Below are 144,179 nucleotides of genomic sequence, written 5' to 3' on the forward strand. Positions count from 1 at the left end.
AAGGGTCCCACCATTGCCGATTGTCAGAGCCCACTTGACTAGAGCTCAGGCATCCTCAGTGGCCTTCCTTGCGCACATCCTTATCCAGGACATCTGTAAAGCTATGACGTGGTCCTCTGTTCACACGTTCATGGCACATTATTCCATCACTCATCAGGCCAGAGACGACGCTGGGTTCGGCAGAGCTCTGTTGCAATCTACACATCCGTGAACTCCTACTCACCTCCTTGGGTACTGCTTTGGAGTCACCTAATATGGAATGGACATGAACAAGCACTCGAAGACGAAAAGACTGTTAGTCACCTTTTCCGTAGCTGGTGTTCTTCGAGATGTGTTGCTCATGTCCATTCCACAACCTGACCTCCTTCCCTACTGTTGGAGTTTCTGGCAAGAAGGAACTGGGGGAGGAGGGAGCCAGCAGTGCCCCTCCAGAGCGCGCCAGAGCCAGTCCCCTATGGATACTGCTGAGGAAAAAACTTCCAGCACTGGTGTATATGGCGAGCACACAGAACTAATATGGAATGGACTTGAGTAACACATCTCGAAGAACACCAGTTACGAAAAAGGTAACTCTCTTTTCGAGCCAATGACTACCTGTCCGCTCTCTCTTTCATCTCTCCCTGAAAATTTCATTTTTAATAGCTATCATATCAGCAAGAATAATGGGGGTACTTAGGGCACTCATGACAGACCCTCCATATACTGTCATGCTATGCCCCTATCCTTGCTTCCACTCCAAAGTCTCATTGGAATTTCATATCAATCAGAAGATTTGTCTTCCAGTATTTTATCCAAAGCTTCATTCCCTGAGGGAGCAAGGTACTCTCCACACACTAGGTGACAGGAGGGCTCTTCTTGCCTTCTACCGCAACAGGACTAAGATTTTTAGGGCTTCTTCCAGAATCTTTGTATCCTTTGCTGAAAGGATGAAGGGACAGCCATTTTCTACTCACAGACTGTCGAACCGGGTTCCGGGTTGTATCTTGGCCTACCCTGAAGCTGCTAGGGTATGCCCACCTCATAGAGTGACAACTCACTTCACTCAGTCCACCTCTACAGCCCTTCTGAAGGATATTCCCATAGCAGAAATATGCAGGACTGTTATTTGATCCTCCATTCACATGTTTGCCAAATATTATGCCATCTTACCTGCTTCTGGGGCTGAGATTACCTTTGGTTATGTAGTCCTCTGAACTGTCTTGGATGTACTGCCTGAGAACTCATTCCATGTTAAATTACTGCTTGGGAGTCTTTATATGTCCCTTTTTGTGCTCCACTGTAACTTGGAGAGTTACCTGTACAGTAACTTGAATGCTTTGAAATGTTTTGCCCCTGTCCTGCTCTCCTTCCCATCTGCTGTGGAGTCTTTGGCTTCATGGCTGAGAAGCAGCTAGAGTGACAGTAGGTCCGTGTCTCATTATATGCCCTCTTATGGGAGTGCAAGGCATTACTCTGCACAGATCCAGACCTGCAGACACTGTTATTTATAATCTCCAGTCAAGAGTGCACAGGTGTGCACACATCCTATGGCGGAGCACCCAGAGAGACAAAATATGTCAAAGAACTCAAGTTACTGTACAGGTATGTAACCTTTCCTTGTCCACCAACAGTCAGTCACTTATGACCTCAGGATTCAAAACAGCACCACTCCAGAAACCTGTCAAGGGATGGGTCACCCTCTCTGGTGCCTATCAAGTTGAGACCCAAAAGTTAGTACGCATCTGATTCATATCAGGATTAACAGTTGAAGGGATAATAACCTAAAAAAGCCCCCACTGGCACCCAGTTTGAAGCATCAGTGGCCCTCACCAAAGCTGTGGACTGTGTTTCTCCTGCATCATCCCTTTGGTACAGATGTTGTGGTACCTGGTGTTTTAGTACCCCGTGCTTCGGTATCAGTCACCTCAGAATCATGTTCCTCCGTTCCCAGCACATTGGTACCTAGTGTTTCAGTATGCAGGGCATATACGGTATCAACTAATTTTAACTGTGGGCACAGTACCGAGTCACCTCTCCTCAAAAGGCTGAAAATGATGATAGCTAAACTTGTGATTACAGAGTAGTTGGAATGGCAGACAAAAGTGGTATTGCTGGTACCAATTTAGATGCATTCACAGATTATAAGGCCATAGGGGGCCATTGTGATAATCTAATATGACTTCCTGCATGACACTGGAAAGGCAGGAGGAAGAAAGTTATGAGGCACAACATCTGCAAGGGGAAGAACTGGTCCCCACTGCAATATCCTCATCCTCCCCCATCAGGCAGTAAATCCCTTGATGCCTTCCTTAATTGACAACCTCGAGGTATTTCCTGGTCCCCATGATATTCAAGGTCCTGAAGAAATTTAGGCAAAATGCTGGATTGAAGATCTTGATAGCTATGGCAGTTGTGGTATTCAGAGCTGTTGAACCTCTCAGTGAGGCCCCATTCACTTTTCCCACTCTGACCATCAGTCTTCAAAACAGTGAGATCCTACACCCAGTCCCAGCATTGTTACATCTGACAGTAGTTGGTGACTGGCTGTTATACATTGAAAGAAGTTGCTCATTTGATGTTCAGAACATTTTTCTCCAAAGCAGGAAAACCTCAACTAGACTGTCTTATAAAACTAAGTGGCAAAGGTTTTCTATTTGGGACTCTCAGTGCTAGCTGTCTCCCTTGAGAACACTCATTTCAGGAATATTGGACTATTTGTTAATGCTGGGAACAATCTGGACTTTGTTAGATACATAAGAGTCCATCTAGCAGCAATATCTGCAAATAATCTTCCAATCCAGGCCCACAATATATCTTTTTCACCCTACAGTGGCTAGATTCCATAAGGGCCTTATTCATGTTTTCCCCCACAGTTCAGGAGTCTCCTCCTTGGGACTTCAGTATAGTATTAATAGGGCTGATGCTCCCTCTCCCCTTTGAACCCTTAGCAATCTGTTCTCTTTACCAACTAAAAAGCACTTTTCATTGACAGTAGCCATTACATCTGCTCAAAGGAGGGGGGAGATTCAAGCCCTCATAGTGGGTCCCCCTTATATAGCATTTCATAAGGTCAGGGTTACTCTCAGGCCTCATCCCAAGTTCTTGCCAAAAGCTGTTTCAGAGTTCCAGGTGAATCAGTTTACTCATCTCTTAGTTTTCTTGTCCAAGCCTCATTCAACCCTGGGAAAAGAATCTCCATACACTTGATGTAGTAAGGGCATTGTCATATTACCATATCAGGACAAAATTATTCAGGAACATACCTAGACTGTTTGTGGCCTTTGCTGATAGGGTTAAGGATGGACAATATCCTCATTAAAATCTCCAACTGTATAAGAACAAGTTACAAGACAGCCAAGTTAGATCCATATTAACCACATTAGTACTCATTCCACTAGAGCTCAGGCCATCTCTGCTGCTTGTTTGATGAATGCAGCTGTTTCTGAAATTTGAAGGGCAGCTACCTGAACGTCAGACTACACATTCACAAGATATTTTTCTTTGTCAGAAAATTCCAGATTGGATGCTCAGATGGTAGGGTTATCTTGTTTAAGTAGGACACCTAGTACCCATCTCCAAGCACACAGACAAGAGTGGAATCCATGTGGACAATCAAAGAAAAAAGGATTACTTACCTTTACAGTAACTCTGGTTCTTCCAGATGTGTTGTCCACATAGAGTCCATGACCTGCCATATCTTTCTGTTAACTGCCCTACTCTTTTGGGATTTTGAATTGGTGAAGGAACAGAGGGATGGTTGGACCTGCTTTGCCCTTTATGCCTTTGGATGTGTACGTGTGTACTAGGGTGCAGGGTGGTGTGAGACTTCTAGAGTGCAGGTGTGATCTCTGGTGGTGTGGCAAGGCTACCGCTAAAACAGGCTCCCTGCCTGCACTGACCCCACGCCTCTTCTGGAAACAGCCAGCGCAGCCCTGGGAACCTGGGGGTGGGGGGTAGGGGTCTCCGCATGATGCTCCTGCCTGCAAGCACTGCCCCTGCAGCTCCCATTGGCCGGGAACAGGGAACTGTGGGCAATGGGTGCTGCGGGGGCGGTGCCTGCAGACAGGGGTCGGAGCCACGTTGTTCCCTTCCGGGAGCGGTGTGGGATCGGGGCCACCTGAGGTAATTGCCGCCCCCTTCAATGGGCAGGTTCTGAGTGGCTCTGCAGCATTAAGACCAGGAGTAGCATGAGTACATCAGGCCCAGCTCTGCTGGACCAGCATTTCTCTTCCACCGCCCATTCTGCAGCCTCCCAGAGCCAGCCCCCCATGCCCACTCCTGCACCCCAAGCCCTGAGCCCCCTCCCAGAGCCAGCACTCCATACCTCCTTCTGCACCCCATAACCACTCCTGCACCCCAACCCAAAGCCCCCTCCTTCACCCAAACCGCCTCCTGCACCCCAAAACTCTGCCCCAGCCTGGAGCCCCCTCCTACACCCAATCTCCCTCTGAGCTTGCACCCCTCACCCTCTCTTGCACCCCAAACCCTGTCCCAGGCTCAGCCCAGAGCCCCCTCCCACACTGCGAACCCCTCGGCCCCAGACCAGAGCCCACACCCCTTCCCGAAGCACAACCCCCTGCCCCAGACTGGTGAAAGTGAGTGAGGGTGGGCGAGAGAGAGAGACAGATAGACGGGGGCATGGAGTGAGCAGGACGAAGGGGAAGAGGGCGGGTAGAACTTGGGTTGCCCTTAAATTCAAAAAGTGATCTTGGGCATAAAAAGGTTGGAGACCACTGAGTTAGACATTAACAAAATAATACAATAACCCCCCTGAGTCATTATTCATTACAGCAACCTTTGCTGTTAGACAATTTTTTTATGTGAGAAAGTAAACTGTGTGGTTTTAAATATATATTCAGGTATTCTGTACATTTTGCAGTTCTGTAAAATACAGCAAAACTTTGTTTTGTTTTCAGGAAACACTCTGTATTTCTGGAAAGGGTTATAGTGTGCTGAGCTCAAAGTCTTCAGAATTAAAAAAGGATCCAAAACATTACTGAGGTGGTTCTATCTTGCACATTGCAGAACAGTTCAATGATTACACGCTTATAGTGTAAATAAAGTCAATTGTCACTGTACTCTGGTTTGGAAGCCTTATTACTTTACATACAAATGTATAGATCAATCTGGCTCTCAGTGCTCTTATGACAGTTGTGGAAGAAACTACTTGCACAGAAATGTTAATTATAACAGACAGAACCTGAACACAAAAGCTGAGTCAAGCCATCCTTTTATTTTTAATGATTTAACAGAATTGATTTGATTATACTAGTTCTTAACCAGACTTGCATTTTTGTGTCATGTATGGCACCTCCTGCCCTAGGATAAGACACTGATTGAGAATACATATTTTAGAGTTGGTTCCAAAGTAAGTCTATGGTCCTTAAATGCTTTCTTGCCAAATACTTCTGATTTAAAAAAAACAGCTATTGTACATGAAGACTATATCACAGCAAATTGGGAAGTGCTGCAACATATGCTGTATTTTATGCAGGTGGCTAAGAGAATGTGGTGGGTTTTTCCCCTTCCTTACCATCTTTCCAAGCTAATAAATAAATAAAAAGCTTGGGCCAAATTAATAGGCATCCAGGCACTCAATATATAAAACGGTTACTCATTTTCTCATAACTGTTGTTCTTCGAGATGTATTGTTCATGTCCATTCCAACCAGGTGTGTGCACGCTGCGTGCATGCCAGCCAGAAGATTTTTCCCTGAGCAGCATCTGTAGCGTCAGCCTGGGCGCCCCCTGGAGTGGTGCCTTCATGGCACCCAATATAGGGCCCTGCTGACCCTCCACCCCTTCCATTCCTTCTTGCCAGCTACTCTGACAGAGGGGTAGAAGAGTGGGTATTGGAATGGACATGAGCAACACATCTCAAAGAACAACAGTTACGAGAAAGGTTTCAGAGTAGCAGCCTTGTTAGTCTGTATCCATAAAAAGAACAGGAGTACTTGTGGCACCTTAGAGACTAACAAATTTATTAGAGCATAAGCTTTCGTGGACTACAGCCCACTTCTTCGGATGCATACCCATAGTCCACGAAAGCTTATGCTCTAATAAATTTGTTAGTCTCTAAGGTGCCACAAGTACTCCTGTTCTAGTTACGAGAAAGTGAGTAACTGTTTTTTCTTCTTCGAGTGATTGTTCATGTCCATTCCAACCAGGTGACTCACAAGCCAAAGCTCAGGAGGTGGGGTCGGAGTCATGCACAGATTGGAGCACAGCATGTCCAAAGGCTGCATCGTCTCTGGCCTGTTGTGTAATTGCATAGTGCGTTGTGAACGTATGTATTGAGGACCACATAGTTGCCCTGCAGATTTCCTGGGTGGGGACTTGCACTAGGAACGCCGCCGAGGAGGCTTGGCCCTGGTAATCAGCGGGGCGGGCACCCTCGCCAGGCCATAACACTCAGGAATGCAGGATGTGATCCACGACGAGATGCGTTGAGAAGAGACAAGGAGGCCCTTCATTCTGTCCACCACAGCCACAAAGAGTTGGACGGACTTTGGGAACGACTTAGTCCTCTCTATGTAGAAGGCTAGGGCCCTACGTACATCCAATGAGTGCAGCCTGCGCTCCCTATCAGAGGAGTGTGGCTTGGGATAAAACACTGGGAGGAAGATGTCCTGGCCCATATGAAACTGGGAGACAACATTAGGGGGAAAGGTTGGGTGAGGTCTGAGTTGGACCTTGTCCTTATGAAAAACTGTGTAAGGGGGCTTGGACGTGAGGGCCCTGAGCTCCGATACCCGTCTAGCCGAGGAAATTGCCACGAGGAACGCGACCTTGTACGAGAGATAGAGCAGGGAGCACGTCACCAGTGGTTCAAATGGAGGGCCCATAAGTCTGTAGAGAACTAGATTAAGGTCCCAGGCTGGGACAGGCTGACGCGTCTGTGGGAAGAGCCTGTCCAGGCCGTTAAGGAAACGACTGACTAGAGGGTTTGCGAAGACTGAGAAGCCATCTGTGCCCGGATGAAAGACAGAGATGGTGGCTAAGTGGACCCTTATTGATGGCAGGGACAGGTCTTGTTGTTTTAGGTGAAGGACATAGTCCAGTATGAACGGTATGGGGGCGAGCAACGGCAACTGACTGCATTGCTCTGCCCAGATGTAGAACCTTTTCCACTTGGCAAGGTAGGTTGCCCTGGTGGAGGGCTTTCTACTACCAAGGAGGACTTGTCTGACTTGATCTGAGCAGGAAAGCTCCACAGTGTTTAGCCATGGAGCATCCGGGCAGTGAGGTGGAGCGACTCTAGATTCGGGTGCTGGAGTCAGCCATGGTCCTGCGTGATCAGATCCGGGACCAATGGTAAAGTGAGTAGTGCCACTACAGACATTCCCAGGAGCAACGTGAACCAGTGCTGGCATAGCCACGCCGGCGCTCTCAGTATGACTCGGGCCCGGTCCCTGCGGATATTGAGGAGCACCTTGGGGAGCAGCGGAATTGGTGGAAAAGCATAGAGCAGGCGGCCCCCACCACGGGAGGAGTAAGGCATTGGCAATGGACCCTGGACTGTGACTCATGAGGGAGTAGAATAGCTGACATTTCCTGTTGCCATGAGTGACAAACAGGTCTATCTGGGGAGAGCCCCAGAGACGGAAGATTGAGCTCACCACGTCCAGCCGGAGGGACCACTCGTGGCCGTGGAAGGTCCGGCTGAGACTGTCGGCCAGCTCGTTCTGCACTCCTGGGAGGTATGACACCTGCAGGTGGATCGAGTGCTCTATGTAGAAGTCCCAGAGTGCAAGGGCTTCCTGGCAAAGGGGAGAGGAGAGTGCACCCCCGTTTGTTGATATAGAACATCGCCAAGGTGTTGTTCGTGAGGACTGCCTGCTATGTGGGTTTTGAAAGCGTGGCATACCAGGCACACCGCTCTCAGTTCTCTGACATTGATGTGCTGAGCGAGGTCCACCTGAGACCAGAGGCCTTGAGTCCTGAGGTCCCCTAGTGAACGAAACCTAGCTTCTGGGAGGTACGCCCTGGCTTGAGTTGAGTCTAGGACTGCACTTATGAACTCTATCCTCTGCATCGGGGACAGAGTAGATTTGGCCTTATTTAGGAGGAAAACTAATTCGAGGAAGGTCCTTCTCATGAAGTTGACCTGACCCTCTACTTGGGCTCTGGAGCGACCCTTGATCAGCCAGTCATTGACAGGAAAAACCTGTATCTGGCGCTTGTGCAGGAATGCCGTGACGACTGCTATACATTTTGTGAATGCTCGGGGAGCTGTTGACAGTCCGAACAGGAGGATGGCAAACTGACAGTGGCCACTGCTCACCACGAATCTGAGGTAGCATCTGTGATGTGGGACTATTGCAATGTGAAAATATGCGTCCTTCTAGTTGAGAGCAGTGTACCAGTCTCCTGGATCCAGTAAGGGGATAAAGGAGGTTAGTGAGACCATGCATAACTTGAGTTTCTTTACAAACTTGTTGAGCTGCCACAGGTCCAAGATGGGTCTGAGGCCCCCTTTGGCCTTCGGTATTAGGAAATACCGGGAGTAAACCCCCTTGCCCCTTAGTCCCTGAGGAACCTCCTCCACTGCCCCCACCAAGAGGAGGGACTGCACTTCTTGAATTAGAAGTTGCTCGTGAGAGGGGTCCCTGAAGAGGGACGGGGTGGGGGGGCACAGAACTGGATAGAATATCCCCTCTCTACCATGCGGAGCAACCAGCGGTCTGAAGTAATTCAGGACCAGGCATGATAGAAAGGGGATAGATGGGATGAGAAGGTAAGAGGGGAAGGATCCAGAGTCTGTACTGGTAAGCCCTCCTTGACCGTACCTTCAAAAGGGTGGTCTAGGCCCGGGCAGAGGCTTGGGCTGGCCACAGTTTTCCCAGAGGAGGGATGTTGCCTCCTCCTACCACTCCTATTTCACCTACGCGGAGCGTCCTGGTAGTTCTGCGGCTGGTAAGGCCGAGGGGCAGGCTGAGGCCTAAAATGTCTGCGCTGGGTAGCTGGCGTGTGGAACCCCAGTGAGCGCAGAGTAGCCCTAGAGTCCTTCAAACTGTGAAGTCTCCCATCTGTTTTTTCAGAGAAAAGGGAGGATCCCTGGAAGGGGAGGTCCTGTATGGTCTGCTGAACCTTGTGGGACAGTCCAGAGACCTGTAGCCAGGAGCTTCACCTCATCACTACCCCTGTGGCCAGTGTATGCGAGGCTGCATCCGCCACGTCCAGAGCCGCTTGCGGAGAACTCCACCCGAGAGTCCTGAGGCAGGAGCTCTATAAACTTAGCCATTGCTGAGCAGGTGTTATGTCGGTAGCGGCTTACAATGGCCTGCTGCTTGGCTATGCGGAGCTGCAGGCCCCTGGTCAAATAGACTTTTCAGCCAAATAGGTCCAGCTTCTTAGTGTCCTGTTTTTAGGGGTGGAGCCTTGGAACCCCTGGCGCTCTCTCTGATTGGCCGCATCGACCACCAAAGTGTCTGGGGTAAGGGGGGTATAAAGGTGTTCATACCTCTTAGACGGTATGAAGTAGTGTCGCTCGGTTTTCTTGGCCGGGGTCTGCCACAGATATTTGGAGTCCTCGGCAGTGCTGTTGCCTGGAGAAATGGTGCCGGAGCTGACTGGGCCAGCGGTGCTACTTTCTTGGACGATGGTGCCGCTGGTGGCAGTGCCGGCGCTGTCTGTGGCACAAAAGATGCCAAAGACACCGATGCAGTCCTGGATCGCAGACCATGGACTTGAACGTGGCTCTGATGGTAAGCCCAGGGTGTCCAGAAGGGCCATTGAGCAGACGGCTGACACTGTTGCTGCCACAGTGATGGGTATGGCTGGTAACTCCATCAAGACCTGGACCTCCTGCTCCGCGATCTGCTGGAGTGATAAGAGTCCGCCTCCAACTCCGAAGTCTCAGCGTAGGAGGACCACGGAGGAGCAGGACCCTGGGTCGCCGGAGAGTGGTGCCACGAAGCTGGGGAATGGTGCGGCCCTTCTGTCTGAGCAGGCGGTACCAGGGGCGCTGGTGATGGAGAATGGCGGGCCAGGGTCCTGGAGTGGAACGGGGGGCGCACGGTCACCGGTGACTTGTCCCTCCTCTGTGGGGAGGATGGCACCAGGAGGTGCATCAGGTCTGTAGCCGCCTCGAACGCCTCCGGTATCGACGGTAGTGGTATGTCCCCTTGGTCATCCAGGGACCGAGGAGGGTTCTCAACTGGACCCCGGCCAGGGCAGGCGTCGGCGAGATCCTGGGCGGAAGCAAGGAGGGGATGGTCTGTCCCGACACACTCATGGACTTTAGGTTTCGAGAGGGGTGATAGACCCCTTACCAGCCTCTTCTTCTTTACCGGCACCGGGGATGGAGAGCGGTGCCGTGCTGAGGCCGACTTCTTATGGCTTGAGCCGTTGCGGTGCCGGGGAGCCTTAGAGTCCTTAGTCGGGGCCATTTTGCGCGCCGTTGGTGCTGGAGCGCTGCACACTGATGAGGACATGCTCGGTGCTTGTTCGGTGGGTCCCAGGTTGGAGTGTGGCCTCAATGCCACCTCTATCAACAGAAGTTTTAGTCTTTGTTCCCGGTCTTTGAGGGTTCTGGGATGGAAATCCTTGCAGATATGGCACTTCTCCTTCTGGTGACTCTCACCAAGGCAACGCAAGCAGGAAGAGTGAGGATCACTCTTGGGCATAAACTTGCCACAGACCTCGCAGAGCTTAAACCCTGGAGACCCGGGCATACCCCAGGAGGGGAAACGTTGGGAGTTTGCAGAAATTGGTGCTAAATATATCGTTATAGACTGATGGAAGGTGTCACTAGACCAAAATAGCAGAAATAGGATTTTTCAAGGGAGGCAGGTGATGTTTGGATACCCAAATAGAAAAACCTCTTCCACTTTGCTTTGTAAGTCAATCTAATTGTGTATGGTCAAGAGTAGTGAGGGTACAGGGGCAAGGCCGTGTGCATAGATGTTTTATCTGGCTCTGTATATTTTGTGTGTGTATGTTGGCTAAAGCAAAGAGTGATTGTTTTAGAATTTATTTTGCAAAGCCTTTGGGGCCACCTTTTCTGGGGTGCTAGTGTGCTCTTCTACCTGTGAGGGTGAAGGAGCCAGTACCAATATCACAATATTTTCATGCAGTACTGTGGTGATAATGGTACTGGGAAGTTGGTGCCAGGACAGATGTGGTCTGCAGATTTAGCTGATAGCACAGGCACTTGTTTCACAGTCAGTATTAAGGCATCAGAAGGACCCATCTTAGGCCATTGGCTACTTCTTTGACTGTGGCACCTGAGATTAGTCTAACACATGATATTTTTTTTTGTCTTGCTTTCATAAACACCAGAGGGGGTGACTTAAGTCTTGGTTCTGGAGGAGAAGTTGCTCTGCCACTCTCAGAAGCATTTCTTTGACAAATGAGCTTGAGAGCTCAAAGTTGAGCTGTAACTCATAGGAGCACTCAGGAATGAAGCCTGTTAGAGCCTTTTCCCTCTGGATTTGAGGAGGTTCTGATAGAACACTCCAGGAATATTAAGTTTAAGGCAAGCTTCTCTCACCTTCTCAGTTCTTTTAGAAAAAGAAAGACAAATTGAATACCTACTGGAGGTAATGGATTAAAAAAAAAAAAGATACCGAGTGAGAGTTGTTCATTGGACTAGCCACATCATAAGAAGGGGCAAATTTGAACCCCAGGAACTTAGCTTTAGCCATGGAGGTTACTGTGGAGCCGGTGGGTCCTGTTACCATGGAAGCCCTTAATATTAACAATCTTTTCTTTTTTAAGGCATCAGACACAAAAATAATCGGAGAAACTAACAACTATACTATCTAGATCGGGATTCTCAACCTTTTTCTTTCTGAGCCCCGCCCAACATGCTAAAAAAACTCCATGGCCCATCTGTGCCACCACAACTGCTTTTCTGCATATAATAGCTGGGGCCAGTATTAGGAGATAGCAAGCAGGGCAATTGTCTGGGGCTCCACGCCACAGCCAGACCTGTGAAGGCGGCATATGCACACCAGAAATGGGATCCATGTGGACAATTACTCACGAGCAAGTTGCATGCTACTTTATATTGTGCATAAACCAAATTAATAACTGTTTCAGATGCCAAATATTACTGCTGAATAAATGCATAGAAGGTGTGACAATGCGGTTCTGGCGGAACCCAACTGAGAGTGCCAACTCAGGACAAATTGCTAAAATAGGGCAGTTACAGCCCAAGACTGGGGTTTTTCCACCTCTAAGGCAAACCAAACCAGCCAGACTAAGACTTCGGTCTCATCCCACTGGCTAACCGCAAGTCTCACAAGCAATCTCCTTAGACACTCCAGTTTCCCAGTATTACCACCAGTGCCGCACGTTATGGGGACAAATGGTTATAAAAACCAATACCCCAGTAAAAGAAAAAGGTTCTCCTGATCCCAAAGGACCAAGCCCCAGACCCAGGTCAATATACAAGTCAGACCTTACCCACAAATCACGCTACTGCCAATCCTTTAGAATCTAAAATCTAAAGGTTTATTCATAAAAGGAAAAAGATAGAAATGAGAGTTAGAATTGGTTAAATGGAATCAGTTACATACAGTAATGGCAAAGTTCTTGGTTCAGGCTTGCAGCAGCGATGGAATAAACTGCAGGTTCAAATCAAGTCTCTGGAATACATCCCCAGCTGGGATGGGTCATTCAGTCCTTTGTTCAGAGCTTCAGTTTGTAGCAAAGTTCCTCCAGAGGTAAGAAGCAGGATTGAAGACAAGATGGAGATCAGGCATCAGCCTTATATAGTCTTTTCCAGGTGTAAGAACACCTCTTTGTTCTTACTGTGGAAAATTACAGCAAAATGGAGTCTGGAGTCACATGGGCCAGTCCCTGCATACTTTGCTGAGGTACAAGGCGTATCTGCCTTCTCTCAATGGGTCCATTGTATAGCTGATGGTCCTTAATGGGCCATCAAGCAGGCTAGGCAGAGCTAATCTCAGCTTGTCTGGGATGTCACCCAGAAGCATAGCATAAGTTTGCCATACAGACAGTATAGAGCCAATATTCATAACTTCGACTACAAAACTGATACACACATATAGACAGCATAATCATAACCAGTAAACCATAACCTTGTCCTAGACACCCCATTTGACCCCCTTTATACAAGATTTGGGTGCCACTACAGGACCTTGGTTGCAACAATGATCTATATGGTCCCAGTTTATGTCAATAACGTCACAGAAGGGATTTCACGAATCTCACTTTCAGGGATCATGAGAAGTTTGCAGTACTAGCAGTTAGAAAAATCTCGGTGTGTATACAGCACAAATTGGATATGCAAAGCCTTACAGTATAATATTGAATACATTTTTTTCAACAAAATCACATTTAAATCCACAATACTCTTCACATTGCATTATTCTGTTTTTTTTGTCACCACTATAATTCATGTATTTCCCTATAATCAAGAGTACCCGTTCACAAACAGAAAAGAATGGTATAATTACTAGAATAGACTTTTCAGGACTAATTTAAGATTGAAGTAAATGAAACAAAAGGTGGTCACGTTACACAAGTTATTACCATAGAATACGGCATAAACACTGCTGTGTTAGTCTCTATGCATCATTTTCAAATGGAACCTGATGGTAGAACCTTCCAAGCAGTACCTATTAGTGTGCACATGCACTCTCTCCTACCCCTCTCCTCAGCATATCTGAACATTCTGTGGACAAAGTTATATAAGGTGGCACTGTACCCTCTATGGCCTCAGTTCCTTCCAACCTCTGCATCAGATGGAAGTGAGCCATTCGGATCAAGGGTGTTTTTTTCCCATTTATAAGTGCCTTTGATGATTTATAGTTGTCTTTCTTTTTAGTATAAGATAGTTTAGTATAGTTTGTAAAGTCAGTTCCACATAATGGCAGAACCAGAATAGAGGAAGAAACCAGGTTTTAAGAGATGTGCTTCATGCCCAGTTATCTCCCTGGCAGTGACGACCACATTAGGTGCCTTATGTGCCTCGGGGAAGACCACTCACCTTCTGGGTGTTCTATTTGCCAGACTTTCATTTCTCAGAGTGCACAAGTTGAGGCAGAACAGGCTGCAGGTGCTTCGGCTTAAGGGGGCTTTTGCTTCTAAACCATCCTGTTCCCGAAAATCATTGGATCCAAAGCTAAGAAGCCTGTTTTGGCTCTGGTGGCTTACTCCAGTAAGGCTGAGCTGTCTAAAGGTTTCAGGAAGCTGGGATCATCATTGGTGAGTTCCTGATTTGTCACCTGATCAACATGTGGCATAGCTTCTGCTTCTTCCACTTCTGAGGATGCTTTGCAGTTCCATGATTTGGTGGGCTGCATGGTATCCCCACTGAACTTAACTTCAGTAGCTATGGAGGAAACCTCCCACCTACTATTTGACATCCTTGGAGCTACCGCCACAAATATGATGTAGTTTCTGGATGGTCTTTTGCAGCCTGCTACGACTGTTTGGTCAACTCCTGCTTCCTGCCATCTTATTTCCAAAATGAAGAAACTGTATCAGATACCCCATGAAGGATTTTCTTACTTTCATACCCATCCTGTGCCTAATTCCCTGGCTGTGGCTGCAGCCAGTACCAGGCTTAGCCCTGGACTACACTACAGAGTGAAGTCGACACAAGGCAGTTTATGTCGACCTAACTCTGTAAGCATCTACATTAAAATGTCACTCCCACCAATATAACTCGCCTGCTACTCTGACTTAACTCCACCTCTGTGAGAGGTGTAGCACTTAGGTTGATGTAGTTAGGTCGATACAGTGTCAGCGTAGACACTGCGTTACTTATGTCCACTTTAGTGGCCTCCAGGAGGTGTCTCACAATGTGCTACTCGCAACACCGTTTTGAACTCTGCTACTCGGCAGCCAGGTATATGCCCCTCCCCTTTTAAAGCCCCGCAAATTTTTGAAATTCCATTTTCTGTTTGTTCAGTGTGGAGAGCTCACCTAGCAATTACCCAGATGACCATGCCGGCTCCATGCTGCAGAAGCACTCCTGCCTGGAGTACACAGGAGGTGTTGGATCTCCTGGGTCTCTGGGGAGAAGAGGCTGTGCAGGCACAGCTCCGGTCCAGCTGTAGAAATGTCGATATCTAGGAGCAGAATGCTCAGGGCATGGGGGAGCAGGGCTACAAAAGGGACCCACAGTAGTGCCATGTGAAAGCCAAGGAGCTGTGGGCAGACTTACAGAAGGCAAGCGAGGCTAACAGTCGCTCTGGTGCGGAGCTGCAGACATGCTGCTTTTACAAAGAGCTGCATGCCTTCCTCAGTGGAGACCCCACCACCCTCGCTATGAGCCCCCTGGATACGTTGGGTGAGCTGGAGTCACAGGCCCTTGGAATGAACAGTGAGGAGGAGGTGTTGGACGAGGAAGAGGCACAGTGAGCACAGTGAGCCAGGACCTGTTTTTGATTCCAGAGCAGTTGAGCCAGTCCCTATACTACATCACAGGCAAGCCTGATGAAAGAGAAGGAACCTCTGGTAAGTATGCAGTTTGCTTTGATATTGCAGGGACACGCGTTCATTTACTTTTTTTTAATCATGCTAGAAGAGGTAGTGAAATAACCAATAGAGGTAGAGTCACTATCTGCTTCTCATTCCCGTGTACAGGTAGGCAGAGGGGGCCCTGCAGAACAGTTTGTTTATGTGCACAGGATGTCCCATGAATCCTCTATAGAGATCTGAAGTAAACTTTCCTCAAGGTAGTTTGCAATCCTCTGCAGAAGGTTTCTTCCACCACTGTAGGACACTTTTCCATGCCATTCAGCAATTACTTCAGCAGGCACCATTGCAGCTTACAAACTAGGAGCATATGGACCCGGTCTGCAGTCGGATGCATGCAGGATCTGTTCAATTTCAGCCTCTTTTACTCTCAAGAGTGAGGTATCAACTAAAATCACCACTGCCTGTGGAAAATGGTGCCAGTATTCAGTTCAACAGCCCTATCCACATATACTCATGCCTGCGAGTTTCACCTCTTTTGCCCGGCTGTACTCATCATAGCTGGGACTGCCGCCATGCTCTATGAATCGCAAGGAGAAGTGAGAATGTAGTGCTTGTAACTTGTGTGGATCAAGGGGAGTGAGTTCAGTACACCACGTTTCCATGCAGCTGGAAACGTGGCCTTGAGGATCTCTCCATCCACACCAGTGGAGTGGCTCAGTAAGATGAGGAAGAAAAAGGACACAAGAGGGCATGTTCTTAGAGATCCTGCAAAACTCTGATGCTTCGGATACCAAGCACAGGGCTTGGAGGATCACCCTCACAGATAGAATGGACAGGGATAGAACAGATAGGAGAAAAGTACAGGAAAAGGGGAGAGATGTACAGCAGGAGATGCTAGCATTTCTCAAGCAGCAAACAGACATGCTGGAGACTCTTGTTGACTTCAGGTTCAACAGTCCCGTTCTCACCATCCTCTGCAGCCCATAGAGGCTTGCATTCTGGGATCTCCCTGCACACAGCCCCATCCCAACATTCTGTGTGGCATCCAGGGCCACTGCATTATCCCTACCACTCCACACCGTGGGAAGAGTACAATCATAGTCGCACATACACAGACCTGTGAGAGAGATGGTTGGTGAACGTGTTTTTGAAATGAAAATGAATTTTCTTTCTTCTTCAAAGGTTCTTTCCCCTGCATTTCTAAAGTTTCATTCAGTTTCAGATTTGTCTGTTTGCATGGGTTTGGAATAAAAGTCTATTTATGGAAACTTAATTCATCTTTATTAGTTCACAACATATGCTGGCTGGGGCTGACATTATACACACATAATAGCAATTGGTGCATTTGCAATGTTATATTACTAATATACAGCACTCATTACAAGGTTCATACCAGGATACAAAAAATCAATGTCAGGCAGAGCACACTACAGTAACACATGTTACTGTGACTGACTATTAAACTGGTCTTTCAAAGCCTCCATGAGCCATATAGCTTCCTGTTTAGCTCTTCTTATAGCCTTGGTATCTGGCTGCTCAAAATCAGCAGACAGTTATTCCACCTCCGCCCTCCATCCTGGCAGAAACTTTCCCCCCTTTCCTTCACAGATATAGTGAAGCACACAGCAGGCAGCTATATCCATTGGGATATTTTTTTCACTGAGATCTAATCTTGTGAGTAGAAAGTGCTACGGCCTTTCAGATGGCTAAATGCACATTCAACTGTCATTCTGCACCTGCTGAGCCTGTAGTTGAAGCGCTTCTTGCTGCTGTCAAGGTGCACACTTGCATAACAGCAACGCCTAGGGTGGATTTCCCAACTCCAAATTGATTCCCAACAGATTAGTAGCAATCTGGCATTGCAAGCTTCCACACAGCGATTGCCACTTGCTTCTCCACTGTTAATGCAGCTCTCATTTTGGTGTCGGTACACCAGAGGATGGGGGCGCGCTCCACACACATTTCCAGGAACGTGGCCTTGCACATCTGAAAGTTCTGCAGTCATTGCTTGTCATCCCATACCGGCATAAGGATGCAATCCCACCAGTCAGTGTTTGTTTCTCTGGCCCAGAACCAGTGCTGCACTGTCTGCAGCTGCTCCATGAATGCCAACAACCTTGAAAGCATCAAAGAGTCCTATGGCACCTTATAGACTAACAGACGTATTCACCCACGAAAACTCATGCTCCAATACGTCTGTTAGTTTATAAGGTGCCACAGGACTCTTTGCTGCCTTTACAGATCCAGACTAACACAGCTACCCCTCTAATACTTAACAATCTTGAATTGTTTCTTTCTGTGTCCCACAGCAAGCTAGCCTTCAAGGAATCGTCATGTTCCCCATGGCTCATCTGGCAGCTCTGCAAATGCTTCAGGATCAGACACATTGTGCTCGCAATGCTTATCACAGTAGTGTAGGGTTACCATACATCCGGATTTTCCCGGACATGTCCAGCTTTTTGGGCTCCAAATCCCCATCCGGGGGGAAATCCCAAAAAGCCGGACATGTCCGGGAAAATCGGGACCGGAGGGGCTGGGCCGGGGGCCGGCGGTGCTGAGCACCGGGGGCCAGCGGTGCTGAGCGGGGTCTGGGGGTCAGCGGGGCCGAGCGCCGGCAGTGCCGAGCGCCGGGGGCCGGCGGTGCCTGGGGCCGGCGGTGCCGAGCGCCGGGGGCCGGTGAGGTCTGGGGCCGGCGGGACCGAGCGCCGGGGGCCGGTGAGGTCTGGGGCCGGCGGGGCCGAGCGCTGGGGGCTGGCGGGGCCTGGGGCCAGCGGTGCCGAGCGCCGGGGGCTGGGGGCCGGCGGGGCCTGGGGCCGGGGGCTGGTGGGGTCTGGGGCCGGCGGGGCCGAGCGCCGGGGGCCGGTGGGGTCTGGGGCCGGCGGGGCCGAGCGCCGGGGGCCGGCAGGGCCAAGTGCTGGCAGTGCCAAGCGCCGGGGGCCGGCGGTGCCTGGGGCCAGGGGCGCCGAGCGCCGGCGGTGCCGAGCGCCGGGAGCTGGGGCTGCTCGGCCGGGGGGCTGGGCCGGGGGCCGGGGGGTGCTGAGCAGGCCGGGGCTGCTCGGCCGGGGGCCCGGGGGCCGGGGGGTGCTGAGCGGGCCGGGGGCCCGGGGACCAGCAGTGCTGGGTGGGCCAGGGGTGCCCGGGGCCGGCACCCCAGGGCCCGAGCCGACCCAAGCTGGAGAGGCCGGGGGGGGCCAGACTGGGCCGCGCCTCCTCCCCCCACACCTCCCTTACCTGCTTCAGGCTTCCCGCGAATCAAATGTTCGCGGGAAGCAGGGGAGGGGCGGAGTTGGGGCGGGGACTTTGGGGAAGGGGCGGAGTTGGGGCGGGGGCATGGGCGGGGCTGGGGGCGGGGCCGGGGGCCATGGACTGTCCTCCTTTTGGAGGCTGAAAATATGGTAACCCTACAGTAGTGCAGAGCTTTGCAGTATCCATATTTCTCACAGAGCTAGCAGACATGCGGGTTCACAGGGCTTTTGAAAAGAGGTGCAAAACATTCTGGGATGCAGATAAAATTATGGGATGGAGAAAACTGCATCATGGGATGGTGAAACTATGTTCACAGTCATCCCTGCATGACTCATTTGCCCCAATGATTCAATAAATGAAGGCTGATTACATTGGATTTATGTGTCCTTGAAATTAAAGAGAAGGGCTATGCATTTCAGTTAAAAAAAATCAACCTTCTTTCCATTCCCCCTATGCTTCCCTTTTTAGGGTTATTCTACTTTCAGAAGTACACAAATTGCTCCAGATAAGAGCTGTCAAGGAGATACCCAAACATCTGTGTGGTCAGGGTTTTTATTCAAAGTACTTCCTAGGACAGAAAAAAGATGGGGTTTTCATCCTATTTTAGATTTAAGAAAATTGAACAGATATGAAATCAGAATGTCTAGATGTATGTGAACCCTAGTCTCAATTCCCTCACTTACAACTATGGATTGGTTCTCAACTCTCGATTTAAAGGGTGCATATTTTCATATGTCTATCCAACACAATAGTCAAAAATATCTTCATTTTGTAATAGCCCAACAGCATTTTCAGTAGAAAGTCCTCCAGCTTAGCCTGACCACAGCATCAAGAGTTTTTATAAAATGCCTTTCTGTGGTAGTGGCACATCTGAGAAAACAGGGTACTTTTGTTTAGCAATCATTCAAATATGGGTAAAGGCTGCCATTCACAAAGATGAGGAGGTTACTTACCTGTAACTGGAGGTTCTTTAAAATGTGTGGTCCCTATCTGTATTCCGCTGAGGGTTATATGCCATCCATCTGGAGCCGGAGATTTTGAAAGTAGTAGTGTCCATTGGTCCATGCACGTGCCCTTGTTCCACCTCATGGTTTCGTCTGAGGTGATAAAAGGAAGGGTGGATCGACCACACCCTTAGTTCCTTATCCATGGTAAACCAAGAAATCTGCAGCAGAGGGAAGAAGGGTGGGATTGGAATTGCTCTAAGAATCTGCAGTTACAGGTAAGTAACTTCCTCTTCTACAGTAGGTGCCAGGAGTGATGGCCCCTACTGTATTTCACTGAGGGTGATTAACATGCAGTACCAATTTAAGAGTGCGAGTAAGATGATGGAACTGTGGAATAGAGAACAGCCATGCTGAACAAGGCATCCATCGTAGTCTTGCACCAAGGTGTAATGGGAAGAAAAAGTATGTACTGAACTCCACATGGCTGCCGTATATATCGGTAAGCAATACGTCATGAAGTGCAATCGCGGTCAATGCTTGCAGTCTGATGGAGCAGGCACATACCCCAAGGCAGGGATACAGTCCTGATAATTGACGGTGTAATGCACCCCGAAACCCACTTAGAAATCCGCTTGGCCCTTAATCTTTTCTGCTATAGTGATAAACAGTCTAGGGGACTTCCTGAATGATCTCATCCTCTGCAGATAGAAGGCTGGGGCCCTGTGGACATCGAGGGAGTGAAGGCACTGTTCCTCTGCTGACGCAGGTGGCTTCAGAAAGAAAGCAGGTAAGTGTATGGGTTGGTTGAGATGAAAGTGAGATACAACCTTCGACAGACACTTGGGATGCAAGCTCAGGGAAACTTTGTCATTATGGAACATGATAAGGGGGGGTGTCTGCCATCCTGGCCCCCAATTCACCTACCCTTCTTGCAGAAGTAATAGCTACCACGAGGCTGACCTTCATGGAGAGGAGAGACAGAGAGCAAGACGCAAGAAGTTCACACGGCAATTTCATCAATGCTGCGAGGACAAGGTAGAAGTCCTATTGGGGAGCGATGGGTTGAATGGAAGGATAAGTTCATATGAGGCCCTTGTAGTCAAGGGGTGCATAAAGAAAGAGTCTCCCTCCACTAATAGCCACTACGTGCACCTTGATGGGGTTGAGAGTGAGTCCTGACTCCTTCAGGGACAGGAGATAGTCCAAGAGAAGAGGAATGCCCACATCCTCAGGGCAAGACCCCTCTGCTAGGTCCAAGAGCTGAAATGTTTCCACTTGGCCTGATAAGACCACCTAATAGACTGTTTCCTGCTACTCAAGATGACATTCTGTACTGCAAACAAACATTCCCATTCTAGCAAAGTTGCCCATCTAAAACCCAAGCTTCAGGTTAAGCATCTGTGGGTCGGGATGCCCTATCCTGCCATTGTGTTGTGTGAGCAGTTCCAGAGAAGCTGGCAGCAGAAGCAGGGGATGCGCTGACATGCAGAGAAGGAGGGGAAACCAGAATTGGTGAGGCCAAAATGGGGTGATCAGGATGATCTTAGCACTCACCAGTCTGATCTTGTGTAGGACATGCAGTAGGGGAGGAAAGGCATAATTGATTTGTTCCAACCAGCAGATGACTAGGGCATCACCTTGGGAAAGGGCACCAAGCAGAACTGGATGCATTTGTTGTTGGTGGAGGAGGTGAAGAGATCTCTGGTTGGAGTCTCCCAGCAGTCGAAAATGTTGGCAATCACAGCATCGTGTAGCTCCCATTCCTGGTCATTCACAAATTTCCTGCTGAGAGGGTCTGCAATTAGGTTCTGAGTCTCCGGAAGATAGGCTGCTGACAACAGGATCTTGTGGGTGATGTACCAGTCCCAGAGACAAACCACTTCCACACAAAGTGACTTCATGGCTCCTTGTTTGTTTATGTAGTAAACAGTGGTGGAGTTGTCTGACATCATGAGAACATGATGGGAGAAATGTGCAACATGCTTTCCTTACTGCCTGAAGTTCTAGGATGTTGATCCTGGATTCCCGAGCAGTCCAAGTTCCTTCCGTCATGTGCTCACCCATGTGGGCACCCCATCTGTTGAGTGACACATCTGTGATTATCCTCGTGCTTGGGAAAGACAGAAGGAAGGGTATACCGGTGCAAACCTGAACTGGGTCCGTCCATCATCAAAGGGAGAAATGAACCCTGTATTGGAAGTGTCAAGAGTCTACCATAAATCTCCTATAGGTAGGATGGATATCTATGTGGAAGTAAGTGTCTTGTATATAGAGAGCTGTAAACTACGTGCCCCTTTCTAGTGAGGCTGCGAGGGTGACCATACAAAACTTTGGTTTGTGTATGAAGCAGTTGAGATGACAGAGATCTTAGATTGGTCTCCATCCTCCCTTCTTCTTGGATACCAGGAAATAGCTGGAATAGAACCCTGTGCCTTGAAAGGCCATAGGGCCAGGCTCTACCTCTCCCCTTTGCAGTAGGGAGTCCACCTCTAGGGCAAGTATACTGTTGTGAGAGTGGTCCAAGAGGAGGGATCGGGATGAGGGATGTGGATGAGGTAGTGTCGTGAACTCGATCATATAGCCATGTCAAATGACATCCAAGACATACTTATCCATTGTTATCATACTCCAAGCTGGTAAAAACAGAGGTACATGTTGCAAAAAGGAAAGGGGGTGGGTCATACATATGGTAGGATGTGTGGTGGAAAATTAATCACGCGTTGTGTTTGGATCAGAACAGCCTGAGGCCTACTTTATTACAAGCATGCAGGGAGACACAGCCAGCCTAGCTGGACTGTCTAACAAAGGAACACAGAAGCTTATATAGCTTAAAACCACATTTAGTCAAATACACTTTTCATTTGTAATATCCTTTTAAACAGAAAAACATCTCCTTATTAGGAATACAAAGGCAACAAGCTTTCCTGTTTATTATCAGGTTGTATTTTTGCGGTTAAGGCTTCTAGCGATTACAGTTACATTTTCCAAGACTGGCATTTTTCATTCTCTCTCTCCTCCTGCCCCTTGTAAACAGTTATTTTAATCAAAGATGCAACATGGTTAACGGCTCAGATGCACTCAGAAATATTGCTTATGTGAATACTGTGTGGTGTCGAAAACTGCGTGGATGGACCAGGAGGATGGTACCAGTAGGTCTTCTGATGCTCACAAGGAGGCTCGTAGGGCACTGATGAAAGAATTGAGGAGTTCTGAACCATTGTGCAGGAGGCAGGCGGTAAAACTTGAGCATGCGTGCTGGTGTATAGATACTCAGCAACTGCAGCGTGGCTCTGGAGTCTCTGAAGGACTGCAGGGAATCATCAGTCTTCTGGTTGAAAAGGTGAGATTCATCGAAAGGGAGGTCCTCAATAGTATATTGTACCTCCCTGGGGAAATCAGATGAATGCAACCAGGATTCCCTCCTCCTTACAATTCCTGTGGTCATAGTACACAAAGATGTGTCCGCCGAATCCACCAGAGACTGCAGTGTCATTCTGATGACCAGTTTGCCTTTCTCTAAGAGAGTCTGTAAGAAAGTACGATCCTGCTGGGGAAGCTTGTCCACAAAGTCCACTAACTGACCATAATTTAGAAAGTCATATTTAGCTAATAATACCAGGTACTTGGAGATCTGAAACTGAAGGCTGGTTGAAGAAAAGACCTTGCGACCTAGGACATCCAGTCTCTTTTCCTCCTTGTATGCTGGAGCAGAATGCGGATGTTGCTGTTGGGCCCATTCTGTTGCTGCTTGTATAACCAGGGAATTGGGCAGGAGGTGAGAAAACAGAACTCAGTCCCCTTTGCTTGTACATAGTAGCTCTTTTCTGCACCCTTTGGGGTCAGTGCGCAAGTAGTTGGAGTATTCCAGTCAGTTTGGGCTGGTTAGAGAATGGTATCGTTGATTGGTAGTGCCACTCTGGGAAGTACCGATGCATGCAATATCAAGTAACCGATTTTGGCTCTCTCGCTTTTCCTCCAGTGGAATATGAGGGACTTTCTTCATAACTATTTCCTGGAACTGACGGTAGTCTTCCGGCGTGGGAGGAACAAGTAGATAATGCTGCTGCAGCTGGAGAAGATGAAGCAAACCGCTCTGGTTCCAGTGCTACCATTGGAGTTGGGCTAAGCAGTGCATCCTCCAACCCCAGTTCTGAATGCCTACTTGATGAAGGCTGGAGATGCAAGATGGGGGATTCTTCTTGGGCTGATCGGGAAGGTTCCAAAGGCAGACATTGGGGCCAAGACCCCCAGTATGGCCTACTAGGAGGATCTGGCGGTTGGTGCAGGGGGCCCCACAGAGAGGGGTACCCATGACTCCTGAGCTGAGGCAAGGGAGGGTATTGCCACTGAGCCGGTGGAACCTTTGGATAGTCATGCTGATGGTACAAGAAGAGAGGAGGACCTTGCCTTTTATCCAAGTCCTCTGATGCTGAGAAGTCAGAGCCTTGTTCAAATGGTGGTGCCACTGGAACCCTGGGAGTCAGAGGAGGGGGTCAGGAACATGACCCGAAGGAGGTAAGTCCAAAGCAGGGGAGTGTATTCTCTTAGGTGGCTAATGCACCCGAAGACATGGAGACCTCACCTCTTCCAATGCAAAGAGTTCATGAAGTCTGGGTGCTGACTTGAGCCTCCTCGGTGTCAGCAGCATGTACTCTGCAGTCGGAAACAAAACTGGAACTGGAGCTGGAACAGAGGACTGTCCCAGAACCAAAAGTTCCCTTGACTTCAGCAGTACTGATCTGGAAGGGGTACATGGCTTGATGACCAGGACCAGTAGGTCCAGTGTTCTGTGTGACTTCTTGTCGTGTTTGTGAGCCTTAGAACACACCATGTCTCTGTGGCTGGAACTTGTGAAGCATGCAGTGTCCTTCTTGAGCCTTGAGGAAGACTTACTGCCATGTTTATGCATATGCTTCCTGGCCTCATGACTAGGCCCTGTCATGGGATACATAGCCCCAGTGGAACCAGACTTGAATGCCTCAATAGGAGATGCATGCTTCGATTCTTCAGGCTGATGTACGGGATGGGTGGGTGTTCCCTGACCTGGATCCAACTGCACCTTATAGTGACCTCCATGAGGTGCTTCTTGAGGTGGAAGACCTGGCCTTCCTGGGTATGGCTTGGGAAGGAGAGGCAGATACTGCACCTGGATGCAATGTGGACTTCCCCCAGGCAGAAAAGGCAGTGTTGGTGCTCATCACTGACAGAGAATGTGCAAGAGCAGGAGGTGCAGATCTTGAACCTTGGTTTCTTTGGCATAAGCCAGTACCCAGGTGAGGGCACTGAGGGGTGAATGGGTGGCTGGAAAAACAGTGTCCAAAGTTCTTAAATCCTAAATGCTACTGCTACACTAAAAACTACTACCTAAACAACAAAAATATTACCTATATACAAGAATAAAACAGTCTTTTATCTGTTTTAGAAAGTGTATCACAAGAGATGAGAGAACAGCAGAGGCTCTGACTTGGACCATGCAGCAGTGAGAAGGAACTGAGAACATGGTCGGTCTACCTTGCCCTTTATTGCCTTGGCAAAACTAGGAGGTAAAGCAAGGGTATGTGTGTGGATCAACAGACACTACTGCTTTCAAAATCTCTGGCTCCAGACACATGGAGTGCATTGTGCGTTTAACTCTCAGTGGAATACAATAGGGACTATTATGCAAAGAAGAACTGTTATGTCCCATCAGTTTTACAACCTCTCTCCTTTCAGATTTGGGTCTGCTTCTGAATGCCGAAAAAACAAACAAACAAACAAACAAACAAAAAAAAAACCACACCATTAGATCTCTGCCCAACCTAGAGAATTCTTCTTATAGGTTCTATATTGGACTCAATATCCATGAACGCCTTTTTCTCAGAGGACAGATTTCTGAAAATAGAGCAGTCTGTTTTCCAAAGGCGAACCTGACAAACCCAGAAAGAGGGCCTCTTCCCGGATCTCATGAGTTTGATGGCAGCTACAACTTATGTAACTCTGTTTACTCCTCTCAGAATGAGGCTGATACAGATGTCTCAAGTCACAGTCTTCAAATGTTTGTTGTTGTGACAAGGTGTGCTTGCCCACACTGGTACGGCAAGAGTTAACTCTACTCTCTCGGCTGAGGAGGCCATACCCCCTCGGCCTGGTGGACATGCTCCATCTGGAGACCAGTATAAAAGGGAGCAGCCCATCTCATTTGGGGCTGACCGCTGAGGAAGGAGGATGCCTGCTGCAGGCTCCAGTCTGGGTACTGTTGAGTCACTAGATGGTGGAGGCCAGAGACACTGTGACACAGGTGAATGCCCAAGCTCCTGTGGATGCCCAAGGGCCAACAGAGCTGTTGACAGCCGCACAGGCTGAGGAGCCTATGGACTATGGAGACACCAGGACTGCCACACCAGGGACAGGGTAGGAAGTAGTTCAGGGGGACTTAGTCATTGTGCTGGGTGACGTCATCGTGTTTCGGATGGATGCCCCGCTGACCCAACGGTGAGTGCTCCTGCCACTGCTAGGGCCCTGAGCTGGGATCCAGTGGAGCAGGGAGGGCCTGGGTCCTCCTACCCAGCTGCCATCCACCCCTAGCTGGCGGCCTACTACCCCGATTCACTACTAGGCCACACAGTCTTGTTGAACAAGGCAGCCAAACTAACTCTGACCATTGGACATGCAGCCCTGAGAAAGGGCAGCCATATTGACTTTTACCCCTATGCCACACTATCCTGAGGCAAGGGGGACTCGTATAGACTCAGCCATGGGGAAATAACTACCCTGACCCTACCCCAAGAGGGATGGGGCATGCTTGCCCCGTGACAGTTATGCCTCAGAATGTCCTCAATTTGTTGAGATGATAGACAGACCAAATGTTCTTGGAGACATCCTGTTCAATTCCCCTTTCACCACCAGTCACAACACCTTCAGATGCATCCAACAAGGATGGGGTGTGCATTTAGGCCATTTCATAATCAAAAGCCAAAGGGCTTTTCAGGAAACGAGCTTGCATATACATGTGTTGGTGTCAAGAGCCATTCATTTGGCCCTCAGATCTTTCCTTCCTTATGTAGAGGGGGGAATTATTCAGGTAGCCGCAGACAACACAACCACTACATATTATGTGAACAAACAGGGGGGTGTTCATTCTTTCCACTTATGTGCTGAAGTGGTCAGATTATGGATCTGGTGCATTCTTCACAAGGTCTATCTGGTGGGCTTGCATTTTACAGAGCAGAGTAATGTGCTAGCAGATCATCTCAGCAGGGACAATTTTCAGAGGCATGAGTGGCCTTAAAAGGTCAAGTAATAAGACATCTTCAGTTGTGGTTGGCCTGCTGTTAAACTATTTACAACAAGATTCAACAAAAAGTATAGTCTCTTCTGTCCATGATCAGGAAGGGCAGTCAGTCCATCTCAGACACCATTCTTGTGCATTGGAAAAGGAGCTTTCCCTCCATTTCCATTAATTCTGAAAGTGGTGAAGAAGATTAATCAGGACAGGGCAAGAACGATACTGACTGTCCCAGCTTGGCCAAGACAGCAGTGGTATCTTGACCTGCTTCAGCTGTCACACACAGTTTGCATGCATTTCTGTCTCCAAATCTCTTGCCACAATAGCAAGGCAGGTCCCTCAGTCTCTTCATTTGACTGCCTAATCTATTGGACTTGGACTAATCTTGAACAGTCCTTCGTAGTGCAGAATAGACTGCTCAGTTTTAGAAAGCTGTCTACTAGAAAGTGTTGCTTCGATGAGGGGAAACATTCTCCAGTTTCAGCTTCTACACCCTGTATTTTGGAGTATTTAATTTACTTAAAATCTCAAGAGTTCCTCTTAAAGTTCACTTGGTAGCTATCTCAGCTTACCGTTTTTTGGTCAGCGATAGACTGCTGTTTGTGGATGATACAGTTAAAAGATTATGAAGGGGGTACCTAATATGTATCCTCCTTTGAGGGATCCAGTTCCCTCTTGGGATCTTTTGCTGGTCTTATCTATATTTATGAAACCACTATTTGAAACCTTGGTGGAATGTTCCTTATTTTATTTATCTATTAAAACAGTATTCATTATTGCTATATTATCATCCAGAAGGGTGAATTGCATGCTGTAATGGGTGATGAGCCATTTACAGGTTTTCATAAGGTAGTTCTTAGACTTGATCCCCCAGGTTTTTACCAAAAATAGCATCTGAGTTTCTTACAATCATGTAGATTGTTTCTTATGCTAAGAGTAATATGGGGTTAGTTAGAGCCCTGCAGACCATGTTTACGGATTGCGGATGGATGCAGATCCAAATTTTATATCTAGAACCCTGCAAATATGTGGATATCCGTGGACCATGATTGTGGATTGCAGAGATACATATTTTGTATCCGCATAGGGCTCTAGTCATAGTGTGTCTGCTCAGACTATTCTAGATGGGTTAAACAATATATCACTGGATGTTACAAGTTAGCAGATATTTCTGTGCCTATTATCCTATGACCTCATTCTACTAGAGCTGTAGCAGCACTTAATATGTTCCTATTTTAGAAATTTACAAGACTGCTCTTTGGAAGTCACTACATCCGTTCACTAAACATTGTGGTCTAGATTTGGCTTCAAAAGCAGATGCCAAATTAGGCAGAGCAATACTTGAATTATTTTTCAATTAAAGCTCTGTTCCCACCTCCTGAGTTTTCTGTACTGCTTGTCAAAATACCCATAAGTGGGACTATTCAGACACTCTCAAAGAAGTAGTGAAGGTTATTTGCTTTATCTGTAACTGGAGTTCTTCAAAATGACTCTGCATAGTCATGCTTCCCATCCACATTCGCCTCTTGTTCAGAGTCCCATTATAGCTTCTCTGGCACAGCAGTGGAAAGAATTGAGGCAGCAGAGGGCACAGTACACCCTTACATAGCCTCTCCCTCAAAAAGTTCAGAAACACTGAGGAGAGGGGGCACATGTGCACTCTAATGGTAACAACTTGGAGAAGGTTATAGTGTTAGGTAGCACCAGGTGGTGCAACACCCATAAGTGGGAGTATGCAGAGTCACCTCAAAGAACTCTGGTTACACTTAACCAACCTTCATTTTGTGCAGTGTAAGAATTCTTTTATTTTTACTTTTGAATAGTTTTGAGTTTACTTTTGTATAATTAACTCACTTTCCTGATACTCAGTCCAAAATGTATATTTGGTATAAATATAACTTCTCTTCCTCCTCCCTCAACTCTAAAATTGACTATTGTAGTCAGCTAGATTTAAGAATTAAAAAAAAAAAAAAATCTTTGAGGAACCCTAACTTTGATACAATTTTGTACATTATAAAGATTGTACATATTGCTTGAACAGTATTAACATCCCCAGTGTAGAAAGACAAGATGCGGTTTAGGTGTTTTTAGGTACTTTTAATTAATAAATAACTTCAGTAATAGCACTGTAAAAAGTGAACAACTGTTAAAATAAAAAGGCACTTAAAACAACAAACCAATTTGGAACAGATGCAATCTTAATGTTCAAAGGCAAATATACATGGCACATGTCAAAAATGAAACCTGACAGTGACAGTCATGTCACAGTACAAACTATGCAATCTCAGCTACAGGGTAAAGGCAAATGTACAGCCAAGACTGCAAAAGAAAATAAAGTTGTGCTGATACAAAAATATTACAAAAATTGCAACCAAATACATTAAAAGATTAGAAAGGTGACAGGCATCAGACTTTAAAGCAAGGAAACATTACCAAAAAGGACACTATATGAATTAAGGCCCTCATGTATTTAGAGGATGTCCTGGTGAGTGCTTCATGGTACTGCAGGCTGGCCAGGGCTTGAATTTACAAAGAAAAAATATGCAAGATACTAAGCAGCAACTTCTTGAAAAACGGCACAAATTTTAAAGCTTTTCCTTCCTAAAATGTTCTTCCTAACCCCTTCAATTTGTCCATAACCTGGCACTTGACAATTTAATAATAGGTATGCAGACACTTTTCACAGCCTTTTGCACCATTTGTTTCCAGCCTATTCATCTCACTGTTTCTAATCAGATATATCTAACAGATACCCAGTCATTGATCAACTTAAAAAAAAAAAAATCTCTGAGAGTTTGCAAGGAAATATTTAGTTAACATTTTAACTATGTCTGCAAACTCAAGCCCTGATAACCCTATAAAGCTAAAACTTAATTTTTAATACTCAGTTGCTAGGCAGAGCCCTCATACTGATTGATTTCACCATTTCCCTCCCAGTCACATAACAGCAGTATCGTACGCTTCCCACAGAAGACCTACATTTGAACAACACAGTAAGGAAAAGGTCAAAAAGGCACCATGTGACCTTAGCTGATTAGGCTATGCAGTCTCAAGTTTTCTCTCAGTCCCCTGGCACTGATTATTTTATTTGAAGAAAAAAAAAATACATATTGTACATTTTAAAAACCTGCATAGGAAACAAACCTATATGTAATGAGTTAGTAAAATCACTGCAGAACTGCCCTAAATCTATCTTACTGTGACTACAAAAATTGCTACGTTGCATACAGTGTTGTGAAGTAATACAAGTAGTGTTCATTTCCCCTCATATTTAGGATTGACCACAGTTGTCACTGCACTCTTGTAAATAGGATTTTCACCCTAAAAAAAGAAAAATGTTCACATTAGTATTAAAAGTACACACAACGAGCACTACATTTATGACAACTGTACAAACAAAAACATATTTTATGACATTACGTATTGATCTGTAGTGTTTCCAGATGCTGTAAGTAAATACTAGCTTAAATCATCTAAACAGAGCAAGATTTTCTCTATCAACTTTAGTAAAAGGCATGCTTAGTTAATAAACGCTAAGGTGTTAGGACAGATCTCTACTTTAGGATCACTCAATGACTACCATTCCAGGAGTGGTCAACCTGTGGCTCCGGAGCTGCATGTGGCTCTTCAGAGGTTAATAAGCGGTGCCTTGCACAGGCACTGACTCTGGGGCTGGAGCTACAGACGCTAACTTTCCAGTGTGCTGGGGGGGGTTCTCACTGCTCAATCCCTGGCTCTGCCGCAGGCCCTGCCCCCACTCCACCCCTTTCCCAAGGCCCCTGCCCCTTCCATGCCCTCACTCTTCCCCCCCCGCCCCCACTGAGCCTCCTGCACACATGAAACAGCTGATTGCGGTGGGTGGGAGATGTGGGGAGAGAGGGGGAGGCACTGATTGGCAGGGCTGCCGGCGGGTGGGAGGTGCTGGGAGCTGGAAGGAGGGGCCCTGATGGGGAGGGCTGCTGACATATTACTGTGGCTCTTTGGCAATGCACATAGATAAATTCTGGCTCCTTCTCAGGCATGCCATCCCGACCTCTTCTGTTCTTTCCCTCTGAAGCACCTGGCATTGGCTACTGTCGGAAGACAGGATACTGGGCTAGCTTGCTATTGGTCTGACCCAATATGGCTGTTCTTATGTTTGGATATGCCACATGGTTCCCTTATAGTTTATGAACCACACATGCTCATCTGAGGGCTGAATGGTCAGGTGAAGGCTCTACATCTTTGATCTCATGACATACTGGTGAAGGAGTTGGGGGGAGCATTTCACTCAACATTTTTTGAACTGGAATGCTTGAAGTTAGGCTCTTAAATAAAAGTTGCCTGAATTTCAGTTACTGAGCATTTGTAGTTCTGATTGACTTTGTTCCCAGATGACAAAGTTCGGAGAACAGAAGGGTGTGCTGTCTGCCGGGAGCTAAGATATGGGATGTGGATGTGAGGCTGAAGAGGATACTAATGGGAGTAGGAAAGAATCCACTGATTATCCTTGATGTCTGAACAAATGACACAGCTAGATTCTTGCTGGAACATATCTCAACCAGTTCCAGTGCAGCGAAGCGGTAAAAGATGAGCTAGCTCATGTAGAGAGCCCACCTGACTCAGCGCCTTCATTGATCTTGATCTTTTGTATTGATCTTCATTGATCTTGTCTTTTGTATTGATACCTCACTGTGTGAGTGAAAGGAAGAGAGAAAGGGGGCCCAATGACACCATAGCCTCCCCCCCCACACACACACACACTCCACCCAGATTTATAGACTCTTTAGGATCTGGGTTGCAAATGTTTGATCCTGGAGGAAAAGGAATACCACTGGAAACTTAACCTCTCTTTCTACTGCAGAATTTCAGAATGTTCCCTCACTTCCTGTCCATCCAGACTGAAATCAGGAAATGAACCAGCCCAGTCCCAGTAAGGGGGTACAGCCTGGGTGTCATCAAGTGCCAAGCCCTAACCTAGTTCCCCCACCTTTAAAGAGAACCAAATCTAAACCGCAAGGAACCTCACCACACTTACAGGTACCACTGCACTTATGTGTCCTAGGAGGATTGAAGTTGATTCCCCTGTAGTTAGCCATGGTCGACTCTCATGCCATTGATAGTTTTATAGATGCAATGGCTGCCCAGAACCTACAAATTCCTCTTTGGCCTAAATCTTAACTATACCTGGTAGAAAATGAATGGGTCACTCCTATCATCTGATCCAGTAACCCAGGAAATTGTTCTCTTAGGATATGTCTACACTGCAATTAAAAACCTGCAGCTAGCCTGTGCCAGCTAACTCAGGTTCACAGGGCTCGGGCTAAGGGGCTGCTTAATTTCAGTGTAGACATTTGGGCTCAGGCTGAAGCCTGGGCTCTGGGACCCTCCCAACTTGCAGGGTTCTTAGGCTGAGCCAGCTAGCCTGGGCCAGCCACAGGTTTTTAACTGCAGTGTAGACATTCCCTTAGAGGCCACAGTGGGAGAGCACCGCATGTTACCATACTTCAATGTGATCAGCTCTCAGCACTAATACTTGGTGTTTGGAGTAGCATGATCCGCGTATCTCCTGAAGAGGGAAGAGCATTGACTTTTCTTCCGATTATTGCCAAAAAGCAGGCCTGCGACCCCCCATGTTAGCCAATGCCTATTCCCCAGGAACAGATATTATTACCCAAAGAAAAACAGTGGGGGCCAGTGAGAAAGAAACTACCTTGAACCCAGAATCCCATCTCCCCAAGAAATACCAGGAATACACTAACATTTCTGAGAAAAAAACCCACATCTCTCCTGTCCCCACAGCAGGACTATAACTGTCCCATAGATTGCAGCTTAAGGTGAAGGCCTTTTATGGACAAATATACACCATATCCAAAACAGACTGTGGAAGCACTATGCATCTATATCCAAGAAAATCTCAAGAAGGGCTTTAACTGTTAATCTTCCTCCCCAGCAGGGGCTCTAGTCCTTTTTGTATGAAAGGACTAGGTGCTCTGCATTTGCAGGGACTATCGAGCCCTAAATCTGCAAATGATATCCTCTGCCTCTTTATCCTGGAATTGCTAGATTGTGTGTGAACAACCACAATCCTCATGAAGTTAGACCACCAGGGAGCTTACAAAATAGTGCATAAGAGTCAGGGATGAGTGGAAAACAATCTTTCATACACTATACAGATACTTTGAATATTTAGTAATGCCATTTGGCCTAACCAATGCCCCTGGAACTTTCCAACACATCATGAATTATGTGTTCAGGGACACAGGGGAGCAGAATGTCATCATTTATCTCAGTGATATCCTACTGTTCTCAGAGAACCAAGAACAACACTGTTGCCACATCTGATCTGTTCTAGAAAGGCTGTGGAAGCATGGTTTGTATGCCAATCTGGAAAAATGCCTCTTTGACCAGTCTTACATCAAATTTTTGGGCTACATCATCTTCCCAGAGGGCGTTTAGATTCAAAAAAGCAGCCATCTGTGACTGGTCAGCTACCCAGAATCCCCTTAAATTACAACATATACTGGGCTGTGTCAATTTTTATCAGCAATTTATTGCTGACTTCTCAGGAAAAATAGCTCCCCTAACTTCACTCCTACATAAGACTGCACAATGACAGAATATTAGATAAGTAGCTGCTTGCAATTAAAACCAGGTCCAAGGAGAGATGCCACTACCTTGAGAGGGCTTGGTCACTTGTACAGGTCTTCAAAGACAATAAGAACCTTGAGTATCTCTGAAAGGCCCAAATTTCAAACAAAAAGCTGCTAAGGTGGGTCCTGTTTTTCTCTGAGTTCAAGTTAACCATCACCTATCTGCCTGGGACCCAAAATGGGAAGGCCAACGCCTTATTGCAAAAAGGAGAGTACTACCAGGAAGGCAAGGAGCCAACTGCTGAGCCAGCATACTGCCTCAAAGCTAGTAATTTTCTCAACATGGCAGTTCACAAAGATCTGATCTCCCTTGTTTGATCCATCTCTAAGGAGGACCCCTTGCTTGGGGACCACATCTCAAGTGTTTGGGGACTGGATGCACTACTCTGAACATGATGGAGTAACATGTTTCAACAGGTGCATGTATGTATCTCTGAGTGCCTCCTCCTGCTTTGAAATGCTACATCTTTATCACGATACCCCACTGGCAGCACACTTTGGTTATTAAGCTCTCCTTTGCAACCTCCCACTTTTTCTACTGGCCCTGTATGAGGGCCAAAATTCAAGCCTGTATGGATTCATGTTAACTCTATGTCCATACCAAAGCACCTCGAACCAAGCTCACTGGTACTTTGGTCCCCCCAAAAATACCTGCAAAGCCTTAGATATCCATTTCACTAAACTTCAATGTGGAATTCCCTACATGGCCCACTTCATCCCCTGCAGCTGCTTACTCTCCACTGAGGTTACTGGCCAACTCACGATAAGACACATTATTTGTCTTCAAGGGCTTCCAGACCACATTGTCTCATGGAGAGAGGAAGCTCCTTGCTCGGGAGATAAATTTTCTAATCGTGCCTGCCTCCTTTGCTGGCCATGCAACTTGAGTTGGGCTGCTGAGATGCTGTCTGCATCTTGCCCAGTAGAGTTAGCGTCTCCAATCCTAGCTGGCTCCTTTCCTGCCTGTGGAAGGGGGATCCTAGGTGACCCCATCTGGTCTGGGCTGAGGGAGGAACTGCTTACTGCCAACAGAGTTGACTGAGCTCCTCAACAAGACACCTAATAGGCAGCAAAAGCAGAGAACATAGACCTTTTCTTTTGCTTCTGGCCTTTTGTGGCCAAGTTCTCTTCTTAAAACCCACAGAAGCACCAGCTGCTGCAAACACCTCAGACGTTGAAGTGGAGCTGAGGGGCAATCTCTGCAAAAGGCAAATGCAGCCCTATGACATGGCTGGGAATTAGCCAGCTAAACTGTTAGTTGGAAATTTGAAATAAAAAGCTCTACAGCAGAGAGGTCTGGCTAAAATACTGTGGAAGTGATAAAAATGGAAGAAACTTCAGGGGTCGGGGCATTCCATTGCTGCCAGTCCCTAAAAGGGTTCTTCCCCTGAGCTGAAAAACCCTTTGTAATGGATCTGTGGACGTTAGTACAATAAAGAACAAGTCATTTTATTGATTTCTAGAAGTCTGGGTTCATATTTAACTAAACAAAGGAAGGCTATAGTACAGTGTGTGTATACTACATGTAGTGGGGGATAAAACATACACACTTCAATAACAGTGATGCACTTGCACACAACAAAGCAAGTCTTGATGCTGTCTCCATTCATATCAGACTCTGGCAAACAATTTTGATATGCAAATAATCCTTAGTAAGGAAGGAGAATCTCAAGCTGCTTAGGCAATATAAACATTTTAACTGTGCCCTTATGTAGCTTTTTAAATCTTCTAAACACTTTACAAATAAGTTACCCTCAACACTCCCCAGGGAGGTAAGCAAGCATTATCTCCACTTTACAAATAAGAAAACTGAGGCAAACAGGTTGAATGACTTGCAGCAGGCCACAATAGGCATCAGTGTAAGAGCTGGGATTAGAACTCAGGAGTTCCCAGGGTCTAATCCATATTCGGTCAACATATATCCTCTGGAAATAGATGATCAGCTGATATATATTAAATACAATGCTGTAAAAAGAGAGATCAGAGGCTTTGAAGTTTATATATCCCTTCATTTAGCAGATGACCAATCATGGGGGAAAAAGTCAGAGAATATCTGTGCTTTTCTTACATTTGTATGAATTTAGTGTTTACGTGCAGTGCCAGCGAGAGACTGATGGCCTCTATTAAGTACATAATAGGCAACAATAATGCAAACTTCCTCATGCTACCCGACCTGTGTCTCTCAGATCTGAGCTGAAGTAACCACTCCTAGGAATGTGCAAATAATTCAGTCTCTTGTGACCCACTCGATCAGTAGCCTCTCTGTTAAGACTAACAATGTAGTAGTGGACAACTGTTCACTAGACCAAACTCATTTTGCATTGGCTACTATTGGATGGTACCAACTTTTGGTTATTACCAATCTGTGCTGAATTTTGACTGATAACTAAGATGTGAATGATTATTTTCCATTATTAACCTCTTAGCTATGGAGTTCCACAGAATATCTTACCTTCTGAGATAAGTGTATTGCAGTTTTTATTTAAGGAAAATATATATTTCATTTATAAAACAGTGTAAATCAAAATGAGCACACATTTAACATGCAAATTTAGCAGATAAACCATTTCTATCACATGCCCACCTAAACGTCATGCACAGTTTAATTGAAATGATTCTAGAAACACTAGCTGTTCACACTGTATTCATAAAGTAGAACTAATTACACTTCACTTGAGACCAAGAATCTTAGGGCTCATCTACATGGTGCATTAGTGTGCACCAGGTGGAGTGTAAATTCTAAAGCTCACCAGAGTGTCATGCACTAACTTGCCCACATGGACCCTATTGGAGGGCACCAAAAGTTCCCTACTGATCATGTAGTCCCATTTTAAACGGGACTGCACTGGCAGACCCCTGTGATGTCACAGAGCCCCAATGGCTTCAAAAAGGGCTGCATGCAGGTATAAGGGACGGACCATGTTTTTCAGTGCAAGATTGGAGCTTTGATCTAGTTTCCTGGTTAATAGACTCTACACCTGTTGAAACAGTATCTGGGCCAGAGGTCCTCAAACTGGGGGTCGTGACCCCTCTGGGGGTTACAAGGTTATTGCAAGGGGGGTCCTGAGCGGTCAGACTCCACCCCCAAACCCTGCTTCACCTCCAGCATTTATAATAATGTTAAATATAAAAACAGTGTTTTCAATTTATAAGGGGGGGGGAGTCATACTCAGAGGCTTGCTGTGTAAAAGGGGTCACCAGTACAAAAGTTTGAGAATCACTGATCTAGGCATACCTATCACATCAATAATGCTCACTTTTATACAAGGATTAGAAGAAGTCAATAGCTTTTGCTTTCCATTTAGAAATACTCTATTATAAAAAAATACAACTAATTCAGATTCGTATCTGCCTCATTAATTTAACTTCGTTAAATTATAGAATCTTTACTATAGTAAGACTAAAAAGTTAAGAAACTTTACAAATTTAACACTGTTTTAGTCTAGATCCCACATGTATTCTGACTGGCTTGCTAAGATAGAACTTTTTAGCATTAACTTGCCCCCATATATATGTCAAATTATGCTAAAAATATTCTCATTAAAACTCTAACACATTGGGAGGGATTCATAGAAAGATCTAGGTACCTAAATCCCAGACTTAGGTGCCCAAATCCCAGTTTTGGCTCCACTGCAATACACAAAACTCCTGTCAAATCTATAGGTGCCTAAACTCACTCAGCACCTAAGTTTTTCAGGTTAAAGTTTCCCTGGGTGCTTAGGTTTCTGAATCTGATTATGTGCACTGTTACCTCCCTACAAGCATCTGGACACTTATCTCCCACCTAAGCCCTGGAGTGATTCACAAACCAGGGGAAGACAGGCATTTGGCCACTTAAATTGCATGTGGAGCCCAACTGGTAGCCATGCTAAGAAGGCATTTAAAATCCTCCCTGCAGCCTAGACTTAAGCACTCATCTCTGAGAGGGGGCGGGACTTAGTGCCCCTTCTCTAGTTGGCATCTCCCATTGCTTAGCTTAATATGCTTAATATCCCTGCCTAATATGCTTTTTGTGGATCGCATTCTTAGATGACTCTCTCCCCGCATTCACATTGTACAGGGAGCCTGCTGTGTGAATCTCAGTGTTGTTCCTGAGATTTTCTAGGCGCCATGATGCCCAGCATTGCAATCCCTAAGTCTCTTTGTGGATTCCCACCCATTTTGTTTAAAAATCTTAAAAGGAAATGGCAACTGCCATAGCTGTATAAGAGAGACGAGGTGACTGAGGTAATATCTTTTACTGCACCAACTTCTGTTGGTGAAAGAGATAAGCTTTTTCTTTCACAGGTGACCTGAAGAGGAGCTTTGTGAAGCTTGAAAGCTTGCCTTTCTCACCTGCAGAAGTTGGTCCAATAAAAGGAATTACCTCACCCACTTTGTCTCTGAAATGCCCTGGGACCAACACTGTTACAACACTGCAGATAATTGCAGAAGTAATTTTTCCATTCATACCTTCCAAACAGTACTGTTTTAAGCACTTCACTGGTTTGTAGTTCATGCAAGAAACTATTAACTACCACTTAGATATCAAGGTGATATAGAAAACCTAGGATAAAGGATAAAGCTCACAAGATATATATAATTAAGGTTCCTGCAACAATATTCTCTCTGCTACATTACACAGTGTGTAGCATTTTAGATTACTGATTGTTAAATACCTTGCTATATACAATATGTTTCATTGGCCTTCTTACTACTTTTTTCTCCATTGACGTATTGTTTCAATTTAAACAAATCACAGAACATCTAATCACAAAAACTATATGCATGATATGTGCAATTAGTCTGAGTTATGACCCAAGTTACTGTGGGAAACTTATCTCTAGAATCTTTTGACATTTGCTCAAGAACTGGTTCTCACTATCTACTCCATTTCACAAATATCATCAGGTCTTTTTGAATAACAACATTATGTGGATCCCCTGCCAAGCTTCAATGTTGGAAATTGCATCCCTCCCAAAAAAGGCATATCCCTTTTTCAGAGAATACAGAAAGGAGGAGACACACCAAGCATGGCTGGAAGGCTAGAGGTCAGGAGTTAGCTCCTTGGATAAGGTAGGGTGCTTTTCACTGACACAGATCTAAACTGAGCATCACAGTGAAGAGCGTGTGGTAAGGCCCTGTAGAAGGAAACCCTAAGAGTAGAGTGAAGTGGCTTCTTCCTGTGGTGACACAGCAACCAGCTTCCCTGCCATGGTAACAGTATATGACTCTCCTCCAAAGTGTTTGAGAGGAACCACTATGATCCGCATGAGTTAAAAGTTATTGATGGAAGCCTACTGCTACTGTAAACTCGAGTGAAGCATCTATTTCTGGGGAGGTTCTCTACACTCCATCTCCTTCCTGAAAACCCACCCAGTCTATCCATGGCACCCTCGTCCCCTGCTCTGAACAGATTCACAGCAATAGAGCTGAGGCCATTCTGCAAAGCCAGGGAAGACCTAGACATTCCTGATATTTCTAAAGTTAAGAAAAAGACAAAAAGTTAACTTTAAAAAACCAAGCCTCCTTGTACCAATAAAGCAGCAAAAAGGCAGAAGCCAATCTAAAAAAAAACCTATAGGTCTCTTAGGTAACAGCAGGAAGGTTATGTCAAAGTTTTCTGAATTGCTTGGGAGATAAACATTTTCGGCTCATTTTGTATACCCTAGAGATGTCTGTCTAACTAATCAAGTTGCTCACAATAGACATGATTGCAGATAAGCTAAATGTAATAAATTGATTTAACAATTTTCAACAGCTTACTCAAGATTTAAGACACACTAATGGTTTAAAAATTGCAATAAAGTCTCTGTTCTTTAGAAGTTAAAACCATTTTTTTTTTTTTTTTTTTTTAAGAATATCATCATTTGTTTAGCCCCAGCACTGTACAAGCCAAAATGAGCTGGTAGAAATACAAGGCCTCTGCCTCAAAGAATTTAAAATATACACAGATAACTCATCAACAAAGAAAGGGGGTGGAAAAATGACCCAAGCTATAAAACTGAATGATGACATTTAGTACCATCTGAGATCTGCGCCAACCAAGACTTTTATTTTACTTTTAAAAAAAAAAAAAAAAAAAAAGAGTGAAGATACTTTCATCTTGGTTCTTACCACCTGCTTGAGGAGAAAACGAAAGAGTAGTAGTCTTTTGAAAGAAATCAGAAAAAGGCATGGCAGGGCCAAGAGGGATCCAACCATACAGAGATGCATGGAACAGAGTGGAAAGAGAACACCAAGGGGGTAGTTAGATGTTTGGCTTGTGCACAATGAAGGGGGAAAGGAATGATAAAGAAGTAGGCAAGAGCTGGATTGTATAGAGTCTTAGAAGGAAGGACAAGGAAACGTCATTCAAGAAATCTCAGGAGAGCTGTGAAGGGACTGGAAATGGAGCTGGATATGGTTCAGAGTGAGGGACAAGGTAAATGATTTTTACAGCTAGGTTTTGGATAGATTGAAAAAGTGTGTGTTTCATGAGGCGAGAGTAGGAAAACAGACAGGATTACAATAGTTGAGAAGAAATAATCAGGGCTTGGGAAAGGTTTTTTATGGTTGGAATGGAAGGATTTTGGAGATGTAAAGGAAAAACTGGGAGAGAATGAGGAGTTGATGATAATACCAGGGTATAACCACATAAAAAATGAGAAGAGACCAGGTAGGAGAAAATCAAGTTATGGGTCCAGAGCCTTTCCCGATAAAACCCCCCCACCACTTTGAAATAAAAGGTGCAGCACTAGGTTCTATTGTGATGGACAAATTCTTCCTTTTCCATTTTCATTATTAGCCCCCTCTTCTGTCTCCCCCCCTGCAAGATTTTCCATCTTTCTCTCCCTTTCCCTCTCCCCCACCTCTCTCCTGTCATCTGTTTCCCTACCCATCCTCTCTATTCTCATCCCCATCTCTGGAGACCCTGGGGAAGGAGGAGAGCAATCTCACTTAAGAAACCTTCCTTCTAATCTCCCTTAGACAATCCATCTTCTCTGGCTTCCTGACCTGTACATCAGCGTTTGGCTGTCACTGTCCCGGCTTCTTGTGCTTTAGGGTTGAAGAAATAAGATCTTTGGGCTAATGCCATTCACCTCCTTCTGCCTTTCTCCTCAGTATCTGACATGGGAGCTAAGAATCTCAGAATCCAGTTTCCTTGTGATGGGCTTAATGCTGAGCCAAATGGAAGGATGCAGCTCCTGCTTCACTGCCTCATGGCTGGTGGCTGTTATAAGAGCGGAGCAGGGGCAGTCAGCAGCACAGAGCTGCAGCCAACAGTTTAAAGCAGAAGGCTGGAGTGTTCAGCCATAGTTTCAGGAGGGAAAGGGAGGCAGAAGGAGACTAACAGTTGGCTATGGAAGAAAATGGCCTTCCCTCATTCCCATAGATCAGGGGTCGGCAACCTTTGGCACACGGCCCATCAGGGTAATCTGCTGATGGGCCGCGAGACATTTTGTTTATGTTGACTGTCCGCAGGCACAGCTCCCTGCAGCTCCCAGTGGCCGCGGTGGTCAGCATGTCCCTGTGGCCCGCTGCTTCCCACAGCTCCCATTGGCTGGGAATGGCAAACTGCAGCCACTGGGAGCTGTGGAGGGCTGTACCTGCGAACAACATAAACAAAATGTCTCGCGGCCCACCATCGGATTACCCTGATGGGCCACCAGCCGAAGGTTGCCAACACCTGCCAGAGATGACACCCGAGAGACAAAGGATTATGATATTGCCAGTTGTGATGGGAAAATTAGGAAGGGGTTGCATATCTAATCATGAAATTATTAATGAACATATTTCACACTTAAAGAGTATGTTTAGATAGGGTTTTTTGTTTTTTTACCTTGAGCTAACTGACTGCCCATTAACTGAGGTAATTAATACATTTGTAAATGCTAGTCTGGATGCTCCCCAAAAGTTTGTTCCAGTAAAGCCACAAACATTTGTATCCCAGATAAACTGTAAAGGCTAGTCTGGACAGTCCCTAAAAAACTACCTTGAGTTAACTGACAGTCAAAAACCCCCTGCTGTAGAAAAGCCCAAAGAGATTCTCATTCGTCCACCACCAATTTAAATATTTTCCTTTATATAAAATACTATTCTTCAACTTCACATATAAACTCAGTTCTCAAGCAAGTACTGGGATATTAATAAATAAGCAATGTTGCTGTTAATACAGATTAAAGATTTTCAAGCTCCACTCTGTACAATTTCAGAACTGAAGCAACAGCAGATCAACAGAATAAGGCTCAAACTGTGATTAATTGGCAATGACACTGAGTCTGAAAAGAGTTAAAAGTGACATGCAAAGAAAAAGAAGAAATTGAAAAGAAAATACAAACTGAGACTTAGAGACCAGCTTTACGTCCATAGTTTGGATTCTTGAAATTATTAATAGGACTCTTGTATATTGGATTTTCTTGCTGAAGTGAAAGAAATGGTCAATGTCGAATAATTCAACAGAAAAAAAGAAAACAACATTCTCAAGTATCATAAAATAAGGGAAAGATCATGCTGTATCTAAAGGAAAATTGTGTTAGTAATTTTCTTTTTAAATTATTTAGCAGTGGAACTCTAATACAAATCTGAAAAACCCTTGGCAGATCAATAAACAAGGCTAAAGCCCTTCTAAGGAAATAACTGAAGCATAACTCTACTTATAAGGATGCGTGGGTGTTTAGTCTCACAAGATTTCAGTACATCAGCACTGAGGTTTGATGTTCAACCATTACTGACCCTCCCCACAAACCCTAATGAATATATATATTTAAGGTCTCCTTGCAAAAACAAAAAAGAAAAACCCAGTTACTTACCTTTCAGTAACTTGTTCTTTGAGATGTGTTGTACATGTCATTCCACTGTAGGTGTGTGCATGCCCTGAGCACAGTCAGTGGAAATTTTCCCCTCAGTTCCCGTTGGGGCGGCTTGGACACCCTCTGATGCCATGCACTCATAGTGCTGGTATAAAGGGTCCAGCCGACCCCACACCCTCTCAGTTCCTTCTTGCTGGTCAACTCTGATGTAGAGGGGTAGGAAGGCAAGTCATTGAATGGACACGTGCAACACATCTTGAAGAACAGTAGTCCAGGAAAGGTAAGAAACCGTTTTTTCTTCTTCAAGTGCTTGCACATGTCCATTCCACTATAGGTGACTCCCAAGCAGTTGCATAGGAGGTGAGATTAGAGTTCATGGACATGCTGACTGCAAAACAGCTCAACCGAATCTGGAATCATACCTAGACTGTTGAGTAATGGCATAATGAGCAGAGAACGTATGTACTGACGACCAAGTCACTGCTCTGCAAATGTCCTGAATAGGAATCTGTAATAGGAATGCCACTGAAGACGTGTATGCGCTCATGGAGTGGACAGTCAGGATAACTGGTGGCAGAACACTCGCCTGCTCGTAACACATGAGAATGCACGATGTGATCCAAGAAGAAATTCTCTGCATAGAGATGGGAAGACCTTTTATCCTGTCAGCTATTGCTATGAACAGTTGGGGTGGATTTACAAAATGGTTTGGTCCTTTCTACATAGAATGCTAGGGCACGTCTTACGTCCGATGAATGAAGCCGCTGTTATTCGCTATTTGCATGTGGTTTTGGGTAGAAAACTGGTAAGAAGATTGCCTGATTGCTATGAAATTGGGAAACCACCTTCAGGAGGAAGCTAGAGTGAGGACATAACTGCACCTTATCCTCAAACAAGACTGTACGGAGGAATGACATGTACAACAAATCTCAAAGAACAAGTTTTCTACTGAGAAAGCTTGCCGTAGCAAGGAGAACAGTTCCAGCAATCGTCACAGTCAGTAAGAAGAAACTGAGGGTGCGCCGGGTCGACTGGGCCCTTTATACTGTGCTATGAGCACACAGCACCAGAGGATGCTCAGCTGCCCCGATGGGTACCACTGAGAGAAAAATTTCTGGTGACTGTGCTCAGGGTGTGCACACACCTACAGTGGAATGAACATGTGTAAGCACTCAAACAAAGAGGATGATTTTTGCTCTTCTACAGTATGTAAATGCAACTCCCATCAACTTTTAATGGAAGTGGTCTGATTATTTGAGGTAACAATTTGGTCCACAGACAGGGTGTGGTACTCTGATGTCACAGTAACAAAGTTGGGCTAGTCTAGCACTATCACTTCAGTCTGTTTCCTTTTCTACAAGCTTGGCCCAAATTATTTAAGTAATTAGAACTCAAAACCTAAATCTTTGAGTACATGCTGGCTTATCTAGTCAGGTTATACATCCTAGGCGAAAGATGTTCTTTTACAATTCATCACTATTGACAGTATGTACAGAACATGTTCACGACCAACTCTAAACAAAGGTTTTTTGTATTCCAGTTTTTATCCTATAGAGGAGCACTTTGAAATATTTGGGGCACACAAACAAAAACTTTTGTACTTTCCGTAACAACAGTAGCTTTATTGAATTTAAGTTCCATGACTCACCGTGTCCCACTTCGCATTCATCTTCTCCTTTTCAAATTTAGCAAATTCTCTTCTGTCATGAATGATCATAAGTAGTTTCCAAATCAGTAATAAAGCAAGACCAATCAGAACAATTCCAGCAACCACACCAGCTACAATGGGAATGATGTCCGGGCCAGTGGGGCATTCTGAGGAATAGAATAATTACAGTACAGTGTAAAAGCAGCACAATTGCTGAAGAATTTAAATTATATTGTGCAACATTCAGAGCATCCAACTTCTCAAGAGCAATGCTAACAATAATTTCTCACATTTAAAATGCATCTGTGAATAATAATCTAAATTAGAGCTATTGAGATATACAAAGATTCTTATTCTAGTTTTGAGACACACAGATAGTGAGAAAGCAAGTTTTGATGCCATGGAGAAATGACTTCTGTTGACCAAATCAGCTTTTAAGACCACACAGAGCTAAAAACACTTGAAGCCTTAAGATTAGACCTCTAGACTACTTATGAACAAGACGCGGGGAAACTGAATTTATGAGTGTAAATATGGATTAACCAGATAGTCCCAAAATACTCCTCGCTTTATAGAAAAAGTGTGACCTTGTTTCTACCTCAAGTTGCAGTATTTATACAAAGTCAAATTGTAATAGCATGATCCCCTGAAGCAGAGGATTTAGAATGTTAACAGATTTTTACAAGACTTCTTCAACATGCGAATCCAGTGCTTTGTTGAACTAGGAGATACAAAAATGATTGACATTTTCATTCATAAGGATGAGTAATTGCAGAACAAAAATGATACTTGTAAAATTAACTAAAACCATTCAAAGGAAGTTATTTGTATGGAGAAGGTAAGGCAAGGGTAACTAGCACTCTTGTAAAAAAAAGTTACCTGTTTTGCTAAATACAGAATTCTGAATAGTCACCTAAACTAAGGGATTGATCCTGCTCCCCTTCTAGTCAATGGAAAAACTCCCATTAACTCTACTTGTGCAAGATCAAGCCCCAAGTGAACTGCTGGAATCTGTCAAGGTGCATAGTTAGTGTACTGAATCACCCCAAGGGACACGGATTTTGAGTCCTGCTCCTATTGGTTGGGCTGAGATTCCTACAGAATGCTAACATTATTAACCAATTTTTAAAAAAAATTTAAGGAAATAAAATGAGAAAGTCCATTAATGAACTTTATAACATTTTGAAAGTCAGCTGAGACAAATGAACATTTTACTGAGACTTAAACCCTTTGGGACGAGGCTTACCTTCATTACACATGGGCACAGCACCTAGCACAGAGTGACGGACTGCCTCTCCTCCTCTTCCCTTTCCCTATTCTCTCCTTTTGCTCCCCATCTAGGTGAGCCTTAAGTGGCCAGGTCAGATATTTTGTAGTAACAGCTATAGGCTAAGTGACTGTTGGCTTTTAAATTCAGTCATTTGAGTTAGCAAATGTCTTTAACGTATACAAAATTATGCTCCTCACTATGGAAAATTTCAACCGTAAAAGGAGAAATTTTGGGAACATTAACTCACTATTTTTTTGGTAATGCAAGTTTCCATACAATGTTCATGATTGTAGAGAAGTTATTCCATGAATCTTTAAAATGCTGTACTGAGCAAAACACATACAGCTCTCTGGGTCGACATCATACTAAACTAGTGCAACTAGGGGAAAATCTGGCCTTCATTGAGTAGATAGATTGATGCAGATATTTGCAATGATTTCCCATTAAACAGAAATAACATTTAAAATTAAATTAAAAAAACAGATAAACAAATCTCACACTACAGGGCATACATTTCACCAACTGAGGAAAGGATGTCATTCAAAGCTGCAGCATTGTACAAATATGTGCATTATGGGCATTAACACATTTATGTCTGAAACAGGAGGTGTTGGACACTGAATTAAGCAAACTATTGATCTTGTCCGATTTATCAATTCCTATAATCCTGCAGAATGAGACATAGCTTTCTACCTATCGTGTACAATTAATAAAAGGTATATTTTATATTAAGTCACTAACTCAGTCAGGAGACCACTAGTATGGTTGGAAGCAAAGGTCCTTTTCAGAAGAGATGTTAGCTTGATTAGACAGTAAGCCATCTGCCCACTAATCTAAACTAGCCAATTTCCCGGAAAACAACAAACCATTGATCAAACCACAGTTGAATCAATTTTTCCTCTGCCAACAGATATTTGATGAAACCACCTCCAGGAAGTCTGAGTATTATGGATTAATTCAATAAAAGGCCTGTCAGAACCATCCTTGAAGGTAAGTGGTCTAAGTAAAGTAAGGACTGATAAGAGAAATAATCAAGCATAAACAAAGGAGGTTTTTGCTATTCTGTACAAAGCTCAACATATAATGTGACATTTTACTTAATTATGTGTTTTTTGTTTTAAACTGTAACACGTTTCTAACCTGAGCCAAACCAGAAAGATTTGTATCAATGTATTTAGGACTTGATTAAAAGACATTATAGAAACATGATTTAAAGTATGTCAACAGGAAGCAAAAAAACTTTAAATATAACATATACAGCAAGTCATGTGAGCAAATCTGTTTCAGTCAGTGTAGGAGTCTGTAAACAGTGTCAATATCTGAGACACAAACACCAGTCTCAAGCAGCCTTAGTTTCAGAACAGGGAGCGGGGATACTACTTCTGGATACAGTCTGAAGGTTCAGAAAGGTCAGTCAATGTAACTGTGTTGAGTATAGAAGCAACAACAGAGAGTTGGTCACAAAGGTGAAGGAAACATGCAAGAAGGGGTTTGTACCTGGTGTCTCCACCACATGGACAATGGCTTCATTGTTTGCATTGACGGAGTATGTGAAGTAGAACCAGCAGTCATCAACATCCTTCTCTTTACAGTGAGACAGTGGATCAGGCTGGCCAGGCTGTGGTAACTTATCTCGACTTTCCACTAGTGTCATGTTGAAATGCATACAGTCCTGAGAACATGTGTCCTTCTTTTCTCCCTTTTTGAAAGCTCTGCATTGAACACAGTCCCTGTTGAAATACAAATTAGTAACACCACTTTTAAACACGTTCATGAAAGGGAGATTTCTAGTATATTAATTTCCATCTCACTGAAAAATCTATTGGCAAAGAAGGCAGAAATACCACCTGGGATGTGAGACTGTCATCCATCATCTCCCCCTCCCTCTACCCCCCAATCCCATGTGTTTTTTTTTTTTCTTCCTCATCTCTTTTCTTCTCTTTCCTATCACTCTCCTTTTTACTTTGGTCTAATAAGAGTCTGGCTTAGCTGACCAAGACTGTATATTTTGCAACATTACTGTAAACTTGTGACCATAAAGAGGAAACTAAAAGCAATGCCCTAAACAGTCTGATGCTGGTACAAGTTTGACAGGTCTTAGAGTCCTGGTAAAACTGTGTGCACTGCCTGTGTTTCTCCAGCAGTGAGATTACAAGTGAGACAAAAGCTGCATTTTCTATCTTTGCTATTCTTTTCTCTTTTATTTTATTTTGTGTGTCTTGTTTTTGTCTTCTAGGAAAAAGGATCTGATTTAAAGAAAACAGGAACGACAGCTGCAGCCCATCTTAACTAACTACTTCTCTTTTCTTCAAAAAAGGACAGTTATTACTCTCAGTTCAGGACTCAGGGAGGTCCCGGATGACTGGAAAAAGGCTAATGTAGTGCCCATCTTTAAAAAAGGGAAGAAGGAGGATCCAGGGAACTACAGACCAGTCAGCCTCACCTCAACCCCTGGAAAAATCATGGAGCAGGTCCTCAAGGAATCAATTCTGAAGCACTTAGAGGAGAGGAAAGTGATCAGGAACAGTCAGCATGAATTCACCAAGGGCAAGTCATGCCTGACTAACCTAATTGCCTTCTATGAGGAGATAACTGACTCTATGGATGAGGGGAAAACAGTGGATGTGTTATTCCTTGACTTTAGCAAAGCTTTTGATTCGGTGTCCCACAGTATGGGCTGGATGAATGGACTATAAGGTGGATAGAAAGCTGGCTAGATCATCAGGCTCAACGGGTAGTGATCAACGGCTCCATGTCTAGTTGGCAGCCGGTTTCAAGTGGAGTGCCCCAGGGATCGGTCCTGGGGCCAGTTTTGTTCAATATCTTCATTAATGATCTGGAGGATGGCGTGGACTGCACTCTCAGCAAGTCTGCAGATGACACTAAACTGGGAAGAGTGGTAGATACACTGGAGGGTAGGGATAGGATACAGAGGGACCTAGACAAATTAGAGGATTGGGCCAAAAGAAACCTGATGAGGTTCAACAAGGACAAGTGCAGAGTCCTGTACTTAGGACGGAAGAATCCCATGCACTGTTACAGACTAGGGACCAAATGGTTAGGAAGCAGTTCTGCAGAAAAGGACCTAGGGGTTACAGTGGACGAGACGCTGGATATGAGTCAACAGTGTGCCCTTGTTGCCAAGAAGGCTAACGGCATTTTCGGCTGTTAAGTAGGGGCATTGCCAGCAGATTGAGAGACGTGATCATTCCCCTCTATTCGACATTGGTGAGGCCTCACCTGGAGTACTGTGTCCAGTTTTGGGCCCCACACTACAAGAAGGATGTGGAAATATTGGAAAGAGTCCAGCAGAGGGCAACAAAAATGATTAGGGGGCTGGAGCACATGACTTATGAGAAGAGGCTGAGGGAACTGGGATTGTTTAGTCTGCAGAAGGGAAGAATGAGGAGGGATTTGATAGCTGCTTTCAACTACCTGAAAGGGGGTTCCAAAGAGGATGGATCTAGACTGTTCCCAGAGGTACCTGATGACAGAACAAGGAGTAATGGTCTCAAGTTGCAGTTGGGGAGGTTTAGGATGGATATTAGGAAAAACTTTTTCACTAGGAGGGTGGTGAAGCACTGGAATGGGTTACCTAGGGAGGTGGTGGAATCTCCTTCCTTAGAGGTTTTTAAGGTCAGGCTTGACAAAGCCCTGGCTGGGATGATTTAGTTGGGAATTGGTCCTGCTTTGAGCAGGGGGTTGGACTAGAGAACCTCCTGAGGTTCCTTCCAACCTGATATTCTATGATTCTATGATTCTCTCTTTAATACCGTCTAAAAGACTGTCAAACAAGGTTTTTTTTATTCTAAAACCTGTCTCCATCTAAAGGGAAAGGGATCAAAGGATGTTGTTAAAACAAAATCCTTATTTAATAGTTTACAATGCTTCAACTGTTTTTCTTTCTCTTCTGCATCTTTAATAAAAGTTTTTAAAGGGTTTGCCATGGTACTAAGCAGGGTGAGGTCTTTCAATACCAAACCGAACCTTGCTTAAAACTGTTTAATGTTGGACAGTAAGTGGGTTATGGCCCATATATTCTATCTAAATGAATATAAGAGGTGTAAGAAACTGTAATGCCCTTTTATCTTGGCTTTGTCTTGCTTGATCTTGTTTATCATCTTTAATACCAAAGGCATTGGAGAGAATGCATAAAGAAGGCCCCTCGTCCACAGAACAAGGAAAGCATCTCCCAGAGTGAGAGACCCCAACCCTCCTTTCAGACAAAATTTTTTGCACTTTCTGTTGGTGGTGGCGGCAGCAAAGAGGTCCACTTCTGGAAATCGCCAGGTCAGAAAAATGTGATTCAGAGTTCACGAGTCCAACTCCCCATTCATAATCTTGAAAGAAGTGCTAACTGAGATCATTGGTGTTCTATAGGCCTGGAAGGTAATTGGATGTGATTGGCTATACACTAGTTCCATAGCTTTACTGCTTCAGCACAAAGGAGAGTGGATCTTACCCACCCACCCTTCTGGTTGATGTAGAACATGTAGATTATATTGTGTTATGAATTTTATGGATTTAGCCTTGACTAATGGAAGGAAGTGAATACAAGCATTTCTGGCTGCCCTCAACTCTAGGAGATTAATGTGAGGACATGCTTCTTGGGCAGACCCTACCAGAAACCAAAGGAATCTCTTGTGAGAAGGATGAATTGTGACATGAAAGTACATGTTCTGAAGGTCGAGATCCAATCTGCCAATGCCAACAATGGAATTATAGCAGTGAGTCTCACTATTTTGAATTTTTGTTTTTTCACCAAATTGTTTAAGAGTCTTAAATCTAGAATCGATCTCTATCCTTGTCTGCCTTTGGGATCAAAAAATACTTGGAGTAAAACTCCTTCCCTCTGTGCTGAGCTAGAACTGGTTCTATGGCTCCTATGCATAGAAGGAAGTAAATTTCCTGTCTCAGCAAGTGCTCATGAGAAGGGTCGCTGAAAAGGGACATAGAAGGGGGATGGATGGAGTAACATGGTTTAATAACCTCTCACCCACTTGTCAGATCTAATCTACTCCCACACAAGTTGAAAATGGGAGCAACAGTCTGCAAAGGCGGTGGGAGGGTGGGTTGAATGGTGTAGTTGCAGCTTGGTGACATGGGGTGGTTCCAGACTCTCAACCAATCCATCAAAACTGTCATTTTTATGACAAAGATGGTTGAGTGACAGACAGATCTTTCTCTGAAACCTTGGCTTCTTTCTGGACAGCTTTGTGTGACTTTGAAATCCTGAAAATTAAACGGGACAGGATCTTTGTGCTGTTTGAAATCAGCTAAATGTTTGTTTACATGTAGACGTATGTAGTGGTCGTCCCTCCCCCTTTGGATCGGAGGGAGGCCACACTACCTCACCACGCCATTGGGACCGCCGCTGAGTTTCAGGGGAATTAGCGTTAGGGTCCCAACCGGTCTAACGGGGCTGAGCAGCCAATTGTTTATAGCCCCTGGGCCCTTTAAGCAGAGGCCAGGCAAACACCTTAGTCTGTGGTCTCTGGGCCCTTTTGGCAGGGGCCAAAGCAGACACAACAGTCAATTAAGCTCTGAGCCCTTTAAGCCGGGGCAGAGCAAAACCCCAGGAGTCAATTAGCTCTGGGCCCTTGGTGCAGGGACAGAGAAGAAACCCAGGGGACAGTGTCCTAGCTCCAACAGACGGTCGACAAATGCAGGCCTCTTGACCTGGCGAGGGGAGGTTGCCACCCATGGGTGGGGTGGCTGGTGGGGCCCAGGCTCACCCTACTCCACCGGGCCCCGATCCAAGGCCCTAACAGTGGTGGAGTGGTCCGCCACTGGGTCAGCAGGGAATCCAGCTACAACACGCTGACCATGCTTCTGGCAGCGCTATAGCCAGACTGAAGTTGGCTGTTCCCGGGCCACTTCCCCCCCACCCCTCTTTCTATGTTGGTCCGGGTGAGCTTGCGGATGATGATGGGGCACTATGCTCACTCAGAGGCCGATATCAATTGGGGGTCTCTGGGCTTGGATGCGATGCTGGATGGAGAGAATGCTCCATCATTAAGAGCTTAAGTTTCACCTCCCAATTCTTCATTGCTCTGCTTTGAGGGACATCCAACTCCCCCTAACAGCAGATATACTGGAAGTGTCCGTCACTAGCTGGGATGGCTTCCCAATATGATGCAAGACAACACTTGAAGCCAAGAGATCCTGGCATATCCCAAGACAACAGGGATCCCAAAAGAAAAAAAACCCTCTTAAGAAGAAAGGATTATAAAGCAAACCTCTACAAAATAAGAGAGATAAAATAAATTACAGAAAATAATTAGTCTAAAGAATAAACTCTGAACATTTATAAACGGGCACACTAAAGGCTCCATCTCAGGCTGAGGTGGTTGAGAAGGAACTGAGCACAGCCCACCCATGCAGCCTGATATAGCTTCGGTGCAGGGCACGAGGAGGCATAAAGCACATGCGCTGGCTGAATGGGCACTTTACTGAAAATCTCCGATCGAAGGCGCATGCACTCCAGGTTGCACATTATGCAAAGAAGAATCTCTGGCATCTTATCTATGAAATGAGGGTCCCTTGCCCCTAGGGTAGGAATATTCATAGATTCTCAGCCCAGAAGGGACGATCTAGTCTGAGCTCCTGTATAGCACAGGCCATAGAACTTCCTCATAGAAGTCCTTAGTCAAAAATAGCGGTTGTGAAATACACAGAAATATTAACTGCAGTCACTCGATGAGGAGATTTGAACTCAATCTTCTGGATGCAATCCAGGGTACCTTTGGCTTTACATAGAAACCAGGTTGCAAGGTTAACTATGATGCAGCCGTCACTGTCCCATAAATAGAGTCATTCAAAAAAAAAGCCAGTCTGAACTGATTTTTATTTATCACAAAGCACATTGTGATATAAAGGGAAGAAAGTTAAGGACTAAACTATCTTAGCTAAGGTAACTAGTTGAAGTTGTGTATTTTTTGTGTGTATTTGTGACTCAAATTTATTTAATCTTCTCCTACTGCCCCTGGGGATTATATCCCTGTATTTCAGATAGGAATACGAGAATGAAGCAGCAATGAATATCAAGGGCCTCATTTTCGAAGTTGAGAATATGTAAATACCAAAAATGTACATATACACGGCATCTCTGAAAGCCTCGCCTTTGTTGTACTGACACTTACTTGTGCCCTGCACAGACACCAAGGCAGGTCTGACACATTTCACACGTGGGGCCTTGGAATTTGGCATCTGTGCAGTTACAGGTTCCACACTCACAGGTTCCTCTTCCATTGCAGATTTGCCCATTGGAAGCCATACATGAAGATGTATCCAAAGAGCAGTCACAAGCACTGCCAGTGAAATTGGGATAACACTCACATACTCTACATTTGCAGTTACCATTTCCTGCATGTTAAAAAGATATTTTAGTAAACTTAAGTAAATATGCATTTTGTGGCACTGAAAAATATTTTGAATAATAGCAAAAAGAACGAGGAATGCTTATGGCACCTTAGAGACTAAAATTTATTTGAGCATAAGCTTTCCAGAGATAAAGCACACTTCATCAGATGCACGAGAAGCTTATGCTCAAATAAATTTGCTAGTCCCAAAGGTGCCACAAGCACTCCTCGTTCTTTTTGCTGATACAGACTAACACGGCTACCACTCTGAAACCTGTCACTTTGAATAATGTTTGCCATCAGGGAATATTAGAAATATAAACTGACTGATGCAAAGATAAAAAGATGACAAGTAGAACTAATGTTGCCTCCTTCTAGAGTTTTTTAGTTAACGACATTTCTCTTCCCTCCTCACAAAACCACAACCAAAGAACCAGAATGGCTGATGAAAGGTCACTCATGGAGACCATTATAAAATTAAGCCCCCTCCCCACAATAGGTAATCAGCATATTGGCAGAATCAGTGCAACCTCTCTCTAATAATAATTTAACATTTATATCAAGCTAGTAGCCTAGATGCCTCAATCAGGTAGGGGCCCTACTCTGCTAGGCACTATACAAACATATGGTAAACAACATAATTTGCACCTCAACCTTGTCTTAAAAGAGCTCAAGTCTCAGGACAAAAGGTCAGTTACTATTCAGGGTTGATTAAGTCCTTGGCCTCTTCTCAGACTGCTCAGAAGGATACCAAATAGTCACCAGTAGTTTATACAATATGAACAATATCCACTAGTATCTGGGCTAAGATTACCAGCTCATTTTGTACTGGTAGAGGTTACAGTAAGACAGTGTAGTAGTACAGTATCAAGACACTTGACTCAGCATTTACTATACCCATCTTGTCAGAGCCAACCAAAGTTTCTTAGATGGGGCATGTAGTAAAAACAAGTGCAAAACTCTCCCTCAAATATTGCACTTGAAATTTTCAAATCATAAACTTGATTTATGATTTCAGCTCTTTTAATAATTTATAATTTACTTTATCATTTTATATTAATACATATTGTAGGTATTTGCCTGAGATGTACAATAAATTCTGGTCTCCTTTTAAAAGACAAAATTTTAAATTTTTGAAGTTCTCATAGCATTTCACAGCTCTTGTCAAATTCACTTTACATCATAGACTGGAGCTGTGATGGCAGGGAAGATATTTAATCTGAAGTATTAGCATTTCTACTAGCACATACCATACCCTTGGCTATAGACTGATGGCCATTATATTATTAGGTAACTATTTTCAGACACTATCTGCTCAGGCCAGATTCAAATGGCTCTATATTTCATTTATTACATCCTCTAAGTCACCTAGACGCTGTTCAAATTTGTCAGCTTCACCCTGTAACGTATTTGCAAAGTTTTGTACAACTATGAATTATATTTCTCACCTCCACAAATTAAGCCATTAGATCTATCACAGTTGAAGTTATCACATTCACAATATTTGCCAGAGTAGACTTCATTGGTGTTGCCCCTTTTCCTGCATACACATTGTCCGCAAACACACTCCCCATTGTTACTGCATATTTCTGTACTGTTCTCTCTTCTACAGTAAGCATCCATATCTTCACTATTTACTTCATCTGTGCTGCATTCACACTTCTTTCCAATACGTCCTTCGTTACACCTAGAAGAAAAATATATGCCTAAGATTTAAACTGAGTAAAACTCATGTGAACTGAAAATGTTTACACACAATAATATATACAAGAAATAGATTCAACAGGATAGAAGGCAGTGGTCACAGTCACTGTTTCTGCAGGGAATGGTTTGAGGTTCAAACTAGATACCAGCTGAGACTTAAGTGTAACCATCCTTGGGACCTAACTGTGCCATTAAGCAGTTTCTGAGCTGCTTACTTGTTCCAGGTGAAAAGCTGAGGACTGCAACCTATGACAACATGGCTATGTAGCCATTATTTCTGTAAAATGAGATAAATTTTACTTATTATTTTTAATAGTGCCAGTCAGGACCGGCTCTGGCTTTTTTGCCTCCCCAGGGGAGGCAAAAAAGCCTCCCGCTGCCGCCCCCTCTCCTCCCCCCAGCGCGGCAGGGGAGGGCGCCGAGTCCGGCTGTGGGCCGCTCTCCCCAACTGGCCGGAGCCCCGGGGGGAGGGCGGCGAGCCGGCCGGGGCTGCGCTCTCCCCAGCGGCAAGACCGGCCGGGGCTCCGCTCTCCCCGGAGCCGGAGCACCGCACCGCCCCCCTCCAGGTGCCGCCCCAAGCACAAGCTTGGTGGGCTGGTGCCTGGAGCCGGCCCTGGTGCCAGTGGCTATTTACTATGGCTATTACCCTCTACCCCACTTAATCTCCACCAAGGAAACATTCTCGCTTAGACACTGTGCATTCGAGGGCTGGATTCTCAGAGGTACTGAACACCCGCAGCTCCCAAGGATTTCAATTGCAGTGATGGGTTTTCAGCACTTCAGAAAATCAGGAACAAGTGTTTATGAATAAAAGGTGGGTTCTTATGGTTATCACAAACAAACCTGAGAGCCACTTAAACCAGAGATGAAGCTTTAATCAGGAAATCATTCAAGTGTAGAAAAGAGCAAGGAACTATTCTTAATACTGAATCCATTATCTTTTTTGTCTTTGTATGTGAAGTCATAGAGATGTCAGTGACAGTGATGTATAAAAGTAATCTCTCTCTCTCCCCCGGCTGGCAAACATAGGAACTTTGCTTTGTTTATCCAAAGGGAACGTGGAGAAAAACTCTCTTGAAAGTGAAGCAGGTAGTACTTCAGGCAGGTAATATTTGATGACTCCCCCTTTCCAAATGCTTACCAGTTAGAGAAACATGCCCAAATCTGCAAGCATTCAGTGCACACACCACTTCCACTGACTTCAATGGGAATTCCATATAAAATATCCTGGCAAAATCAGGTCCTACATTAAATATGCTCCTGAAAACTTTCCATTAAATCAATACCTAATGTTGTTTGTCTTTAATAAATAACTGCATATGAGGGAGCTGGGAAAGGGGTTGAAAACTTCGTAATTTAAAAATAATGGTTAGACACACAAGATGGCTAAACTGTCATTGCTGCGATGGACACAGCGGTGTTGATTTAGTGGGTTTGGTGAAGATAAGCTAAGTCGATGGCAGAGCGCTCTCCTATCGACGTCTGTACTCCACCTGCCCGAGAGGAGGAAGATAAGTCGGTGCGAGAGAGTCTCCTGTCAACATACAGCAGTGTCTACACCACACTAAGTTGACCCAAGTTACATCGACTTCCATTACGCAATTTACATAACTGAAGTAGGGTAACTTAGGTCAACTTACAGCGTTAATGTAGGCCAGCCCTCAAATATGTACTCTAGGGTATGTCTGCACTTAAAATGCTACAGTGGCACTACTGGTGTCTACACAGGGGCTTAGGTCAGTTTAACAATGCCACTCGGGAATGTGGATTTTTCACATCCCTAACTGATGCAGTTAAACTGACCTAATTTTCTGGTATAGACCAGGCCCCAGTGTTACGCTAAATACAAGGTGGAGCAGTTTATTTAGCAGAAGTGGTTAATCCAGCTTTCCCCCACCCCACGATAGGATAGGTGTTAATGGTCCATGTCACCTGGAATGGTCCCTTGAAATATGAATTAACTGCTTATGCTAAACAATCTGTTGCACCTTGTATTTAGCTGTGACACTCTGGGTATTGTCAATACAGCAAAGAAAATCTGTGGCTTGCCTGTGCCATCCAACTCAGATTCATGGGGCTCAGACAACAAGGCTATTTCATTGCTGTGTGTACTTCTGGGCTCAGGCTGGAGCCTGGGCTCTGGGACCCTGCGGGGTGCGAGCCTAGAGCCCGGGCTCCAGCCCAAACCCAGAAGTCCACACAAGAATGAAACAGCCCTGCAGCCTGAGACCCATGAGCCTGAGTTGGCTGGCACAGGCCAGACGTTGGTTTTCTTTGCTGTGTAGACATATCCTCTGAGTAATTTCCCAGAGCCGAAGGAGCACTCTGTGTAAGCTTGAACGCTTGACTCTCTCTCACTAACAGAAGATGGTCCAATAAAAGATATTACCTCACCCTCCTTGTGTGTCTAATATTCTGGGACCAACCTGACTAGAACAATATTGCATACAAATAATGTTTGGAATGTATTGACCAGACACCAGTGTTGTTCACTACTCTCTGAGAGCTTGGATCCTGCTTCCCTAAAGGTAAAGTTCTTAGGAGTTGAGCCACATTGTCAGATTGTCTTCCAGGTTTTCTAGAAGGAATAATCTTTATTTTAGATATAAGTTTCTTTGAAAATGAAGAGCCCAAACTGGGATTATTGGGTTGACGACTAAGTGGTCCAGTTCTAGGGCCAAATGCTGCTCTTTTAAAATCCAGTGCAACTCCAGTAAAGCCAACAGAATTAAGTCTAAGGCTACATCTACACTACGGGGGGGGGTCGATTTAAGATACGCAAATTCAGCTACGCGAATAGCGTAGCTGAATTCGACGTATCGCAGCCGACTTACCCCGCTGTAGGGACGGCGGCAAAATCGACCTCTGCGGCTTCCCGTTGACGGCGCTTACTCCCACCTCCGCTGGTGGAGTAAGAGCGTCGATTCAGGGATCGATTGTCGCGTCCCAACAGGACGCGATAAATCGATCCCCGAGAGGTCGATTTCTACCCGCCGATTCAGGCGGGTAGTGTAGACCCAGCCTGACTTTCACTGGTGTAATAAAGCAGAATTTGGTTTATAGTTTAATTTCCATAGCTTGTACCAAACACTAATAAATATAATTAATGAAAGGGAATTCCAAATATACATGTAACCACATAGTTCTATATAGCCTAAGGGATTTTAAAACATGTAAAATTTGAAAATATCTACATAATTAGAGCCCCAATCATTAAGGATAAATCAAATAAAGAAAATAGATGAGGAAAATCACAGCATCTTAAAAGCCTTGTCTGTTAATACTGATTGGCCTTGAATTTTCATTCATCACTGGCCTTGAGCAGCTGGTGCCAGCTTGCCAGGCACTCCTTCCAAGAAGCTACAAAATGCATTGTAAAACTCCTTGGAAGAAAATCCAGACTTCATGTCACAAAGGTAAAAATATTAAATGGGTCTTAACATTTAAATAAGGAAACAGGAAAAATACTAAGGCCTCCATATTCTTTGAAGGACCAACTCATGAAGGGCCAGATTCTGATACTTTGACTCATGCTCGGAAGTGCCTTATTACATGAATAATCCCCCTTATTTCAGTAGGACTATTTGTGGAGACAAGTTAGCATTCAACATGGGTAAGGCCCTAAGATGACCAAGCACTGTAAATGTTTCTCCAAGCCAACCTGCCCAAAATAAAAAAAAAGTCTGATTAAAGAAACTATGTGCTCATATTTCCCGTTTGCCAAAAAGAATAAAAGGTCCATTTATTTACCTGCAAGCACCACACTCAAATGTTCCATTTCCCTGATGGCAGTCTGGACTATTAGGAATTCCCTCATTTTGACACTGACATTCACAGATGAACTGAAGATTAATTTCCACTTCTTCAGTGAAACCCAGTGGCTTAATTTTAATGGTTTCATTTTGTCCTGTCTTTGGACACTCGTTAGCGGTTACACTAATCTCAAATTTAACCTGTAAGCAAAATAAATGGATTCTTACATCAGTACTAAAAGGTGCTCTGCCTAAATTATTAAAAAGTAAAATATTTCAGAGAACTGCAGTCTTGTTCAATTCTTTAGCTATTAAAAATGTATGTTGTCAGCTATGTATTGTATATTTCAACCGAACAGAAAAATTACCTCATCTCCAATTGAAATGTTGGCACACTTTCTGCCATTTTCTCCTGTGCCATTCACTCCATTCTTGCAGTAAGATTTATAATTGATTGTTACTCCTTTTGGTAACTTGCTGTTTTCCAAGATAACCTCTGAAGACAAGGACTAAAACAAAAATTAGTTATTAGTTAAGTAATAACTACCATGTAGCTTTAAAAGAGTTGACAAATAAAGGTGGAGCCTATTAAATGGGCATTTCCTGAAGAGAGACTTTCACAAAAATACATTCTCTACACACCAGCCTCAAGTACAGTAAAGGAGAACAAAATCTGGAAAGGAATAAAATTGCACATACAATATCCTTATTAGAAGACACTTTTCAGAATGTTCTGTGGAGGGTCGTTAGGTTTTATCAGTCCTTTCTCAACCCAGGGTGTTTTCTTAACAGTTCCCAAAGATTCACAGCTTCTGTTATAACCCACTTTCACTATTCTTTGAAGTACTACCATCATCAGTCCAGGACCAGATGTAGCTTCCCTCAAGAATATAACAACATGGTTCAAAGATTATTAAACATAAAGGTTGCTGCGGTGAAGAAAAGCACAGCTTTCTTCCTCTCCTTACAATAAGAAAAGATCATGAAGGGGAAAATAAGCATGTCCTCTTGATCACATCAGATGCAAGAAAATACAATTAATGTTAGATGGGTTTGAAAAGAGAAGATACGTATCAAATAAGAAAAAAAGACTTATCAATAAGATTATGCAGAGAGAATGCTAATCTTTACACACAGCTGTGCACTTTTCATCGGAATTTGACAAGATTATGCATTTATCAACATTCCATCTTCTACTCCATTCACAAGGTTTTTAAAAAAGAGCATACCTCAGAGGGCTTCTCTAGAAACTGATGCCAATATAGTTTGAGAGGAACAAGAATAAAAGTTACGTGAATTAAAAACAAACTTACATTGTAGGCGTCAATAATCAGTTGAATCACATTGCTGGAATTTGCAGACAGAGTTCCAACTGCTGACTTTGGGATCAGATTTTTCAGTTCCTTTTAATATTAAAAGTAGAAAGTGTAAATTACTTTTACACAAATATAAAACTTTAAAAGCTTCTTTATTATGTACACTGAGATACAGTAGAACATCGGAGTTACGAACACCAGAATTACGAACTGACCAGTCAGCCACACACCTCATTTGGAACCGGAAGTATGCAATCAGGCAGCAGCAGAGATCAAAAAAAAAAAAAAAAAGAAAAGAAAAGAAAATACAGTACTGTATGAAACGTAAACTATTAAAAAAAATAAAGGACAGGCAGCATTTTTCTTCCTCATAGCAAAGTTTCAAATCTGTATTAAGTCATTGTTCAGTTGTAAACTTTTGAAAGAACCACCATAAAGTTTGTTCAGAGTGATGAACATTTCAGAGTTTGAACAACTTCCATTCTCAGGATGTTCGTAACTCTGAGGTTCTACTGTATACAGCCAGGAACAACTCCCAAGACCAAGACAAAAATCTTGCCAATAGTTTCAGTAACTTGTGAAGGAATAAAAACAGTGACTAGAATATTGGAAAGAAAATTCTGCAATCTTTTAAAATTCTTCTCATATCTTTTGATCGAATAAAAAAGGAAGGTATTCTCCTTAAAAAATATTTTTAAAAATACTCTCATTTAAGTTAAGCAAAAAATTCAGACAGTATTTAATTAAGAAGATACTTCTGTAACTATAAAAGGTTTTCGAGCCATAAGCCATATTTGCTTCTGCTGCATTAAAACAGATAGGGAGAGGGAGATCAACCATCATCAAATGAAGGTGAAAACAAGTTAGTTCTTTTGGTAAAATCATAAAATACCAAAAATGGTAAAACCACCTTTTCAAGCGCTCTAAATCAGGTATTGACAGGACTAGTTTTAAACATGTTTAAGAGTTATGTGTTTTTCCAAAACTCCTTTCCCTTAAGGTCAGCTCTGCCCCTCCCACAATTCTCCTTTGACTCTGCTTCCCCATGCCCCTCAGGTATTTTGAAGCAAAAAGTAGGTTCTGCACTGTTATTTCTAATCTAAAAATAAGAAAGATTAAATAACTTTCTGCTTGAAAAATAAAAGCAGACTGGTAGGTTTGATATTGGGATAGGCAACTGCTCAAGAAGAGAGTGCTTATTAATTAGCAGGCATGGCAAAAATCACTTTCATGATCACCCGTTTTCACACAATTTTAATTTCAAATCAAATTAGTTTTGATGATAGCATACTGGATCATTAGAATCAGCCTCTCAACTGTCTGGAAAAATATACAGAAGCTTATCTCACGTGATTTAAAAAAAAAAAATTTTTACCTTGTAAACTGCCTGAAACTCCTCAGTAACGGCAAAAATTGTCTGAATGTTGTTCTCACTAAGCTTCTGTACCAGGTGAGCGATGGATGGATAATCCTGTAAAATTAGACATGAAACTTAATTCAAAATTTAGCAGATGCAGAACAATCTTATTTTTTTAATCTTACATAATATTAAATTGCTTTTTGAATTTAAAAAGCACAGGCTTCCAACCAGACAACAATAGTTTAGTTAAAGGGCAAGCTTTTTTAAAAACACAAACAAAAAACTCCCCCAAAAACAAAATATCCACAAAACCCTTTAAGGCAGATCTGTGTCTACCAGCAGTTGAGTATTGTATAAACACATTTTAGACAAGACTATAATAAATATAAAATAAATCAGATCTTCACATTCCTAATCACTTCCTATAAAGTCTGATTTAATCTCGAACATTAGTGTCCTCAAACATATCTCCTATCATGTTTCATTACACTTTTGACTCAATCAAAACCATTAGCCTTGTGTGGGATTTTATCCATTTAAAGGCGAAACAAACTGTGAAGCAAATGTATGGTCTATGGGAAGAATCCTGTACCATCTCCACTTGTATGTCCAAAGAGGAGGTCACTCTTGTATGCTTTGTAGTCATCCTGCAGATGGGAGGACACTCTAGACCTCAAACTCAGATGACCTCGAGGGCCGCATGAGGACTAGTGCATTGGCCCGAGGGCCGCATCACTGACACCCCCCACTTGCTGCCCCTGGCCCCGCCCCCACTCCACCCCCTCCATGAGGCCCCGCCCCTGCCTCTCCTCACCTCGTCTCACCCCTTCCCTACCCCCATTCCAACCCCTTCCCTGAAGTCCTCACCCCAACTCTGCCACCTCCCTGCCCCCAGGGGGTGCAGCAGGGGTGTGAGGTGTGGCGGAGGCTCAGGGCAGGGAGTTGAGGTGCAGGAGGTGTGCAGGGTACGGCAAGGAATTGGGGTATGGGGTGCAGGAGGTGTGCACGGTGCGGCAGGGGGCTCAGGGCAGAGAGTTGGGGTGCAGAAGGGATGAGGGGTGCAGCAGGGGGTTGGGGTGCAGTGTGTGGCAAGGGGCTCCAGGCAGGGGGTTGGGGTGCAGGAGAGGTGAGGGGTGCAGGGTGTGGCAGGGGGCTCAGGGCAGGGAGTTCGGGTGCAGGAGGGGTGTGGGATGCGGCAGGAGACTCTGGGTAGGGGGTTGGGGTGCAGAAGGGGTGCGGGGTACGGGCTCCAGCCCGGCGCCGCTTACCTAGAGCGGATCCGGGGTGGCAGCGCCACGCACCGTGGCCAGGGCAGGCTCCCTGCCTGCCTGCCTTGTCCCCAGCCCCGCTCCGCTCTGCTCCGCTCCAGAAAGCGGCCGGAGTCCCTGCGGGGCAGGAGGGGAAACGGCACCATGTGCTGCTCTTGCTGCTCCTGCAGGTATCTCCCCACAGCTCCCATTGGCCGCAGTTCCCAGTTCCCGGCCAATGGGAGCTGCAAGAGCACGGAGCCCTCTACTCGCCTCCCACTCCCCTGCCTGGGGCTGCGGGGACATACAGTAATTCAGCCGCTTCAGGGAGCAGTGCGTGGCTCGCAGAAGCATGGGGTAGGTGGGGGGTGGGGGTGGGCTGTGGGGAGCTTGGTGAGCCGCACGAATGAAAGCCACGTGCTTGAGACCCCTGCCCTAGACATCACTGCATCATCCAGTAATGAGGAGGCTGCATGCAAAGGTGGCTGAAAAGGAGTCTCTTCAACCTCTTTTGCAGGAGGCTCTAGGAGGCTCATTTGATCTCACTTGGCACTGACATCAGTACTGGGAACAACGTCCTGAATACGGCCACTGGTAGGGCATGGGGCCCCCAACCCCTACTAGAGCATGGAACCAAGTCTCTGGACCAATGTGGATCCTCTGTAGCATACCAGGAGCGCAACTCTCTTGATGAAAGAAGAACAGGAGTACTTGTGGCATCTTAGAGACTAACAAATTTATTAGAGCATAAGCTTTCGTGGACTACAGCCCACTTCTTCGGATGCATATAGAATGGAACATATAATGAGGAGATATATATACACACATACAGAGAGCATAAACAGGTGGGAGTTGTCTTACCAACTCTGAGAGGCCAATTAATTAAGAGAAAAAAAAAAAAAACTTTTGAAGTGATAATCAAGCTAGCCGAGTACAGACAGTGTGATAAGAAGTGTGAGAGTACTTACAAGGGGAGATAGAGTCAACGTTTGTAATGGCTCAGCCATTCCCAGTCCTTATTCAAACCGGAGTTGATTGTGTCTAGTTTGCATATCAATTCTAGCTCTGCAGTCTCTCTTTGGAGTCTGTTTTTGAAGTTTTTCTGTTGTAATATAGCCACCCGCAGGTCTGTCACTGAATGACCAGACAGGTTAAAGTGTTCTCCCACTGGTTTTTGAGTATTTTGATTCCTGATGTCAGATTTGTGTCCATTAATTCTTTTGCGTAGAGACTGTCCGGTTTGGCCAATGTACATGGCAGAGGGGCATTGCTGGCACATGATGGCATATATCACATTGGTAGATGTGCAGGTGAACGAGCCCCTGATGGTATGGCTGATGTGATTAGGTCCTATGATGATGTCACTTGAATAGATATGTGGACAGAGTTGGCATCGGGGTTTGTTACAAGGATAGGTTCCTGGGTTAGTGGTTTTGTTCAGTGATGTGTGGTTGCTGGTGAGTATTTGCTTTAGGTTGGGGGGTTGTCTGTAAGCGAGGACAGGTCTGTCTCCCAAGATCTGTGAGAGTAAAGGATCATCTTTCAGGATACCTGGTGGCTGAACTTTGTGATTTTGTCCTCACCCACAACTATTTCACATTTGGGGACAATATATACCTTCAAGTCAGCGGCACTGCTATGGGTACCCGCATGGCCCCACAATATGCCAACATTTTTATGGCTGACTTAGAACAACGCTTCCTTAGCTCTCGTCCCCTAACGCCCCTACACTACTTGCGCTACATTGATGACATCTTCATCATCTGGACCCATGGAAAAGAAGCCCTTGAGGAATTTCACCATGATTTCAATAATTTCCATCCCACCATCAACCTCAGCCTAGATCAATCCACACAAGCGGTCCATTTCCTGGACACTACTGTGCTAATAAGCGATGGTCACATCAATACCACCCTATACCGGAAACCTACTGACCGCTACACTTACCTACATGCCTCCAGCTTCCATCCAGGACACACCACACGATCCATTGTCTACAGCCAAGCTCTAAGATATAACCGCATTTGCTCCAATCCCTCGGATAGAGACAAGCACCTACAAGATCTCTATCAAGCATTCTTAAAACTACAATACCCACCTGCTGAAGTGAAAAAACAGATTGACAGAGCCAGACGAGTACCCAGAAGTCACCTCCTACAAGACAGGCCCAACAAAGAAAATAACAGAACACCACTAGCTGTCACCTTCAGCCCCCAACTAAAACCTCTCCAGCGCATCATCAGAGATCTACAACCTATCCTGAAAGATGATCCTTTACTCTCACAGATCTTGGGAGACAGACCTGTCCTCGCTTACAGACAACCCCCCAACCTAAAGCAAATACTCACCAGCAACCACACATCACTGAACAAAACCAGTGACCCAGGAACCTATCCTTGTAACAAACCCCGATGCCAACTCTGTCCACATATCTATTCAAGTGACATCATCATAGGACCTAATCACATCAGCCATACCATCAGGGGCTCGTTCACCTGCACATCTACCAATGTGATATATGCCATCATGTGCCAGCAATGCCCCTCTGCCATGTACATTGGCCAAACCGGACAGTCTCTACGCAAAAGAATTAATGGACACAAATCTGACATCAGGAATCAAAATACTCAAAAACCAGTGGGAGAACACTTTAACCTGTCTGGTCATTCAGTGACAGACCTGCGGGTGGCTATATTACAACAGAAAAACTTCAAAAACAGACTCCAAAGAGAGACTGCAGAGCTAGAATTGATATGCAAACTAGACACAATCAACTCCGGTTTGAATAAGGACTGGGAATGGCTGAGCCATTACAAACGTTGACTCTATCTCCCCTTGTAAGTACTCTCACACTTCTTATCACACTGTCTGTACTCGGCTAGCTTGATTATCACTTCAAAAGTTTTTTTTTTTTCTCTTAATTAATTGGCCTCTCAGAGTTGGTAAGACAACTCCCACCTGTTTATGCTCTCTGTATGTGTGTATATATATCTCCTCAATATATGTTCCATTCTATATGCATCCGAAGAAGTGGGCTGTAGTCCACGAAAGCTTATGCTCTAATAAATTTGTTAGTCTCTAAGGTGCCACAAGTACTCCTGTTCTTCTTTTTGCGGATACAGACTAACACGGCTGTTACTCTGAAACTTGTCTCTTGATGAAGGTGAACAATGCCTTCGATCCCAAGATTCTAAGGAAGAGACCGAGTCTCCTGACCAGGGAGGTGCCGTACCACACAGTGACAAGGTCTGGCAATGCGTCTCCAAAGACTTAAGCAACAGGGAAAGCATGCTGGGCTTGCCTTTTGATGGTGTCTGGCGAGGAGGTGCCAGACAGTCTGAAGTAGGTACTGGATCTGAATAACAGGGGTAGGTAAGTGCAACAAAGACTACGTATCAGCTGATAATGGATCAGCAACTCCTGCACCACCACAGAATCCGGTACCGAAAGGCACTAGAGATCTCATACCACATCACACGCTTCTGGTGTGATTGGGACCGAGAGGGCTGACCTGATGCTGCTGTTGTTGCATGGAAGGGGTTGGTACAGTGCTCCAGCAGCGGTCAGTCTTAATGCCACAGGCCCCAGTGCTGAATCCACGAACCTTCATGAGGTACTACTGGCACTGGGGAGTGCCTCCTTTCCGAGGACGCTCTACCCTGTTTCCCAGCATGCTTACTGGATGTCAGTGATGGGGATCTTGATCTTTTGGAGGAAGAGTCCTTTTAAGTACCCCACCAGTGTTTCTTTTTTGGTCCTGGGGGAGGAGAGTGCTGCCGAGATATCACAATATCTGGAGGAGCACTCTTGACAGAAGTAGATGTGCGTGCTGTCCACTCGGAACGTACAGCCACCTTAAGAAGTGACAAAGCTTCACCTCTGTATCTTTTTTGGTTCGGGGCTTAAATTCCTTATACATCTGGCACCTGTCCTGGATGTGACCCTCACCAAGGCACTTCACACATCAGAAATGAGGGTCACTTACTGACATGGATTTCCTGCAGCTGGTGCAAGGTGTACAGCCCAGAGAACGAGGCATTCCCCAGTACCAGGTGTCAGTATTCAGAAAAAGCGGGAACTGACAGATCCACTAAACTCTTAAAAAATTAAACATACACTAAACTAACTATAACTTTATAAAAAAAAGTGTACCAACTAGATACTCTAGAAATAATTTTCCTGAAAGGGAAAACATTGCCAAAGCAAGCTAACACACTCCAACTACGAATTATGGGCAGCAACAAGGAACTGGGGAGGAGTAAGGGTTGGCTCCATCCTTTATAACATTGCAGAGCAGCACATGGCAGCCAAGGACGCATGCACCACCTGGAGAGGTAAGGCTAAGGGAAAGATCTCTGATGCTCGTGCACAAGTGGTGTGCACATGTGCAATCATGCAAAGAAGAATGGTAAATAGTGATGAGGAAGGGGCAGTCATTGGTCTATTCAAACAAAATACATTTTAATATAGCAAAATGAAAAGTTACACATCTAAGAACAAGGAATGCAGGCCAGGCCTGCAGATTGGGGGGACTGTATCTTGGAAAGCAGCAACTCTAAAAGGATTTAGGGTTTATAGTCAACAAGTAACTGAACATGAGCTCCTAGTATGATGCTTTGGATGCTTGTGTAAACAAGGAAGTAATGAGTAGGGAGACAATTTTACCTCTGTATATAGCATTTGAGAGACAGATACCAGAATACTGTATTCAGTTCTGATGGCCACATTTTAAAAGGTTTTTGAAAAATTGGAGACGATACAGAAAAGAACCACAAAAAAGATTTGATGGCTGAAGAAAACGCTTTTGCAGTGAGACTTAAAGAGATCAATCTGTTTAGCTTATTAAAAAGGCAATTGAGAGGTGACTTGATTACAGTGTAGTAGTACTTTCACAGGGAGAATACACCAGCTACTAAAGGGCTCTTAAATCTAGCAAAATCAGGAACCAATGGCCAGACAAATTCAAATTACAAATCAGACAATTTTTTTTAAACCAGTGACTGTGATTAACCCTTGAAACAAACTACCTAAGGACACAGTGGATTCTCTCTCTATCTTTTCAAGTTACACCTGGATGCCTTTCTGGAAGCTATGCTTTAGCCAAACACAAGTTATTAGCCTCAATACGGAGGAACAGGGTAAAATTTAATGGCCTGTGATACACAGGCAGCCAGACTAGATGATCTAATGATCCCTTTCTGACCTTAAACTTTATTAATTTACTTTGGTTTAGGCATGAATACTTACATAGTAATGACTCATTGTGTACATGTTATTTTCCAGATGACACCTCCCATCATTTGGTAAAACAATTCCACCAAGTTTACCATCTCCAGCAAAGTGGAATCCAGCATCCGTAGAAAATACCAACAATCGTGTCACATTTCTCCATCCAATTTGTGTCTTAGGGGAAAAAAAGTTTTTTGATTTTTATTTCATTTTTTAAAAAACTAATCCCCCCCACTAATTTGTTTAAAGCAATGCAACATACACTTACACTTAAATACAAGAAGGCAGACATGACAAATATTTAAAAAGAAAAAACCCTAAAATAAGCCTTAAAAAGTTATAGTTAGTTTATGCACATATTTTGCTCAAGTCTGTCCTGTAATATTATCAACAACAGTAGCACTTGTATAGCACCTTTCATCACAGGAGAACAAAAATCTTTGACCTAGACTCTTGTCTGTTCTGCTCTCTAAGCACTACCTGAGTGGCACAAAGGATGAAGAAACTGCCCATATCATCCCAACTGTGAAGTTTCCATAAAACATAATGCTGACATAACCAATTCCCATACCACTACCCTGTAGCCCAACGATAGAGAGCATGTTTGGGGTAAAAGTGCACAGTGTGCTCTGGCAAGCTCTTACTGTCAGATGGTTCCAAGGGGACCATTATCAGCTAGTGGATATTAAAGAAACCCCTAGGATGCCCTAAACTGCACAGGTTCCACAGCCAGCACAGAACGGGCCAGAGAATCAGGGGAGCTATAACTAGATCCCTGACATCCGCTCTTCTCTCTACTCCATCCATTGCAAATTGGGCAGAGCAGAAGTTCTGAGCCTATAAATATGGGGCTCAATCCTGTAAATTTTCCCAGCCATCTACAGAAGTTATTACAGGATTGGGGTTCTAATTCATTTAAGAAGGAGGGGGGAAAAAAGCAAAATACCCATATTAGAATCTCAGAAAATTCATAGTTAAAGCTGCAATTCTAAAATAATGCTTTGGCTTCTCCTTTAAATAACAACAGCAACCTTAACTCTGACTTACTAGTTTAACATTACAATGATATTGTAAAAAAGCAATAGCTCGTGCTTCTGGAATTTTGCATTGTGCAGGTGTGTATCAGTATCAATAACTGTAGGTGAAATTGTTTGGGAAATAACAGAATGAGAAGGAGGCACATTACAGTCTCTCAGGTTTATTTTATAGTATTATGTTTAACTTAGAACTTCAAGTGTAGACCCGATGGTTGTACATATCAATAAGTGCTGGAGTTTCACTATTGAAATGGCCTGTAGTGAATGTTTTTTTGTTGGTGGTTTTAGAAGTGTTTTAAATTAGAAGTATTGTGTGACATAGAGTATCTACATTTCTACGTCCAGAATGCTAGCGGCATGACGTATTACATTAGCTTCTAAGTAAAGGTTTCTAGAATATTTTTATTACTAACAAGTCTTTCCTATTTTTTTGAGAATGTGTTGAGTAGGAAGGAAGAGAAGGTTATTATACACTTAAGATGTCACTTTCCTTTTGTTATCTCTATTGGGGCATTAAGGCTGTAATTACTTGAATAAGGATGACAGAGAAAAAAAAGGCAGAGGGGGTTGAAAAAGTGTAGAAAGTTGTGCCCTAGCCAAACTCGAACCAGAACAAACTACTGAGGAACCAAGGAAGTTTTGTAAGCAACTGTTTTCCAAGCTCTCATGTGAACGTTTTGAACTATGAATCCACTAGTCCATAGAAGTCCTCCAAAAAGTAGCAAAAATTAAAAAGGGGAGAGTTAAGTTCCATCTACTCAGTATAAGTAGCTTGTAAAAAAGTGCAATACACAGAATTGTTTTGCATATATTTTAAAAGAAAATTATGGAGGATACATTACATGCAAAAGTCATTTGAGAACACTTGTTTTATCTTGTTAAAAACATCCATGTGCCGCAAAGATGTCATGATTTTGACTCATCTTTTACAGAAACTTCTGGGAAGATAATGTTCATGAACTGCCCTCCCCTCCAAAGATGGCTCATATTCCTAATTTCAAATTTCCCAATAGGGGCCCTCAGTGAGTGGAATGTACATACTGTAAAATGTCAGTGCATGCTTCCAATTCTGTTTGCTCTGTGTCCACCTGCTGCCCTAAGGATAAATCTCTCAGTCTTGATTGGTAAAGTGAAATGTAGATTTGTTTTTAAACTTCAGGTCAACAACAGTGATACACTCAGATTGCAATAAAATAGTTTGATCTAATATAGAAGTAAATAAAATTGATATACACTTACTCCACAAACTGCAACTTGCATTATTGCATCAAATCCACCTTCAGGAGAATCCAAATTGCCAGAAATGTGTTGTTTACCTACAAGTTCATTGAACAGCTTTCCCTCACTGGTAAGATTGAGCACGTTTTTGTAACTAAAGGGACTCGTACAGTTTTGGTCCCCTGTACAAGGGTTCCTGAGTTTGGCTGGTGTGGTACTTATATAAGGCATCACAGTTTTCTCCACAAAGGAGCCAAATCCTAAGACAGAACAACAAAATCCCTCAGTCAGAGTGTAATTCTAGTATATATAATCATGATGGAATAGTGCACGGTTCAAAAAATTTCAATTTCCCCCCTCAGTATTCCAAGTATTCTTTTGGAACAGTTTCTAAACTGTCCTTTACTAGAAGAATAGCAATAATATGAATATTGCTCATTTTTCTTTTACTATTTTTTCAGACAATCCAAACAACACATCAGTAAATTCAACTTTATTATTTTTAAATCTACAAATGGGATTTTTCCCTTTTCCCACGCCCATAAATAATGAAATCTTTCTTACCAATTCGAAAATCTGAAGTTATTTTCTCCATTTCTGTCTTTAGAGCAGTACCAAGACTCTTCACATTCTCTAAATCATCCTTCATGGAGTAAGAAAGATCCATAAGGTAATAAAGATCAATGGGGTAGTCTTCAGCTCTCTTAAATTTTAAGGAAAATGTCTGTGGTTCACCTAAATCAACAAAAATAAACCCCATTCATTACAAAATGCAGAGTAACCGAACTGACATGAAATATACATTCTTAATTGAAGGTCTTTCACCAATGTCCTAAAAAAAGGTTCACTCCAACCATGACTAAGGTAACTTCTATAACTGGAAGTGTTTATTTGCAAATTAATATGTCCAGGATTTTCAAAAGTGACTAACAATTTTGCATGTCCCATATGAAACACCTTAAAGAAGCCTGATTTTCAGAAAGGTCTGAAGGCCAACTCTCTGAAATCAGGTCCCTATAGGTTGTCTTATGTTGAATACATGAAAATCTGTGACACCAAAAATCAGTAGTCACTTTTGAAATCTTGACCTACATATTAATTTCAACAAATAATGTTCCTGCAAGATAAGTAGCATAGCTTTTTTTTCCTGTCTTTTATACCACTAAAACACACAAACACAAAAGACTATGCATATGTAAAATTAAGGAGGTAAAAAAAAAAAACCTTAAAGTAAATTAAGAGTTGGTTTATTTTTCATCCCATCTCACCCTGTTGTGATTACTTATTACAGTCTTAAAACATGGGGTGAGTTTATATAACATGTAATAATAAAAAAATCCAACAAAGATAGATCCCTTTTACATGACAAAACTCAAGGATGAAAGACTTATTCCAAAATTCCTTTTTGCAGAAACATTGACTAATATAGTCGACTGAGTGTCTCACAGTGAAACTAATCCTTAGAATTCCAATGCCAACTCTGGCCAAGGAAACACTGGTTTCCAAGATTATTACAGATTGCAGCTTGTCCCCCTTAGATCTGGATAGGCTTCATTAGGGCTCTGTATACTCAGACCCTACCAATGTGAAGGTTTCTGCCTGGAAGTGCAGAAACGGACACTTGGAACTTAGGGCTATGCTCGGGACCTTACTGATATTCTAAAGTCGTGAAAAGATTCTACCCCTAAAATGCTACAGAAGGATTTGGAAAACCTTTTACTACTGGTGTTAAGAGTGAAATCTAGTTCCTCTTCATGAACCATACAAGTCGGTTCTAGTTTCTTCTTGACTATTTTAAATTACCCACAGGCCAAGGCCATGCCTTTGAGGCTCTGAAACTCAGGAAGACAGACACACTGACCGTTTCCCTTCATACTTCCTGAAAGTTATTGCCAATGTGAAGCTTCAAGTCAAAGTGCCACCTGCAATGGTAAGTCACTTTAGTTTCACAAACTCCCATGAAGCCACCATTCAAACCCTCACAAAGTTTCTCTCCTCCATCTGACTCTTAAAGTCTCATTTTGGCAGCCATTACTTTGTCTTGCAGAGTTTCTTAGGATTCTAGTTGAGAAAGTTGCAAACTAACTTTAGTTCTACCCAGATAAAGTAGTTCTTGGATGAGCTGATTCCTAAATCAATTCTCCATTTTATCCAAAAGATGGCAAGACTTTTCATTGAGCCTACCAGATTCCTAGATCTCTGGAGTACTATTATAATTTTCTCTTGAAAGAACTCTGTTTTCCTGTCCAAAAGGAGCCAAGTCTCTATTTCAGGGATGAAAATGGCTACACAACTACCTTGTGGTTTGTGCTCATTCATCTAGGTCTGTATCCACTTCTTTGGCCTCCTAGAACAAGGTATCTTATATGGAAATCTGCAAATCTGGCTGCTGGGCTTCTGCTCTCATGGTTACCAAACCTCAAAAACTAGTTTTCAAATAGTTCAGCCTTTGGGCACAGAGTGCTTTGGTAGACAGCAGTACTCTCATAACTTTTCATTCTGTGTGTTTTTCATCTTCCCTCCCTTTTATTATTAATCTACAACTCTATTTGTTGAATACATGAAACAGATGGACACACTCCAGGATGACAGGTCAAAAGCACTACAAAATGGGACAATTTTGTCTTAACCTGTAAACTAATCTTTTCGTAGGAACAGCTTTACTAATGCAAGCCCCCGACATGTTCTTTATCATCTTTTGTTTTTATCTTAATATTCTGTGTAAATTATGCCCATCTAGCTAAGCTTTACTCTCATTCACAGGTTATCTGAGTGCCTGGAGTTACAGGGATGGAACTGCTCTTCTTCAAATCTCTGTGCTTCCTAGCCACAATCATCATTATTGCAGAAAGACATATGTAGCATTCAAAATATCAAATTCATAAATAATACTGAAAGCCTAAAAAATATATGAAGACCAGAATTAATAATCCCCATACCTGTTCGCAGCTTCAGTACTAATTGCTGTGGCTGGATCTGGGTAATGTCCTCTGGTTTGAGCTTTTCTGTAGTATCTTTGCTACGATTTGTTACCTCTTTATTTTTGAGGACTCCTTTGGTACCTCTAGGATTTTCTATTTCATCTGGAGAGCAGCCCTTACTCTTTAGTGCTGCCAAGTCATCACATCGGGCAGAAGTTGGCTCTCCTTCTTGTAAAAATTTCTAGACGATATGGGGAAGAACATCATCAAACTCACAGCAATTTACAATCTGTAACACATGGCTTGAGCACATAACACTACTTTTGGTATTTACCCCATTATTTTTATGCACCAAGAACCTCTTGAGACACTAGGATGACCAGACAGCAAGTGTGAAAAATCAGGACAGTGGGTGGGGGGTAATAGGAGCCTATATAAGAAAAAGACCCAAAAATTGGGACTGTCCCTATAAAATCGGAATATCTGGTCACCCTAAGACACACTGGCAATTTTTTAAAAGTGTATTTTAAATTGTAAAATATAAAACTCTGAAATATATTGTTTTACTAAATTTAGTAATGACTATAGTGAAAAATTTATCCAGTACAGCAGCTTATGGTTAACTTTACTAAAGTAAATCTGTGCATGTGACTGAGGCAAGGTTAAAAAAAAAAAAAAAAAGTGTTCAAAGTCATTCTTCCAACAGAAACATGAAGTCACTATTCAATTAACTATTCTGTCTGAGATGCTCGAAAACCACCAACAACAAATGAGAAAATCTGCCTTTCCTCAACTAGCTTACAAGAAACTGAACATATTTAATTGATATGTGCAGCAACAGAACTTTAGTTTTGCTTTTTTTGGAAATCTTGTAATTAAATAGTACATCACAGTATTTGGGTAGACTATAACAGAATTTGATGACCCGAAGAAGAGCTCTATGTAACTCAAAACTTTGTCTCTCTCACCAACAGAAGTTGGTCCAATAAAAGATATTACCTCACCCACCTTCTCTCTTTAGTGATGTATACAACTCCTGACACATTTGGGAAAAGTTCAATGAGGAGGAGGAAGAGTAAGAAATGTACTTCTGAACTAAAGAGTCTTGGACAACTTTGTCTTGAACAAAAGCTACCATCCCACAATCCACAAAAGCATTTTGACCTGTAAATACAGTATGAATACATGCACTCATATGGCTTCCAGTATGAGGCATTTTTAATCACTGGAAGAAAGGGGAAGTTTTTTCAATACACAAGCAAAAATTGAAGATATTTATGCATGGCTCCTAAAATGTGTCAGACATATTTATTTATGTGAAACTGGCCAGGAGCTACATGCAACCAAAACGACAAAGTTGAAGTTTACTAAATATATTCCAATATTTACAGAGGGTATGTGTGTGGAGCAGTAAATAGGTAAGGCTTCCAGTCTTATTAAGTATAAGTCTTATTACTAAAAATCAGGAAACTTACATTATAACTTGCATTTGGCAGCAATCACTCTAGTTAAAATTGTAAAACACTCTCCATTAAAATTCCTGTTCTCAGTTTTGTATAGTTTTCTGAAACATTTAAATTTCAGGTTAAGATTTTCCATACCTGATCCCTGTTCAGGTTTTTTTTTTTTTAGTTGGAACAAACAGTTCAACATATGTGGCTAAGACTGTAGAATAAATTGTATGATATTATATTGTATTATTCGATACATAAGATCAGACCCTGTACGTTCAATCTTAAATTTTGCACTTCCTGACTTGAGTACTTAATTACATAACCTTGCATTCTCTCTTCTTTTTTTTTTTTTTGGTATGAAATATAAACCAAAAACACCAATCCACCCTAAGAATCAAATACTGAAACTTTAACATTTCAGGTTTAAAACCTATCTAAACCTCTTAAACCTCCCCCTCTCAGCTTCCCTCTTCCACTTTGTCTGTATTTAAAATTACCAATCCCCTAATGTCACTGGGAGAATATAATTAAACATATCCAGACAGACTCCAGGCTGGAATGATTTTAAATAACTATGAGACAGATCTCCTAAAGTCTGTGTGCCCTTAACATCTGGCAATGAAAGAGAGATCAAAATCTCTGGCACTTTCTGATGGGCAGACCTAGCCAATCCAGATTTCATCCAGTTATTTAGCATAAGATACTTAAATTGTTCTTTAGCTTTGATTTAGACATTGTAGACCCTGAAGTAAATGGCTACTATTGAAAATCCTAAAATAGGGTAAGAATAGATAGTTTTTAGGGTACTAAAACACCTAAGACAAAACATCAGAGAAAGCATTTCACAAATATACTCACTTGCGCTTTGCACCAGCCACAGTTTGGTCCTGCTTGTATACATTCCCCACATGATTTTGCATTAGCTTTTATACAATCACTTCCACCTATCAGGGAACAAAAATAAATTATTTCATTTTAAAATATGCTGGTAATCACACACTTAATTTTAAATAAATTCCTCGCTACTAGCCATGTAACTCAAGATTAATCCAGTTCAAACAGGCCATCAAGAAAAAGCAAAATATGAGCTATTTTATTATTATTACTGCTTCTCTAACATGTTACCATGACGTACATGAAGGCAAAAGTGTGCTATTTATATTAAATGAAACCGTGGTAAAAATATACAGTTCAACTTTACTTTAAATCAATCTATTGCTGAATTCAAGATTGTTACAACATTTAGATGTACCTGGTTGGGCAAATCCATGCCAAATCGAGCAACATAGTAGTACAACCCAGATGAGCGAGTTGAAATTTGTCTGGAAAATAAAATGTAAGTAGTTGAGCTACTAATATACCAAAATAGTAGGACAGCATGGTAATATGGACATACAAATGTGATTCAGACATTATTGTGATGACATGCCTCAATTAATCTTAGGTTAGGTGAGTGTGTTATGACCTGGTTAAACAATATATGATTGTACTTCTAGTATATGCAGATTGGATGTTATACTAGGAAGGTACCACTGTGGAGAGTTTACTTTCAAATTATTTTTTTTAAACTCATCTTGACTTAATACAGTGAAGTTAGAACCCTGTAAGGAATATGAAGGCTTTCATAAACATTCAGTTTGCAGCAAGCTAGGGTGTGAATCTGCCCCTCCCTAGCCTGCTGAGCACGAACTGTTCATGGGGACCCTGCTGATACACACTAACAATTCCTCTGTGTGTTCTGTTCTACCCTGCTTTGAAACAGCAGAAGAGCAAAGAATACTAACCCCTAGTGCAAGTCTTCAGGGTCTGTATGGACAGTTAGTGAACAGCAGGCTAGTGAGGGATAGACTCACACTCTAGCTTGCCGGAAACTAAATGTTCACGTAGACAAGCCGTAAGTAGCACAATTTTTTCCCTCCAATATGTATTACTTTGCATTTATCAACACTGAACTTCATCTGCTATTGTGATGCCCATTCATTTTGTTTGGTTAGCTCCCTCTGATGTTCTTCACATTCTTCTCTGAACTGACTAACCTAATCAACACTGTCATCTGCAAAATTTTGCTACCTCACTGCTCACCCCTCCATTCGATTGTTAATACATATATTAAACACTGCACTTAGTACAGAACCCGGAGATATCCTGCTGTTACCTTTTGCCACGATGAAAACTACTAATTTATTCCTTACTCTTTGTTTCCTGTCCCTTAGTCAGGTTTTGATCCATGACAATACTTTGCCTCTCATGCCAGGACAGCTTCATTAATTCAGTAGCTTCTAGTTAGCGATCTTATCCAAGGCTTTTCAAAAGCATAAATAAATTATGCCAGTTGGTTCTCCTTTATATTTTATATTATTGACACTTTCAGTGTATTCTAACAGATTTGAGAGTCATGATTTTTCTTTGCAGAAACCGCATTCTTTAGAACCTATCATATCATGATCTTTCTGGTGTTTTATTTTTCTGTTTTTAATTGTTTCAACAAATTTACCAAGTATAGATGTAAGGCTTACTAGTCTATAATTCTCTGCATAAAAGTAGATGATTTTTTAAAAAATTAAAATTGGATTTTTTTTTAATTTAAATCAAATAGAGGGGTTTAAAATTTATTTTGACATTATATCAACCTATGTTAATACCTAAACTTACTATAATTTATTAACATCATTTAATTATAAAAAATAAAATTAGGCAGTACATGTTTGCTGCTAAGTTTTAATGAAAATCAAACCACTGAGCTGGTAGAAGTCACTGGCTAAACACCTGGAACCAGAGTTTGTTGAAATGATAAACCAGCTTTTAACAGCAGCATCCTCTTCTGCAGGTGCAGAGAATATTTTCTTCATTTCAGTTTATTCAACTAATTCAGTTCAATTACTTGCTCCTTCAAAATTAAAAAAACAATTGGAAATTAAAAAAGCAGGAAGACTTGTTTTCCCTCTTCCAATTTATGAATAAAAACTAGGTGTGTCTAGTTCTAAACTAGCGACTAGTTCTATAAACTTGAAAGACATGGTGACCAAACAAACAAACAGCTCAATTCACTAATTACAGATCATATTTAATTTGTTAAATAAATCGGTTAATTTTAAATGCAAAACATGTTTTGATTAACTCACTTTTTTCTAATGTATCCAGCTCATTTAAGGTAGCTTTATTTAATCAATACAAAATTAAAAATGCTGTTTGTGCATTTTAATTGATTTTTAATTTCCATCCAAATAGAGCTTGACACAAATCAGAAGTAATAAAAAAAAAAAATCAATCTAGTAATAATTAAATCTAGTAATACCATAATTAAAGAGAATGTAAAAATTAAGAATCTGAATAAATGCAAATTATGTTTCATAATTGCTTAAATAAATATGTATAGTTATTGTGTATCCTCCTGGTTACCAAAAAGAAGCATTAAATTTAGTGTAAAGGCTATATTTAGCTGTAAAACAACATGATGTAATGGTTAAAAACCAACGAGAATCAATCTTTCTTTAGGTAAAGAATTAAAAAGTACAAATCCAAAACAAGATTAAAATCAAGGTTCCCTGCTTGCCAATTTAAGTCATGATTAAAATCAGTGGATTTAAATCAATCCACCATGCTTCAACCACTTCATACTTAAGCTCCATCAAATCTATTGGACGCATACCATTTGGGCCTGGTACCTCATTTTTATTATGAAAAAAGAGCAGTTATCTCCCTATGGTGATGACTGATGCAGAGAAATCATATAGTTTTTTATAAACCTCCTTAATTGGTCCCTTTATCCCTGGTGATCGAGCAGACTCACCAATTTAAACTAAACATTAGAAAAATGCCCTGATTTTGTGATATGTTGGACTGAATAATAGCCTCTCAAGGAAATTTGTGGAAGCATCATTTTTCAGTTATTTAAAATCAGACTGGACAAAGGCCCTGTATAATATACTAAAGAGAACAGGCCGGCATTTTGATATGACCTAACAAGTTTTCCCTCCTTATTCACCTACCAGTCAATTGTTATTTTAGGAAGATATCACAGTGATGAAAACACTCTTTTCCTGTCATTTCATTTAGTCCAAATGGCCATAAATTAGTTAAATAAATGCAGCATTTTCAAAATAAATTACTCCTGTTCTCAGAATGAAGGTTGGAGAAGGTCATAATATAGATAATCCCAGGTTAGAGTGCAGATTCTAGTGTGTACAATAATGCTCCACAGTCTGTTGGAATATAAATAGGTATGAAATGTTTTTATTTCCATGGTTTCATACCATAGGTAGTTATTTGAAGCCCTCCCAGACATCTTGAAAAGTACCATAATTAGATGTAATGGAATTTAGGCAGGAAGAAATCAAATTTAGTAAGCTATTTTACTGTGCAAATGTAAAAACTCAGAAAAACTATTAAAAATAAGACTCAGTGATCAGTTAGAAATAAAAACACAAACATAATTTTCACATAACTATTTACAAAAGAAATATCTCATTCTGAGTGACTTTAAAATGACTTTAAAATGGATCTGAAAATGTCAGCAATCAGGCAAGACAAAAAAGGATTAAGTCTTTTCTTTGCACTACAAATCTTAATAAAGATATCCCTAAAAATATGACAGGTTTCAGAGTAGCAGCCGTGTTAGTCTGTATCCACAAAAAGAACAGGAGTACTTGTGGCACCTTAGAGACTAACAAATTTATTAGAGCATAAGCTTTCGTGGACTACAGCCCACTTCTTCGGATGCATATAGAATGGAAAATATAGTGAGGAGATATATATACACACATACAGAGAGCATAAACAGGTGGGAGTTGTCTTACCAACTCTGAGAGGCTAATTAATTAAGAGAAAAAAAACTTTTGAAGTGATAATCAAGATAGCCCAGTACAGACAGTTTGATAAGAAGTGTGAGCATACTTACAAGGGGAGATAGATTCAATGTTTGTAATGGCTCAGCCATTCCCAGTCCTTATTCAAACCGGAGTTGATTGTGTCTAGTTTGCATATCAATTCCAGCTCAGCAGTTAGTGGTTTTGTTCAGTGATGTGTGGTTGCTGGTGAGTATTTGCTTTAGGTGGTCACATAAATACCACCCTCTGCCGGAAACCTACTGACCGCTACACTTACCTACATGCCTCCAGCTTCCATCCAGGACACACCACACGATCCATTGTCTACAGCCAAGCTCTAAGATATAACCGCATTTGCTCCAATCCCTCGGATAGAGACAAGCACCTACAAGATCTCTATCAAGCATTCTTAAAACTACAATACCCACCTGCTGAAGTGAAAAAACAGATTGACAGAGCCAGACGAGTACCCAGAAGTCACCTCCTACAAGACAGGCCCAACAAAGAAAATAACAGAACACCACTAGCTGTCACCTTCAGCCCCCAACTAAAACCTCTCCAGCGCATCATCAGAGATCTACAACCTATCCTGAAAGATGATCCTTTACTCTCACAGATCTTGGGAGACAGACCTGTCCTCGCTTACAGACAACCCCCCAACCTAAAGCAAATACTCACCAGCAACCACACATCACTGAACAAAACCACTAACCCAGGAACCTATCCTTGTAACAAACCCCGATGCCAACTCTGTCCACATATCTATTCAAGTGACATCATCATAGGACCTAATCACATCAGCCATACTATCAGGGGCTCGTTCACCTGCACATCTACCAATGTGATATATGCCATCATGTGCCAGCAATGCCCCTCTGCCATGTACATTGGCCAAACTGGACAGTCTCTACGCAAAAGAATTAATGGACACAAATCTGACATCAGGAATCAAAATACTCAAAAACCAGTGGGAGAACACTTTAACCTGTCTGGTCATTCAGTGACAGACCTGCGGGTGGCTATATTACAACAGAAAAACTTCAAAAACAGACTCCAACGAGAGACTGCTGAGCTGGAATTGATATGCAAACTAGACACAATCAACTCCGGTTTGAATAAGGACTGAGAATGGCTGAGCCATTACAAACATTGAATCTATCTCCCCTTGTAAGTATGCTCACACTTCTTATCAAACTGTCTGTACTGGGCTATCTTGATTATCACTTCAAAAGTTTTTTTTTCTCTTAATTAATTGGCCTCTCAGAGTTGGTAAGACAACTCCCACCTGTTTATGCTCTCTGTATGTGTGTATATATATCTCCTCAATATATGTTCCATTCTATATGCATCCGAAGAAGTGGGCTGTAGTCCACGAAAGCTTATGCTCTAATAAATTTGTTAGTCTCTAAGGTGCCACAAGTACTCCTGTTCTTCTTTTTTCTAAAAATATGAGTAAGCTACATATTATGCATATTTTATAAGAAAAGAACAGGATTTGAATCCTTATAAACCACTGTATCCAGAAAATTATTCGACTTCTAGTTTCCCTAATTATTATGGAAACAAACACCTGGTAGTAATTTCATAGTGTTCTAAAATGGTGCATATGGTCCTGTTTTCTCTACAAGCATATAGCCAATCAGGGTGAAATTTCAGTTCTTAGGCACTTTAAATTTTCTATGCAATTCTTATCTGGTTTCTCTTCATAACATTTTTAACAGAAATTACACTATTTGAAAATGGGCTCTGGCTGCTCATTTTCTTTGGCAGTCTTACATTTCTTTGCTGACAGATTTCTTTTAAAAAATGTCTATTTTTCAAAAATATTGGAAGAGAAGAGAATTATTAGTAGATCTGGGGCAGTGGGGATAGGCTTTTTGTTTTCTATAAAGGATTTAGGAGCATTTTTAGTTGCTACTGAAAGTTTACATACCCTGTACCCAAGCCTGATTGATAGGGAATAGGTGCACCGAAGATGGACTGAAAATCTTCTCCATCAGGATCTACACTTTTTTATCCAATTTTATACTACAATGGAAAAGGTTTCACATGCTGCCACAGGAGCTGCATTTCTGTCCGCAACAGAATTGCCTTCCCCATCAAACTGCTAACCCTAATTTAAACATTAAAACAAAACAAACAACTAGGAAATTAAGACACACCAAAAAAAAAAAAAAAAGTGCAGCAGTTAGGGTTCTCACACACACACACAATACCTGACACAAAAAGAAATGGAAAGCTAAGCTACCTAACAGTGCATAATCCTCTAATTCCCACACACCTTACCAATATCCGACTACTGTACACCAGAGACCATGCACTGCATCCTGAATTCTGCCCCACTAGGGGTGTGAGCCTTCCCTCATCCTCTAACTTCCCATGTGCACGTACGCACCCTTTGCCAAATTACCCTCTCAAAAACCAACTATCACACTTAACATCAGGTTTCAGAGTAGCAGCCGTGTTAGTCTGTATCCGCAAAAAGAACAGGAGTATTTGTGGCACCTTAGAGACTAACAAATTTATTAGAGCATAAGCTTTCGTGGGCTACTTCTTTGGATACATAGAATGGAACATATATTGAGGAGATATATATACACATACAGAGAGCATGAACAGGTGGGAGTTGTCTTACCAACTCTGAGAGGCCAACTAAGTAAGAGAAAAAAAACTTTTGAAGTGATAATCAAGATAGCCCAGTACAGATTTGATAAGAAGCAAGTGTGAGAAAACTTACATGGGGAGATAGATTCAATGTTTGTAGTGGCTCAGCCATTCCCAGTCTCTAGTCAAGCATAAGCTGATTGTATCTAGTTTGCGTATCAATTCAAGCTCCGCAGTTTCTCATTGGAGTCTGTTTTTGAAGCTTTTCTGTTGCAAAATTGCCACCCGCAGGTCTGTCACTTAACATCCACAACTATTAATGTTTGGGGGAAATAATTGGATAAAGGGGTCTGTGCGGAGTGTGATAGAAGGGAAGAGTTAAGGTTGCAGTATGTAGTCTCTGGTGTACCGTACCTGTGGTAATGGTAATAAGTGTGCCTGTGGGTAGAGAAAGGTATGTATTCTTAGGTAACCTTTGCATTTCCATGCTTTTGTGGGTTTGTACCAGATATATTGTGCATGTAGAAATCCTATTTCACAATTAAGTTTTTTGAGTATTAATTTACAAAAAGCTTCAGTTTAAATATAATATATGCTGCTTCTTTTCATTGTATTAAATTCAATACGTAGAATTAAATTGCTGGCACCACACAGCCTTTACCGTTAGTGGAAATGAGAAATTATAAGCAGATCACCTTTTTAGGGCAGCCTAACTGTGGATGAACAGCAAATCCATGCAGACTATATAAATAAGTCTACAAAGATGTGACACACTGTTGAAGCTATGACTAAGACAGCTTGGAACAGAAACATTCCTGAGGAAGTGCAGCCCTATGATGAATGTAGTTCTGGGCACAGATTCCTCATAAAGTTAACAACTAAAATGTCTTTTTCCATATATGGGAAGGCCAATGCCTCTCCTGAAACAAGTGGCCTACCCATCCTATACATACCAGTTCACTTCCTTTAACTGTATTGCTTGATAGTTTTTCCATCTGGGCTGTTAAATAAAACATTTCAACAAAGATTTGTATCTCTGATGATTATGGATCCAGACACTCCTAGCAAAGTCACAAGCACCCTCAAGCTCCAAGCGCCTCACAGCACTAAACCACACGATATTGTACCAGAATAGAATTGATTGCTACAGCAAATGCATGAGGACATTGTTTAGGTATTTTAAATAAACCACTTTTTTTTTTTTTTTTTTAAATCTGCTTTTTCTTAAAATGCTACTATGATTTTTTTTTATGATTTAACCATTTTAAGTTTAAAAAGACCAAACCTGCAAAAGGTTGAATCCTCACTGCTATTTACAGAAATTTTTCCAGCTATCAAATCATCCAGTTTCTTATAAAAACAGCTTAAACTATGTCCTCATGAGAACTTGATTTAAAATTAGGATTGCCAACTTTCTACTCCCACAAAACCCAACACCCTAGCCCTGCCTCTTCCCTGAAGCCCCGCCCTTCATTCACTACATTCCCCATCTCTAGTTGGCTTTCTCTTCCCCACCCTGACTCACTTTCACTGGGCTGGGGTAGGGGGTTGGGGTGCTGGAGAGGGCTCTGGCTCTAACTGGGGGTGCGGGCTCCAGGGTGGGACCAGAAATTAGGGGTTCAGGGAGTGGGAGGGGGCTCCAGGCTGGGGCCGGGGTTTGGGGTGCAGGAGGGGGTAAGGGCTCTGGCTGGGGGTGCAGGCTCTGGGGTGGGGCCGGGGATGAGGGGATTCAGGGTGCAGGAGGGGGCTCCAGGCTAGGGGGTTGGGCTGAGGGATTCAGAGTGCGGGAGGGGACTGTGAGTTGAAGCAGCGAGTTGGAGTGCAGGAAGGGGTGAGGGCTCCGGCTTGGGGTGCAGGCTCTCGAGTGGGGCCATATGGTATGGGAGGGGCCTTTGGGCTGGGACAAGGGGTTGGCGTGTGTGGGGGGGGGCGAGGGTTCTGGCTGGGGGTGCAGGCTCTGGGGTGGGGTCGGGGATGAGGGGTTTGGGGTGCAGGAGGTGGCTCTAGGTTTGGGGGAGGCTCAGGGCTGGGGAAGGGGGTTGGGGCTTGGGCTTACCTCAGGCAGCGGCACAGCAGGGCTAAGGCAGGCTAGCCCCCACCTGTCCTGGCTTCACGCTGCACCCCAGAAGCAGCCGGTAGGTCTGGCTGCTAGGCAGGGGGGCCAGGAGGCTCTGTGCTCCTATCTCGCCCGCAAGCATCATCCCTGCAGCTCCCATTGGCTGCAGTTCCCAGCCAATGGAAGTCCAGACCCAGTGCTCGGGATGGGGGCAGTGCGTGGAGCCCCTTGGTGCCCCCACCTAGGAGCAGGACCTGTCAGCAGCTTCTGGGGTGCAGTGCGCAGCCAGGACAAGTAGGGACTAGCCTGCTTTAGCCCCACAGCACCACCAACCAGGCTATTAATGGCCTGGTCGGCGGTGCTGACTGGAGCCGTCAGGGTCCTTTTTCAACCGGGCATTCTGGTCAAAAACTGGATGCCTGGCAACCCTACTTAAAATATTTCTGCACATTAACTACTGTCTAATGGTATTTTAGCAGAGTGTGTCTATGTACCTATTTTACAGAGGAAGGTTTGTATATAGCCTTGGGTCTTTGGATATGTGGCTTTCTGAGTTTCCTTGCTATTTGTATATATCTGTATTATGTTTACGTGGAAGGTTTTTTAAAATAAAATATAACAGAGAAAAAGTTTTGAGGCTACTACTTGTAATCACTCATAAGGAGTGTTCCAGTTGTCAGTGAACAAAAAGGATAAAGGCTCCTTTGTAATGTAAATATTTTTAAACTGAGAATGAAACATATGCATATTGTTTAATGTGCCAGTTCCTGTGACATTTAGGTGCCAAGGTTCTCCCTCAGGAAACCCCAGGCATCTTGAAACTTTTTTTCCCTTTACTACATAAACAGTTAGCTATCATCTATTAAATTAGTGGTAGCATAAATGTGCTTGATATAGAGGATAAGAGTAATGGAAATATGAACCTTTCCAAGCCACCTCATCCCTTCTCATATGTTCAGCTTGTTGGAAGTATTGTAGTCTAAACACATATAAAGTTTGTTTTACACAATGTATATGTGATACAGTATACAACCTGCCTGGGGTGTGGATCAGGAAGCTTCAGGATTCTGGGAGGCAAAGGTTAATGGGCAGACACCAGAAGCAGGTGGAGCCCATTAACTTCCCAGGGCAGAGACCAGAAGCAGGTGGAGCCCATTAAGTTAGTTGCGGACACCACTAGAAAAGCTGAACAACTACAGGGAGTGAAGTTGGCTATCCACCTTCAAAGAGGATCCAGCTAAAATGAGTGAATTTGTTTTGAAGCCTGGTTTAAAGGTAATTTGGTATTTCTGTTTATCTTTCTGAAACAAAGAGAAAACTAGAGATTTTTGTTTACTAAACACTGAGACAGGGAAATTTGGAACTGGGTGCAGGACAATCCCTAGAAGAGAATTTTTGTTTTATTGATTTATATTCCTGAGGGTTTATTTAGTTATTTATTTTGAGGTGGTGGGAGAGGTGTTCAAGACCTTTTGCCCATCCTAAGTACAACACTGTTGCAATTTACTCTACCCTCAATACTGAGTATCCTTAAGTTACGTGAGTTCTGTAAGCAACAACTTTTTATGTTCTATAGCAGCACTAGACCACCAACTAATAGATTTCTGGTATTCTACAAACTGTCCCCCCTCCCTTTCTTACACCTTCCACCCAAATGGGTTCTGAAGATCCTACTAGGGAAGCACTATGTCCATAACTCTGAATCTTAATCAGAAGCACTGATCATTAGATGTGATAATCTGTGCTTCTGAACAGTCAGTGAGATTGTCAGTTCTATCATGTATTGCTATAAAATATAAGTAATGTGGGGAGTAAAGTTTTTAAAAGTGCTTGAGTGATTTAGTCTCACTGAAAATCAATGGAACTAAAGAACCTAATGGGACTAAGGGGCTTTCTAAATCTTGATTCCCAGGTGTCACAATTCCCAAATGTCATAATTGAAGATTCATATATAAACAAATATCAGTCTATAACATCACCAGACTCAGACCAGGGCTCAATAAAACTGAATTGCAACTACTCATAAATAAAGTCTCTAGAGTATTGCTTTTTATATGTAGGATATAGTTCAGAGATGAGCAAACTGCAGGCCACATTGGCCCATGGGACCATCCTGCCCGGTCCTTGAGCTCCTGGCTGGGGAGGCTAGCCCCCTGCCCCTCCCTTTCTGTCCTCCCTCCCCCACAGCCGCACAGGCAGCACTCTGGGCAGCAGGGCTGCGCGCACCTGCAGGGCAGCGCGGCAGCATGTCTGGCTCCGGCCAGGCAGCGAGGCTGCCAGACATGCTGCTCTGAGCGGCACGGTCAGGGGCCCGGGGGGTTGGATAAGGGGCGAGGGGTCCCGGGGGCAGTCAGGGGACAGGAAGCTGGGGGCGGTTGGATGGGGCAGAGGTTTTGGGATGGGGAAGGGGGGAGGGAGGGTAGAATAAATGTGGGAGTCCCAGGGGGCCTGTCAGGGGTATGGATAGGGGTCAGGAGATGGATAGGCACGGGGTCCCTGGGGACCTGTCAGGGGGCAGGGGTGTGGATAGGGGTCGGGGCAGTCATGGGACTGGGAGCAGAGGAGTTGGATAGGGGGTGGGGTCCTGGGGGGCGGTTAAGGGACAAGGAGCAGGGAGTGTTGGATGGGTCAGGGGTTTTGAGGGAGGCAGTCAGGTGGCGGGCAGTGGGAGGGGGGCGTATAGGAGGTGGGGACCAGGCTGTTTGGGGAGGCACAGCCTTCCCTACCCAGCCCTCCATACAGTTTTGCAACCCCAATGTGGCCCTTGGGCCAAAAAGTTTGCCCACCCCTGATATAGTTGGTTCAGAATAGAACAGCTCATGTTACAGGCTACAATGTCTTGATTATCAGACTCCTGTTAAAGTCTCTGTAGGCTTGCGGTCATTGATTTCAAAGTAGTTCTATCCATATTCAAGATTCTTGAATGGATATGGTATAGTCAGTCTTTCCAGCTGAATATTGTGGTCAGAATTAATTTGTTTTGCTTTAGTTGTAAGCTTAGCTTCACGGCACTTTGTTTCTATGTATTTCCAAATATCCCTCACCCACACCCACCTACTCTTCCCCCCACCTCCCCAAACTATGAAATTCACAGACTAATGTAGGGGTCAGCAACCTTTCAGAAGTGGTGTGCCGAGTCTTCATTTATTCACTGTAATTTAATGTATTACTGGCCCGCGAAACATTTTAACAAGGTTTCTTTCTCTAAGTCTATAATATATAACTAAACTATTGTTGTATGTAAAGTAAGTAAGGTTTTTAAAATGTTTAAGAAGCTTCATTTAAAATGCAGAGCCCCCCAGACGGGTGGCCAGGACCTGGGCAGTGAGAGTGCCACTGAAAATCAGCTCGCGTGCTGCCTTTAGCACATCTGCGATAGGTTGCCTACCCCTGGACTAATGGAATTGAAGATGCTAAACTTCACCTAATTCAGAGTCCAAAGAAATTCACATAATTCAAAAGCTATAACTACTAGTCAGCTTTGAAGGACATACATATCCATGATTGTCATGATTGCAGCTGGAAGTGTCCTAAATAGATCCCTTATGTTGACAGAAATCATGTGTGCTATGAGATACTTCATATTAGAAGAAATTAACTTAACATAGGTACATGACAGGCAGAAAGAAGGAGTGCAAGAGAAGCAGAAAGAAGTAGGGAGGACAGAGTGACAGGAAAGGAGGGCATAGAAAATGTTGAGAACAAAATTAGCATAGTATGAAAGATGAGAAACCCAAACAGGGTGGGAGAAGGGCAGAAATAGAATGAGCAAGGGAAAAGACTTCAAATGGGCCACACACAAGCTTGGGAACAACAGTCCTTTGAAGGAACCAGGCTGCAAGGGACAATGTGGGGACACTGCAACTGGCAGAGGCCTGTTTCTTTGTTATGAGCCCAGTGAACAATGGCTGCATCCCAGTATATGCCCCATCATTCAGTGCACTGGAATGGCCTCCTAGAAGGAGCAATGCGGTTTACACTGTTCCTATTTCAAGACCTTAAACCTTTTTTCTGCCTTTAATGGTTGCACAGTGCCCAGCACAACGGGAGATGGTTCATTACTTGGGCTCTTAAGGGCTACTAGAATACTAGTAATTTAATTTAATATACTTATGCAGATTCTATTATGTTAAGTGGTTTTTGAAGTTTTAACCAGGTTTATACAGTTTAGTTTTGTCCTAATGTGGACAGGGCCTTATTTATACTATACTTTCTTCATACTGCTTTGTTTAAATGTGCGTTCAAGCCAAGATTCCATGGTTTAAGACAGAGGTGGGAAAACTACAGCCTGCGGGCCACATCCGGCCTGCGGGACCGTCCTTCCCGGGCCCCGAGCCCCAGGCCAGGGAGGCTAGCCCCTGGCCCCTCCCATTCTGTCCCCTCTCCCCCGCAGCCTCAGCTCACCCCGCCACCAGCACAATGCTCTGGGCGGCAGGGCTGTGAGCTCTTGGGGCAGTGCAGCTGCAGTGCCCGGCCTGACCCAGTGCTTTCTGCTGCATGGTAGTGGTGGTGGCGTGGCTGTAGCGCCACCAGTCACCGGTGTTCCAGGCAGCGTGGTAAGGGGGCAGGGCTGTGGATAGGGGTCGGGGTGGAACAAGGGGGTGGATGGGGTGGCAGGGGGCAGTCAGGGGACAGGGAGAAGGGGTGGTTGGATGGGGCAGGGATCCGGGGGGAGGGGGGGGGCGGCAGGGAGAGCGGCCATCAGGAATGAGAGGAGGGGTTAGATGGGGCAGCGGGGGTCCGGGGACAGGGGTGTGTGGAAGGGGCAGGGGTTCCAGAGGGGCCGTCAGGGAACAGGGGGAGTTGGATGGGGCAGGAGTCGAGACAGGAGGTGGGGGCAGAGCCAGGACCCCTCCCCTAACCGGCCCTCCATACAATTTACGAAACTCGATGTAGCCTTCAGGCCAAAAAGTTTGCCCGCCTCTGGTTTAAGAAGTTATTCTGGCAAACATATCAATGTTAGAAAGGGAAGTACTGCTTATAGACATGGGGGATTTTTACAGCTTATAAGTTATGCATAAACACCACACAAAGGAAATGAATTAGAACTGAATTGAGACTTAATTCCTGGTGCGATTGTTAATACTTTATTTCTAGGGCTGTCAAGCAATTAAAAAAAATGAATCGCAATTAATCACGCTGTTAAACAACAGAATACCATTTATATAAATATTTTTGGACGTTAACCTCATTTTCAAATATATTGATTTCAATTACAACACAGAATACAAGTGTACAGTGCTCACTTTATATTTATTATAAATATTTGCACTGGAAAAATAAAAGAAATAGTATTTTTCAATTCACCTAACGCAAGTACTGTAGTGCAATCTCTTTATCGTGAAAGTTGAACTTACAAATGTAGAGTCATGTACAAAAAAAGAACTGCATTCAAAAATAAAACAATGTAAAACTTTAGCACCTACAAGTCCACTCAGTCTTATTTCTTGTTCAGCCAATTGCTCAAACAAGTTTGTTTACATTTGCAGGAGATAATGCTGTCTGCTTCTTGTTTACAATGTCACCTGAAAGTGAGAACAGACGTTCGCATTGCAATGTATTTATGCACCAGATATGCTAAACGTTCATATGCCCCTTCATGCTTTGGCCACCATTCCAGAGGACATGCTTCCATGCTGATGATGCTCATTAAAAAAATGTGTTAATTAAATTTTTGATTGAACTCCTTGGGGGAGAATTGTATGTCCCCTGCTCTGTATTTTACCCGCATTCTGCCGTATATTTCATGTTATAGCAGACTCGGCTGATGACCCAGCACATGTTCGTTTTAAGAACACTTACTGCAGATTTGACAAAGCGCAAAGAAGGTACCAATGTGAGATTTCTAAAGATACCTACAGCACTTGACTGAAGATTTAAGAATCTGAAGCGCCTTTCAAAATCTGAGAGGGACAGGATTTGGAGCATGCTTTCAGAAGTCTTAAAAGAGCAACACTCCAATGTGGAAACTACAGAACTTGAACCACCAAAAAATAAAATCAACCTTCTGCTGGTGACATCTGACTCAGATGATGAAAATGAACGTGCATTGGTCTGCACTGCTTTGGATTGTTGTTGAGCAGAACACATCATCAGCATGGACGCACGTCCTCCGGAATGGTGGTTGAAACATGAAGGGACATATGAATCTTTAGTGCATCTGGCACGTAAATATCTTGCGACGCCGGCTACAACAGGGCCATGCAAACAAACGCAGAGGTCACCAGTTATATCTAATTAAAATGCTAGTGATACAAATTCATGTATTATTTTACTTGTGGTTTATGCCTAATCTCAACTGCAGCATCTGCATCCTTTGCTGCAAAAACTGCTTTGGAACTTCACAAATGCAAGTCCTTGCTATCCTAGAACTCAGATGACTTATCCAACCACTATATTAGAGAGAAAACAAGAGAAAGAAGTTCACTTCCATTATCTTCCATCTTGTGTTATTCTGCAATCTCCTTGGGGCTGGGATTATTACAAGAATAATGTCAGTCCTTATGTGATGCATGGCTAGAAAGGGTTAAACATCCTGCAAAATAAATAACCCACAGAAGACATGTGGGGAGATAATGTTTGTGTTTTTGTGTATTTATATATGTATGAGTAGGGTCTACAATGTAATCAACAGTCCCTGTTTATGCTGTATTCTGATATCATTTAAATGAATTGTAAACACGGGATATCTTGGTATTCATCTCTTTGAAATGTATTGTGAATGGTGGAGGAAAAAGCAAATGGACTTATGTTAATTCGTATAGCTAAGTACAGGTGATGGACCTTCTTCAAAGTCATCTGAATTACCTTTTGTTCCTTGAGGAAATCCCAACTTGTCAAAGAGGACATGAAATTATATAAAAGAGCCTTGGGGACTGATTCGGTCATCTCAGATCTGCTTAGGCTTCATCAGGGGAAGTTTGAGTCGCAAGACTGAGGTCCCAGTTATGCTGGTACACCCTGAATATGAGATTTGGACATTGGACTATGACCTATGAACTATTTCTGAAAGAACTCTTTGCAACTACAAAGCTCACCATCTCTGCTGTGAATCTGAACCTCAATGAATTGAACCCATATCTATATGTATATTGATCTTTTAAGCATACTCTTTTTTTTAATAAATTTTAGTTAATAAGAATTGGCCTAGCGTGTATTTGGGTAAGATCTGGAATATTCAATAACCTGGGAGGTAATGTGTCTGATCCTTTGGGATTGGTGGAACCTTTTCTTTTATACGATGAAATAAGATTTTCAGAAATCATCATATTTGACGTGGGTACCTAAATAGAAGCTGGAGGCTGGATCATTTTAAGGGAACTGTGTTGTTTGGACTTCTAAGTAACCAGTAAGATAATAAAGAAGCTGTTTTATGCTGTCTTAGATATACTAAGTATTGGAATATCCACCAGCTTTTTAGGATTTGGCCCCCCATTCTTTGCAGTTCACCCTAATTGAGTGACCATAGCTGGACCCCCTATTACACCGGTCACAGTGGCGTAGTCGTGGTTGGATACACATTACCACAGGTTAGTTGGGTTTTTGGATCAGAACCACATGCTTGTCAAAATTTAATTTTGATATTGCAGAGTTTAAGGGTTAAAAACAGTTACAGTGAGTGACCCATGATCAAGATCCTGACAGAAAAAACCCTCGAAGAATTGTGCTCACAGAAGGGGTGGTCTTTTAAGAAAAAGGCCCAAGAGTAGGAACTGAAAAACATCTGTTCATTGCCAGTGATAAGGAAGCAAACCTAGTGAAAATGCTTGCAGTGAGAAACCAGCAGCTAGAACTTGAATAAGAGCAAAAAATAGTTGATAAGGAAGGAGAAGTTGCTGAAAGAGAGTGCCTGTGTTTTGAACATGAACAAAGAATGGCATATATTCAATTGCAGGAACTAGAAGCTAAGGCAAAAGTGGACAACTCAAGAGAATAAAGGAACAGGAACTGTATCTTCCTGAAAAGCCAGCTCCTCTCAACAACAGAGATGGGGATAGAAATCTATCCAGTTTGTAACGATGTTGGTATGTTGTTTGACTAAGCGGTTGTCTGTGTGTAACCAAATTCACCCCAACACTGCCACCTTTTATGTAAATACTTTTACTGTGAGCTTGAGTGAAGGTAACCCCATAACTTATGCAGAGAATGTAAAAGTCAATGGTAAAAGCTGTTTAGAGCAAATTACAGCTTCTAACATCACTCTTGTTAAAGCAGATCATGTCAAAGAGGAAGATTATTTACTAAATAAGAGTGTGAATATTATAATCCTCTGAGTTTATTGTAAGTGTGCTTTTAGCCAGAATCCATCTTGAATGGAATGGTGTTAAACATGAAGTTATAGCTTGTGTAAGGAAGTTACTGCCTAAGGATCTTTTGATTGGGGATGATGTTAAAGCTTCGTTCAATCAGGCTGATATAAATCAGTCACAGGAAAGAAATAATCCTGAACCTGTGTCTATTACGGGCAAGAATTTGCCTATGGAGGTCTTTCTATTTAAGTGGCCCAGAATGGTAAATTAAAGTCTTACTTGCAATTTGACACTAAAACTTTCTGGAGACTCTTGTGTTAGGTGTTTAACACTTTAAGTCCAGGCTGTAGAGGCCTTGTTAGCATGCAAGACACACAGTCCATCTTAACATTTCCACTTCAGCTGGATAGAAGATAAAAATCCCACATAGCAATTTATGCTTTTCTAGTAGCATACATGAATGTCCTTTGTGCCAATATAAAATCTTATTATGTTTTCCAGCCTCCACTCCTCCCATTAGGAGGCTATTTTAGTTTTGTGTACCTTACAGGCTGAATTTATCCACACACAATATTTAGTTCAGCATATAAATATAGTTCTTACACAGCTGACCATAACTGGTGCTCCTGATTCAGTTCTGCCTTTGAAATATACCTTGTTCTTCATAAAGGCAAGCTATCTATACTACCTTCATTGTAAAGAAATAGCAGGGAAAAAATATGTATTTTTATTTTTAAAAACTGTAGAATCTTAAGCAAGGTTAATGCTATTTGCTTCTTACAAAAAGGTCTAGAAACATTTCACTGCATATTACCACAGTGACATTTTGAAGGAAGCTATCAGTTGGCAGACCACAGAGTAACCCAACATTTAAATAGAAATCTTGTTTTACATAGCAGCGTTCACCTTTCAGTGACTGGCGCAAAGACATGATCAAGTAACCTCTGCTTTTTTCTAGATATAATGTACCAGATTTTAACTGACTTACATTTAACCATAATTTTAGGTATAACTAGGGTGACCAGACGTCCTGATTTTATCGGGACAGTCCCAATTTTAGGGGACTTGTCCCACGTCCCGACCTTACATTGGTCGGGATGCACTTTGTCCCAATATCGGGGGGACCGCAGCAAGCCAGCGCCACTCACCTCTTCCTCCTGGGCCCTGGGGCAGCGCAGGAGCCTGGAGAGTTCAGCCCTGCCCCAGGCACACAGAGGCGGCGAGGAGGTCTCCACTCCGCTGCATGCTGCAGCGGGGCGGGGACGGGCTCGTAGATGCTGGCAGCGGGCGCCGGGCAGAGAGCCCCACCGCTCCCCTCAACCCGACCCGCGCGAGCGACGCAACGCGACCCTAGGAGCCAGAGGGAGGGACCTGCCTGCTGGATGCTTCCTGGGAGCCGCTCCAGCAGGTAAGCACTGCTGGGACTCACCTGGCCCCTGGTAGGTTCCTCTGTGGGGGCTCCTGGCCAAGCAGGTGTGAAACCTTACCTGGTGGCCAAAGGGGGGGGGGGGGGAACTCCCAGGGAGGGTTCGGGGCTGTGGAGAAGGGAGCGGGGCGGGGAGACCAGCACAAGCCACTTGCCTTTCTCCCTGTCTGCACTGCAACAGATTTGGGTTTATCTTTATATTAAGGGGCAAATTCACATGCAAAATTCTCATTGAATTCAATAGATGTTCCATGCATATGACGACGCCTGGAGATGGCCCATAATTTAAACACTGACAGAGGCAGACATGGGGCTTTATTACACTGTTGAAGAAGAAAGTTTATCTAATATTTGTGCATATCTCAGACACTTGAATGTGTGCCCATGTCTGTTGCAATCGATGACAATCTAGATAGGTTGTAATCTCTGCTCCTTTGTTTTCTTTCAGTTTATTTCAACTATAACACTTTGTGTTCACACATAGAAAAAATATTGTAAATTTGATTTACAGCCTTATTAATACTCCCCGTTGGACTTTGGTAAACTGTCATGGGTATTTTTATGACCTTCAATACTGTGGTATCTGTGCACCTCACAATCACAGAATCATAGAACTGGAAGGGACCTCGAGAGGTCATCTAGTTCAGTCGCCTGAACTCATGGCAGGACCAAGTATTATCTAGACCATCCCTGACAGCTGTTTGTCCAACCCGCTCTTAAAAATCCCCAATGATGGAGATTCTACAACAGCCTTAGGCAATTTGTTCCAGTGCTTAACCGCTCTTGACAGTTAGGAAGTTTTTCCTAATGTCCAACCTAAACCGCCGTGGCTGCAATTTAAGCCCATTGCTTCTTGTCCTCTCCTCAGAGGTTAAGAAGAACAATTCTTCTCCCTCCTCCTTGTAACAAGGTTTTACGTACTTGAAAACTTATGTCCCCTCTCAGTCTTCTCTTTGCCAGACTAAACAAACCCATTTTTTTCAGTCTTCCCTCATAGGTCATGTTTTCTAGACCTTTAATCATTTTTTTTGCTCTTCTCTGGACTTTCTCCACAATCTTTAACATATTTATCCTCACAACTCCCCTCTGAGGCAGGGAAGTGCTAATATCCCCATTTTACAGATAGGCTCTCTGTGCATCAGTTCCCTAAGGCCCAGATCCTCAAAGGTATTTAGGCACTTAACTACCATTGATCTTAATGTGAGTTAGGTGCTTATTTACCTTTGAGGATCTGAGTCATAAGTGGCTTACGCAAGGTCTGTGATTGAGCAGGGAAGCTGGGTCTCCCAAGTCCTATGCTAGCACCTTAACCACTGCACCCTCGTCTCTCATTTGTTTCATCCTAATCTGTGACTCTCCATACTTTCATTGTCTGTCATTAATGTAATATTCTTCTAAACAAGATTGTTGACCACTGAAGCGTAGTGCACTGAAGTAACTGCCACCTTTTTTTTTTTTTTTTTAAACACCACACTCTTCGCTAATGATTTCTACAGGCGCCATGTCACTCTTCTCATCGAATGAAATGTTGCTCAGATTGATGAAAGGGCAACAAATACGTAATCTATTAATTTACAATACTTGAATATGAATGACTAGATTGTGCCTTTATACCTCAGTCCTGAGTAGATACATACAGCAGAAACACCCTATGGGAGCTCAGCCAAGGATTTCACCATGGGGAGACACAATCCATCTGTGAACTTCCAGCTGAGCCTGCTACCCCTAGTCCTGTGCTTATCCTGCTCTAGTCCTCCTTCTCTTCCTTTGAGGAGATTTATCTTCCTGGGGTGTGCAGAGGGATTAGTCTCTGTGGTCCCTCAAATGCAGTGACTATGGCTGGCCATTGGCAGGGCTTCATTGGGGAAAGGTTTTGTGCCTCCACCAGCATCCCCCCACAAGGGCAATCTGCTCTTAAGCAAAGCTGTTAATTGGACAAACTTGTGTTCAGTTACTGGTAATAGTTGAAGCCTGATCCTGCAAATGCACATGTGAGTAACTTTACTCCTGTGAGTAGTCCCACTGAAAGTCAGTGGACCCACTCACAGTACTAAGCACTCTGCCCCTAGGCTTTAGTCACTATAATGTCCTAAGTGGGCCACAAGCCTGGGCCTTCCAGAAAGTCACTCTAGGCCAGGGGTCGGCAACCTTTCAGAAGCGGTGTGCCGAGTCTTCATTTATTCACTTTAAATTAAGGTTTTGTGTGCCGGTAATACATGTTAACGTTTTTTAGAAGGTCTCTCTCTCTCTCTAAGTCTATATTATATAATTAAACTATTGTTGTATGTAAAGTAAACATGGTTTTCAAAATGTTTAAGAAGCTTCCTTTAAAATTAAATTAAAATGCTGATCTTACGCCGCCAGCCTGCTCAGCCCGCTTCCAGTCTGGGGTTCTGTTCACCTAGGCTGGGTGTTGGGGGGAGGTCAGGGCCGAGGGCTGGAGGGTGTGTGGAAGTGCAGGGCACAAGGCTGGGTGTTGGGGGGAGGTCATGGCAGAGGGCTGGAGGGGGTGTTGGGGGGTGCAGGGCAGAAGGCTGGGGTGCTCGGCTCATGGAGGTGCTCCCAGCCCCCTGCCCTGAGCAGCTCATGGCAGGGGGCTGGTACGGATATGCTCTGTTCCACCCCCTTCCCCAAGGCCCATCCCTACCTCTCTCTGCCTCCTCTACGGAGCAGCGAGCACACTGCTGCTCTGCTCTGCTCCGCTCCCCCTCGCAAGGGCCGTCGCCGGCAGGGAGAGGGGGGGGGAGAGGAGGAGGAGGAGGGGCCGGAATGCACCAAGTTGTGGGAAGAAATGGGGGAGGGGGAGAGCTTGGCTGCCGCAGGACCAAGCTTCTGCCTCCTGCCCCTGCAGGGGAGAGCGGTGAGCCGGGACCCCCCCACCCTCCCGCTCTCCCCTGCAGGGGCAGGAGGCAGAAGCTTGGTCCTGCAGCAGCCAAGCTTCCCTCCTCCCCCTTCTTCCCCCAGCGTGGCGCTTTCCGGCCTCTCCGCCCCCCTCCTCCTCCTAGCACCGGGCAGGCAGCGTGCCACTCAAAATCGGCTCATGTGCCGTCTTTGGCACGCGTGCCGTAGGTTGCTGACCCCTGCTCTAGGTTTTAGTGGCGAAAGGACTAGCTATTCTGTCTGTTTTTAGAACTAGAGGTCACCAAATTAAATTAATAGGCAGCAAGTTTAAAACAAACAAAAGGAAGTATTTCTTTACACAATCAATCTGTGGAACTCTTTGCCATAGGATGTTGTGAAGACTAAAGAAAGGAAAGAATGAGACCAGCAGAATAAGGACAGTGCACTTCAAAAAAAAAAAAAAAAAAGCAGACTTCAACAAACTCAGAATTTGTAGGGAAGAAAATGGGGTGGGAGGAAATCTTAAGAGAAGGAGTAGTTCAGGAGAGCTGAGGGTTTCTCAAGGAGACAGTATTAAAGGCACAATGGCAAACTATCCTGATGCACACAACGCACAGTCAACCTGTGGCCAGAGGATGTTGTGAAGGCCAAGACTAACAGGGTTCAAAAAAGAACTAGATAAATTCATGGAGGATAGGTCCATCAATGGCTATTAGCCAGGATGGGCAGGGATGGTGTCTCTAGACTCTGTTTGCCAGAAGCTGGGAATGGGCAACAGGGGAGGATCACTTGATGATTACCTGTTCTGTTCATTCCCTCTGAAGCACCTGGCATTGGCCACTGTCGGAAGACAGGATACTGGGCTAGATGGACATTTGGTCTGACCCAGTATGGTCATTCTTATGTTCTTTTCTCTGGCATAGCCCTGGTCTACATTTAAAATTTAGTTCGACTTAGATCTCTTAGAGGTGTGAATTTTTCACACCACATAGCGCTGTAATTAAGCCAACCTAGACCCTGGTGTAGACACGGCTAGGTCAACAGAAGAATTCTTCCAGTAGCCTAGCTGCCACCACACTGGGAGGTGGTTTACTAGAGTGATGGAAAGCCCCCTTCCATTGATGTAGAAAGTGTCTACACTATGGTGCTGCAGCAGGACTCACCAATTGAAGACCTCTGTGATGTAGTTTGCTTCAGCTGTCAGTGGCTGAAGCTGGGGCTGAAGGCAGGACTGGGGCCTCCCCTCTGTGACTGTGGCTGGAGCCAAAGCTAGAACCGGGACCCTTCACTCCCCTGCCCTGCAACTGGATCTGACTGTGCAACCAGAATCCTGCGCCCATCCTGCAGCTTCAGGCAGGGGCTGGGGCTGGAGCCGGAGCCCTGTGCCCCCGGCCCTGTGACTTCTACTGGGGGCTGGAGCTGGGGCCATGAGTCCTTGCCCTGTGGTGCAGGCTGCAGCAGGGCCGTAAACCCCTCTTGCAGCTTCCTAGGGCCCCCTCTCATGGCTCTGTGCACCTGTGTCGTCGTCGTCTCTCTCCCCGCCCCCCCAATGTGTCCTGATATTTCACTCTTGCGATCTAGTCACCCTAGGTACAACCCAAATCCCCAGATTAAATCAATGTGGTTCTGCAGCAGTTAACAAAAACTCCTCTTTAATTCTAGTGCAGGGGTCAGCAACCTTTCAGAAGTGGTGTGCCAAGTCTTCATTTATTCACTCTAATTTAAGGTTTCGTGTGCCAGTAATACATTTTAATGTTTTAAGAAGGTCTCTTTCTATAAGTCTATAATATATAACTAAACTATTGTTGTATGTAAAGTAAATAAGGTTTTTAAAATGTTTAAGAAGCTTCATTTAAAATTAAATTAAAATGCAGAGCCCCCTGGACCGGTGGCCAGGACCCGGGCAGTGTGAGTGCCACTGAAAATCGGCACGCATGCCATAGGTTGCCTACCTCTGTTCTAGTGGATGTTCACTGCTGTTTCTTCTGCAACAAGACAACCTTGAAACAATGAAACATCCCATTTTAGTGGGATTGCCTAGAGCAGGGGTTTTCACAACAATTTTTGATGGCCTCAGAGTGCGGCCACCAACTCTTGCTGGTGGCCGCTTCAACAATTTTTCCTAAAATACATAATTAACTTTAGGAAAAACAAATACATATGCACATATACATGTCCGATCCTAGTAATTTATTTATGAGGGGGTGTTTTTGAAGACTCAACAACAACAACATACAGTTGTCTATTCTTTACTGGACTAAACAGAATAGAAACACAAATAAGGTGCTTTGCATGTTGTTGTCTTTGGGTACGTCTATACTTACCTCCGGGTCCGGCGGTAAGCAATCGATCTTCTGGGATCGATTTATCGCGTCTTGTCTAGACGCAATAAATCGATCCCCGAAGTGCTTGCCGTCGACGCCGGTACTCCTGCTCCGCTAGAGGAGTACGCGGAGTCGACAGGGGAGCCTGCCTGCCGCGTGTGGACCCGCGGTAAGTTCAAACTAAGATAGTTCGACTGAAGTTGCGTATCTTAGTTCGAAGTAGGGGGTTAGTGTGGACCAGCCCTTTGTTGTTGTTTCTTTTGCTTTTGGGTTTTTTTTTTTAAAGACTTGCTAGCTAGTAAGTCTGCTTCTGTGAAAAGTGATATGTGTATGTTTATCACTTTTCACAGCAAAGACTTGTTAGCTAGCTGGGAGGCAGTGAAAAGTGATTAACAAATATGCAAGTTATCACTTTTCACAGCAGACTTACTCAGCCCTGGCAAACGGGGGACAAATTAAGCCTTGGATGGGGAGGTGGGTAGGGGGGCAGTGGGGGCCAGGAGTGACGGGGTGAATGGGTGAGGGGCCAGGAGCAGCAGCGGGGGCCAGGCACAATAAGGGGGGGGGTGAGCCTGAAGTCCAGTGACCAGGGGACGAAGCTGCCACTATGCAGCCAAAGCCAGATCCCAAAGCCCCATGGTCAGAGCCCGCTGCCATGTGGCCAGAGCCTGTCGCCTGCCACAGCAGGGCTGAAGCCGGAAGCCACAGCCCCACCACTCCCAGGAAGGTGGAGAACTGTCCTCCAACGTTTGTGGCTCAAGAGGGGGGCAGGGCCCAACATCAACTTGCTGCCCCCTCCAGCCCACAATTACTGCCCAGGAGGCTTTGGCAGCAAGAAAAGCCCCTACTGGCCACATGCGGCCACAGTGCATGCATTTGAGAAACACTGGCCTAGAGAGACGTAAAGGCCACAAACTTACTTTAAAATATATCTTCACAATCTTAATTTGCAAGTTTAAGCACATCTACTTCACAGAATTTGCAGAATGAAACAGCAACAAGGGTGATTCTATGGATAAGTGTTTTTTAGTTGTTTCCCAGCAATGGTACAGCCGAGGTGAAGTTGATTTTCATTATATATGGCAGTGAATTGCCTGAAGCCTGTCTACAGCAAAGCTAGCACCAGTGCTTTAGGCATGTTTGCACAGCATCTAGGCACGGACCCTGACTAGGGATCCAGGCACTATGTAATAAACAAATCCCCTTCTCAATGTCCTTCAATAGAATTTAACCACTGTCATTAATAAACTACACTTGGTTGTTTGCCAGACTGGGTTTAACGCAGGTTGGATAAAGGTTCAACATGCCATCTAGCTCAGGGTAGAGACTGAACAGAATACAAGGCTGAAATTATTTATTCCCAGTTCCTTTTCAAGCTCCAAATTAATTGTTCAAAGGCTAAAGTTAGATATTTATTTCCCAGATTTCAACTGCAAACTTAATCATTCATTATTCTAAAATGATTTAGAATTGCATTTGCAGGAAACACAGACTATGTACACACACCATTGGGTAAATACTCAGCAATTTGAGCATTAAGTAACAAAAAGCTCTCAGATCACCCCATCCCCAATGTATACATAGAACCTTAAAATTCTGGCTAGCAAATGACATTCTGCTTCCTGATCTCAGTTACATTGGTTGTAGGGCCCCATGAGCTAATGTCTGATATGCACACATTGTAGCACCAGTTACCTATTCACAGTGAATATTAGTTCCATGGTGGAGATAGCTGTCTGGTTGTGTCAGAACACTTGCACTCTAGATTCCTACAAATATGTAATCCCACAATTCTAGTATGAATATTTGCAAAAGCACAACCTGATCTGACAGAAAACCAACTTTAACCTTTGAATAAGTTATTTATTTGCACTATGGCAACACCCAAAGGCCCAGATCAAGATTGGGGCCCCAATATGCTAGGTGCTTTACAAAACTTAAAATGACAGTCACTCTCCAAGAGGTGGTCTTACCTAATCTGAAACAAGACGCAACAAGTAACCTTTACCTCGCCCCCCCCCCTCACTTGCGCCCACTCCCACTCGGGGCCAGGCTGCGGCTCCGGGAGGGTATACAGACGGGGGGGGGTAAGAGGACTGGCAGCTGGGGCGCACGGCTGACAACCAGGGCACTGGGCCAGCAGCCAGAGCCAGGAATGGAGCTGGGTAGCATTCCCTTTCCACCTCCCATGGGGGCTGGCCCAGGCTGTGTCCCCCGGAACATTCCTCTGTGCCCCCCCAGGGGCGCACTCCACAGTTTGGGGACCTCATAGCGCATAATTTTTAGTTTGCAAAAGAGACCTTGAGCATTTTTTAAAACTCAGGTTGGCTCCATCTACGCTAGCCAGACAGTTAGAACTGGATTTAGCCACAACTAAATTTTAACCATGCATAAGATGGAGGTTCCTCAGTTGAAACCCCCTGTGTAAACAGGACATTAAATGACCAAGTGGGCACAATAGTCTTTCCAATTAAAAACTGCTTTGAGACAGACAGATGTAACAAGAAGAACAGGAGTACTTGTGGCACCTTAGAGACTAACAAATTTATTAGAGCATAAGCTTTCGTGGACGACAGCCCACTTCTTCGGATCCGAAGAAGTGGGCTGTCGTCCACGAAAGCTTATGCTCTAATAAATTTGTTAGTCTCTAAGGTGCCACAAGTACTCCTGTTCTTCTTGTTGCGGATACAGACTAACACGGCTGCTACTCTGAAACAGATGTAACAGACATCCCCTGAGAAGCAAATTCCAAAATACATGCATACTCAAACAATTAGGGCCTTCCTTACATTGGAAATGCTAGGGACAGTAAGTGCTAATGTAAGCCATTTTACCTCTTCACCAGCTTCAAGCAGCTTCAGTCATAAACATGCCAGTGGTTGACCTACACAAATAATCACTAATGCTAGAGCAAGGATGGAAATATTCCGCAAAAACTGCTAGAATCAATACAGCCCAAGACACTAAGTGAGCCAAGATGGCTTGTTTTTGGTTTGTTTTCTGAAAGGCTATGCAAGCAATTGCACCCAAACATGCAAATTCACAGCCTGCCCACCACATCCTTAGATAAGAGAAAAAACTCTCTGCATTGGCATTGCTATGTTTATGAAGCATACTTCATACAATTTAAACAATTTGCATCAAATAACCTGCCTAGCGTGTTCTTCAGAAAAAGAGAATGTCATTTCCGTTTTTTGGGGTTGTTTTTTTTCTTTTAACTCTGATCAGTGATATCTACACCCAAGAAAAAGTAACACTGACATCCTTGCTTGTTTTCCACACAGTAGTAGACTTGCCTTTGTGCAATTCAATTACAGTAACTCTTCACTTAAAGTCGTCCCGGTTAACATTATTATGTTGCTGATCAGTTAGAGAACATGCTCGTTTACAGTTGCGCAATGCTCCTTTATAACGTTGTTTGGCAGCTGCCTGCTTTGTCCACTGCTTGCAGAAAGAGCAGCCCATTGGAGCTAGCTGGTGGGGGCTTGGAACCAGGGTGGAGCGTCAGCCCCTCTATCAGCTCCCCGCTCCCCTAAATTCCCTGTGCAGCAGTCACCCAGCAAGCTACCTGGGCAGTTCAGCTGACCCTCCCCCCCACTGCCGTGTGCTGCTTCTGCCTTGGAGCTGCTTGCTGTGCAGGGGTGAGGGGGGAGGGGTGCTGTCAGAGTGTCCCCTTCTGTCTCCCACCCCCCCTGCTCCTTTGCCCCATCTCCACAGAGCAGGGGACATAACAGGGCTCAGGAGGGAGGGAGCTTGCTGTCAGCAGCTGTTGGCTCAACTTGGTGATCTACTTAAAAAGGCAATGTACTTAGACTGGGGTCAGCGTACTTAAAGGGGCAATGCGCGTCTCTCTCTCACACAGAGTGTGTGTCTCTGTGTCTCTCTGCCATGCTCACTCGCCTCCCTCCATTCATGCTGCCTTGTAGAGTGTGAGGCTACATTAACAACGTGTTAACCCTTGAGGGCTCAGCCGAGTGCTAGTTCATCATTTAGCAGTAAGGCATTCCCTGGGAAATATCCCACCCTCTTCCACTCTCTGTCTTCCACGTCAACCAAGCTTCACAATCATCACTGCTGTGTACAGTATTAAATTGTTTAAAACTTATACTGTGTGTTTGTGTGTGTGTGTGTGTGTATATATATATATATAAAAAAATAAAAATAAAAATAGAGTCTTGTCTGGCAACCTACCTCCCCCTCCCCCCCCCAATTAATTCTTATGGGGAAATTGGATTAGCTTAACATAGTTTTGCTTAAAGTAGCATTTTTCAGGAACATAACTACAACGTTAAGCAAGGAGTTACTGTAGTGTATTCTGAATCATGTGGAGGCTATTTTTAAAACAATTAGACGCTAGCTCCACAACTGTTTAGTAAAATCAATGGGCAAGTACTTTAAAATGCTGTGCTTAAGATGTTCTGTATTTGCTGACATTTTGCATATGCACATAAGTTGCCTCCTTACACAATAACTAGACATGGATAGATATTTAGCATACCTTTAATGAACCAAGATTAAATTCCCCCCTCAAGCATGCAGCTCACGCACTACTTGCCTATCATGACTAATGGAGTTGATCTAACATGCATCATACAACATTTATCTCAGGACCAGGACAACCTTGAACCAACTGCAGGAATAAAGTATTTCAGTTAACACCAAATCAAACTTGTATAAACTAAACTTTTGTAAATATTGTTCAATCCCTCTTTTGTTCAAAATTTTAACGGGACTGTGTTCATATAGAAAGGACTTCAGAGAAGATGAATGACATAGCCAAAAGATAAGCTCCATATTATGAGTAACTTGCTGCAGGTTGAAAAGAAAACAAAAAACAGCAAAACATGCAAAAAAAAGGTTTCAGAGTAGCAGCCGTGTTAGTCTGTATCCGCAAAAAGAAGAACAGGAGTACTTGTGGCACCTTAGAGACTAACAAATTTATTAGAGCATAAGCTTTCGTGGACTACAGCCCACTTCTTCGTGGGCTGTAGTCCACGAAAGCTTATGCTCTAATAAATTTGTTAGTCTCTAAGGTGCCACAAGTACTCCTGTTCTTCTTTATGCAAAAAAAAGTCTACTCTATTATTTGGGCATCAAATAATCTGTCTCTATGTATTGCTTTACCCTAATTTAATCTGGTACAGACTAGTTATCATCCCAGTGGTCTCTTTCTTAGCCTCACCCTTTCATCAATGACAGAATACTTGTGTTCCAGCTCATCATACCACTGTCCACTTACTTCAGCCATCCCACCATCATGAGATTCTTCAAAGGTCTGGTTAATGTACCAGTTAAGAGAACCTGTCCTTATGTGGGATCTCAGTTTAGTGCTGGCAAAGTATGCAGATACACCACCTTTTGAAGAGTGCTCTTTATAGCACACTACTAAACACCACATTCTTAAGTCTTCATGGAAGAGTTAACTCAAGCTGCTACCCAGATGTTGACCCTACTCCCACTTCCTGTCTACACACCAAACCCTTTCACTTGAGTTCGGTAGTGCTTTAAACCTGGGCTAGCTGGCCAGACTGAATGTAGGCTAGAGCTCGCTTTCACTCAGGCTGCTATCATGCTCATTTTGCAGTGAGGATGTAGGCTAAACAACTCAAGTGCTGACAGTTCTCCATTGCCTTCCCACTAATCCCAGCTTCCTCCTCAACCCTTGGTGTGTCCAGATGGACAGGCGAGATCTCCCACAACACACTAGGAAACAATCAGAGTGGTTCGGTTTACTGCAGTACAAAGCGCTATGCCCCTTGAGGTTCTACCAACACACATGGGCAAGTGCAACACCAGTGATGGCACAGTAACTCTAGTATGGCTTTGCTCACACCCAGGTGCCAATCACCAGGCTAACTGTGCAGTGAAGATTGACTCAGACATGGATTCAGTTCCCTGCTTGGGTCTGCCACTAGCTTTCTGTATGATTTTTGGCAAGTTGAGTCCCCGCTCTGTGCCTCAGTTTCCCTTTCTGTAAAATGGGGATAAAGATACTGACCACCTTTGTAAAGGGATTTGAGATCTATTGATGAGACACACTATATAATAGCTAAGTTTTTAAATTTTGATAGGACTAAGAATTTAGGGTCACAGTTTAGGTGAGGTGACTTCCAACAACTACAAAAAATTCAAGGAGGGGTACTAATTCCACTCAGGGTCGGTTTAAATGAATTATGCACTGAAACATGTTATGCTTTAGGTGGGATGTCAGTACCTAAGAGTCTTGAAATTCACTCTACTAGAGCTAAGATGGCATTAATGGCTTTTCTTGAATGTCTCTATCATGAAATCTGTGGGGCTGTTACCTAAAAGTTCTTTAACACAAAGGTAGCACTACTCTCCCTTGATCTGCATATAGTTCTGTTTCCTTTGGAGAACCATCCTGCATTCCTTATTTAATTAAACACCAGTCCATCTTTCTACTTTCAGATAAATAAATTAGCACAAGCTTGACAGTGGCTCTGAGGCACATCTTGCAAGAGGAAATATGCAGAGGCAATACTTGAAGAGCCATAGTTTCTATAAGTAAACTTTCTATCAGATGGTAATTATAAGAAATTTATGAGCAAATGTATGACTGCAACAGTATGACAGGATTACTTGTGACAGTGGGGAGCAAGACTCAGCAGACCTAGGGTTCACTTCCAGTCTACGTCTTACATTCCTAAAAGCTTTTGCTTCGGGGTTTCAGCTGGCTACCTGTGGGATCAGGAGGGGATATTTTCTCCCCACAACTTATTTTGTTTAGTTTTTTATCTCCTTCCTCTGAAGCATCGGGGATGATCACGGCTGGAGATGGGACATTGGGCAGGATGGCTAGTGTATCTGGCTCAACAAGACAAAGTTCTGGAAGTCCCAAGCTGGCAGGAAAAACGGGCTCAGAGGTAATTTCAGCACATCAGGTGACAGTCCCAAGGGGGTCTCTGTGATCAAATCCATCACAGATAGCTAAGTAGTTGTGCAATATTCTATAGAAAAAGGATATAAATAACCCATCTCTCTAATGGTCCCTCAGTTCCTTTCATTTGAAGGTTCTAGTGCAAGAAACTATCAGTGCCAAGACCCAGACTACACTCCTGTAGACTTTCCACTTTCTGCCAGACTGGTTCAAGTGTGATTTTCTCCTGCTGCCATGTGGATAAGAATGTGTGTGTAAATTGAACGCTGGCTAACCTATCAAATGAGTAATGAGAAATAGGAGGGAGACCCATCTATCTACTGGGAGGAACTGTTCCTGTTTATGTGCCAGTTTTGCAATGTTTTGGGCTGCTTATACAAACCAAACTCTCACAGAGCAAACATTTAACAGTCCACTTAATGGGCTTTCTGGTGTAACTACACCTGAAAATGTCAATTCTAGATATCATGTTACCATAAAGATATTGACAGCTACATAGGTGAGAACAGCAACAAGTCTGATCATGGTGCTAGAAAGACTGACTTATTAGGAAAGATTTAAGAACTAAGTATTGTGACAAAGTTCCTCCTCTATCTTGGTGGGGCCTGTGCTTATTGGCGGATTTTCTTGCCTCAGAGATTCACCATGTGGGTTGGGGAACAGCCCAGAGATCTTCCCCTCTGGAAGAGCCCACAGTCCAGATCAATTGGGAGGTTTGGGGGAAACCCGGGCCCACCCTCTTCTCCAGGTTCCAGCCCAGGGCCCTGTGGACTGCAGCTGTCTATAGTGCCTCCTGTAACAGCTGCATGACAGCTACAACTCCCTGGACTACTTCCCCATGGCCTCCTCCAAACACCTTCCTTATTTTCACCACAGGACCTTCCTCCTGGTGTCTGATAACGCTTGTGCTCCTCAGTCCTCCAGCAGCACACCCACACCCTCTCAGCTCCTTGTGCCTCTTGCTCCCAGCTCCTCACACTCACACCACAAACTGAAGTGAGCTCCTTTTAAAACCCAGGTGCCCTGATTAGCCTGCCTTAATTGATTCTAGCAGCTTCTTCTTAATTGGCTCCAGGTGTCCTAATTAGCCTGCCTGCCTTAACTGGTTCTAGCAGGTTCCTGATTACTCTAGGGCAGCCCCTGCTCTGGTCACTCAGGGAACAGAAAACTACTCATCCAGTGACCAGTATATTTGCCCTCTACCAGACTCCTGTACCCCACTGCTCTAGGTCTGTCACAGTATGTATCACATAGCTTTGACAAAGCCAGGACATAGAAGGAAGGGAGACATAACTGTTTACAAATATGTTTACACTGAAGAATGTTCATACTAAAGGTAATACAGGAATTATTTAGTGTAGTAAAGAGGAGTAAAACTAAGAGAAAAGGAATGAAACTGTGAACAAGAAGACTTATTCTGAACATTGGGAAAAGCTTCCAGACACTGAGGTGTATTCAACTGCGGGATCATTTCCCAAGTGAAGTGACTGAAGCTCAATAAAGCGGGGCATTTAAAACTAGACTGAACAAAAACCTCAGGGAACAATCATTCACTGAGATACCTGAAAATGCATAAATACTTCAGAAAATAACTTGCAGCCCTTTTCAACTGGATCTCAAAGCCTTTTACAAAGGTAGATACAAATTAACATTTTTACAGATTAGGTTAATGACGCAAAGGCAGAGCGACTTGCCCAGAATCACATAGCAAAACTATGACAGTCAGGAAAAGTTACTCAACTGGAGTACTGTGTACAATTCTGGGTGCCACATTTCAGAAAAGATGTGGACAAATTGGAAAAAGGCCAGAGAAGAGCAAAGAACATCATTAAAGGCCTAGAAAACATGACCCATGGGGGAAGATTAAACAAACCCAATTTTTTCAGTCTGGAGAAGAGAAGACTGAGGGGGACATGATAACAGTTTTCAAGTACATAAAAGGTTGTTACAAGGAGAAGGGAGAAAAATTGTTCTCCTTAACCTCTGAGGATAGGCTAAGAAGCAATGGGCTTTAATTGCAGCAAGGGTGGTTTAGGTTGGACGTTAGGAAAAACTTCCTGTCAGGATGGTTAAGCACTGAAATGAATTGCCTAGGGAGTGTGGAATTCCATGTGGATTTTCCATCATTGGAGATTTTTAAGAGCAAGTTACACAAACACCTGTCAGGGATGGTCTAGATAATACTTACTCCTGCAGTGAGTGCAGAGGACTGGATTAGATGACCTCTCAAGATCCCTTCAGTCCTACGATTCTATAATTCTATGAAAAAAATCCAATTCTTCTAACTACCAGTCGAATGCTCAATCCATTAGTCCAGAGCTCCAGTAATGAAATGTTGACAAACCTTAAAGGTGTTGTCTAGCTCTAGATTTTATTAAGACAGGATTCCGGTCTCCATAGCTGTCAATCTTGCACTTCTCAATATATTTAATTTCAAACATTTTAAAGGACTAAAGGCATGTCTACACTTGCCATTTAAAGCAGAAAAGTCCCTTTTTTGCGCAAAAATCGTGGGAGCGTCTACACTTGCCAATGAGTTTTTGTGGTGAAACTCAGAAGTTTCATCGAAAAAAGAAAACCACCTCCATGAAAAGCATACAGCTCTTACCGGTGATGCTTTTGCAAGTGATATGCAAGTGAAGACACATTCTTATTTACAGGGCTTTTAGCCACCGCAGGATATTCCACAGTGCCTAGGTGACCATTCTGGCCAGCAGCTCTGCTGTCAGGTAAATAGATATCCACCCCTTCCCCAGTAAAGCCTGGGGAACTTTGAAACTCCCCTTTCTATTTTCTTGGCAAGTGCTCACTTATCATCTGGCCAGGTGACAATGCCTGCTCCAGGGAGCAAAGGATCCCCTGCTTGGAGCAATACTGAGCTACTGGAGTTGATCAGTGTTTGGGGAGAGGAGGCTGTGCAGGGACCCAGGATGTCCGGCAATCACCCCCCCCCCTTCCCACAAGACCTATCATCAAAATGGAGAGAGCTGCACTGTGGGATAGCTGCCCTCAGTGCACTGCTCTCATTGGCCACGATGGAAGTGCAGCAAATGGAAACACTCTCTGACACCTGTGGAATTGAGTACACAAACCAGCGCTTTTCTTTCACCGGTTCACTATCACTGGTAAAACTGACAGTGCAAAAACTCTGCAAGTGCAGACATAGCCTAAAGTTAACAATGTGTCATCCTTAACTCACCTGGTCTTGTCTATCTATTGCTAGTTGCTCACTGTTTTCACAGGCTTTACATGCGGCTTTAGGCAGCCTTGCACAATGCTACTTAACCATTTGCCTGAGGTAAGTAATTTTAGCGTGTGACAGCAGAGTGAATCATCAGTTTTATCATCAGTAGGGCGGATGTATAAACTATGTCTTTGCTACCATGTCTACATGATTTTCAAAGGCTTATTTAAATTTAGATATTTCTGAATTTACTTGGTAGTGGCATTAGTCAAAGTACTTAAGGAAAATCACAAAATCCAAACCCTCAATCCTTCTCAAGTTTTCTCGCTTTTTTTTTTTTAACATAGAATAATTTCCTCTCACATGTGATCGCATTTCCTCTTGAATTTCTAAAGCATCAAAACCAGAGATGGCCTGGACCTATCTGTATTCTAGTAAAGCCCTACTCACACCAACACATAAGCTGTTGCTCAATTTTAAGCACATGAGCAGTCCAGCTCACCTAATGAATTAAGCATGCGCTTAAGTACTGGCATGAGCAGGGCCTTACTGGCATACTAAGGGCAGATACAGTAGATAAAACAAACCATTCAGATTTTATTTTAATTTTTTTTAATGACCACTGGGTGGATTTTTTGTTAGACATTTCCCACCAAATTAGTCCAAATTTTGACATAATATATAGTAGCTCTACAGTGACTGAGGAAAAAATTCCCCTCCCCCTTATTTTCCCCAAGGACCAGGCTACACTGAGGAAAGAATTCATATTTTAAAGACTATATTGCTTTCATACTGCTGCAGCTAGAGTATTTTTCCAAAAATCATGTAATCTGTTGAATACATGCTGAGACCTAGCATTCATTCCCTGCTCTCTTAAGGACTGCAACAAGTTTATATGGCAGTTATAAAATCCTGAAAAACAAACACTTATGAGAGAAACAACAACAAATCCTGAACTATCAAGCAATCAGAATGTCACATCATCAGGCAAAATCACAATGTATTAAATCAGATTTAAATGTTTGTTACACAAGCTTGCTTTCATTGATTTACTTCAATACATGCAAGGAAATCATGTCACCATTTTTTAAAAAGTCATAGGGAACCTCCCAGATCTGCAAACTCCTAAACGGAGTCACTATATGATCTTATTACTGTAGCTCTGTCCTTCCTTCCTCCCTTCTTGTTGTCTGTCGCCTCCGTGTCTAAAACCTTTTCGGGGTGTGGGGAAGGGCCTTGTCTTTTTAGTTGTTTCTCTAATGCACCCTACGAACACGGCTGCTAGTATCCAAGTGAGTTAAGAAGTTAGCCAGTACTGCTGGGTTGAACAAGGATTAATACTGCACATTCACAAAGCGCCTCCCTTCAGCCTCTAGACTCCCACTGCATTTCACAAATGCCACAGAAAAGCAGCACCCTCCACAAGGCAGGGAGCAGGGCAGATGAGGGTCGCTCCCATCCTTTAGGGAGGCAGTGGGATAAAGCCCCCACCCTCTGGAAAGTGCCACGGGGTATTTCGCGGCCACCTTGGGCCGAGCCCCCGCAGCGTTGAATGGCTGGGCGGCAGGCGGACAAAGGGCCGGGGCATTTCACTGTCTGGCTTTAGGGCCGGGAGCCCTGGCCACGCTGACACTAGCCGGGGCCCGTGAGGAGCAGCCCCGCCCTGCGGCGGGCCGGGGAGCCAGCGCTGGCACTGCCCTGAGGCGGCCGGGACTGGCTCCCTGCCCTGCACGCCGCCCGCGCAGCCGGGCAGCGCCCCACACGTTAGCCCCCGGGGAAGCATCGGCCGGTGCCCTGCCCCATCCTGCTCGGCCAGCCCCGTCCCAGGCAGCGGGTCACGCAGTCCTTGCCCCGCGTCTCCCTGCGGGGCCCGGAGCTCGGGCTCCCCGCACAATGGGCCCGTGTTGGGCCGCGGATCAAACGGGCGGAAACCCGCAGCAGCAGCGAGCGCGGCCCCACGGCCCCGTACCTTGGCCATGGCTCCGCGGGAGAAGGCGGCGGCAGAGGCGCGCTCGGAGCCCGGCTGGCTCAGGTCTCTCCCCCCGGGGGCGACTCTGGGCGCTGCGCAGCGGGGGCCCCTGGCGCTGTTCCCTGGGTGTCTCTGCCCGGCGCCGCTCCCTCCGCCGCGCTCGCTCGCTGGGAGCCCCGTGTGCGGGCCGCAGGGGGTGGGAATTGGGTGCGGGCCCAGCCGCCGCTCCTCCTTCGCCTCCGGAAGCGCATTCCTTCCCGCTCCCGCTAGGCCCGGCCCCTGGGCGGGGGGCAGCTTGGCTGGGGCTCCTCCTGGGAGGCCCCGGGAGCTGGGAATAGTGCCCTGGCCCGACCGATTCACCTACCCCTAGGGGCACCCCCCCAACGCCACGCCGTAATACTGTATCGCCAGGGCAAGTTACACAAGTGCTGCCCAAGTGTGACTCTTGCTCCCCCTCCCAGGCTGCAGCAGTGTGTGTTGCTGACACTCCTGCTTTTAATTACAAGCCTGGCGGTTTTGGGTGGTGGGTTTTTCTTTGTTTGTTTATTTATAGGCCCCACCACCTGGTTTCAAGTGATTGTATGAGACTCTCAGCTAAAAGAAAAAGTAAGTGTCTAGCCTTCCTGGTTGTAGAGTAGAGTTGCCAGGTGTCCGGTTTTGGCCTGGAACGCCCGGTCGAAAAGGCAGCTCTGGTCAGCAGCTGACCAGACCACTAAAAGTCCAGTTGGCTGCAGCGGGGCTAAGGCAGGCTCCATGCCCAGCTCCATGCAGAATGGGAGCAGCAGAGCCTGCGCTTGGAGCAGCACCTGCAGGCGGGGGCAGCGTGCGGAGCCCCCTTGCCGCCACTCTGCCTAGGAGCTGGACATGCCACCACTTCTTGGGAGCCGCACGGACTTCCTCCACCCCAGGAAATGGCAGGGCAGCGCTGATGCGGCTGCTATTTAAGGGGCTGCCTGAGGTCAGTGCCTCCAGGAGCCTCCGTGAACTGCACCAGCTAGAGCTGCCCAGAGCCCGCATCCTGAACCCTCTCCTACATCCCAACCCCCTGCCCCAGCTTTGAACCTCCCTCCTGCACCCAAACTCCCACCCAGAGCCCAAATCCCTGCCCCAGCCCTGAGCTCCCTCCCCCACTCCAAACCCCTCGGCCCCAGCCTGGAGACCCATTCTGCACCCCAAACCCCTCATCACTGGCCACACCCTGGAGCCTGCATCCCTTCCTGCACCCCCTGCCTCAGCCTGGAGTCCCCTCCCACAATCCAAACCCCTTGGCCCCAGCCCAGAGCCCTCTCCTGCACCCCAAGCCCCTCAGCCCTGACTCCACTCCAGAGCCCTCAGCTGGAGCCCTCACCCCCTCCCGCACCCCAACCTCCTGCCCCATCCTGGAGCCCTCTCCCACACCCTGAACCACTTATTTCTGGCCCCACCCTGGAGACCGCACCCCCAGCCCAGAGCCCGTACCCTCTCCTGCCCCCAGCCCACACCCTGCTCCCGCACCCCTAACCCCCTCCCGTACCTCCAGCCCCAAGCATCCTCCTGCTCTTCCTAACAACCGCCTCAGCTAAGGGACCCTGCTCTCCACAAGCGGCCGGTGGCTGCTTGGGGAAGAGGGGTCAGATGGAGATGCTCCGAATTTGCAGCTCCCTTCACTGGTAGTCCCTGGGGGAGGTGCTGATCCGTTGGGCCTGCCAGTGGGCGGGAGGCTCTGAGGGGGTGGGGGTAGCTGATGGGGGCTGCCAGTGAGTGCTCAGCACACACCATTTTTTCCCCATGGTTGCTCCAGCCCTAGAGCACCCATGGAGTCGGCACCTATGCCTGCTTGGGCCTTGCGGTGAAAGTGAGCAACAGGGTGGGGGAGAACGAGCGATGGGGGAGGAGGGATGGAGTGAGCAGAGGGCAGGGCAAGGGTGTTTGGTTTTCAGCAATTAGAAAGTTGACAACCCTCTGAGAAAAAAGAAGAACAGGAGTACTTGTGGCACCTTAGAGACTAACAAATTTATTAGAGCATAAGCTTTCATGGACTACAGCCCACTTCTTCGGATGCGAAGAAGTGGGCTGTAGTCCACGAAAGCTTATGCTCTAATAAATTTGTTAGTCTCTAAGGTGCCACAAGTACTCCTGTTCTTCTTTTTGCGGATACAGACTAACATGGCTGCTACTCTGAAACCCTCTGAGAGAAGTTTGAAAATGTGACCTGACTGCACACTAAGGCTCAAAACTGAGAAAACAAATGCAAAGAACACAAAATGTATTAATCTCATGATTTTTAAGGCCCGACACATGATTTTTTGAATACCTAGAGTTGGCATTATTGCTGTTAGTACAGTCTCCCTAGGCTTCACATTGTCTTTGGAGTTTTGTCCTATAGCTATTTGTCATCATTGTTTATCCCTGATCTGGTGGGGGTGCTCTCTCTGTATTCTCTCAACTTTCTCCCACAGTTGTCAAACACCGTTTTCTCTGAAGTCTCTTTCCTTTCTCATAAAGTTGGGCAGTTTTTCTTCATTGCTTTTTCATTAGTATATCTGATAATTTGAGGAACAGTCTTTCCACACTTCCTTATAATTGCAGTACAAAATGTTTATCTCAGTCCCTTGTAACGTTAATTTCAGTCACTAGTCAGAATTTGGACTGTGCTTTGTGTCTTCCAGTTTCCACCTCTAATTTAAAGTCACAGATTATGTATGTGGTGAGTCTCACCTCTTTAGGCAATATGATACGGGGAGCACCCAACATCCTGGGACACATTGTCCCAAAGTTCTGAAACAGCAGCTGATGCTCATTTCTGACTCATCACCATTCTAAGCCCAATAATCCTGCTTTAAAAGTGAGCAGCAAAGGGGAAAAGAAAATGTATTTGTGCCCTTACCTTAGACCAATCTTTTATGATTTATAAAGATTGCCTTAAAGATTTTCCACAAGTGAACTTTATTTTGAAGAGACAAAGTGGGTGAGTTAATATCTTTTAGTGGATCATCATCAGCTGTTGGTGAGAGTCAAGCTTTCAAGATTATACATAGTTCTTTCTTCAGGTCTGAGAAATGTACTCAGACTTAGGGCTTGTCTACACTGGCAATTTACAGCGCTGCAACTTTCTGGCTCGGGTGTGAAAAAACACACCCCTGAGCGCAGCAAGTTTCAGCGCTATAAAGCGTCAGTGTAGACAGTGCACCAGCGCTGGGAGCTGTTCCCCTTGTGGAGGTGGGTTTTTTTAGAGCGCTGGGAGAGAGCTCTTCCAGCACTGTGCCCGAGCACACAAGGCATGTTAAAGCACTGCCGCAGCAGCTTTAGCCTTGCCAGTGTAGACTAGCCCTCAGAATGTCAAGCTAAATGCAAGGTGGAACAGATTGTTTAGCATAAGTAGTTAATACACATTTCAAGGGACCATTCCAGGTGAAGTGGCCCATTAACACCTCTCCAGTCATGGGAGGAGGGGGAAGGAAAAAAAGCTGGCGGGGAGGGGTTTAAGTGGAATATAGATTGTTGCAATAAGCCATAAATCTAGTGTCTGAATTCAGTGCATGATTTTTAGTATCTAGCAAAATGATGAATGTAAGCTCCTGGGTTTGTCATTTCAAGGTGTTGTTCAGGTTTCTTCTGAGGATGAGGACTAAGATGGGAGTCTTAAGGAACTGACAGATTGAATCAGCAACATAGCTTAAAAAAACCAAGCAGCCAAACTCCGCATATGTATTGATTCCTTGCATCTCAATAAAGCTCTATAATTTTGTTATCCTTTACCAACATTGAACAGATCCTGCAATGACTTAATAAAAAGCAAAGGTCTTTTCTGGTTTAGGTGTTCTAGATGGGTCCTTGCAGCTAAAACTTAATGCAGAAAGCACTTAATTGGCTACCTTCTGGACTCCTAGCAGATATAGGTGGCTGTGAATGCTATTTGGCATTTCTATTTGGTTGAGAGGTTTGAGGAAGCTGAGGCAATTGCAGATAACATCTTAGGGCTTGTTTACACTACCGCTTAAGTCAATGTAAGTTACGTCGCTCACGGGTGTGAAAAAGTAATGTAAGTTACATCAACTGTGCGATATTGGCGGGAGATGCTCTCCCACTGACATAGTTTCTGCCTCTCGTTGAGGTGGAGTAATTATGCCAACGGGAGAGCATTCTCCTGTTGGCCTACAGCATCTTCACCAGACGCACTACAGCGGCCCAGCTGCATCAGTGCAGTTGCGCTAATGTAGCATAATAGTGTAGACTAGCCCTTAGTCTAAGGCCTAGTCTATGCTGCCACTTACAGTGCTGAAACTGTCTTTGCTCGGGATGTGAAAAAACACACCCCTGAGCAATGCAAGTTTCAGCACTGTAAAGTGGCAGTGTAGATAGTGCTACAGTGCTGGGAGCTATTCCCCTCGTGGAGGTGGCTTTATTACAACGCTGGGAGAGCTCTCTCCCAGTGCTGGAGCCGCGACTACACAGCCACGGCAGCGCTTTAACATCAGCTGTGTAGAAATCCCGTTAGTTTGGTTGTGTAGACTCTCTCAAAGAGGCTAATGCTGTTCTCAGTCATAGCCCGGTTATGCCGCTCAACACAGCATGCCAAGTGAATCTTCCCGCAGCTCCCATTGGCTGGGAATGGCCAATCGCGGCTGCAGGGAGTTGAGGGGCTCCAGGCCTGCAGACGCTCCAGGTAAACAAAATGTCCCGCCAGTGGCTTACCCTGACAGGCCGGGAGCCAAAGTTTGCCAACCCATTTATTGATGTCAATACTGCAGCCTTTTAAAGTTGCCAAGGGTTTGTTTAGTGGACTAGATTGACTTGAACTGGACCTCATAAGTCTCAAGCCAATATGAAAATATAACGTGCAAAATCGATGGAATCTCTAATAAAATTGAAATAGCCTGTTATCCCTACAGACTTGCTACAGGGCTGCTTTGAAATAAACAAAGAACAATAATAATTTGACAGTGATAAAGCAGGTGACATTCCTATATAAAGTCCTACAAAATCTATAACTACAATAATAATAATCTATTTTCATACTAGTATTTAAAATGAACAACGGTGAAATCAAAAGAAAAAGGTCTTATCATGCAGCGTTCAAACTTGTTGAATATGCAGAAGCATATAACACCCAAGAGGCAACTACAGTAATTGCCTACATGAAGAGTAATTTTAGGAAAGAGTTTAATTTTTTAAGCTATTCTTAAATGCAGTTTAACAGCTGGCAATAAAAAGGAGGAGCCAGCACTGTGGACCACCAGCAAGTACCCCATGGATCACCAGTGCTCTGTGGACCACAGTTTGAGAACCTCTGATCTAATCTCTTTGGGTATGTCTACACAGCAAAGAAAAACCTGCAACTGGCCCATGCCAGCCGACTTGGCTCACAGGGCTTGGGCAACAAGGCTGTATAATTGCTGTGTAGACTTCTGGGCCCTCTGGGACCCTTCACGCCACAGGGTCCTAGATCCCAGGCTCCAGCCCGAGCCAGGAAGTCTACAAAGCAATGGAACCGCCCCACCATGGTTTTTTCTCTGCTGCGGAGACACACCCTTTGTGTCTCAGTTTCATCTGTAAAATGGGATAATTATAGTTGCCTGTAGCACTAGGTTGCACTGAGGAATTATTAGTTAACATTTGCAAACTGTTTTGCAGATGTAAAGTTCTATATAAGAATGATTAATAATTATTCTTTATATTACAATAGTGATTAGTGGTCCTAATAGAGATCCAGACCCCATTGTGCTAGGTACTGTACAAAAGTAAGAGACAGTTCCTACCCTGAAGGGTTTACAGTCTAAATAGACAGACAAAGAGCAGGAGAGGAAGGAGAGAGGCCAAGTAACTTTCCCAATAACACTCAATAGGTCAGTGACAGAGCCAGAAATTGAGCCCAGGTCTCTTGAGAGTCAGTCCAGTGCATCACTGGATCACACTGCCTCTATGGTATCAGCACTTTTTATTTTCCAGTTCTATGACTGAGAGCAGAGTTATCTGGTGCACCTCTTCTACTCCTGTTGCTGTGTGCCTGCATTCTGTACACTTGTAGAGGGAATACAGAAGAGTTTTCAGACGGTCTCATTGACACTGAAAATCTCCAGCAGAAAAGGGGGAATGTGTCCTAGAGGATAAGAATGAAGAAAATGCTAGACATAGATGCTAGATTAATATTGAAATTATTATTAGAAAGCAGGATCACTTTGTACAGGCTGTGACCGTGCTGGAGAGTTGCAGTAATTACTTTTGATAACAGCCTCTTTTTGTTTCTTCTTTTCTCTAATGATAAGTAGCACTTCTCTGGAAGTAGTAAGTGAATTTAGCCTGGCAGCTTGTCAACATCACACAATGTGATTATGGAGTCGCAGGTTTACATCAGTGTTAGGCTCTCCAGCCTCAGACAAGGGTCTGAGTAGAGTGAGTCAAGATATACTTGCTGCCTAGTTGGAGGACTAGAGTTGACAAAATATTTACAAGGGTTTGTTCACTAGAATCCTGATCTCCCAAGGTGCTGAGGAACCTCCCATGATATTGTGGGGATTCTCAACTCCTGTTGGCTTCACAGACAATGTTCATCATCTAGCAAGAATGGGTCCTATAAGCCAAAACCTGATTTCTGCTGAGTACTTGCAACTTCCTATGTTGTTATTGGGCAAACAGAGGATAATATTTATTACCTTTTTTTTCATTGAAAATGATACAGACTTCCTCAGGAATAAGTTAGATAGAAAGATAATTGTAAATCAGATTCTCATCAGACACAAGCCAGGATCCCTGGCTGATGCATTATCATAAACAATGTTTTGGCTGAAAATAAAAATGGAGGAATAGTCTGTGGAGAATTAGACTTATTTTTAACTCTACACTCTAACTATACATTAGCACCTGATAATCACAAGCCTCTAGAACTTCAAGATAAGGTTTCTACAAACTGATAAAACTGTGTTGTTTTTACCACTCCTACCACAACTTAATTCTTTACTATTTCTCATGGCTATTTCTAGTTGAGTAGGATCTTGAGTTTTCCAGTTGTATGCTATTCTTGAAATAGGATTCAGTTTTATAGTCTTCGTAAACAAGAGTGAAAATGTAATAATGCCTTTTTGTGGCTACTACCAACTTAAACATTTCTAACCACTTTGTCCCAATATAAGAAAAAAATTCAGACTATAAAGCTAAAAGAACAGAATAAAGATTCATATTCATAGAATTTTAGTCCACAAGGGAACTCTATGATTATCTGGTCTGACCTCTTGTTTAATATAGGCCATAGAATTTCACCCAGTAATTCCTGCATCAAGCCCAAAAATTCTGGTTGAAGTAGAGTGTATCTTTTGGAAGATATCCAGTCATGATTTGGAGACTTCAAGTGACGGAGATCTATGACATCAATAAGTAAGGTGATCCAATGGTTTATTATCCTCACTGTTAAAAAGGTGTGCCTATTTCTAGTCTGAACCTGTCTAGCTTCAGATTCTAGCCATTAGATCTTGTTATGCCTTTGCCTGCTTAATTAAAGAACCCTCTACTATCAGAAGTCTTCTCCCTCAAATCATTCTTTTCTAAACCCTTTCCAATTTACCAATATCCTTTTGAAAGTGTGGACCCCAGAACTGAACACAATATTCCAGTAATTGCCTCACTAATGCTGTAGAAAGAGAGAGTATCATCTCCTCACTTCTACTCAATAGTCTCTGGCATTATACATTGGATCACATTAGGTCTCTTAGCTAAAGTATCACACTGGCATCTTGTGTTTAGTTGATTATTCCAAGTCCTTTCCAGAGTAACTGTTTTCCAGTCACACCTGTAAGTGTGACTTATATTTTCTGTACCTAGATGTGTGACATTGCATTTGGTTGTATTAAAACAAATACTGTTCAAACAAACCCAGCTTTCCAAGTGATCCAGATTGCTCTGTAGAACTAACTTATACTTGTGTATCATTCCACCAATTGTTATGCCCTCTTCAAACTTTACTAGCAATGATTTTATATTTTCTTCCAGATTATTGATAACAATATTGAATTATATTGAGCCAGGAACAGATCCCTGTAGGGTCTCACTAGAAATTTCCCCAATGGATGATGAGTCTGCCTTTGCAATATTTGAGATCCATCAGTTAGTCAATTTTAATCCATTTATTATGTGCTACATTGATTTTTATATAGGAGGCATGGGGTCTGAGGGTCACAAAACACTCACTGAGGCCTATGAATAGACTGCCCTTGATCCTAGGGAATCCACAGAGCTTGGGAACAGGACCCAAAGCTCATTTAAAGAAGAGGTAAATTTTACCCTCTCATAGAATTTTTTCCCCCTGGATTCTTTTCTTCTGGATTTTACCATTGAGAGGGTGCTCCAGCTCTTAAACTTTAATATTATTTATTATTGTGTGGAGAAAAGATTAAACTTTTTTGAGGGGAGGAGGCGGGTGGGGGAAGGGGGTTCTTTTGACCTGCTGCAGAATATGGAGGAAATTGGTCTCTGATTGGTCTGAGATAGTTTCCTATCTGGGCAGAGGACAATTTTATGCTAATCAGTCCTTTTGCACACTGTGGGAGGAAGAGGAGGTATGTACGGATGACCTGATTACAGGCAAGAAGAGAAGACAGGAAACAGGAAGGGGAAAGTCTGAAGGAAAGAAGTAGCACTTTGTATCAGTGACAGACAAGAAGCCTTGCCTCCAGAAAACCCACTCAGTCATTTGGAAGTAGGAGATGTGGTTGGGGAGGACCCAATCTCCTGATTTAAGTATGAAAATGACTACACAAATAAAAAATGGGGCATGTCCCATTACTTTTAAAATAGTGACTCTTGCTTTGTTATTGGTGAGATACTGTCCTGTTATGACATATTTCCGAAATAGCTCTACCCACTGTTACGCAGTGCCTCCCCTTTTTTACACACCTAGCGTCGCTCTCCACACTCCAACACCTTAAAATGGTTTCTTCCCCTCTCTGTCTCTCTCTTTTTTCCTAGACTGTTACATAAAAACTTTTGGCAGAGCTGCTCATGCTAAAGGAGATGATTGTACTAGCATTCCGATGATTCACAGCCAACTTCTCTCCTACTTTCAAAGGTCTATTACAGAATTTCCACCTAATAACATAGTTCTCATAGGGGTTTTTTTTGTCGTTGTTCACTAGGGTCTAAAGCAGGGATTGGCAACTTTTGGCATGCGGCTCGCCAGGATAAGCACCTTGGCGGGCTGGGCGGGTTTGTTTACCTGCCGCATCTGCAGGTTCAGCCGATCGCAGCTCCCACTGGCCGCGGTTCGCCACTCCAGGCCAATGGGGGCGGTGGGAAGCAGCGGCTAGCACATTCCTCAGCCCGTGCCACTGCCCGCAGCTCCCATTGGCCTGGGATGGCAAACCGCGTCCAGTGGGAGCCACGATCAGCCGAACCTGCAGACGTGGCAGGTAAACAAACCGGCACGGCCCGCCAGAGTGCTTACCCTGGCGGGCCGCGGTCCAAAGGTTGCTGATCCCTGGTCTAAAGGCTGAAGTTAATGGGAGTTTTGCCTAACTACAGATTTGTTCCATTATCTTTTCATCTCATTTGCATCAGAGGCTCTTCCAGAGCAACTTCCTGTACGGTTACTCTGACTGCATTCTGTGCTTTACACCTGGTGTTTCTTTTCCTCTCTCCATGCCAGCAGCGCTCATCATTCGATAGCTGGCATCTCTTTAGTTCATAGCAGTATTTGCATATCCCACAGAACCACCTAAAACAAATATCCAATGTCTTTTAAAAAACTCATTAGTTTACCTTTGGTACACACAATCACAACTTTTGTTGGCAAAATTATATTATAATTTATAAAAATCCAAATCCCAAACTCCATTCTGATGCCAGATAGGTTGAATGAACAGACCAGGACAAAAATAATTGTTGGCAGTGAACTAATAATAATTAGAATGTTCAGGAATAATTCCTTCAATAACTATGAAAGCAGGAGGCTGATTAGTTCAAAGAGGTTCCAACTGTGAAGGTATCCGGTATAGTCATTTGTTAGAAAAATGTAATGCAAATACTTGTTCTAAAAGCAAAAGCTTACTTTAAATAGGACAACCACATTAGATGTCTGCATTTCTCAGCAGGTGGAAAGTATTTGGCCGTCAGCCTTTTGCCTCACAACATACTCAAGGTCTGTGGCTGTTTTGTGTAACCACAGACTTTAGCTTTCATGCAGTAGCTGAGGTTTAGCTAAAACTAAAATTACCCTAGTAGACCATAGACAAGTACATGCTGAAGTAAAGGAGAGTTCTGTGTCTCCTTGCCCAGCCAATCCCAATTTCTCTGCCACACCAGCTCCTTCATCCCCAGTTCCTCTCAGTTCCAGACCTTCCCAGTCCTAGTTTCCTCGCCTAGCACCGAGCCTCCTTACCCAACTAGTCCAAGTATTCCCCTTACCCTGGCTCTCAATCCCTGCCTCCCCTATAGATCCTTGATCTAATCTACTCCTTGTGGCCCTCCAGGTTGGGGTGTTCCTCCTCCTTCATGCTGCTTGAGTTCCAGCAGGGGAAGCATTGAGAGCACAAGAGAGGCAGTCTCATTAATATTAGGGTCATAGGCGCTAGGTTATATGGGACCATGAGGCCTGGGCTCTACCAGCTGGCCAAGACCGATATTTAAGCTGTGGTGCAACCAGAAGAGGAGACCTAAGTTACCGGCCCTATCTCCCCAAATTTGAGTGGTGGTGTGATCCCAGGTGCCAGGTATGATGGAGGTATGCCAGGTATTTTTCTCCTACCTTGGTTATTCCCCATACTCCCAAGTTTAGGGGACTCCACCCATTACACTTTGTGACAGGTTTGGTCACAGAGACCCCCTTGAGACTGTTACCTGATGTGTTGAAACTATTTCTGAGCCCGTTTTCCCTGTCGGCTTGGGACTCCAGAACCCGGCCTTGTTGAGCCAGACATGCTAGTCTGCTGCAACACAGACTCAGGTCTGGTCCACGCCCCCAAAGCTGCAGACTTTAACCAAAAACTGCTCAGCAAGTCACCTATCTCCAGCACACACACATCCAGTTCCCAAGGGGATCCAAAGCCCAAATAAATGCGTTTTATGCTGTATAAAGCTTATACAGGGTAAACTCATAAATTGTCTGCCCTCTAGAACACTGATAGAGAGATATGCACAGCTGTTTGCTCCCCCAGCTATTAATCACTTACTCTGGGTTAATTAATAAACAAAAGTGATTTTATTAAGTATAAAAAGTAGGATTTAAGTGGTTTCAAGAAATAACAGACAGAATAAAGTAAGTTACCAAGCAAAATAAAATAAAACAAAACATGCAAGTCTAAGCCTAATACATTTAAGAAACTGAATACTGGTAAATCTCACCCTCAGAGATGTTCCAGTAAGCTTCTGTGTCAGACTAGTCTCCTTCTTAGTCTGGGCCCAATCCTTTCTCCTTGTATAGACCTTGTTAGTTCCAGCTCAGGTGGTAACTGGGGATTTCTTATGACTGGCAGCCCCTTTTGTTCTGTTCCCCCCCCCCCCTTTTATAGCTTTCGCACAAGTTGGGAATCTTTTGTCTCTCTGGGTCCCCACCCCTCCTTCTAAATGGAAAAGTGCCAGGTTTAAGATGGATTCCAGTACCAGATGACATGGTCACATGTCTTGTGAGACCCCATGCCTCCATGCTTTCTGGCCTGATTCTCACAAACACAGGAAGGCTTACAAGTAAACAAAGCCATTTACAACCAATTGTTCTAGTTAATGGGAGCCATCAAGATCCTAAGCCACCATTAATGGCCGACACTTTGCATAATTACAATAGGACCTCAGAGTAATACTTCATATTTCTAGTTTTAGATACAAGAATGATACATTCACACAAATAGGATGAATACACTCAGTAGATTATAAGCTTTGTAATGATACCTTACAAGAGATCTTTTGCATGAAGCATATTCCAGTTACATCATATTCACACGTATAAACATATTTCCATAAAACATATGGAGTGCAATGTCACACACCACGCTGGGGGTTTTGCGCCCTGGCTCCTGGGCCGCATCAAAACTCTTACAAACCTGGTACCTATTGCTCAGGGTATGTTTATGGAGACTGTATTGGCATAGCTATGGTGATATAGCTATGCTGTTTAACCCCATAGTGTAGATGTAGCCTACACCAATGGAAGGGGCTTTTCGTTGGTGCAGGAACATCAAACAATGGTAGCTAAGTTGATAGAAGCATTCTTCCTTCAACAAAGCTGTATACATAGTGGGATAGATCCGCATAGCTAGGTTGGGAATGTGGTTTTTCACACTCCTGACTGACAGCTGTGTTGACCTAACTTAAGTATGGACCAGGCCTCAGTTCCTGTGACTGGTTCCACAGCAGGCCCCAGTAAATGGGAACAGGAAATAAAGGGAAAAATCCTGCTCAGCCCCTGCAACTCAGAGCTGGAGCAAGCTCAGTGCAGATGGAATCTTTGGAAAAGGTAGCTGCCAAATTCGAACAGGTCTCTACTGAACATGTTTGAACTGAGATTTTTTCAAAGTCTTAGCACTTGGCCAAATTTGGGCATATTTTTATGGGAACAGCACAAATCACATCCCTGTCACAAAGACAGCCCTCCTACTAAATTTCGAGCCCCTGCCCCAAAGCATGGAAGTCCTAGAGCTTCTCAATGAAACAGTTGTAAGAATTTTTTAACAAGGACAAAACACAGTATTTTTCCCTAATCTTGTTCTAGGAAATGTCAAAATGATATTTGCTGAAACTTTCAGTAATAAGTCAGTCTCGGACGGACACATGTCATGGAAAATTTCAGCCTGAATGGTTAAGGTTTGCCAAAGATATAAACAACTGAAAACAAGGGGTATGTCTATACTACAAAACTTATAAGTCATCTTATATTAGTTCAATGTATGGTGCATGTCCACACTACTCTCACCAGGAGCACTTCCACCGACCTAAGAGGGGCAGTGTAGGAAGCTGAGAGCCCAGTCTCGCAGCTCCACTGGCAACTCCCTCCCAATAGCTTGGCTGCCCCACAGGCTCCCGGCGGGTGCCCCACCTTATCTCCCCATTCCGGAAGGGTGGGGGGAGCACTTGGGCTTCTCACTCTGACTCTCAGCTTCTCGTTGCCCGGCTCCCAGCAGGGAACGGGGTGCAGCCGCCCAGCTCTCCAGAGGAGGAGGGTGGGCAGCTGGACTCTAGTTCCCTGACTTTCTTGTCAACTTCATGAAATTGACAAGAGAGCAGATGTAAGGGAGGCAGCATCTACACAGACATTGCGTCACCTTAACTACACCTACATAAGTCTGATGCCTCTCATGGAGGTGGAGTTTTTATGTCGGTGCAATAGGGCACTTACATTGGCGGGAGGAAGGCTAGAGTGTAGACATTGACATAATTAGGTCGACATATACTGCCTTATGTAGACCTAACTATGCAGTATAGACCAGAGTTTATAATTAGAAGTGTTAGGCAACATTAACTACAGGCAGTTCCACCTATAGTACTGTTTTGGAAGATTTAAATGGATACTGATAGGTAGTTTAGACTCCAAATTCTTTTACTACTTAACTCCCGCCCCCACTCCCACCAATAATTTACAGAAATGATGGCATAATTAAAAAAAATACAAAAACTTATTTAATATACTTATTTCCCTGCAGTAGGGGAAACCTAACTGCCTCAGTATTGTACTAATTCATGAGAACCAAAAATGGAACTGACCAGTGTAGTTTCACTGTTCGAGCTCAGTAAAATGCAAGTTAAAAACACCTGCTATAAATCATAACATTTAAATTACAATTTTAAAACCTTCTTTCTATTTTGATAATTTAAGGTATTATTAGTAACACAAGTATTTTTTAAAAGCTTGTTATTATTTGTCTTAATGGTGTCCCTTTAATTTTTTCTTAATTTTATTAAAGAGTAGCTAAAACTTTAATATTTTACTTTAAATTTATATCTCACTGTTTTCACTACTTGTTAAATAAAAATCTACATAACTAAACTGGTTACACAACAAATCCAACTTTTTGTCAGAGATTATGACATTTGATGCTGTATAAAATATAAACACTGTTGCTCTGCAAGGATTCTTCATGGGCAGGATTGATGATAACAGACTGTAAACTCTTTGCCAGAGACCCAGGGGCAAGTCTTGAGCAGTTGTAAATTGTCATTGAGCTGCTGTAAATTGTCAATAGCCAATGAAGCAATGACAGTTTACACCAGCTGAGGATCTGTCCCATTAATGCTTCCTGTATGCTTTGTCAAATGTTGAGCACACAGTCTGTGCTCCATTTATACTAGCAATTGTCAATGTTTAAACTTGTTTAAAACATTATTCATCAGGTTTCTGAGTAACAAGAAATGACTGGAGGTCTGATTTAAGGTGTAACAGGAAGCTCTATATACTATCATTTGTTAAATAGATTAGAGACTATTGGCTAAGTCCTGAAGCCTTTACTAAGTTCTTACTCAGTCCTTATTAACCCAACACTCTCAGTGAAGTATTTGCATTTAGTATTCAAGCCAGTCAGCGGGGATGGTTAATCAGAAATCTTCCTGAAATGTAAATCAGTCTAATCATGCTTCAATACAAATATAACTTATATCAGCCCGGATGTTATATATATTGTGGAAGGGGGGGAAAGGGAATAGTTGGAAGCATTCCATATTCATTGCAGCTTTATTACTATTACTATATTACTTCTAGTTCTAGTTCTAGTTTACTTTTCATCATTTTAAAAACTGCCTTATAATTTAATGGAAAAAAGAATTCGCTAACAATTTTCAAACTGATTTGTCTCAATAGCAGGTGATATGGAGACAGTCTTGTTTCTGGACTCCATTCAGCTATTATTCACAATTTGGGCTACAAATACTGTAATGTAAATAATACAAAAAATGGAATTGATAAAAATGCTGGGATTTTACCTGTTCTATTAATTTAATTACAAATTTTTAATGGAGAGTTCCCTAAAACATAATTTATAGGATTTCCTGTGCACTGAGGAGCACTGCATTGCTCTAATCTATACTAGTACCATAAAAGTATACTGCAGTGACTCAGGCTGATTTATATTTAGGGCAGGTAATGCTTACAGTTCAGCTGGATCTGGATAGACTCAGAAGTTGTTTGTACAAAGAGATTCTGAGGCTTTAAAATGACGTGTTCATCTTCCTTTACTTAAATGTTTCGTTTTAACCAAGTCATTGCATCCATTTTACCTCTTCTTTTTTTAATGGAATTTTAATTAAAATTTTTATAGCTATAATTTCCTTTGGGAAATAAAATACTATGTTACCCATATGTATTCTGTTTTCTTTTATACTATGAGTTGAGAAGAGCAGGCTGTGAGATACCCAGTTATATGGTCAGATAAAGACTGAATTGAAGATTAGTAATAATAATGACAACCTTTTTATTGTTGGGAATGGCTTTGATATCAAAGTGGAAGGAGGATATTGATTCACCTGAGGGAGGAGATTAGGACTCACTATTATGAGAGCTTTGCATGGTTAATAACAGTTTGTCCTTTGCTCTTTTGTGATTATTGGAGGAAGAACAAATGATACAGTACCGATAAATACATCATAAACCTATTGCACCATCTCTCTTTTTGTAACAAATCTGTTTTTTTAAGAGGGTTATATTATATCTTGAAATATACTCGAGATCGAAACATAGTAAATGCATTAATTTAAGAGACCTTTCTTTCAGTAAGTCATTTTTGGGCATTTTATTTTTAGTATATTAGAAGTTTATGCTTTTCACAGACTTATTTTATTATGATTTATTTAAAAATATTGTGTGTTTTGTATTGGCACATGGAAAATTAGTTATTCACTGTAAGTGGACTCATCTCGTTTTAAACTTTTGAGTATTGAAAGAAGCCACTTCCATGAATGATTTGCTCACTTTAAGCAGCGTTTCAAGATTCACAAAGAAAAAAGAAATGTAGATGTGGTGACGCTCCTTGTCACCACACCAAGCTTTTACGCTCCTAGAAAATTGCTGAGATTCACAAAGCCTGAGTTCCGTGCTAAGTCTTCCTGTACAATGAATGGGGTGAGATTGCCGCCTTAGAATGGGATTCACAAAAGTCAATAGGGTAGGAAGTTCCTCACCTAAAATAGCCTATGAGAGGTGCCAAGTCAAGAGATGTGTGCTAAGCCCCCCTCCTCTTATGGAGATAGGCATTAAGTCTGGGATGCAGGGAGGTGCCTTCCTCTGATGGGATTCTGAGCTGCTCTGTTGGCATTCGTCACCTATGTCATTTTAGCAAGAAGCAAGGGAGAGATGGGGGAGAAGGAGGAGGACCACCTCCCTCATAACTTTTAGCCCAGTTGTCCTGGTGCTCACTAGGATGTGGGACACCCATGGTGAGAATGGTTTTGAACAGGGATCTACCACATCTCAGTGAGTGCTATAATCACTGAGGTATAGGATATTCTGTTGTGGGGCTCTGTCAATTTCTCCTGTTGAAGCTATGCCACTGTGGATAAATAATTAAAGAACCATTGAAGCAGGGGGACTGGAACTTTGTCTTCCACCATTCTTGTGGAATAGCTTCAACATTGGCCCAAAGAAATGTGGGGTCTCCCACATCCCAGGTGAGAACTCTAACCACAGGTGTAAAAGTTATGAGGAAGGTCCTCCTCCCCTTTCACACCCAAGCCATTTTGTGTAAGCTTGTCTGTACAAGCCTGATCTGAGCACACTTATTGGAGCCGGGTCCCATGGCAACATAGGTGAAGGAATGCCTATATTTTCCAGTTAATGCATTGCTCTGGGGCTTAGGTGTGTGGACACCTAGTGTGGGAATGCAACGTGCATGCACAGAGGCAGAAACATAGGCTCCTAGGGAACTTCTACTGCAAAATTTAGGTGTCAAGTGATTTTAGATGCCGGCAGGACTTTGGGGTAGCTGAGTGGGGTTTTGTGAATCCCCGTGGGGCCTGATTCTGTGATTTAGGTGCCTAATTCGTGTTGTGAATCCAGCCCAAAGATACAGGGAAATCTTGGTTGTAATGTGCACATCTCTTCACTTGATGCTCCTGCAGAGCAGTTTTGCTTTGAATTAGTGTACACAAACCTCTTGTAATGATTTTTCACTGAGAGAGGATAGTCTCTCCATAGTCAATACTGTAACTCGTTTTCTGTTATAAACCTAAATTTGAATTCCCTCATATTTTACTAAAACTCACCAAAATCATTTGAAATTTCTCATGTGTCAGACAAGAATTTTTTGGACAGATTTCAATTTAATTGGCCATGGTGAACCAAATTCAGAGGTGTTGTATAAAGTGATGTAAGTTGGTCTGACATTTCGCAATTATCTTTGGAAGTTCTAAGACACTTAAAAAAATTATACATTATGTGAAAAGAAGGCTTAACTTATCACAGCAGAGACTGCACAACTATCTAACTTCCTATAAGAATCCTTTGCACTTGTTGATTGGCTTTTTGTGATCCATAATATGTAAGACATACTTCTCCACTTCTCTCTCAATGTACAAACGATAGGGAGTGTTATAAATATGGCATGAACCCTCTTCCTGTTAGAAAATAAAACCACCACCACACGTATATTCCAGTGCCTACCTGTCTTCAGACTATGAATTTTGGCACTAGTCCCATTTATATTTCCTGTATGGTACCTGGCCAACCTCATGTTCTTTCCAACATTATTAAATAGATAAACAAATACAGAATATTCTGTTCTTCTATTTCTCAAAGGAACCTTTACAGTAACAATGAAAAATGTTGTAATTATAGCACCTGTAGGATGCTGCAATTCAGACTATATATATAAAATTATGTTTTTTCAAAATAAGTTTATAAATATCTGCCTTTCTCTTTCCACTGGAAGTGACCAGTTTGGAAGTGGCCCTCTTTTTCCTGTGTATCAGAAGCGTGTCATTTTTAGTTAAATCACAGTGGTAACAATCTGTAATTTCTAATGCTCAGGGCATTAAATACCTCTTTTAAATGAGGTAGATATTTCCTGATATCTTCGAACTTTATGGGCCCAATTCAGGAGTTAATATACAGGCAACCATGTTGTTGACTTCAGTAGCCTGAATAAAAGCTACAGGTCCTTCAGGTATGTCAGCATTTTATTTGCTAAGAATTATGTTAGTGAATTATATTTTTCCTTTCCTCTTCCATACCTCAGTAACATTCCCATTATTTTTTAGGGATAAGTAGGATTTCAGATATATATCTGAAGGCCTGATAATTTCTATAAAAAAAGAACTACATAAAGTTCATGGAGGATAGGTCCATCAATGGCTATTAGCCAGTATTGGCAGGTATGGTGTCCCTAGCCTCTGTTTGCCAGAAGCTGGGAATGGGCGACAGGGGATGGATCACTTGATAATTACCTGTTCTGTTCATTCCCTCTGGGGTGTGACGTTGCACTCCATATGTTTTATGGAAATATGCTTATGAGTGTGAATATGATGTAACTGGAATATGCTTTATGCAAAAGGTCTCTTGTAAGATATCATAACAAAGGTTATAAACTACTGAATCTATTCCTCCTTTTTGTACGCATGTATCATTCTTGTATCTGAAGCTAGAAATATGAAGTATAACGCTGAGGTCCGATTCTAATTATGCAAAGTGTGGGCCATTAATAGTGGTTTAGAATCTTGATGGCTCCCATTGACCCAGACAATTGGTTGTAAATGGGTTATTTACTTGCAAACTTTCCTGTGGACGTGTGGGCCAACCCAGGAAGAATGGAGACTAGGGGTCTTACAGTGACATGTGACCATGTTACATGATACTGGAATCCATCTTAATCCTTGTACTTTTCCATTGATGAGGCGGGGATGGGGACGAGCACAGACAAAAGATTCCCGCCTTGTGCCAAAGCTATAAAAGGGGGTGGAGCAGGACAAAAGGGGCTGCCAGTCATGAGAAAACCCCTGCTTATCACCTGAGATGTCTGCTGGAATTAACAAGGATTGTACCAGGGGAAAGGATTGGGCCCGGACTAGGAAGGCGTCTGTGAAAGAAATTTATTGGAACATCTCTGAGGGTGAGATATTACTGATAATCAGTTTCTTAATGTATTAGGCTTAGACTTGTGTGGTTTTGCTTTATTTTGCTTGGTTACTTACTTTGTTCTGTCTGTCATTACTTGAAACCACTTAAATCCTAGTTTTTACACTTAATAAAATCACTGTTGTTTATTAATAAACCCAGAGTAAGTGATTAATACATGGGGGAGCAAACAGCTGTGCATATCTCTCTATCAGTGTTATAGAGGGTGGACAATTTATGAATTTACCCTGTATAAGCTTTATACAGAGTAAAACAGATTTATTTGGTTTGGATCTCATTGGGAACTGGGTGTCTGGGTGCTGGAGACAGGTAACCTGCTGAACTGTTTTCAGTCAGCAGCTTTGGGGGCATGGACCAGACGCTGGGTCTGTGTTGCAGCAGGCTAGCGTGTCTGGCTCAGCAAGACAGGGTTCTGGAAGTCCCAAGATGGCAGGGAAAACGGGCTCAGAGGTAATTTCAGCACCACAGGTGACAGTCCCAAGGGGATCTCTGTGACCGAACCTGTCACATGGGGCACCTGGCATTGGCCATTGTCGGAAGACAGGATACTGGGCTAGATGGACCTTTGGTCTGATCCAGTATGGCCGTTCTTATGTTCTCTTTGGCTGATATGCCATATGGCCCTAGGAAATGAAAGGATTTTAAGAATACATTGAGATATGTATCTTGTTTACCTCTGGGTGCCCATAACTAAAATTCTTGACTTTTCTAGTGAAGAGAAGTCAAGAGAGCAAATGGTGTAGAAAGTATAATTGAGGGCACAAAAATGGAAATTTTGTACTTTGTTCTAGTATACTCCTACCGAGTCTTACTGATATTATAAAATATCTAATTTGGATGACTGAAACTCACCACCCCATCTGTGAGGAGTAGCTATTCTAATATTTTGTCATACCTCCAAAGCTATTTTCCCCACATGACTTTTGCAAGTTTTCTGTATGTCCTTGTTTTGCTGTAATGCTAAAATTACATTAACTAGCTTGGAATTGGAAATCAGTAAATTTTATCAGTGAAGTGAACAATCCCATGAACTTGGGAAGCACAAGGACCTTTTCTCACAATGCATGAAAGAGATTATTTTACAGTTATTCAACCAACCCTATGCTATTTCTGTCAGAGCATTTGAACATAAAAAGATACGTTTTAAAAACATCGACTTCTGTTCTATTTTAGTATATATAGAATTGTTATGCTGTTTAACATACATTTTCATCTAACTGATTTAAAAAGAAATCATGCCCACAGGGTGAAATTAACCAGGCCTCTTCTCGGAAAAAACAGAATAATAGGGCTTGTGTGGTGAATTCCACAGGCACTGGGGAAGTCAGCTCTGATTTCAGTTAGTGGGCTAGAATGCCTTCTGCTGCCCCTGCAATGTAGAGGTTTGGGCCATGGGATCCATACAAATGTAACTCCAGTGGCTTTCCTCCCTGACCCACTTTCAAATCCTTCCTCTGCAGTTCTACGGTACAGGGGGTCTTGCTTAGGCCCTTTACACGTGTATGATTTTCACCCATTATCAAAAACTTTCAGAAGTTATGGGCTTGATGCAGAAATCATTGAATGAAATTCTATGGTCTGTATTATGCAAGGCAGGGTAGATGATCCTAGTGATCCCTTCTGGCATTATAAGTAAGGCTACGTTTTAGTCACAGGTATTTTTAGTAAAAGTCATGGACAGGTCACGGGCAGTCAACAAAAATTCACAGCCGGTGACCTATCCATGACTTTTACTATATACTCCTGACTAAAACTTGGGGCGGTGGAGGTGACCCTAGGGGCACTGCGGGTGCTGGCGGAGGGCAGCCCGGGGGGCGTTGCAGGTACTCGAGGGGAAGGACGCAGCAGGGGGGTGCCACGAGTGCTTGGGGGAAGGGAATTGTGGCCCGGGGAGGGGCGCCGTGGGTGCTAGGGTAGGGGGTTGCGGCCCAGGGGTTGGCTGAGCTGGGGCAGGCTCCCTACCCCGCTCCTGGGAAGCGGTGACTTCCAGCTCCTAGCTCAACATGCTGCCTCCGCTCTGCCCCAAACCCCAGTTCAGTGGCTCCCATTGGCTGGGAATCGCGGCCAATGGGAGCTGTGGGGGCGGTGCCTGCATGTGGTGGCAGCACATGGAGCTGGGAGGGGTGTTCCTGTCGCCCTTCCGGGGAGCCCCCCACCCCAGGTAATTACCGTCCCACCAATTCCTCAACCTGAGCCCCACCACACCCAAACTCCTGCTGCTGGGGGGCCCAAGATTGCTCCAGCAGCAGCCGGTGCGACTGGCCCCGGGGCTGCCTGAGCTGCTCAGGTGGCTCCCGGGCCAGCTGTACAGGCCGCTGCAGAGGTCACAGAAAGTCACGGAATCCGTGACCTCTGTGACAAACACGGAGCCTTAATTATAAGCTATCAATGAGGATCTTGAGAATCTTCCATGAGTTGCTAATACCGATAATGAATATTGAGTTGGTCAAAGCCAAGGGAAATTTGTTTGGATTTTGTGTGCGCAAAATATCATCAGTAATGTTTGAAAAAAGCCAAAAACTAGAGCCCATTTTATTAAGATTTCTTCCTCTCCCCAAAGTCCAATTGGGAAGGGGTTGGATAAATTGTTCCGGTTTGGGTTTGTTTTCAATTTAAGAACTGAAAACAAAAATGCTCAGAATATACAGCAATTATAAAACTATATTTCAAAAGACAAAATTGCTATTGATTCTAATCGCTGTTGTGTGTTTTAAGGTTTTTGGAGGTATTCTTATGCATTCTCTTTTTTTCTTTTTAATGACTTAAAGAAATAAGAAAATAGAGTTTTTGCAAAGCTCACATGGATTGACAGTAAAAGAAAACAGCAGCCTGAAGATATTGGCACAAGCTTTCAAAATATAAATTGTATGATAGGTGTGGTTTGCCTTTCCTCTGTGTAATACTTCTAGCAGGCAGGGAAGCCTTGCTGAATGTGGGATTATCTCATTATCACAGTTATATGAGTTGTTAGGCTATGATTTTTGTTTTGTTTCATTAAATGTTGCCAAAACGTTTTTTTTTTTTTAATTATGTTACATCAAAATGAGTCATAAGGCTTTGCACGTAAGTTAATAACAGCAAAGAAGCTAGAAACTGTGTGAAGAGAGCCACAGAGGACTGGGATTAGCGTACAGCCCATCTAATTCCCTCCTATTGAGTGGAGAAGTGCCTCTGAGGGCAGCACTTTCTCCTCTGACCTGTTTCTTTCTTTCCCAAGAAAGTAGGGCAAGAGATACTCCTGCTATAGTCTTCCCAGATAAGAGCCTCCATAGAAATCCAAAATGTGGGCTTGATCCTATGAAGTCTGTGTGCCCAGAAACCCCAGTGAACTCAGTTCATTACCACACTCAACTGAGTCCAGTAGTTGAAGGCTATACCAACACAATAGTATTGAAATGAAGAGGCAGCTTAGTCATCCTACTATGAATTTAAATATACTAAAATACAGATAGTAGGGGAGGCAGTGTGCCTAGTGGATAGAATACGGGACTGGGGTGCAGGAGGCCTAAGTTCTATTCCTGGCTCAACCACTGGCCTGCTAGGTGGCCTTAGGTGAGTCATTTCACCTCCCTGTACCCTAGTTTCCCATCTGTAAAATGGGAGTAATGACACCAGCCTCTTTTGTAAAGTGCTTTGAGATCTACTTACTGATGGAAAGTGCCATATAATGCTTTGTATATTTTTATTATTATATAGATTTAATTAGGGTTATGCTTAGGGGAAGTATTTAAATAAAGTTTGTTAGCATTTCCCCCCTCCCCTTTAATATAAAAAACACTTGTATTCAAATATTGGCTCATTCTTGTGCATCAGCTTCCTGCTTCTTCCTACACTAGTAACCCAGGTGAGGTTGTTATAGAACAGGGGTTCTCAAACTGTTGATTGGGACCCCAAAGTGGGTCGCAACCCTGTTTTAATGGGGTCGCCAGGGCTGGCTTAGACTTGCTGGAGGTTGGGGCTAAAGCCAAAGCCCAACCCCCACCGCCTGAGACTGAAGCCCACGCCCGGGGCAGCGGGGCTCAGGTTACAGGCCCCTGCCTGAGGCTGAAGCCTTTGGGCTTTGGCTTTGCCCCCCTCCTTCTCCTCCCCTCCCCCCCCGCCAGGGCGGTGGGACTTGGGCTTTGGCTTTGGGTCCCCCCGCCAGGAGCGATGGGGTGTGGGTGGGCTCAGACTTCGGTCCCACTCCTGGGGTCATTTAGTAATTTTTGTTGTCAGAAGGGGGTTGCGGTACAGTGAAGTTTGAGAACCCCTGTTATAGAATATGGGATAGAGACTTGGCCTCACTCCATCAACTTAGTACCAGACTTCAAGCCTACATAACTTTTCCATATATTCTCTAAATTAGATATTGATTTGGGTTGATCCTGTTAATTTGTTTGACATGGAAAATTTAGAAGGGATCTTAATTGCAATACTGCTTAGGCATTAGCAGAATATGTGTTATTCAGGTGCGTCAAATCTGCAGCAATTACTTAATGTAAAAAATAAAATAAAAGTAAAGATCCAAAATTAAAATTGTATTCCCCCCAAAGTAGCTTTCTTCGCAGTTGCACTACGTACAATCATACTTACTATGTGATAGGACTGTTTTTTTCTTTTTCAGTTCAAGCCTGAAACATGAAAGTTGTTTTTGTCTTTTTATCATCCTGAGATCAGGTTTAATTAATTCTGACCACTCTTCAGAAATGCAAGATTGGGCCAAGACAGCTAGATATCTTCAAAAGTCAGTGTTTTCCAGTCACCCCTCTCTCAGAAAAAGGGTAGGGCATTTCTCCTCTATTCAGTTTAATGACACACTCGACAGATCAGGTTAGTCAAGCCAACAAGTCCATTCTAGTAATAATTAAGAATGTCTGAACATGCACTAATAATCTGTGTACAGAATTTGGCACTGATAAGCGTTGTTAGAGACAATGAACTAAGATCCCTGTTACCTGTACTCCTAAGAGATAAGATCTCTGCTACTTTAAAAAAAAAAAGAAGCAGGTATAATCATGGGATGAAATCCTAAGATCATTGAAGTCAATGGGCTTAATGTCCAGACCAACATTCTCTGTCTCAGTAAAAGAACTTCAAGGCTCTGTGTAATCATTTGCTGTGCTTCTTTACGCACTAACTTCATGTATTCAAATGGTCTGTCTTAAAACTGTCTTAACATAGGCCTTAGTCCAGAAATGTGATCTGTATAGGCAGACCCTTTGCTCCACTGATTTCAGTGGAGTTTTGCAGTCACAAGGCGTCATCCACATGGGTCTGATTCCAGGATCAGAGCCTAGGACTGTAATCCCTTTGAGGCAGGATTAGTGCCTTTCTTTTTTGGTCTGTAAAGCATCATGCACAGTTATGGATTAAATAAATAGAAAATAGCAATGATAATTAATTTCTTTCCAAAGCACTATGAATCATGAGTATTAGATCATCTCTTCCATCCCTCTGCCCATGAAGAATTGTTCCATACAGAACACTCTAGAGGGGGTTGTAAATGACTCAACTAATGAGGTTTTATCATATCTCTTGAATATGTTATAATCTAGTAAACCTACGACACTTTTCCTTGATACTTGGCCACAATATACCTTTGCTCTATTTAATACTGTTACACCTAGTTACAGTATATTTCCTTGATCATCCTAAAGAATTCTTTTCCCTCCTTGATGTCTGCACTCTTCAGATACTTGGTAACCATTCTCCCCTTAATTTTTTAGCCAAACTATGCATATTACATTCTTTTAATCTTCCCCCCTAACTCCCTAATCCTTTTGGTTGCTGTTCTTTGAATACCACCTAGAACTGTACAGAGTAATCTAGGTGCAGTCTCGATAGAGTCCGATAAAAAGATATTATCTCCTCATTGCTTTGATATGCTGCCTTTGTAACCTCAAGGCAGTTTGGCTCTCCCACCCCATATGACATTGCAAGCTCACATTGGATTTTGTGGGGCATGACTTCCATCTAAGGCCAGGTCTACACTACAGATCTATATCAGTATAATTACGTTGTTAACCCCTTGTATAATCCATCTCATGGAGGTAGATTAACTATGCCAATGGGAGAAGCTCTTCCTTCAGCATAGTAACATCTTAATTAAAGCTCTACAGCCGTGCAGGTGCACTGCTGTAGCTGTGCCACTGTAGCGCTGTATATGAAGACAAGCCCTAAGGGCATGTCTACTCTGCCCTGCCTTGAGACTATGGCGGTGGGAATAGCTGTGTGCACCAAAGTGCAGCACTGTAACTCCCCTGTATGGCCTCTGTGGGCATGAACTAAAAGGTCCCTATGTCTCATTTATGTAGTCCTGGATTAAATTGTGGCCTATTGTAAATTGCATCTAATGTGTTCCTTTCATCCTCTAATTTTGTGAATCAGTAAATAAAGTGGTTTAGGTTTGTCAGATGTTGTTTCTTCTTTATAAATCAATACTGATTCTTGCTATGGTTCTTTTATCCTCGGGCTGCTAACATCTATTTGCTCTTATTAGTTGATCCATTATTTTGCCAAGACTGGATTTCGCAGATGGCTGTTTGGCACAATTGCTCTTTTATCTTTTCTAAAAGATCAGCTCCATGTTTACTTAACCTACTGACCGCTATACATACCTACATGCCTCCAGCTTCCATCCAAGACACATCACACGATCCATTGTCTACAGCCAAGCCCTAAGATACAACCGAATTTGCTCCAACCCCTCAGACAGAGACAAACACCTACAAGATCTTTATCAAGCATTCGTAAAACTACAATACCCACCTGGGGAAGTGAGGAAACAGATTGACAGAGCAAGACGGGTACCCAGAAATCACCTACTACAGGACAGGCCCAACAAGGACAATAACAGAACACCACTGGCCATCACATACAGCCCCCAGCTAAAACCTCTCCAGCGCATTATCCACAATCTACAACCTATCCTGGAAAATGATCCCTCACTCTCACAGACCTTGGGAGGCAGGCCAGTCCTCGCTTACAGACAACCCCCCAACCTGAAGCAAATACTCAACTACACACCACACCACAGAAACACCAACCCAGGAACCTATCCCTGTAGCAAACCTCGTTGCCTACTCTGTCCCCATATCTACTCTGGCAACAGCATCAGAGGACCCAACCACATCAGCCACACCATCAGGGGCTCATTCACCTGCACATCCACTAATGTCATATATGCCATCATGTGCCAGCAATGCCCCTCTGCCATGTACATTGGCCAAACCGGACAGTCCCTCCGCAAAAGAATAAATGGACACAAATCGGATATCAGGAATGGTAACATACACAAGCCAGTAAGTGAACACTTCAATCTCCCTGGTCATTCTATTACAGATTTAAAAGTCACTATCATTGAACAAAAAAACTTCAGAAACAGACTTCAAAGAGAAACAGCAGAACTAAAATTAATTTGCAAATTCAACACCATTAATCTGGGCTTGAATAGGGACTGGGAGTGGCTGGCTCACTACAGAAGCAGCTTTTCCTCTCCTGGAATTGACACCTCCTCATCTATTACTGGGAGTGGACTACATCCACCCTGATTGAATTGGCACTGTCAACACTGGTTCTCCACTTGTGAAGTAACTCCCTGCTCTCCATGTGTCAGTATATAATGCCTGCATCTGTAACTTTCACTCTATGCATCCGAAGAAGTGAGGTTTTTACTCACGAAAGCTTATGCCCAAATAAATCTGTTAGTCTTTAAGGTGCCACCAGACTCCTTGTTGTTTATGTTTACTTTTTGAGACTCTTGAGAATGAAAGATTCACTGTAAGCAATTAAAAACCAAAATAGTTTTAGTGTTAAATGTTTGTGTAGCCTCGCCCCTAGAACATGGTGTTAAGTTGTAAGCTAACTCAGTGTGGTGTGACAAGAGAGCATCAGAAGAGACATTTTAAAAATGTAGTTTGTGTGTGACCTTCAGTGTGACTGTGTGTTCATCTTCAACATAGGGGGCAAAACTTATCCTTGATGTTCCACCAGTGACTGCAGTGAAGCGGCACCAGAAAAACGTTTGGCCCAGTCTTTTGAAAATATACCTTAAAGAGTCCATTTGAAAGCAAACACTTTAATGCTTTTTATTGATTATTACGAGCAATTTTTGAGCTTTGGATTTTTAAGCTTTTTAATGAGCTATAGATTGCAAAGAGGCCCTTTGCTTAAAGGAGTCTGTTTAGGCCAGAGTTTCCAGAGCTAAAATTACTATGGGAGGCTGGAATAGCTACTGTATCTGTCCCCCTCTGTCTTTAGATCTCTTATTTTAGGAAAACTTGTCAATGGAAAATGAACTACAGTGAGTGATCAAATCCCTGCTCCTGCAAGGAAATCCAGGTGACAGACACTTACACCCCCAAGGTGTGCCATTGTACTCCAGGTGTTGTCACATAGATTGGGCCTTACATTGTGTCCTGCATTATGATTTTTATTGTATTGAAATTACTGTCTCCTGTGACCATCCCAAAAATAAAATGTGCATTTACTTTATGAGGCTGTCCCAATGAGCAAAATTGGAAATAAATAGTAAATTTTAATAGTGATAGGGGAGACTTAGGTTTTATAGAATACGTTATTTTCACTGAATTTCTATAGCATTTCTTGTATCTATCACTCTATGCGCTGTACTTTTTCAGTTTCTGGACGATGCTTTGATCCTTGTTTTCTGAGCTAAGTAAAAAAGCAATACAGTGGTTATTGTGTGCCATCTACTGTTCCTCCTAGGAAATATACGGCAAAAAAAAAAAAAAAATAGTCTAAAGCCTGCTCATTTTGGTTATCACTAGGATTACTATCTCAGATCCTGCCATGTACAAAAACAGCTTTCCTGTTTCCCTTGTGCAGAGGAACACTTTATATGGTGTGGCATTACTCCTCCACCAATGCAAGGGATATAGCCAGGGTGTGTCTATCAGGGCCAGATTTAGGGAAGGCGACCCAGGCTACCGCCTGGGATGTTGGGCTTAGGGGGTGCCAGGCTCAGGGTGCTGTTTTTGTTGTTAGCGACAAAAGGGAAAATAGAATGTTTGAAGTAAAATGTTTCAGGTATTGATGTTAGTACATTTCAGTTATTCTTAAATTAAAAAGTTTCTATAAGCTTAGAGGAAACAAATTTTTATTTGCTTATATATGGCATGAATAAATACAGATTTACAGATCCTAGTGTGCAAATTTATTGTTTTATATGACAGAGATAAATCATGCATGCAAATTGTGCATCAAAGTCGTGAAATGGGCTACAAATGCAATAAAATAAGGTATTCAAAAGTTTAACAAATGGAAGGGAGGGTGCCAAAGACACTCCTCACCTGGGGTATATTTGGTCTAGGGCCAGTCCTAGCACCTATGCACCAAAACCAAAAACAGTCCTTTGTGGGCCATAGACAGATGGCACAATTTAAAATACCTGCAGGCAGCTCTGCATTGTAATGGGCACTAGGTCAGGCCCTTGGATTAGGAGAGCACAAAGGTGGTTCAAATCAATGGCACTGAATACTTCTTGACTACAGCTCAGGATCTGAAGCTAGGAGTGTAAATGATAACCGAGCAGTGCTGGACTCTAGATATATTTATTATAAGCCATCATTTACCTGGGTCAACTGTCCTGTTTTCTTATCTTGTAAACCTTCTTATTTACAGTTCATGTAGGAAAATGACCTGCAGTCAACATTTCTGTTTAACTTTTATATAAAATTAACTAAAAAAAACGAATACCCTGAGCTGGGTGACTGTTATTCATTTATTGACTGGCTGGATATAGATGACAGCATTTAAAAAATATTAAACAGAGGTTTGGGAAATGAGGGGCCTATGGATATAATACCACTCTCCTTAATGGGACTTGCCCAAGGTCACACAGGTAGTGTGTGGTAGAGTACAGAATTGAATCCGAGTCTCCTGAGTCCTAGGTCAACACCCTAATCACCAGATTAACTTCTCTGTCTGATACTGATTTTACTGGGATGGCTGTAGGCAAAACCGCTGCTTTCATAGCCATTTGTTATCAAATATACATAGTATTATGTAGTTATGCAGAACTAAAGAGCTGAGAAAAAGAAAATTAAATAAAAACAATTGTTGAGGTAACATTGGTGCTAGAGAAGGAGAAAGAAGTATTAGTGGACAAAAGGGAAGAAACAGCCCAATAGGCAGACCATGTAGCAAAGTGTAAGTTAAATTTGGATTTTGGCAGATCGAACATACATTTGTCTTTTTTTACTTTTGATTTATCAAAACATCAATTATTTTTATAGACTCTATTTCTAAATAAAGGTCAGACTAAGCAAGTACAAATATAATATAGAAATAAAAGGTAAATCAAATCAAATGTTTTTGTCAATACTCCTTGGTCACAGTGAATTGCATTCACAGGGGAAACATGCTTCTTTTTAAAAAAACAAAATGTCATTCAAAGTGCAGCACTTGACTGAATTGCTATAACTAACTTTAACTGGCCGATGTCTCATTGTTTTCATGTACTCCCTTGTCCATCCCTCCACTGTCTCTTGTATTATACTTAGATTGTAAGTTCCTTGGGGCACAAGCCATGTTTGTATTCTGTGTTTGTATGGCACCTAGCATATGGGTCTTGATTCATGACTAGGGCTTCTAGGCACTAAAGTAATACAAATAATATATTAATAATAACCACAACATAGTCATAATCAAAGCCCAGTGTTTCTTCACCTCCCGTGCCCCAGCTCTCTGGAAGCATGTATGCCAGTGAAGCCATGTTATCAGGAATTTCCCTTAGGTCCTTAAAGAGTATGTCCCATCATGGACTGAAGGGAAGGGAAAAGGTAATGGGAAAGATACTGCAGCTCCAGGCTGTAATTATGTTTTCCTTGTAATGGCAAGTAAACCAATGAGGGGTATGATGTACATTTTCTGGGACCCAGCCCTTGGCCTCACCCACTCCTCTTCCAGCTGACCCACTGCCTGGCCATCTTTCCCCAAGCAGATCTCTAGATCAGCGGAACTCCCTCCATGGAGCCAAGAGGAAATGAGGTCAGTGTAAGCCCTTCTCCTGTGTGGTAAGAAGGAAATCCCTGAGTAGATGGTCCTCTCCATGTGGGGATCTGTTGGGCAGGGTCTCCTGCCGTGTAGAATCATAGAACCATTGGGTTAGAACGGACCACAAAGGTCATCTAGTCTTACCCCCTGCCAAGATGCAGGGTTTGTTGGGTCTAAACCAGGGGTGAGCAAACTACGGCCCAGGGGCCACATCCGGCCCTCCAGACATTTTAATCTGGGCCTCGAGCTCCAGCTGGGGAGCGGGGTCAGAGGCTTGCCCTGCTCCGAAGCTCCAGCTGGGGAGCGGGGTCAGGGGCTTGCCCCATTCTGCGTGGCTTCTGGAAGCAGCAGCATGTCCCCCCTGTGGCTCCTACATGTAGGCGCAGCCAGAGGGCTCTGCAAGCTGCCCCCACCCCAAGTGCTGCTCTCGCAGCTCCCATTGGCCGAGAACCATGACGAATGGGAGCTGAAGGGGCGGTGCCTGCGGACAGGCCACGCCTCCACATAGGAGCCAGAGGGGGGACATGCTGCTGCTCCTGGGCGCTGCTTGAGGTAAGGGCCGCCCGGAGCCTGCACCTCTGACCCCCTCCTGTGCTCCTTCCCCAGCCCTGATCCCCCTCTCACCCTCCAAACCCCTTGGTCCCAGTCCGGAACACCCTTCTGCACCCCCCAACCGCTCATCCCCAGCCCCACCCCAGAGCCCGCAACTCCAGCCAGAGCCCTCATCCCCCCCTGCATCCCAACCCTCTGCCTCAGCCCGGAGCCCCTTCCTGTACCCTGAACTCCTCATTTCTGGCCACACCCCAGAGCCTGCACCCCTTGCCAGAGCCTGCACCCCAACTCCCAATTTCGTGAGCATTCATGGCCCGCCATACAATTTCCATACCCAGATGTGGCCCTTGGGCCAAAAAGTTTGCCCACCCCTGGTCTAAACCATCCAACAGATGCCTATCCAGCCTGCTTTTGAAAACTTTCAGTGAAGGAGCTTCCACGATCTCCCTAGGCAGTCTGTTCCATTATCCTATTGTTGTTACAGTTAGGAAATTTTTCCTGAGATTTAATCTAAATCTGCTATGCTATAGTTTGAACCCATTGCCTCATGTGCTGCCCTCTGTGGCAAGAGAGAACAACTTGTCTCCATCTTCCTTACATCAGCCTTTCAAGTATTTGAAGACCGCTATCATGTCCCCCCTTAACTTCCTCTTTTCCAAACTAAGCATACTCAATTCCTTCAGCCTTTGCTCATATGGCTTGCATTCCATCCCTTACATCATCCTTGTTGCTTGCCTCTGTATCCTTTCTAGTTTCTCTACATCTTTTCTGTTCATTGGTGACCAAAACTGGACACAGTACTCCAGCTGAGGCCTAACTAGTGCCGCCGAGCAGAGTGGTACTTGTATGCTGGTGACTTGCATGTTGTGTCTCTTAATGCAACCTAATAATGCTGTTTTGCAACAGCATTCCATTGTTGAGTCGTGTTGAGGTTGTGATCCACCACAACTCCCAGATGCCTCTCAGCAGTGCTGCTGCCAAGCCAGTTATCTCCCATTCTGTTTTAATTTGTTTTTTCTTCTGTAAGTGTAGCACCTTACATTTGTCTTTGTTGAATTTCATTTTGTTGTCTATAGCCCAGTTTTTCAATTTATCAAGATCCCTTTGAATTTTAGTTCTATCCTCAAAAGTGTTTGCAGCCCTCTCCAGCTTTGTCTCATCTGTACATTTGATCAGTGTGCTCTCTACTCCGACATCCAGGTCATTAATAAAGATGTTAAATAATACTGGACCCAAAACAGATCTCTGTGGAACCCCACTTGAGACCTCCGTCCAATCTGACATCATTCCATTAATAGCTACTCTTTGTTTGCGGTTGTTTAAGTATTATGTATCCACTTAATGGTAGTTTGGCCAAGCACACATTTCTCCAGCTTACTTATCAGAATGTCATGTGGGACTGTGTCAAAAACCTTACTAAAGTCCAGGTGGTACTATGTCCACCGTATTCCCCCTATCCCCGATGACCTGTCCCGGCTGCTCCTAGGCGGAGGCGTGGCAGGAGGCTCTGTGCGCTGCCCCCGTGTTAGCACTGGCTCTGCAGCTCCCATTGGCTGAGAACTGCAGCCAATGGGAACTGTGGGGCCGGCGCCTGCGGGTGAGGCGGGGCAGCGCGCACAGCTGCCTGCCACACCTCCACCTAGGAGCAGCCAGGACAGGTTGCCGCTTGCGGGGAGCCGCCCAAGGTGAGCGCCCTCCGGATCCGGCACCCTGCACCCCCTCTCCCACCCTGTGCCCCCTCCCGTGCCTCAAGTCCCCTCCCAGAGCCCGCGCTCCCCCTGTCCCAACCCCCTGCCAGCTCTGCGCCAACCAGCCTATAAAGCAGACTTTCTATGAAGATCAGAAATGCCGGTTGATAGAGCTTTCCGGTTGGTGAAGTGCCGGATAAAACAGATTTTACTATCTCATATATATCAATTTCTTGCCCTGGCCCTCTTGTGGTTAGGTATCTGCGGATGTAACCTTGTACCTGTTATGTTCATTGCCATAACACTTTTAAGGTTGAACTTCTGTTCCTGTGGTCAGAAATTTCTCTTAAACACTCTATTTTCAGCTCCCCAATACTTGGGGTTTTCCGTTAGGCCGTTTATCTGTTCAAAGTTCATAGTTCTCAAGCCGTATGCTAACTATGCTAGCTGATGAAGCTAATGTCTTACAGGATACAGGCCTGTAGGTTCCTTGCATTACTGCTAAATATGATAAAGGCAGAATACAATGAAGGCAAGGCAGTGAATATAATAAAGGCAAGCTAGCCCTATGGGATACTGTACTCTGGGGGAATAGCATCAGGCCCCGCTGACTTGAATTCATTCAAATTAGTCAGAAGATCTCTGACGTGTTCTTTACTTATCCCGATCTGCATCCCTTCCCCTTTATTGTCTATGGTAACTTCACTAGTCATCCAATCACAAGTTATTTTTTTTGTGAGAAGACTGAAGCAAAGTAGGCATTGGGCAGCATTGTATATATAACTCAGCTTTAATTTTCTGGTACTGTATAACTCAGTCAGCAAATGAGGCTGAGCACACCTTCCCCCAACCTAATAAAGGGGAACAAATACACATTGCAAATGGCAACCTGTAATGATAAAGCAGTCAGTTGCCTCAGTGAAAGATGGGAAAGCACACCTCTCTCGCTCAGCAAATAAATCATTGTTCTCATCACACATCATTTAGAATGTTAATCCTAAGCAACAGGCTGCAAATGCAGGGAGATAATTAGGCCTTGACTACACTGCCACTTTACAGTGCTGAAACTTTCTCGCTCAGGGGTGTGAAATAACACCCCCCCCCCCCCCGAGCACTGCAAGCTTCAGCGCTGTAAAGTGGCAGTGTAGACAGTGCACCAGTGCTGGAAGCCATGCTCCCAGCAATGGTAGCCATGCCTCTTGTGGAGATGGTGCTGCTACTACACAGCCACATTAAAGCGCTGCCACAGACATACCCTTAGTCTAGGGAAGTTAAATTAGTGACTTCTATTTTTCAGTCTGAGCAAAGATTTTTATCTAGGGTGACCAGATTTTTGAATAAAAACCTGGTAGATTTTCTTAAGATTATTAGCAAGGGAGGAAGGGGGGGAAATAAACTGTGTTGAGTAGAAGGTTTTTCAAGCTGGAGGCCTGGTACGCTAGGGATTTGGAATTACCAGGTGGGCGGGAGGGAAAGTTTTAGGACAAATGTCACTGAGGGAGGAGATACCCATTGCTCCTTGCCCTCCACTTGCCTGGCATTCCAAATTCCTCCCTTCCTGATCTCAAGCAACCCACTCGACCATAATGCTGAAATTAGAATCAGTGTCTGTGCTGTGCTTATATGAGCTGTCACTTGTGTCCTTGTTGAATTCTGAACATGCTACCACAGTGCAGGATATGACATTTTAGAATGGAGAACTTTTCAAAGGGTATCTTGAAAATATCTCGGATGTAACAATCTGTGTGAATTAAAACAGTACTTCCCTGATTACCAGTCATACTTGCTTAGGGACTAAGTA

At 43.7% G+C, this 144,179-nt stretch overlaps 1 protein-coding gene across 2 annotated transcripts; it reads right to left on the bottom strand.

Moving 5' to 3' along the window:
- Positions 1 to 28,916: 28,916 nt before the first annotated feature.
- ITGB1 (integrin subunit beta 1) lies at positions 28,917 to 110,353 on the bottom strand. 2 transcript variants are annotated; one of them, XM_054020921.1, is made up of 17 exons: positions 110,132 to 110,353; positions 75,007 to 75,076; positions 74,613 to 74,698; positions 72,319 to 72,541; positions 69,944 to 70,114; positions 69,401 to 69,639; positions 67,143 to 67,298; positions 60,664 to 60,759; positions 59,286 to 59,375; positions 58,341 to 58,481; positions 57,971 to 58,173; positions 53,965 to 54,203; positions 52,298 to 52,520; positions 46,653 to 46,885; positions 43,886 to 44,052; positions 41,767 to 41,847; positions 28,917 to 30,155 (listed from the first exon to the last, which is right to left on the bottom strand). In XM_054020921.1, the coding sequence occupies exons 1-16, from the start codon at positions 110,138 to 110,140 to the stop codon at positions 41,773 to 41,775; spliced, it is 2,421 nt and encodes an 806-aa protein (XP_053876896.1). In that variant the 5' UTR covers positions 110,141 to 110,353; the 3' UTR covers positions 28,917 to 30,155; positions 41,767 to 41,772. The 2 variants fall into 2 exon arrangements, with proteins under 2 accessions (XP_053876896.1, XP_053876897.1); XM_054020922.1 differs by lacking the exon at positions 41,767 to 41,847 and having other exon boundaries at positions 110,132 to 110,351.
- Positions 110,354 to 144,179: the final 33,826 nt, after the last annotated feature.

This window comes from Malaclemys terrapin, chromosome 2 (assembly GCF_027887155.1).
Source record: "Malaclemys terrapin pileata isolate rMalTer1 chromosome 2, rMalTer1.hap1, whole genome shotgun sequence".
In the NCBI taxonomy this organism is placed as follows: domain Eukaryota; kingdom Metazoa; phylum Chordata; order Testudines; family Emydidae; genus Malaclemys; species Malaclemys terrapin.

Excerpts from the sequence above, each read along its gene's own strand:
- ITGB1 (XM_054020921.1), bottom strand. Across the intron at positions 70,115-72,318 it reads AGTACTGAAGCTGCGAACAG|GTGAACCACAGACATTTTCC; the intron begins GTATGGGGATTA and ends TTGTTGATTTAG. Across the intron at positions 60,760-67,142 it reads ACACAATGAGTCATTACTAT|GATTATCCATCCATCGCTCA; the intron begins GTAAGTATTCAT and ends CTAATTTTACAG.